The sequence below is a fragment of the Rhinolophus ferrumequinum genome, chromosome 24 (assembly GCF_004115265.2).
Source record: "Rhinolophus ferrumequinum isolate MPI-CBG mRhiFer1 chromosome 24, mRhiFer1_v1.p, whole genome shotgun sequence".
Lineage (NCBI taxonomy): Eukaryota > Metazoa > Chordata > Mammalia > Chiroptera > Rhinolophidae > Rhinolophus > Rhinolophus ferrumequinum.
The window spans coordinates 19,163,941-19,286,047 of record NC_046307.1 but is presented as its reverse complement, the minus strand read 5'-3'; the positions used below and the strand labels follow the sequence as shown (position 1 = coordinate 19,286,047).

General features: G+C 44.1%; 1 protein-coding gene, 1 long non-coding RNA gene and 1 pseudogene across 3 annotated transcripts; 1 reads left to right on the top strand and 2 right to left on the bottom strand.

The window, feature by feature from the left end:
* Window positions 1-1,545: 1,545 nt before the first annotated feature.
* Window positions 1,546-113,852, bottom strand: SH3RF2 (SH3 domain containing ring finger 2). 2 transcript variants are annotated; one of them, XM_033096706.1, is made up of 11 exons: window positions 113,738-113,852; window positions 112,194-112,677; window positions 66,967-67,236; window positions 63,884-63,979; window positions 57,154-57,477; window positions 31,798-31,889; window positions 30,295-30,465; window positions 25,027-25,259; window positions 21,405-21,754; window positions 18,193-18,501; window positions 1,546-5,073 (listed from the first exon to the last, which is right to left on the bottom strand). In XM_033096706.1, the coding sequence occupies exons 2-10, from the start codon at window positions 112,569-112,571 to the stop codon at window positions 18,226-18,228; spliced, it is 2,190 nt and encodes a 729-aa protein (XP_032952597.1). In that variant the 5' UTR covers window positions 112,572-112,677; window positions 113,738-113,852; the 3' UTR covers window positions 1,546-5,073; window positions 18,193-18,225. The 2 variants fall into 2 exon arrangements, with proteins under 2 accessions (XP_032952597.1, XP_032952598.1); XM_033096707.1 differs by lacking the exon at window positions 1,546-5,073 and having other exon boundaries at window positions 18,162-18,501.
* Window positions 94,804-94,934, bottom strand: LOC117017164 (uncharacterized; annotated as a pseudogene).
* A 981-nt stretch (window positions 113,853-114,833) lies between the features above and the next one.
* Window positions 114,834-119,411, top strand: LOC117016903 (uncharacterized). The gene is made up of 3 exons (XR_004421990.1): window positions 114,834-114,884; window positions 118,164-118,218; window positions 119,350-119,411. It is a non-coding gene; the product is annotated as an uncharacterized LOC117016903 (long non-coding RNA).
* Window positions 119,412-122,107: the final 2,696 nt, after the last annotated feature.

Below are 122,107 nucleotides of genomic sequence, written 5' to 3'. Positions count from 1 at the left end.
CTGACTCCTTCAGTCCTGACTGCATCAAGGAGAAAGTGTCAGGGCCCGGGGAATCTTGAACACCTCTCTAGCACTTGCACATCTTCAGCCCCAGAAGCCTCAGGCAAGCAACTGTTACACAGGCGAGTTGACTCGTGTCTTCTCCCAACCCTCCCCTACCCCCACCCAAAAAGATATGTTGAAACCCTAACTCCTGGTATCTGGGAATGTGACCTTATTTGGAAACGGGATATAATTAAGATGAAGTCATTAGGATGCGCCCTAATCCAATATGACTGCTGTCCTTACAAGAAGAGTGACGTAGAGGCACACAGAAGGAAGACAACCCTGTAACGATGGAAGCAGAAATTGGAGTGATGCTGCCACAAGCCAAGGGGTGCCTGGGGCTGCCAGAAGCTGGAGGAGGAGAGGGAAGACCCTCCCCGAGAGCTTTTGGAGGGAGTACTGACCTGTCAACATCTTGATTTTGGGTTTCTCTCCTCCAGAACCACGAGCGAATGTTTCTGTGGCTGTAAGCCACCCAGTTTGTGGTGCTTTCTTACAGCAGCTCTAGGAAGCTGCTACACCAAACATCTACCGTGTGAAGAGAATACTTTTGTTTCTGTATTCAGAGAACGGTGCGAGGACGCAGAGCTGTGAAGCTTGACATGCCTCCTTCAGTTACTAATTGTGTAACTCTAGGCACATTTACTAATCTCTCTGTGCCTCTGTGTCCTCATGGGCAAAATGACAGTTCTGACCTCGCAGGGCTAGGAGGATTCTAACAAGTCAGGACACTCGGTATGGCACCTGGCCAGCAGAAAGGACTCAGTACACGTGACCTATTAGTACTTGTCTGCGGCTACCTTATATTCATAGCATGTTGTACTGGTTTTCCATTTACAGTTGAGATATAAAGTTTTCAATTGAATTTTAGATTAAAATGGAGACAATTAAAATAAGAAGAGTAAGTAAATAACAATACAGATGGTTGGCGGACATGGCAAACATTGTGAAGGTGGTAAAACACTAATTTTATTGAGTACCTATATGTGCCAGGTGCTGCTCAAAGTTGTCTACCTGCTTTAAGACATTTAATCCTTAACATTTCTCAGGTAGGTGCTATTATATCTCCATTTTCCAGAAAAGGAACCTGAGCCACAGAGAGGTTAAGTAACTTGCCCAAGGCCACACAGCTGGTGAGCGACAGGCAGCAAGCAGGGAAGGCCTCTGGCCAAGAGCCTTCTTGGGCCCTCAAGGTTGTATAAACTGGCGTTTGCTCCATGGAGATGAACTCAGCCTGGTGAGCACTGAGAGAAGTGTCACTCGCCCCTGCCCCCAGCCATCCCCACTGAAACTAAGCAACTCCTGTCTGACAATCAAGTGATTCTTCTCCTCCCAGCCCTTCCTTTTGGACGTCTGGAGCAGCTGCCAGGAACCAAAGCCCTTTGGGAAAGTTAAATACTCATGTTGATGTTTAATCTATGATGAAGTCTGCGCCTCTCCAAGTCAGCTACTGAAAAAACCAGGCCTCAGGGACAACTCTATTAAGTGAAAATAAAGCTGTTTTATTGTTTCATGCTAAAACACATATCGGGCTTCACAAGCTTACAGCTGGGAACAATATGCATTTTTGGCAAAGGAGACTTGGGTAATCTCTCCACTTTCACACAACTAACCCCTCCCTGTGTGGAGAGCAGATGGTATCTCATGCACTGGTTTCTGGCCCACTTTTCTCAGCTGATGTAAAAGGTGTGAGTGGGCCTCTCCAGCAAGGGGGCCCCCCTTTTTTCCTTTTCCTTCTTCTGATCAGCCTGGGTGTTAAGGAGCAAGCTTAATATTTCATAAAAGCCACAAATCCAAACAAGTAAAACGCGGGGCTCTAAAAGCATTGAGTCTACCACCAAATCACAGAACATAAAATGTAGAATTGACATGTGGATAGTTCTTTGAAAACCAAGGTGGAGAGTGGTCCTGAAGCAAGGTGGTTTAGGGCCATAACTTCTGGTTTCTTCTAGAACATGTCAAGTCCAAGAGAAAAAGGACTTAACAAAAACATGTGACTCCTTCCTAGGAGAAAAGTTATCCAACAACTCTGATGTTAAACTCCCCCCGTTTGCTCAGATTTAAAACAAGCTGTTGGTGGCACAACTCAGAGTTAACCCAACAATTGAAGGTAAGTTCTGTGTGTTTTTCTTCTCATTAGAAAGTTCCTTTCGGTTTTCCAAGATGCAAAGTGTAGCATTGATCTCTGATGACCCCATGTGGGTAAACAACACCGACCACATGCAATAGACGTTGCAAAGTAATCCATATAAATGATAAATTACAAACCCAGAAAGCAAACCAAACTCCACCAAACCGCTGGGCTTTACAGTGGAATATACTAAGGAAAGAAGGTGCCAGCCCTGGTACTCTATTTCTTGGAACAAAGACGTGAAAAGTTTGGAGGTCCTTAAGTGTCCACTGCCCTATAAAATAATTTTTATATGTTTACATGTTTTATACATCTAAGGTTTATTTATACAATAATCCATAACAACTAACATTATACCCTTTTTATGAACATTATTCACATACATATTAGCTCATAAAGATTCTCTTTTGGTCTGTTAAAAACACTGCACTTAAAAAAAACAAGCAGAGACGCAAGAGTCTATAGCTTTCCTGCATATATTTCCATAGAAAAGGGAATTTTTCTCCCCTTCCATTTCTCTTTCCTCTTTTCCCCCCCTAAACAACACCCTCTTCCCTCGACCAACATACAATCATAAGAAGGAACAATCCCAGAAGGTGAAACTCAAACTTCATGCTTAGCAAATAATTCTAGGGAAAATTTCTGGGCTGACCTCATTCTAATCATTCTAACTCATCCACCCCCGTCCCCACCACCTTTTGACCCATGACTATTTGGAATCTAGATCCTGGAACTGAAAGTCCAGAGATGAAAACGTGAGGAAATGGGGGAGCTTTCCTTAAGCTTCTGGGTTTGGCTCAGAGCAAATCAGATCCTTCATTTTGTGTTTTAAGAAAATGTCTGGTTGACTGGTTAAGCAGGTTCAAAGGAAAAGCGAACTCTCCATAAAACCCTCTACTATAAGCCCGGGAAAGTTCCCAGAGACTTAAAAGCCAGCAAGTGAAAAATTAAAAGTGGTGGTTTCCTGTTGCTCTACATGTGAGAGGGGGAAGCCAAGGTGAGAAGAAAATCGGAGCGAGAGGGCCTTGAAGACAAGGCTGTAACTACCAATGTGGCCGAGTGGTTTCTGGGGATTAACTGTTGTGTTGTGGGTGCCCCCACCCCACTCCCCAGTTTATACAATTTGCTTTTGTGTGGGCAGCTTGCCTGCACTTAACCTTTCCCTACATCACATATAAACGTAAAATTCCTTCCAACTCAGACAGTCTATGACATTACCCTGGAAGATGGAGTCATGGAAACCTATTCATAGGTGGGCCGTAAGGCCCCATGGTAGTAACGAGTAGGTTCCAGAATCTGAAGGCGGCATCTCTATATTCATTGCTGCTGAGGCTAAAGAGGAGCCAACCCAGTCCGAATCCGTCCCAGAGGAAATGGAACGAACATTTAGTCCCAGTAGTTCAGACAAAAGGGATGACTGACAGTTGGCGGCACTGTCATTGACCACGTGTGAGAAGATGTCACCAGTGAATTATCCTTTCTGTGGTCTCATCATCCCTCCTGCTTTCTCACTCACCATTTGGCAGATAAAGCCAATACTCGGAGGTTTTTTTCGTTGCTTGTTATCACCTTCCCCTAAGGTTAACCGAGAGAAGCGTGTGGTGAAGAAGTCCAAGTTATTCAACCCATGAACATGGGCACCGCCAGTTTGAGTCCTGCGTGGGACAGCTTCACGTAGAAGAAAAGGTTTCTGTAACCACAAGATATAATCCTTACTCTGCTCATGGTTCGGCTGATGTCTGCTCCTGCTTACAAGCAGGCCTGGGTGAAGGACTGAGGATGTGTCAGTGCAAAAGTAGGATCCCAAATGTTAAAACACCCGGCACGTCCACAGGATGCTGCATTCTTGTCACTGGTAATCAGGGCAGTATGTGTTTTTAAAAATGAGATTCTTATGGACGTCTTAAGATAAGGAAGAAGGTGAAAATGTATGGCTTGAAGAGCCTCAGGGTGTTTGTGAATTGCATCTATCTGTAGAACGCCTCTCTCTGGGTAGCACAGATAATTTAAAAATCTGTATTTTAGATTAGAATTTTTTTTTAAAACCAGGAGTAGACTATCTTCTAATGACTTCGCCTTGAAGACGACTTATTTCTGAACAAAAACAGAACGCACGGTGATAACTGATTTTTCGATCTTTAGACTGGAAATAGCCTCTCTGTAAGGCATTGCACTCTGTGGCATCTCTCTTATAACATCATGGATTTCTCTTATCTGAGATTCTTTATGTACCAAACCCTTATTTCCTAGATCCGGATGTTCTAATAGAAACCCTGTGGATCAGAAGGTGTCAGGGGGGGAAAGACAGATGGAATTGGAATGGAAAAGAAGGAGGATGTGGCAGAGGGATGCAGGGTACTCCCTCGGGAGTCGAGGGCCGGGGTGAACGACGGGGACATTGTGAGGAAGCACTGGCCTCTCTGGCTTGAACACCCAGGAGAAGAATAGTATGCTCTCTCCTGCACTGCTCTAAATCTGAGCTGGAGAGACAGGCCAGTCGCAGAGCTGAAAGGCACTTGATGTCCAGTCTTTTCATTTGTCAGTTAGGTGCCAAGGTATGAGAAATTGGCATGATCAAATCTGGCTTTGACAACAGAACAGAGTAACAGGAGGGATGGGAGGCTGGTGTAACCTGTAACAGCACATGACGCATTTGCTTTCCTCCGTCCTGGCACACCACCCATTGATACTGTGGGTGAAGACAGATTTGTTCTTTCTCCTGTTACCCTTCTGACTTGGAGGCCAGCCTATTGGTATTCCTGTACCATCCCTGATGTCCAAGGAATATCACGTGGTCCACAAACTCTCCATTGAGCAGTTTCCATCCAATCAGATCCCTTGTTTTCATCAGCATCCCATGTTGCTAGCGCCTCCTGGGAAGATTACCAAGGCAGGGTCTGTGAAGGTGAAAAAGATTTCAGACTCTCTCATGTGTGAATGCACCCTGGGAAGACTATAGTTCTTTAGAATTCTTATATAGGTACATACGAGAGAGAGAGAGAATCAAAACACAGTAAAATGTTAATATCTAGGGACCCTAGCTCTGAGGTGTATAAGGAATTCTTTGGACTATTTCGGCAACATTTCTGTAAGTCTGAAATTATTTCAAAAATAAAAAGTTAAAATCCACGAGCCCCCAGGATTTCTCCAAGGCCTCAAATATTCTATTTTGATGACCAAACTCTACCTGCGTCCCTATCATCCGCACAGATGCAATCGATGCCCACCCCTCCCTGCCCAGCACTTGGCCCCTTGCCGCTTCCTGAGGCTGAGTGCTCACATGTGGCCAATGCCTCAGGCCGCACCTCGTCCAGGTGAGTGCAGGTGGTTTGATTGGGCATCACAGGAGTCGGCTGCTCTCTGTGTCTTTGCTGCCAGTGTTCAGCTCTTGGCCCTTCTGAGTGCAAATTGAGTCCCAAATGACCACGCTGAAGGGGGGGCTGGGGGTGGGGGTGGGTGGGGGTGGCACGAGAGAGCTAAAAGGATGATGAGAAATTGGTCCAATAACATTTAGAAAGACTTGCTTCTAAAAGACCCAGCCTCAGAGTTTGTCCATAAGTAAGTTCCCATGAAAACCCGGTAAAACAGAAAATGAGTAGGAAAGGGAGTTTTCCATTTTCTGCCCAGTTTCGTTCTCCTGAAGCCTGATGTCTTTTCTCACCAAGGACTCATGCTGATGTAACAGGCCATTTTTCCTATGGGGCAACTTTATTGATGATCATAGCCTGTTCCTTGACGGGGTGATGTGGGACAGATCTTGCCAGCAAAGTTTATGGGAAACACCAACTTGGGGAGCCTTCCTGGAACTCCCACGCTCCAGAGGTAGACCTGTGATCTGTGGCTCCAGAGACGGTGCGTACTGAAGGAGCCCGAGCCTTCAAGCAGGCAGCCACATCTGGGCTCAAAACTGAGCTTCTCTGAGCTCTCAGAGCTTGCAAATGCCATGCAATCCTTCCTCATTTGCTGACGCGCTCCACCCAGGCCAACAGCAAGCAAGGCGCCAGGTGGCTGCTTTCTATTCAGCGGGAGAAGCAGGCACGCACACCACGTCTGGGATTACCAGGATGCCTCCTGCGTTCCCCCACGTCAGTAAGGTGCACAGGATTTGGAGCTAGGCTGTCTGCACTGTACACCCTCAGACGTGGGCAGGAGTTTCATCCTGCTATTTGAGACTTTTAGCCCTTAAAAGGGAAGGCAGCTTGATAGACACAGCTCCTCTCCTCTGCTCTCCTATCTCCTCGCCTCTCCTCTTTTCCCCTCCCTTCCCCTCCTCTTCCCTTCCCTCTCCTTCCTTTCTTTGTGCCTAAGTTGGTGCCAGCACTAATGCTGGGTATGTGCCTGTGGAGATGGGTCAGCCTGTTGATGGCACAAGGGGCCCAGAGACGTCCGCTTCGATCTGCAGATCAGGCCTGGTGTCAGGGGCTGGGAGCATGTCCCTCCGAGATCGAAGGCAAGGTGATTTGAGATGACTGCACTGGACCCCCAGGGAGTCATGGTGGTGCGCTTGTTCTTTTAACTACATTTATTGTGATGTACCATTACTGGCAGCGGGCACAGGGGCTGGGAAGTAATAAGGAAATAACCGCTGAGGGAAAGTTGGCCGCCACATTAATCAGACCTTCCAGGTTGTGCTAAATGATGTAGAAAGAACTCCAACTCTACGATCGACTGACATTTTCATAGGCACACAGAAATCCCATCACTGGGAGGTGGTGTGAATTTACCTGTGGCTGGCATCGTGCAGGGCTGGGCAGCCGTCCTTATCAAAGCTGTTTATGGGCCAGCGGTTTTAGGATTAGGCGGGTAATAATTCTTTGTTTACTGAGCGCTCGGAAGACAAGTCTACTTGAAGCAGAAAACCCTGATGTCTGCAGGAAAGCTTTGCATCCCATCTTAAACGAGGTGGCAAGCGGTTAGCAACGCAGACACATTGCCTGGGTTTATTCCCAAGCTCCAATTCCTGGCTGTGCAACCCTGTGGAAATTATTTAATCTCTCTAGGTCTTAGTTTCCTTATCTTGAAATGGGGATAGTAACAGTATTTACTTTTTATGGTTACGGGGAGCTTTTTAAAGCAGTCAACATAAGGAAAGCACATAGAACAGTGTGTGGCACACAGCAGAGTCTCTGTTGGCTCAAAAGTATTATTAGAAACTAAGAGACCTCTTGAAGGCTATGTATTGTGATCCTGCTTCTTGATTATCTCGAAGAAGGGGAAACTCTACAGGTGGATTATTAAACTGGCTTATGGTTACACTCATTATTAGAGATTCGTTTGTCTGGAAAACCTAAGTCTCAGTTTTATGAGCTGAGTTCTTAAAATCGTACATCCTAAACTATAAAATGAGGCTAATAAGAGCTCAGTTCTTCTATGGTTGCTGTGAGATGGCCTCTATTATTATTCCTGTTATATAGATGAGAAAAGAGGTGAAGTGGCTTGCCCCAAGTCACACAGTGAGTCACACTTGAAATACAACTCAGGTGTTCCAATTCTATAGTCTGGGCTCTTAACTGCTGTGCTAGAGAAAGGTGCGGGGGGCAGAGAGGGGAGAAGGAGGAGGAGGAGGAGGACGGAGGGAGGGAGGGAGAGAGGGACGGGGAGAGAGACTCTCAACTGATAATAAATATTTTCAGAATGAGTAAGTGGGCATGGAAATTCAATAAATACATCCTAATGATAACAAAGGGTATGATATTTCACGTCTTTGTCTATACAATTCCAAACAACCCTTCTGAAGGCTTAAAAAATGACAGATTGCTTTTTGCTGACTGTGTAGGTTGTTGTTTCCAAGAGCCATGAGGGCCAGTCCCTTTGGAAGGTGAGCCCTGGACAGCTAGTGCCTGAGCCACGTCCCTTGTTTTACAGATGGGCAATGGGGCTGAGAAAAGGGAAGTAACTTGCCTCTCTGCTTGTGGCATCTCCCCTATAAGTTCATCCTTCCTATGAAGGATTCATCTATTCTCCCCTTATTCATTCAACACATACTTATTGTATGAAAAATGTTTGATGAATGAATGAATTTCCTTGACATGTTGAGCTTGTTCCGTTCATCTTGCAACACTGTATGTCTGGTTCCTTCTTGGTCTTCAAATCTCAGTGCAGAGGTTACCTCCCTGGAGAAACCTTTCCTGGCCACCCTACCTAATACAGCCCACATCCCTCGGCCACTCTCTTCCCATCACTCTGTTTCCTTCATAACATCTGTCACGTAGAAATAATGCTGCCTGTTTAACTGTTTACCATTCACTCCCTTTCACGAAGGCAGGGACCTTAGTGCATTGCTCACTGCTGAACTCCAAAACCTGGCACACAGTAGATGCTCAATCAATATGTGTGTAATGAAAATGAATGAGGTGACATTGATTTCTACCCAGGAAGCAAACATTCTGTGACTTTAAATGGAGATGGAGTGAGAGCTAGGACATTGGCCCGGAGCCCCTTGGTCATAATGACATGTCCAGCAAGGGTTTGACTCATCAGCACATGCATTTTCTGAATTACAAAGTGTGCCAGGGACATTGAATTTCTGTTAATTGGCACCAAGGAGGAGGGGTTGTTATTGAAATCACCAGCCAGCTGGAAGCCTGTCTGTGTCAGATCTATTTGCAAACCAGAATGGACATTTCATAAACCCTGTCAACCTTGGGAAGCTGCAGGTCCCCAGGGGGGCAGCACCAATGTGCTCACAGGCTGCGTGCAGGGTCACAGTCAACCCTGAACCTTAAATCTTCACCAGACGAGGAGGTGAGGTGGTAAGGTCAACCAGAAAATAAAAGACGATGAGGGTTATGGCATAAGATGCATTTAAAAATAATCGTCATACTGCCTCAATCCCAGTACCATTTGCCAGCTTATCTGAAAGGTGAAGAGAGCAAAGAAGCTGAGATTTCAGAGCTGGCCCCACTGTGACCTGAGACAAGTGATTGAGCCTCTGAGCCTCAGCTGTTTGATCTATCAATAAGGGACAATAACACTTAACTCACGGGTTGTGAGGATTAAAGGAGAAAATGCATGTAAATAATAATGATAAGTAACATTACAGAGCATTTTCTATGTGCTGGGCACTGTGCTCATAACTTTATGCACATTATCCCATTTAAGCCCCACAAAAGCATGCAAGGACAGCACAATTAGTACCTGCATTTTAGAAGCAAGGGAACTAAAGGTTGGGGAGGTTAAATGACTTGCCCATGGTGACACAGGGTAGAAAGGCGAGCCTGGATTTGAATCCAATCACCCGACTCAATATGCTCTTAACCACCCTGTAACTGCCTCTCTACACGGTTAGCTCCCTACCTGGCACTTAGTACACATCTAGTGAATGGCAGCTAATAAGACTCTGTTCTTACACTTAGCGTTTCTCTTGCTCACCTGCTTTCAAGCCTTGTCATGCCTGCACACTCCTCCAACAGCCACCACTTCTAGGGTCCCTGCTGCACACAGCATCGGGCCTGTCTGTCTCTCTTAATCTTCTCAACACCCCTAAGAAGTGCCGAATATTGTTTCCACTCTTCACTTAAGGAAAGAAATTCTCAGAGATGCTGGTTAACTGGGTCTAAGGTTGGACAGCCAAGAAGTGGGGAGGCCAGGATTTGAACTCAGGGGCATCTGAACTCAGAACTCAGGTGCTTTCCTCTCCACATAACCCCCATGATACCAGCTTCCAGAACCTGTTTCCCCTCCAGGAAGCTCTCCTGACAATGGAAACTCTCCCTCATTGCTCCCCTCTCTCATTTCCACCTGTACTACAGAGTCTAGCTCTTCATTGCACTCTCTGTTTCTGAATTGTACCTCCATATCCATATATTGGTAATAGTTACCATTTATCATGTACCCAATACCACGAGGAGAGCTGTCCATACGTGATCTCATTTAATCCTGCTGAGAACCCTATAAGGTGGACGTTCTGATCCCCAGTTTGCAGATGAGAAAACAGGTATAGGGGTGTTGTAACTTTCCCAAATTTCTTTAGTCACTTGCCAAAGGAAATATAACTAGTAAGTGACAAAACTGGGACATAAAACCCAGATGATTTGGTTCTAAAATGCACCACGCTAGCTATTATATTATATTGCTTCTCCATATCTTGTAAAGTTCTAGTAGATTGGGAATCCAACTGGGGTACTACCCCCAATCCTTGTTGACTGATACTTTACAATCTAGTCCTTTGTTGGAGGTCTCCATGATGGAAGCCTAAGCTCTCAAATTTGCCAACATCTAAAAACAACTTAAGCTTAAAAAAGAATTCAGCTCGTAAACAGAATGTGTAAATGGAATTTTTGGAAATGTGGTTTTGGTGTCTAAAATTAGCCTTCTCTTCCAAACAGTATTGCCCCTTCTCATTGCTGTGTCCCCTGTCATGGAAACTGGTGCTATCGCTCTCGAGCTGTGACTGACATGTCCTCTTCATGCAATGCAGCTCTCCAGCTCTCTCCTTGACAGAGATGTAAAACATCTCCCCAAGGAAGTAGGGGTGGGGTAGGAATCTGGGTACAGCCCTTTGAAGGGGATATTTATTTGAATTTCTCTGGTCCTCCAGGCATTTTTGCTGCCTCCTTACATTTTGATTCAAGGTTGCTTTTGCTTATTTGTGAGGGTCTCCTGAATGAAAATAGCTCTCACCATCCTCTTGGATGGTCCAGGGAGTCCTTGTTTTCATGGGAAGGACATCAGGAAGGCTCTGGCCTCCAGGACACATCAAACTCTACAGCAGTCAAACTCTGACAGTGCAAATGGCCTTCATCAAGTCAGTCGGTCATGCTAGCACTTACTCTAACGGCAGTAACTGAGGATACCCAAAATGGCCTTTGCAAATGCCTTTTGCCATTTTCCCTGGGTCTTGGCTGGCATCCTTTTAGTCCTTACCAGGCTGCAGCTCTTGTCCATCCAGCAGTGACCCTATTTGCATAATTAGCTTGCATCTGTGGGTTTGTATTTACCTCCCAAAGCAATTGCCTTTGAACTTTGGATAAATACCAGCATGGAATGCTGGAAAATGTCAGCTCTTGAGCCCTCTTGTTCCCACAGAGAAGATGAAAGTGGGGGTCATTTTGGAAATCATATCCCCCTTCTGCTCTGTATCATTTAGAGTGAGGACAGGCAAAACCAGAAATAAACTCACAAAGAGGGAGAGATCTAGGGAATGTAAAATGATCACTGTGTTTTGACGTCAATGATCCAGAACAACATTGTAAGCTTCGGCTCTTTTTCAATTGGCTTGGCTATGCCTGGCCACCCTTGCAGCAGTGGTAGATTTGCTTTTTGGATTTCTCTTTATAGAACCCTCTGTTGCCTTCATTCACCCCTGCTTCTTGGATGACAGGACACTTGTAGTTTTTCTCTGGGCGGGCTTGGCCCTCTGAGTTAAATCATCCCCCCACTCCCATCTCCATCCTCCTTCCCCTGATCTCAGCGGTACATGCCGATTTGTCCATCCTCTCCAACTTCAACCATGTTATGTGTTTCGAGTTGCAATTGAGGAAGAGGGATGTGGTGAGCTAAGATTAAGGTTTGGGCTTAGAGTTGTGGGTTCTCGTCCTTGTTGCCTTGGACAGGTCATTTCACCTGTGAGCCTTAAGTCTAATCTCTACAATGGGATAATAGCAGTACCTCCCCTCATAGGGTTGGGTAGGATGTGATGGCATAATGCATGCAAAATTCTTGGCACATAGTAGATGCTCAGTAAGTGGTAGCAATTATTGCTGGATGAAGGGTCAGAGGTTCTTTTTTCTTTTTTTCTTTTCTTTTTTTCTTTTGTAGTCTCCCTCCCATCTCAAATTAGTTAAGTGACCTTCAGCAACGCACTGAAACATTCTGAGTCTCAGTCTTTTGATCTTTAGTCTGGGGACAAAAATAGCTTTTCCTTGCATACTTCGTAAGGTTCTTATGAGAATTTGTCAGCAGCAGCAGTAGCAGCAGCAAGATGTGTTTTAGTTTCAGATTCTGAGTTGCTGCTTCTGGTTTCTGCAGTCAGCTATCCAGAGGTACCAGGCAAGACCCAGAGGACAGCTGGCTGGAAAGCCCTATACTCAAACAATTCTCACACAGCCACACCCATATTTTCCCTATTCAGGAGCAATAAGATCTCCCCAAATAGCTGTACTTGGAAAAACTCTTGTAAAAAGTCCCTCTAAATTAGAACTTCTCAAAACCAGACGTGCTGGTGCATCAAAATCTCAACTCCCAGCAATGAGTCCCAGTGACGGAAGCCGGAGGGGAGTTCCAATATTCAGGCGGGGTATCTAAGGCCTCAGGTTGCAATATTTGCTTTGACTGGTGTTTACTGTATTCTGTCCACCTCTGTGAGCTGCACTGAAGACCCCATATGGTACATGTGTGGGAAATGTACAAGGGAATGATAAGAATAGTGGCTGGGAGGGAGTGGGGGCAGGGAAAGAAAGGATGAGATGGAGAAGCACACAGCAGGCTTCAATGGTATGGATCATTATTATGTTTTGAAAAGCTAGGTGGTAGGTATATGGTTGTTTTATGAATATAAACATATTCATATTATATATATTATATATATATGACATATATAATATATATATAATATACATATATATATATACATATTATATATATGATATTTTAAAAAGAGAGAAAAACAGAAAGGGAGACCCAAATCCAGAAGTATTTAGTCAGAAGCAACACCCTGTCAGGGCCGTATGTATTTTACCTATCCTATTAACCATCGTGTCCCCATTGCCTCTCACAGAGACTGGCCCAGTGTGGGTGAAGGATAACTGTTGTGGACTGAGTGGATGGATAAATGGGGGAATCTGCAATGCTTCTCTACACCCCTCACCGCTGTCATCTTTGAGCATCTCTGCTGTCATCTTTGACACCCCATCCTATGTTAACGTGTAGGGGAGTAGGCAGAAAGGCTTCCTGGGAACATTTTGTTTCTGCTCTGCTTTCAGACACAACACTGTGGCCTGGCAAACAGATGGCTTGATGATTTAACCTTGCTCTATTTCAAGCAAAACGTCCTTGCAAGATTTATTCTCAATGACACCAACGTGTGAACCTGCCACAAGGATCTTTGGAATTAACTCCTCTGGTTTGGTCCTGCCCGGTGAACACATTCCCCACGAGGCTATCTTTCACGGTCACATGAGAGGTAGCTAGAGGTGCTAACACTCCCTTCTCCTAGCCAAAGGGAGAACTGGGGTCTTTACTCTCAAGACCCAAACAAGAGAAGCATCAGTGGCAGCAGCTGCCGGCCCCAGGATAGCCCAGCTTGCTAAGCACTTGTTCCCGGCTGACGAGACTTAGTAGGACTTTTGCTATTCTGTCACCACAGCTGCTCTCCGGGAAGGGAGGCCGGAGGCTGTGGGGCTGGCCTGTGTGGACAGAACAGGGTGAGAGGATGAGGATGGATGCCTGTTCATCGTCTTGAAACAAATGACTCCTATACCTGCCAAACTGATGCCAGAGGAGCTAGGAAGCTGAAGGACATTGCTTATGCCTGTGAAAGTATTAGCTGAAAAAGGCCGACTGATGAGCAGGGGACTGCCCACCCTCCAAGGCAGTTCCTTTCCTAAGCCAAGGGCCTGGCGAAGGTGATGGTCAAGAGCTAGAGAGTGGCCGGGGGGGGCGGGGTTAGGAAGATTGCTGGGCTGGACAGCAGTGCTCTCAGCTTCTGAGTGACCTCTCTGGGCCTTATTCTGTCCAATAGGGTAATAGTCAAGATATTTAACAACCAGCGTGGATAGGCAGTAGCCAATCAGAATGAAGAAGGGCTTCATTGCAGGAAGTCTCGGCCACACCTGGTCTTAGCCCCTTGGCTGTCGGATGGTAGAGTGATGGGGAGGGACCTGGCGGAGGGGCCAGGGTGCAGGAGTCGGGAGAGGCCTTGGGGAGCTCCGAGCATCCATTATATACCTATCAGCACGGGCCTATTTCAATATATTAACCGCCAGTATGGCATTCAGTCCTCCTGCCGAATGGCGTCAGCTCTGCTATAAAACACGAGAAAGGCAGATTCAATTCTCACTCCTTATGTGTATCAGAATCACTTGGGGAGCTTGTTGAAAACACAGATGTTCCGTTCCCATTTCAAAATTACCAAAGGGCACGCTCTAGGGCCCAGGTGAGGCCCACTACGCTTGTGAGACCTGAGTGCCCTGGAACAGCTGATCTCTAAGGGTCCAGCCCTTACTTTCAAGAGGATTATGACTCTGAGACATGAAGTTCAGCACACGGTCTCTAGGGAAACATGCCCAATTCAGGAGCAGCTCATGTGACTGAGCGAAGCAGGCTGGTGGGGCCGTGGCAAATTGAAGAGCGCACGTCCATTTAACTCAAGCCGCTTTGACCCTGACCCAGGCGCCCCTGGGTGGCTGCTGCTCAGGACTGCACCTAGCTGAGGTGCCTGGAGCTGATCACAGGCACAGGGGCACCCTTCCCAGGGACTCTGAGTCTTACTTAGCTGAGGGGATGGAGCTCTCACAGGATGAAATATTGGACAGCCCTTCTGAATGGTCAAGAGAAGATGGAAGTCAGTGAGACACATACCGTGTCCTGCATCTCACTGAGTCACAGGTAGGTCATGGTTTTTAACTCTTCCGGTTCCAAAAGCCCTGTCTGTGGGACACTGAAGGGTAGCGGAGGTGTAGCTGGTCCCACATGCGGAGGGAAGGAGACCAGCCCTAAGTGAGGGTCTTGATGCTGCTTGTGGGGACCATTTTCTCAAGCGTGGCCCTCAGAGTCTGTCCACAGCTCGCCGTGCCTCTCATCTCTCAGATGTTCCCCCTGCATGGCCCCAGCACAGCCCTTCCCTCAGCAGCTTTCCTAGCTGAGGTGCCTGGAGCTGATCGCAGGCACAGGGGCACCCTTCCCAGGGACTCTGAGTCTTACTTAGCTGAGGGGATGGAGCTCTCACAGGATGAAATATTTGGCTTTGGACACGAGGGACTAGGGTTCTACCTGAGATCCCTGGAATGTTCCACAAAGGAATGGATTTTTCCAAGTATAAGAGAACTCAGCTGGATTGCTCCATTTACACCCAGCTGCCAATGCTTCTTCCCCTGCGCGGGACACCCTTCCTCCCACCCCTTTGTCTGACTCACACTTGTCCTTCAGGACTCAGCTTAGGCTGTGCTCTGACCTCCACCACTACACTATCTTGGTCTCCTTTTAGCATCACAGTGCTGGACAGGCCCATCGTTTAGAGGCCTAATTCTTTAAAAACATTCAAGCTTGACATTTGTTAAGTGTTCACTATGTGCCAGCACGATTTAAATCCCCTTATAATATTATCTCAGTTAATCCTCACAGTAGTCTAATGAGGCTGGCACTACTATCCGTCCTGTTTAAGAAAACAAGGCGCAGAGAGGTTAAGTAACTTGCCCAATGTCACTACCGTGTTTCTCCGAAAATAAGACCTCACCGGAAAATACGCCCTAGCATGATTTTTCAGGAGGACATCCCCTGAACATAAGCCCGACTGCGTAGTTAGAGGCAAAACTTAATATAAGACCCAGTATTATTTTTGGGGAAACGGGTTAACAAGTGGTAAATGAAGACTTGCCTCCAGCCTGTGTGCCGCAGAGCCTGCATTTGTAACCATGGCACTATGCCATCTCCCCACCGGCTGCAGTCGGTGTCCAGAAGTCAAGGATAGTCTCTTGGTTCACACAGCATAACCACCCCCAAGTTGGGATCTGAAGTGCGGTAGCTTGAACTTGGGGGTGTGGGCAGCTATCACCCTCGTTCTGCTGCTATCTGTGGTTATTCTTCAAGCCTCGGTGTCCTTGACTCTATAATGAGGACAATTACACCTGCCTTGTAAGGTTCAGGTGGAAATTACAGAAGGGTATCTATCATCCCGGCACAAAGGGAATACCTGAAACATGGTGGTGGAATACATGGTTGGAGGTGCTAGTGAGTTCAACTTTTCCCCACAAGGCTCCACAGGGGTGGGATTTGGTTGGATGCTGGCAATGGGTGAAGAGGCTGGATGGAGTGGGGGCAGCCAGCCTTTGGAGTTGTTTACGGTTCTCGGAGAGGGAACCCTATAGAGATGGCGGACAATGGGGAGAACATTCTGTTTCATTTGAAAGGCACAGACTGTGTCTCTATTACACGCCAATGACCTGCTGGTCAGCCCCAACAGTTAAAAATCAACTGGATCCATTGCCACTGAGTTGTCTGGTCAGGTCATTTACCTGCTGCTCTGGGGGAAGAGCAGATTGCCAAACTCACCGCTACACTTATCAAGGGAGCTGTATGGCGTAAAGATGAGCCGTAGGTACTCATATTTTGAAGATTATACCATGACTCCCTGTCCTTGTGACTTTCCTCCATTTCTCTACGTGGATTATTCAGTTCAATGAGGCATGGAGTTGGGCGTGTTGATTTTGTGGAGTAGACACGGGTCAATATCTCACAGAAACCATAATGTGTTACCAGGTTAGCTCTGACAGCTGCAAAGGCCTGACCTACATACAGGATTCCTTGGCAGGATTATGGTTTTGTTTTGTCTTAGTAAGGTCTGGAAAAGTCTGTGGACAATCCACTTTGCCAAGTGTGTGAGTGGGTATATAAAAGATACATGTTTTTAATCCCAGGATCTTAAAGAACTGGGAATTCTTTAAGAAGGGAGAAGGTCTAATTAGATGTGCCTTTTTAAAATGGCACCCAGCCTTAGCAAATGGCATTTATGCATTAAAGTGCCCACATTGATGACATGTAATAAATGTTAAGTCACAACAATTAAGTTTAATGAGAATTAATGGATTTTCTTACAGCATTGCCTCTGCTCTCTGGGATGCCCTCTCACCCTTGTTTACAAGGCTTTTCCTGGCTGGTCCTGCTTGCGTCAGCCCCATCTTCGTGGGGTCACCTAGTTTTGCAGACTCTGTGCTTCTTTCCCCACCTGTCAGGAATGTCAAGGCCACTCTCCAAGCCTCTTTGATCTTCTTCCCTGATATTCTCCTCCCCTCATTCCTCTTTCTTTCTCGCCCTCCCTGCTCTGTCTGTCTTGCATGTTTCCTTCACCCTCCCTCTTCTCCTCCTTTCCCCGCTTTTCCTCTCCGGTCTTCTTTGTCCAGTCCCTCTGAGATCGGCTTTCCTCTAGGAAGTGCCCTCACCCCAGCTGTGGGCTGGCCTTTTCTCACTGATATTGCTGCCTTATCCTGTGCAATAGCTAGCCTGCCCCAAAGGAGAAGACATCAGAGAAAGTAAAGAATGTTGCAATGCACACAGAATATATATCTAACCCCAAATCTCTTACAACGTTATTTTTAAGCATTCTGTGTTCTCTTAGGGAAGTCAGACTACAGAACCCGGATGAATTGTCCATAATACCATACAGCATCCTATCCATAGCTACGCGCTTCCTCCTATCTATTATGTAGGATTAACATGGTAGGAAAATGGGTTGAAAAGCTTAAAGCATGATAATCTTTTGCTACTAGGTCAGCTTTCTCTCTGACCTCCTTGTTTGCAGCAAACTTGGGAAGCTGACTCCCTTTGGTTTTAGAGGATTTTGGCACATTCAAAATATCCATTTCACACCCTTCCCAGAAATTCTCCCTCTGCTGCCAGTATTATGACTCTCTGGAGGGAAAAAGATATGGCGGCTACCAGCAGCCAGTGTACAGGTCCCAGAAGATGACAGCAGCTGTTCTAATGCTTGTTGAGAACATGGCGATGAGATCAAAGAAGCAATGCCAACATTCCCACCATTGTGACACCCCTGGATGAAGCCCATTTTAGTGCGCCATAGAAATTCTGCACAGAACACAGGGGACAAGAGGCCCCACACTCCAGGCTGGGGAACAGGGTGGGCAGGATGGTTCCCCCACTCCTTGGTCCGAGTAGTGGGCCTTGCTGCATCGGATCATTATTTTGGAAGCCACCCAATCTATCCTCCCACCTAGTGCAGGAATCCCTGCTCCCACCTTTCCTTTCCTGGAGGTAAAATGGGCAGAACAAGGACCCAGGCTCGAGTACCCAAAGAATGGCAGGACACCCTCAGTGGAGGCAGACTGTATTTAAATGCAATTCACCTCTTTGGGGTCTAGGAAAAGCCACCTGTAGATTCATTTGCTGGGAAACACGGTCTGTGTGGCCGAGGCAGTGGACACTGGGGTCATGCTCTTGCCAGAAGTTGACTTCCTCCGGAGTTCTGTCTGTTGTCCGGAATGGCAGCCGCTTCGGTGGGCGAATAGGATGGTCATCTCTGGGCCCAAGGGGGTTGCTTCAGGCTGGGATCCTTTAGGGGTGGCTGGCTGTTCAGGCTTTCCGGAGGTGGGTTGGAAGGTGGTGTGTTTGGTGGGAGGAGGACTGTAATTCTGAAATCTCACGGTTTTGACTTGCTGCAGGAGAAAGAAAGCAAAGAGACACTGGTGAGGTGGGAGATATGCCATTTTCCCCTGGCACTTGGTCCATGCTGTTTCTCTATACTTGTCCTCGCTTGAAGGCCTCATTCCCACGTTCATTCAGGAAATACCTGTGTCTACTATGAGTGTCTACAATGCAGCATGCACTCTGTCAGGTGCTGTGAATCCAAGAGTGAACAAAACTGCCCTGACAAAAAGACAACTGTAGCAAGCGTCATGATGGGGGAAGATAAGATGCTAAGGGAACGCAGAGGAGTGCTGAACTGAAGCTGGAATGGGGCTAGGCTTCCTAGAAGCAGAGCTATTTAAATTGAGAACTGAAGAACGATTAGGAATTATCTAGAAGAAAAAGGGTAGGCAACCATCTACCTGAGAAAAGGGCCTGAGGCAACAGGACATGATCTATTCTAGAAAGTATAAGAAGTTTACCTTCCCTCTCGCCTCTCTACCTAACCTTAAGGCCTATCTCAGTGCGTATCACTTCCTTAAGGCCTCCCCTGCTGACTCCATCAGAGAGGTCTATAATGGCTTTATAAGTCCTCAGAGCCGAGTTTGCATACTGGACCCCTGCTGGCTGAATTTAGTCTGTAAAATGTTGGAGAGTTTAAGTTGCCAATACATAAAAATTGGGAGATTGCATGTGAAAATCAGTACTTCATATATCTCTTAAAAAAAAATCAAAGATCTGGCACCCTGGGCCTATGCCCCATATTGGCAAAAACTGACTGGAACTCATTAGCAGTTCCCCATTTATATGGAAGAAACTGTCTCCTGTTTGCACAAGCCCCCTTGTTCCTTTCACCTCTCCAGACTGTTATATATTAATATCTGCCTGGTACTGATAGGTATTTGTTTTGGTCAAGCCCTATCTTAGGGCTTAATACAGTGTTCTGTGGTACGGCTGAGGAATGATTTCTTCTTCTTCTTTTTTTTTTTTTTTTTTTTTTATGAAATTTGACCTTAGTGTCCCCCACTGAGAATCCCAGTTTCTTCCTACTTTTGACCTTCACCATATCTAGCAGAGGGCGGGGCACTTATTAAATGCTTACAGTTTGAGGGTTTGGGGTAACAGGCGACAGGGGCCTGGAAAATTTTGAATTATTTGAAAATATAATTCAGAAAAAAAATCCCAACATTTATCTCAGTCAACACTTTTTTTTCTAAATGCCATTTCGCTACAAGCTTATTGCTTAGCATTAAGAGCGTGAGTTTTTGTATTAGATCTGGTTCTACTCTAGATATTAATGTGTGTCAACTGTGTGCCTTTGGGTAATGTACTTTAACTCCTTAAGCCTCCCTTTCCTCATTTTAAAATGAGGGTAATAATAACAATAATACCTACTTCAGGGGGTTGTTGTCTGGATTAAATGAGAGATAACAAGTGACAGTGCCTGCCAGGCACTGCCAGGTCATTAGCATTCAGTGTTTAACAAAGAGAAGGAAACCATATCATCTTTCCATTGAATGGGTGATGGTGGTGGTGGTGGTGGTGGTGGTGGTGGTGGTGATGGTGGTGGTGATGGTGGTGGTGGTGGTGGTGGTGGTGGTGGTGGTGGTGGTGATGGTGGTGGTGGTGGTGGTGGTGGTGATGGTGGTGGTGGTGGTGGTGGTGATGGTGGTGGTGGTGGTGGTGGTGGTGGTGGTGGTGATGGTGGTGGTGGTGGTGGTGGTGGTGGTGGGGGTGGTGGTGGTGGTGGTGGTGGTGGTGGTGGTGGTGATGGTGGTGGTGGTGGTGGTGGTGGTGGTGGTGATGGTGGTGGTGGTGGTGGTGGTGATGGTGGTGGTGGTGGTGGTGGTGGTGGTGGTGGTGGTGATGGTGGTGGTGGTGATGGTGGTGGTGGTGGTGGTGGTGGTGGTGGTGGTGGTGGTGATGGTGGTGAGGGTGGTGGTGGTGGTGGTGGTGATGGTGGTGGTGGTGATGGTGGTGGTGGTGGTGGTGGTGGTGGTGATGGTGGTGGTGGTGGTGGTGGTGGTGGTGGTGGTGGTGGTGGTGATGGTGGTGATGGTGGTGGTGGTGGTGGTGGTGGTGATGGTGGTGGTGGTGATGGTGGTGGTGGTGGTGGTGGTGGTGGTGATGGTGGTGGTGATGGTGGTGGTGGTGATGGTGGTGGTGGTGGTGGTGGTGTGATGGTGATGTGATGTTCAGTAAACTAAAAGATGTGAGCATCACCTAATCTCTTAATGTCACCTTCTCCATCCCACCATCCCTCCTGCTTCAAGGATATTATTGAGAACATAAGTCTTTTACAAAAACTCTCATGTCTTCTAGTGGGAAAAGCCCTGGCATAGAAGTTAACAGATCTGACTTCTGCCACAGAGGTCACAATAGCAGTTAGTTGCTGGAGTCGTCATAACTCAGTGTGACCTTCATACATCACTTGAATTCTCCGTGTCTCAGGTGCCTCTTCTATACTATGAACAATTATGGATCAAGCCCTATGTACACATCTCTTATCTCATTTAGTCTCCAATCCAGGCCTATGAGGCTGTTACTATTCTCACCCCATTTTATTATTTTATTTTATTTTTATTTATTTATTTTTTTAATTTTTTTTCTCACCCCATTTTAAAGATTAGGCAAAAAAAAGTCTTCAAAGTCACGAGCTAGTAAGCAGCAGAGCTGGAATTCAAATTAAGATTTGTCTGATGCCAAAGCAATGTTTTTTCCAAGCTACCTCCGGGCCTCAAAAGAAATACGTATGAAATACTTAGAAAGCATGCAAGGAGACTCGGTAACACATCTGGTGAGGGTGTGAGGATTCTTTTGAGGCTGTGATTTTGATTCCTTGTCTACTAAAACTGAAATCTCAGGAGCTAGGACACTGGGCCATGTTAGGGGTCTAAAGAGTTATGTCTCCCTAAGGTCACCTCACTCCTACCTTTTCGCTGCCATTTCTTGAGTTTTCTGGCTTCACCAGGATCGATGGTGGGGCAGATGCAGGCGGTTTGGGTAGAGGCTCACTCTTGATGGGGATTTCCTTGCCTTCCATGATGATGGAACTGGCTGCCGAGTGGATCCTGTTGTCGCTGCCCCTGCTGAGGCACGTGAGGGCGGGCTCCCCAGTGGGAATGGGCTTGGATCCCATCTCTGCCACCGCCGTTGAGGGGATCCCCTGCGGCTGTTGGAATTGGAACTGCTGGGGCCGTACGACCATGGTGGGGCTGCGTTTGAGGGAGCCCACCACCAGGGTGGGGATCCCTGACTGGACAGGTCTCTGCAGGGATCCATCTGGGGAATTACAAGACAGAGATATCAGCAACGGGGGGGTGGGGGGGGTGGGGGGGGCAACAGCAGGTTGGGTTGGGGCTGGGTGAGCAACATGTCCTGATATCCCAGAATAGTTAAGTGCTTTCCCAATATGACTGTGCTCACATTCTCTCAGGGTCTTTCAAAGGTGACCTTATTCTTTTTTTAGTGCTGTTTGCTGATGCTGGCAGCAAATAAGTGGCTAGCTGAATGTTGCGGGGGTGGTGTCAGAAGGTATATTACTTCCATTTGCCTCTCTCTCTCTCTCTCCCTCTCTTAGACTCTCTCTCTCTCTCTCTCTCTCTCTCTCTCTCTCTCTCTCTCTCTCTGTCTCTCTCTCTCCCCCCTACTCTCTCCCTCTAGATCTTTAAGATGGAAAGTGAAGAACACATACCTAGAGATGGCTTCACAATGAGAAAGAAATAGAGGAATGCAGACCAAAGAGGAAAAAAAAAGGAGACAGAAAGAGAGAACAGAAATTGAGAGTCAACAGAGAGGGATGAGAGGGAGGGAGAGAGGAAATTTGATGAGAGGAGAGGACTCTGACCAGCTACTTGAAGAAAATGATAACAGAAGCTTTAGGTATGTAGTGGTGGGACCCTTTTAGTTGGGGGCTGCAGGGAGGAAGAGTGAGTGGGATATTAAGTGTGTGTGTGCCAGGCAAATGTGACACCAGATGGAAGGACATTTGGAAAAGTTATTCTAGAGTTAGGGCTGTGTGTGGAGGAGGCTTGCAAAGTCCCATGACACAGGCTCTGGAATCAGATCTCCTTCCAGGGAGCTGGGGACAAGTGCGTCCCATCACCTCCCTGCACCTCAGTCCCCTCATTTGCAAAATGGAGCTAAGAACAGCACCACATAGGGCTGGTGTGAGGACTACATTTTACAATGTGTGCAAAATGTTAGGACTGTGCCTGGACCCTAACAAATGGCACATGTTTGCTAGATATTATTTGAGGATAAAGGATAGCAAACTCTCCTATGGGTTTGAAAAGTACAGGAGCTTGGTTTTGCCTCTTCCCTGAACTCATTCTTTTTTTTTTTTTTTCTTAATCGGAGTGGTCCCCGCTCAGTAAAAGGAAGCCATCTTTTTCCCTCAAATTCTCTGGAGACAGGAGGTCCCCATCCTAGGTCCTGTAGGTGACCCGGGGAATAATCAGGAGTTCACCACCCTGGGGGGAGGTGGGAGAAGCACGCGGCCATTTTCCATAAAGATCTCCCAGCATTTAGAGAGCCATAGGTGACGTCTAGTCAGCAATGTTAGTCGTGGACACGTGTGTGAATCAGTCATTTGTGTCCAGCACAGAGGATCCGAGCCGAGGCCATGTTCTGCACTGTGACTCTTGTCAAGCTGGATGTGAACATGGAAAGCAGAACGCTCACTGAACACAGTCGGTGACTGCAAGCAAGCCAGTCACCATTTACACAGGTCTGACCTTTCAATGTAGACATTTATTTTGCCACTGTCAGCCCTGTGAGGTACATACAGTCAATTCTGCTGTCACTTCTTTTCGCTTTGCGGAGATTGATAGTTTCACCAGCCTCACCTTGGGAAAAGGTGAGAGAGAGACAGCCTCTGGGATCTGGGAAAGTCAAAGCAGCACTGGGCAGACATGGCCTCAGTCTCCCGGAAACACGTACAAAATTGGTTTTATGAGTTATTTATGTATTTTGTTGATTCCTAATTTCTAAGAGAGCGAATGCTTTCCTATTACATGTGCATACAATGCAAGCAGTCAAAGCTCCAAGGCAATCATGATCTACACGAAGGTAGGGAGGGACTGTATGAAAGGATGCATAAGCAATTGCCAAAAGGGGGTCTTCCCGGCATTCACAAGTGGTCTAGACTGAGCCTAAGTGAGTCCATACACTGGATGTTGCAAATATGATCTGCTTAGCTGTAGCAGCAATGATAATATTGACACAATAATACTATATAAATAGCTACTTTTCTCAACAGCTTATGATGTGCCAGGTGCTGTGTCATCAGTCCTACATGGATTATTTTATTAAATCCATACAATAACCCTGATGAAGTTGGTACTATTTTTATTTCCATTTTACAAACGAGAAAACTGAAGACTGAAGAGGTCAGTGACTTGCCCAAGGCTGTTGTGATAGGATGGATTATTTTGTGTGTGTGTGAGGGGGGGTGGGGGGGTGGGGGGAAGATGGAGGAAGGTACCGGAGGGTGAGGGAAGGACGATGATTGGGTAGAATTGAGAGGCAAGAAGAGTGAGACTGAGGTAAAGCAGGTGATCAGACGAAAGCACTGAGAGAGAGATTTAATTTTCTTGGGACATTTTCCTGGGTGGCATATTGTCTCACGTGTTATTCTTTTGCTCTGATGAGTCATATTGCATTTTCACATTTAATGATTTTTTCGAAGGTAGCAGAGCCCAGTTTAAATCAGAGGACACAGAATAACTTAAATTCACTGTGCTTGGCTCGTTGTCTTCTTCTGGAGCGGTATACAAATATAAAACCTCGATGTGTTGTGAAACAATGGGTTTCAAACACTTTTAAGATGAAAACCCCTGAAAATGAGGTCTTACGTAGAAGTTCAATGTGTTAGGAGATAAAAGCATGGCTTTTAAGGGGGAAGTCGTATATGATGGCCATGTGTGCAGGTAAAGGTTATACAGGTAAAAACAAAAGCAAGGTACAGAACAGTGCAGTGAGTACGATTGCAAGGTAAATACGCATGCGTACATGGAAGAGAACTTGGGGACTGGGGGTTAATAATATGAAGGAGACTCGCTTTCGTACGATGTAATTTTTTTTTAACTTCGTGCATGTATTAGCTAAATAACAAAGTGGAATTCAGAGGCTCACAGCAATGACTACTTAACCTTCTTTCCCTCCTCACCCCCGACCTTCCCATGTTTCCCTTTTGGCACCCTGAAGGGTTCCCTGGAGCATAGTTCGAGAAGCACTGATCCAGCGAGTGCTTTGGTTGTTCCATCTTAATACGAGCCAGCACCCGCCTTGGCTGTGTTCTAATCACAGGTTGGCGCTCAGGGCTGCCACCATCCCAATCAACATGCAGGTATGAGGTGACCAGAGGGCAGTGCCCTTGAGTTGGTCTGGCTTCCTCGAGTAAAACAACTCAGTCTTTGTGGATCGTAAAGCACTCTTCACAGAGCCTTGTTTTCAAGTCAAGATCCCTGTTTCTGCAGAAGGCACTCCATCCCTCCGGGGTCAGGTCCCCCCGTCACTTAGCTCCAGGCACGTACCTCTCTGCCACCACTTACTCTTTCTCATGCTGCTCCGCCCTTTCCGAAGGGAGCCCTGTCTGAAAGTCCCCAGGCTGGCCGTGGTCCTCACAGGGTTGACAATGGCCGTGGGCACAAAGACGGACTTGAAGGCACGGCTCTGTCGGGGGTCACCTTCTGAAATGCTGCCTTGGGAGGACACAGAGGCGGTGGATAATGTCCATGCAGCGTAGAGACCTGGGCTCCGGGAATCTGCAAAACTGGATGTCTTTCTGGTTGTGGAAATTGTTTCAGAAGAGAAGGAATAAAGAAAGTAGTTAGCTAAGGGTCCTAGTTAAAAAAAACCCATATAACTACCAGCTCCGAACTGTACACTAAATGTGACCATGCCTCCCCCTCTTCCTACCCATAAACACGCTTTTCGCTGACATCGCGGGCTTAGCTAAGCAGGCCACACCCCTGCACCCGACCTCTGTGGTGTGCTGAGCACAGGCAGAGGCTCTCACACAGGCCCTGGCGGACCAGATGACTTGACTTACGTCATCTTTCACTCCAGCTCCGACCACTGCTCACCCCACGTCCCTTCAGCCCTTGAGTTCAGAGCACAAGGTCTTTCAGGTGTTCATCTCGCTTTGCAGTGGTGGTTTGTTCATTCGGGGATTTTCCCACTAGAGTCTAAACTCTTTGAAGGCAGAGATTTGTTTGGTACGACTCGTTTTGTGTGTTTTGCTATATTGTCTGTTAATAAATGTTTGCTGAATGGCCGCCATGGTGCTTTCGGCACAGATGCCAGTCATTTTGGCCAACACCAGACTGGGCACTTGCTGTATGCCGGGCACTGGCCACATACTTTGCCCACTTTATCTCATGGATTCTCCACAATATCCTTTTGAGGTAGAGTCCTATTAGTGCCGCTATTTTGTAGATTAAATAAATGGAGATTTACAGTTACTTGCCCAAGCAACTCCTAGACTTGAGATTTGAACCCAGGTCTAGGCTGGCCCTCTGCTCTACCACGAAGCCACGGCACCTGTGCTCTTACCACTGACCCACACTGCCTTCGGGCTAGTTAGGGCATTCATCATTTGGTAGCAGGGGAAACCCGGCACCCTGCTTGGAAGACATGAACTAACACAGCGCGTCGGCCCTACAGCTGCCTCCATGAGACCCTGATTCTTCAGCCTGGGGCTGGTTTTTAAGAATAGCATTCATGTTTTGTGCAACAGCAAGCTCTTCTCCATCGTTCCCAGCCTGCAAGTCCCTGACACCCAAAGGGAATGGCCGTCATTCTACAGGCCTCTCCTGCCCTTTTACCAATCCTACCACAGCATCACAGCCCCGACTAAGCAGGGCACGAATCACCTCGTCACTCTGCTGATTAAATAACCTCAGCTAATTACCTGGGAAGAACCAACTTGGCCAGAGCCCCGGCACAGAGCTGCCCTCCAGGTTTCTCTTGAGGGAATTTCCCCTTTTTTCTCCTTTTCTCTCCTTAAAAAAGTGATACGCAGTTTACTAACGAGCCAGCCCGTGTTGTACAGAGATGGATAAGGTATCATGTAACGTGGCCAATCCTTCCCAAGACGCATGCGCAGCCCGGTGTGCCAGGAGCTGATGCCTGCAGCGAGGGGACATTGTCCACAGCCGCCAACCTGCCTCTGGCCCCCGGTGGTGCTCAGTAAAGAGGAATGGGCTGCCCACCAGCAAGAGTGCAAACTACTTTCTGGAGACGAGGGCTGGGCGGTGGAGAGAAAGCCCCAGCACTGGCTTCCATGGCAGTCTGCAACTGCCTGTCTCTTGAACAGAGGCTTTAAGGTGCTGGACATCGCAAAATGGGCTGAAAACAGGCAAGACAGGTTCCTAAACTGTTTTTCAACAGCCACAGTAAGGACAGAATACAGTTCGTTAGGCCCCAGCCAGCCTTATTCTAGCAGTCTCTTCTTTGAATGACTATTTACAGACTGAGGTGCAACCTCATTTTTTCTCAGACCAGCACGAGGCTGGATTCCAGAAACTCCTAAATCCCGAGGCCCCCATCCAACACGGAGTTTCTCTATGTCTTTTGGCCAAAAGCTTAGCACTTATCTAGCACTTTCTTCTAACATCAAAGCACATTGCTCACCTATACTAATTAGTCCCCATGACAGCCCAGACCTGCAGACATCATGGTCCTTGTTTTCCAGATGGAGAGACGGAAAGACAGTGTGAGCTTGGGTGAAAAGAATGCATGTTGCGTCTGATTTACTTATTGTGCTGTTTGAGTGTATAGTTCCACGTCCCCTTCGCTGTCTGTGACATGAGCCCTTAAGGACTTGCCCAGTGTTTGAAAGGAGCACCACAAATGGCAGCTCTATGTGCTCACCACTGGTAGTGGCCGCCTGGTGAGGTTGTGAGCTTGGACCTTGACAATTTTCAAATAGTTTTGTGTAGAAAGTTAAAGGAAAATGAGTGGTGGCCCATGTGTCACTTTTCTCCATCCCTAAGGCACCCGGAGGACACATATGTCCAGTGAAGGTTGCAGGAAAGAGAAATATCCTGGCTAACTGGGCAGAAGGGAATTTGTTGGGAGGATGAGAAGGGGTAGAAAGGGCTTGGAAACAGGATCGGAGGGAGGGAGGCTGCCGAGAGCTCGGCAGTGGGAATCTGAGGCGGGGAAGAGTCTGGTCAGATGGTGCTGCTTGTGTTCTCGCCAGGAATGGTCTTCAACTTGGCCCACATCCTTTCCTCCCTTGTTCAAATTCCCAAGGTCCAAGAGTTGGGAGTACCAGGTTGGCGAAGCCTGTCCCTTAGCTGTGGTGATGGGTTGAGAAGGAGGAGGAGGAGTTGGCGCACGTTATTAGACTCCACCAACTGGCTGCAGTCATCATTTCCCCCAGGTCTCTCATTGCTGGAAGATTTGAGCTCCTGGCTTACTGTCATTCTCTCCAAAACACCTGATCCTACCATGATGATTTCATCTATTGTTAGGGACTTAAATGCCATTTTAAGCCTGGACCTCTTTCTTAAATGCTAGATTCGTATACCTAACTGCTTACCAACATCTTTCCTAGGATTACTAATAGGCACCTGAGACTTAATCTGCTGCAAACTAAGCTTTTGCAGCCCCCCTTTGCCCTCCCCCCCCAAAGAACCCGTTCTTTTGGTTTTCACCTCCATCTCAGTAAAAGGCAACTCCATCTTCCAGTGACTCAGGGCAAAACTTGGACTCACCTTGAATCCTCTATTCTTTCACACCCAATATTTGATCTGTCATAAAATCCTGTTGTCTCTCCGTTCAAAACATAGCCAGACTCTCATTGGTCAGACTCTATGAACCAGGCTAACACCCTGGTTCAATTCACCTCCATAGACTCTCACACAGCTGAAAATCTCTCCTCTGGATTATTACAATATCCTCTTAACTCCTCTTTCTTCTACTTTTTCCTCTCTGCAGTTTATTCTAAATCAGCAACTAGAGGGATTCTGGTTCAAACATAAGTTAGATCTTCTGCTCAAAACCCTGCAATAGGGTTAAAGCCAAATTCCTCATTATGACCTAGGAAATTCTAGATGATCTGACTTCCTGTGACCATTCTGACCTCATCTGCTATGAACGTCCCCCTTTGTTGCTTTAATCAGGTCCTGTTGGCCTCAAGTCAGGGACCCTCCAACCCCAGGGCCTTTGTTCCAGAACGTGCTGTTGCTGTGACCTGGAATACACTTTCTTCAGAGGTTCATATGGCTCGCTTCTCAATTCCTTAATTCCTCCTCACTTCTCAGAAAGGCCATCCCTGACCAAACTATTACAACTTCAATCACCCCCACACAAATTTTATCCCCCTTTCCTGATTTGGTTTTCTTCTTGGCTCTTATCATTAACACATCATATATATTACTTATATATCTTGGTTTTTGTGTGTTCCACTAGAAGGTAAGCTCCTGTGGGCAGGAAATTTGTGTATTTTGTTCACTGGTATTTCTCCAGTATCGAGAAAGGTCCCTGACATGTGTCAGTGCTCAATAAGTATTTGTGAAATAAATGAATTAATGGAATAGTTATAGAGACCCTTAGTTTTCTTTTGGATATGTTGCAACTTTCTAACAAATCCCGAGAACCTTCCATTGAAGGGAATAACTATGATCTTCTACTCCAACTTTCTGCCATGTGAAGAAATCTTTTTATAGGCCTGGATCTATGGGAACCCAGACTTTGTCTGTATTCTTGCTAGAAAGGGGGTCCACCACCTCACCAGCTAGCCTGATGGGAATATCTATGGGTTAGAAAATGCAGCCTTTTATTGAACCAAACCCTTCTAAGCTGTATCCACTGGTTCACTGGCCCCTCATGGAACAAATCCACTTCCTGGTCTACATAGTCTATTATGGTCCCTTTGACCCTTCTTTCTACAGCTTGAACAACCTTAGTTTATCAGTTCCTCCTGTGAAGTGGTTTTCTGTCTCCTCACCATCCTTGCTGGTCTCCTCCAGACTCAGTGCCCACCTACATGAAGGTCCCCCAAACTGGTCATATGACTTCAGGAGTGACCCCCATAGCGTACAATGGCATTATCACTTTCCTCTAGTATGTCATAAAGACAGCTTGGGATGTGTGGTGATGGCCTCACTGCCTGTGACAGGCTTTGCCTGGGCTGGTGGGGTGAAGGTAGGAGGAATTTGTGGATAGTTTTGGGGTTTGTGTGCATTGTGATTGTGGTATGAGGTGGCTAGACACAACTGTGGCCCAGTGAAATTCATAGGTATGCCACCGAATGACAGGCTGGGAAGGAAGGGCCACGGGGTAACTAGCATTTGACCTGGGGTGTGGATGGACAGGCAGTGGTCTAAGTTCACGGAAACTTTGCTAAGGAATGGCCCAGCATCCTGGAACGTTTCCTGAGATGCTCTGCGAGGTCGTCTGACCGCACATTTCTCCTTTCTGCCACTAGATGGAGCGTCGAGGTGGAGGATGTGAAGTGGGATTTTTGGGGTTTGTGCACAAAACCTGAAATCTAGTGTTTCGGCAGGTTGCCTAACTCTGTACACCCGTTTGCTCATCTGTAAATATCAACCTTACAGGATTCTTGGACATAGCCAATACGTTAAAAAATGTGAAAGTGCTTGTAAACTGTGAAGAGCCATATAAAAGATAACTATTTTTTTGCTATATATATATAGTTTTTAAATTAAAATGTTAGGAGAGTACTAGGGCAAAAGCTGTTTTTTGACCCACACTCTGAAAGAGCATCGAATCCTTCAGCAGTTCAACCCACAGTTGGCCCCTGGCCTAGAAGCCCGGACACCCCTTGCCTGAGGTTCGAGCGGACGCACCTGAAAACAGGGATGACGTAGTTGTTGGGGAAGATGCCGACTCGGCCGGTGACCAAGGAGATGCCCCTGAGCCAGCCGTCCTGGTACTTTCCCAGGACCCTGATGCTTTCTCCCTTTTGTAGGTCCAGCTCATCGGGTCCATGCGCTGAGTAGGTGTGCAGGGCCACGAACCTGGAGAGACACAGGGACTGGTGAAGGGAGACGGTGTACACACCTAGGGGAGGGCAGGGAAGCAGCGGAGGGGGAAGGGAAGGGGAAGGGAGACGGAAGCCTCGGCCCAGTGGTTAGCAATAACAGCCTCTGAGAACCAAAACCTCAGTACGTGCGGCAGACCAAAGAGGCAGAACCTGGTTGAAATAGTAGTGGAGGGGCCCAGACCTCTGCCTGTCCATCTCCCCCTCCCATAGACTCTCACACAGCTGAAAATCACTGATTTAGGCCCCATTAGCATTTGGACAATAAAGAAACTGGCCAACAATAGAGAAAGGAGTTGGTGACCAGGAGTTAGTGGCAGAGCCACGTCTCAGCCCCCTGACGTCATGCTCTGCGGGGGTGAATTCTCCCACAGCGTAGGGCAGTACCCAAGACAACGGTTGCAGCCGGCAAGGTTCGGGGAAACAGGAGGCCAGCTGGAAGCCTCTCTGATCCACACCCTCTCCTGAGAGGAGCGACCTGTTTGACTCCCAGGAATGGCCTGAAGAGCTGGCTTAATATAGGCAGGCAGGAGGACACTGGGAGGAGGGAGGCAGGTTCAATTTTAGTTCTGTGGCACACAGCGGAATGCTGGCTGCATAGTGGGATGGAGGGAGACCGGCCTCACGAGGCAAAAATGTGTTCAGTTTGGAGCAGTGCTTTCTACTCTGAAGTCCGCAGAGGGGTCAGGAATATCAAAACCACCTGTGAGTCAGGGATGAAGACACTAGTGAAGAGTGAGGCTGTGGAAGGGAGAATGGCTGGCTGACTAAAGGCACTGAAAAAAACAGAACCCACTTTGGTGTGCCAGACGCAGAGGTTACCAGTACATGCATGACCGTCAGGTGAGACATCAGGACGTCCTTCTAGATTCTAAGGACTGGGAGACATCGAAAGGTTTCAGCAAAGGGGTTGGTCAGGAATGTTCTCCTCTGCAGGTTTTCTCCCTCCTCGAAAATGCTACATTTATTTTTCACTGATTACTAAAGCAACATCTATTTATAACCCAACAGTTTGAATGTGAAGGAAGACAATAGAAATTGCTCACTACCCAATCTCCCAGCAATGTTTTCATATTTAATCTTCCAGGCTCTTTCTACTTTTGTAAAATAATGAGCTAGGATGATGTGGTTTGCTCATTTGTGTTTTTCACCAGTATTTCTGTTGGTGGTTGTAAAGGAAGGGAAGCTGTTGTCTCTCTGGAAGGGATGGTTTGGGAGGGGTGATGCTCGATGGCAGAGGGATGGCAACAGTGACCCCTGTGTGCCAGGACCGGGGGGCCGGGGTTGTGGGGCTGAGTGTTTTACTCACATATTGGCTGAGTGATGTTGCTGAGAGCCGGCCAGACTGACGATGGCTGTGGAATGTCCTGGGGAGGCAGGTGTGGGATGATAAACGCTGACCTATACAGACACAAAAGACAGCCAAGCAGAGTCAGTGAACGCCACAAGCTAAGCCCACAGCAGAGTTGCTCCAGAAGGCCTGATGCCGCTGAAAACAGAGCCATGCCCAGTGCCACCCATCGTGTGTCGTCTCTGTGGTTAGCGGCTGTGGGCAAAGCAGGGCGGGGACAGGTTGGTTTATGTCTTGATAGGGTGGCACGCCAAGGCCACATTCCAAAAGACTGCTCTGATATGGCACAGGATGAAGACCTGTCGGGTTTACAGTCGGCAGGGCACTTCCAGACTCCTTGACCTGTGCCCCCGGACCCCCACCCATCCCCCAGTACACTCACCTCCCTCTGTGAAAACCTCCTCTTGGAATATGATGCAGTGGCTAATATTGATTGAGAACTTAACACTTGTCAGGCATTTTTAAGGGCTTTACAAGCTAATTTAATCCTTATTAAAGGTACTATTACCATCCCCATTTCTGGGTGAGAAACTGAGGGAAAGAAAGGTCACCCAACTAATATGAGACAAAATGTAAAACCAGGTGGTCTAGGTCTTGATCATTCCCACCTTCCCACACACATACCAGCTTATTCAGTGACTTATGGAAGGTGAATCTGAATCCTTTTCAGTTTTCCAGGATGAAAGCGGGAACAACAATGCTAAAACCTCCTGGAAACTGTCTACTATCTTGGCACCGGCCCTGTTGTCTAACATACTACCTTGTTTATTTCCTTATTGACACGTATCAGACTGTGATTGTTTCCCTTGTTTATTTCCTGACCATCCCCTCACTAGAGTCTTTAAGTTTCATGAGGGCAGGGGTTATGTCTTGCTCATCTTTGTCTTTTTTATATGCTCAATATGCTATTGTAGCTTAAACACGGGTGAAAAAAAGGGTTTTCCTACCCAGTACACTAAACATCTCTGTGCTAACCAGAGTAAATGCGTATTCAATCTATCTTCAGTTACCCACCCATAAGTCATGGGAACTATATATGCGTGCCTTTCTAGGACTATGCTTTTGTGGGTACAATTATTGTTTGTGTGTCTGTGTTTGGGCAGCTGTGAAGGCATTGCTGAGTGCATGTGTCTCTGGCTTTCTGTGCCAGAATGTGACAATTGTATGTAGATGTGTGATGGCACTGGTCTATTGTATATTCATGCATGTGGGTCTATGAAATGCACATCTGCTGTGTGTGACTTTATGTGCATGCGTGTTTGTATATGCGACTGTAAATGTCTATCTGGAATTCTGTGTGCATGTATGTGAACTCTAGAGGTGTGTGCAGGTATGCATGACTATAGTTTTGTGTGTGTCTATGTCGATGGTTGTGTAAATGTAGTTGTGGCTGGGTATGTATGTGTGACATTATGAGAATCTGGTTATAGGATCAGAAAACCATTCCAGTCAGATAATAACCAGTGTTGGTGAGAATGTAGAGAGATTGAAACCCTCATACAGTGCTGGAGGGAATGTAAAATGGTATGGCCCCTTCGGAAAAATCTGGCGGTTCCTCAAACGGTCAAACAGAGAATTACCAAATTACCCAGTAAGTCCACTCCTAGTACATACCCAAGCGACGTGAAAACATAGGTCCACACAAAAATCTGTACATGAGTGTTTACAGCAGCATTACTTATAATAACAAAAGGTGGCGATAACCCAAATATCCATTGACTGATGAGTGGATAAACAAAATGTGGTACATTCATATAATAGAGTATTATTCAGCCATAGAAAGGAACTTCTGATACATGCTGGAACATGGATAAACCTTGAAAACATTGTGCTAAGTGAAGGAAGCCAGATGCAAAAAGACCACATTACATAATTCCATTTATATGAAATGTCCAGAATAGGGAAATCTACAGAAATAGAAAGTTGATTTGTGGTTTCCAGGGGCTGAGGACATAGGTAAATATGGGAGTGATAGTTAAAGAGTACAGGGTTTCTCTTTGAGGTGATGAAATATAAAACTGCGGTAGTAATGGTTGCATATATCTGTGAATATATTAAAAACCACTGAATTGTTTACCTTAAATGGGTGATTTGTATGGTATGTGAATTATATCTCAATGAAGCTTTTTTTAAAAAAGAGCATTCCATGGTCACACGTCTGAGGCGCTATAACACTGCGTTAAGTTATATGCACCTAAGTTATACGCACCTCAAACAGAGATGACAAGGAGCTGGCTTTTGGGCTAGGGGTCTCCTTCCTGTGACTGGGCAAACTAGATCCCTGCCGGGCATGGGCGCTGTGCCAAGGGAGAGTCTTGTTATGCGAACAACTAATCTTATGTTTGTGGAGACTGCTGGTCCACTGATTAAGCAGGATGAAGTTCAGGTAACACCCATGACTTTCCAATGTTATGTTTGAGTAAAAAGCCCTTCTATCCATAAACACCACTAATCTGTAGGGAGGAGGAAGATAGTAGAATGCAAAGCCACCCCTCCGTTATACCAGGCTCTGCCTTTCTACTTCTCGAGAGCTTCATCTGGGGAGGGGGTTATTTCCCCCTATTTGGAACACAGAACCGGGCCAGGACTGAAACAGGTGGGCTTGTGATAGAGTTCTTTCTGATATGGAATGGGAGAGGAGGCCAGATTCTCAGGTTTTGTGGTGTCCTGGAGGGGAAGGGAGAACACAAGTAGAGAAGGAAGAAGAAGGAGGCAAAGGAGGATGAGCGGGAGAGGACAAGCTAGTGAACGAGTGAGAGTGGGGCAGAGAGTCAGAAGCTGGGACAGAGGTGCAAGGAGAGAAAGAGAGAGATCCAGAGGGATAGAGAAGTGAAGGAAGAAGAAAAGAGATTACGAAAAGATCAGAAAAACTCCTGCAACCCATTCAGAAGAAGATAAACAACCCAAAAAGAAATGAGCAAAAGATACCACAAAAGAAGATACACTGAGCGGCCAATAAGTGCGTAAAAGGATTCTCTACATCCACAGCTGTGTGGCCTCTGGACAATTATAAAAAGAAAATGCAAATTAAAACTACCATGAGATACCGGTTCCCACCGATGAGAAAGGCTAAAATTAAAAGGACTGACCATACCGAGTGTTGGTGAGAATGTGGAGAAACTAGAAGTGTTATATACTACTGGTGGGAACGTAAAATGGTGCCACCACAGTGGAAAACAAGCTGGCCATTTAAAAACTAAAGTTAAATATACACTTACCACACTACTCAGCAAGCTACTCATAAGCTCATAAGCATTTAAGAAAAATGTCCATACAAGGACTCGTACATGAATGTTCATAGCAGATTTATTCATTTTAGCCCCAAACTGGAAACTACCCAAGTGTTAATCAACTGCTGAATGAATAAACACATTGTAGTACAACAACAGTGGCATTCTTGTTAGCAATACACACAACAACATGGATGAATCTTATCACCCTAAACAAACGACACACAAGACTATATAATCTATGATGCCATTTATGTGACATTCCTAAAAACAGCCCAAACTATATCGACAGAGCACAGAGTAAGGATTGCCAAGAGCCAGGGATGGGGAAAAGGGATTTTGCAAAGGGGCACAAGAAAACTCCTTGGGCTGATGGAAATGTTCTGCATCTTGATTTTGGTAGTCATTACATGCCTTTATCCATTTGCCAGATGTCATTGCACTGTATGCTTAAAATTGTTGAACTTTATTGTATATTAGCTATGGCTCAAAAAAGCTGGTAAAGTATGAATACATTATCTAGTTGGCAGGCAACATCCACGTGGCCTTATTTTGACCTAGCCCAACCTCTGGAATGGTCAGGAAAGAGTACAGGGAGGGCTTGGCTCAATAGGGGGCAGCTAGCAAGTGACCCTCATGTCAGGGGGCTCGCCAGAATAGGACAGAAATCAAGAGTGGAAACCTGTGGGTCAGAAGGAGGCTCAATAAGTAAGGAGAAAACGGAAATGAATGAATAACTGGAGTGATAGGAAAAGAGAGAATGATAGATGAAGGCAGAGAAAGGAGAAACTTGCAGGGAAGGAGGACGACAGACCAGGACAGAAATGAAGCTCCCATCCTATAAACAAAGACAACCATCTATGGGTGGCCAACTTTTGAGGAGGCAAGTCTATTCCTGCCCCTGGGATGGAAGATGGAGCTCCACCTTCCTGAGTGAAAAAGCCTGGTGACTGGTTCCCTGGGGTCAATTGTGACCTTGGGTCCCCATGCCACAAGCGGTTGGAGGCTGGATGCGGATCCTCCAGCAACTGGTACTTCCTGGCACAGTGTTCTGAGACCTGAGCAGGATCAGAGAGTGGGTATTTTCTGCTACCATCTAAAAACATTTTCCCCCCGTTTTTGAAGGAAATGACTCATTTAAAAGAAGTCTTTATCAGTAACAGAAGAATCCACAGCTGTGTGGCCTCTGGGTGTTTTCAGGTCTTGAGGTATTAAATTAGGGAGGAAGATGGCATGGAGCCTGGCACAGAGTTACGACACTCCGCTGGCCCCTGCGCCTTCCCCAGCAGTCACACTGGCGTAGAGAAGGCGGTTCCCCCTCAGGAATCTGGAGAGGGCGTTTAGCTTTGTACTCAGGCATGTGGCGCTAGCATTTACCGGGATCTGTGATCTCGGGCAAGTGATGGAATTCTGGGGATCCTCCCTTTCCTTACCTGTACAGTGGGGCAATGATGGTATCTCTCTCATAGTGTTGCTATCGGATTGAATAACACAATCCATATGAATTGTGTAGCACTTTATAAGTACTCAATAAATATTACTTATTTCGATCTGCAAAGAGATTAGCTGCTGCATGGGGATGGGGTAGACAGAGCACCTCCTTTTATGCGACAGCCCTGCAAGGTCTTGGACTGAGAGCAGGACCCAAGGAGGTGAGAGGGGATGGGAACAAGCAGCCCTCCTCCTCTTTGGGAGGAAAATATCCCAGCTTTTCAAAACTGTGAGTTTGCTGCCTTCCTCCTGGCCCCTCTGTGGCACGCAGCTCTCTTTCAGTGCCTTGGTGGCCATGGGGTGACTGTCTTTCTCAGCAGAATGTAAACTACTCCACAGGAGCCTGTTGTGGTCCCACATGTCGGTGTATTCCCAGGAGCTAACAAGGGCCTGGAGCCAACAGGGTGTGCCCTCAGGGTTGGGAGAAGGACTGCACTTTAGAGACAGAACATCAGGTGTCCTTTGGTAGTTTCTGCTCCACCACTGTGGATAATCTGGGGCTGGCCGTCTATCTTGATAGAGTTAAAAACTCCTTCCCCTCTATGGATTGAGAGACTTAAGAGCCCCACGCAGCCATTGCATTGCGTGGACCTTATCTGGTCCTAGGCACGGGGGTGAATGCAATAAACAAAACACACAGGGCTCCTTCCCCGTGTGGGACTCACTACGTATACCAGGGAAGTCATTTAAGTCCATACTTACATAAGCATGGTGCACGTGGGGCTGGGGGAAGTTCAAGGTGTTCTGGGCGAGGGAGAGGCTTGCCTTGATGGCCAAGAGGTATTTCACTGTCACATGCTGTGATTCTAAAGATAACTTATTATACACAGGTCTCATTGTCATTATGCCCATTTTTCGCAGATGAGGAAACTAAGACAGAAAGATTACACGATTATCTAGAGGTAGCCAGCAATGGGTGGTCACATTGACACCAGACGCAAGGACCTTAGGCTGGGAGCTATTCTCTGTAGGAAACTAAGGCTAACACTTATTTCTAGATCTCAGTGTGATGAAAGACGTGACGTGTTTGACGTATGAGGCATGTTTGCGCATCCCAGAAAAAAACACCACCCAGCCAAATTCAATGTTCTGTTTTTATGCTCCTGGATATGTTATGTCTATCATGACCACTGTCCCCGTCAGGTAGCCCTTGCATAGCTCTGATGGCAAGTGGAATATTAGTTCTTCTTGTGGGTTTGTCTTCTCCCGCTCCTGGCAGAGCAGAGGTCCCAAGAGAGTCAGAGCTCCTGCTGTCAGACCTCTCTCCTTCCTCCTCCATCTACACCGGTCTCAGAGCCAGCCCGGCCTGCAAACCCTCCCTGCTCTGGGTGGGCAGGGAGCAGCCACCGAGTGCTATTCTTCTGCCCCCAGAGTAAAACACTGTCTGAGAAAGGACTCGTTTATGAGCCGGCAGCAGGTCGTTGTAGGTCCACCTCAAAAAAAAAAATCTTTTGAAGTACGTGATAGGCCAGCAGGGTAACACTGCAGAGCGTTGTGAAGACTACTAAATTGACGTCTCCCAGGTCGTCATCAAAGCTTAGAATATTCTCCGTGATCTGGCTCCTGCTTTCCTCTCCAGCCTCATCTTCCTCCACTTCCCCTTCGTTCTTTCCGTCAGCGGCCGGGTCTTTCTCAGCTCTGAGCAGGGCACATTGTTTCTGTCACTCCAGACCTCTGCACGCGCCCCATCCCCCACTCCTGCTCTGTTCCTTCCTTTGTAATTAAAAATTTGAATGATAAACACATTATGACGACAAATAAGTGTATATAATTTTATGTATCATTTAAAGAAGAATGCTAAAATTGACACTTGTATACACAGCACCCAACTGAAGAAAGAGAAATGGAATATTGTACTTTGAGGCCCTGTGCGTAGTTCTCTATAATTAGATCTCCCCTCCTCTCCGCACCTCTCCCATAGGCAGCTACAATACTGAGATCTGTGTTAATCGTTCCAGTGCCTTTCCGTGTAATTTTCAGCACCTTGGAATACATTCCGAAACAATATGCTGTTTAGGTTGGCTAGTTTTCGAGCACAGTATGAACGGATTCACGTTGCGTGTATTCTTCTGTGACTTGCATCTTTTGCTCAACACTAAGTTTTTGTGCGTATTTGTGGCTACCTTTCACTGCTGTCTCATATTGCATGGTATGCATAAACCACCATGCAACCATTCTATTATTTGTGTGTCATCTGGGCGGTTTTCAGATTGGGCTTCTGAACAAGGTTGCTATGGGCATTCTTTTTACGTCCCCTGAGCACGCGTCCAAGAGTTTTTCCAGGATGTACACTTAGAATGGAATTGATGGCCCATAGGGTCTGAGCCTACTCAGTTTTATTAGGTAACAACAAACTTTTCCCCAGCATGGCTGTAACAATTTACACGTCCACCATCTCTCCGGCACGTGGTAGCCCAGCTTTCTAATACCTGTTTAGGGTGGGTATGAAATGATAGCTCATTTTGGTTTCCAGTGAATTTCTCTGAGTACTAAAGAGCTTGAGTTTCTTTTCAAATTTTTACGGGCCATTCTTGTTTCTTATATGAAATGCCTGTTCATGTCCTTTGTCTATTTTCCCCATCTGCTGGGTTATTTATTATTTTCTTAAATTCTAATATTTTGGATATGAATTAGTTGTAGTTTGCATTTTTACTCTGTGGTGTCTTGATGAACTGAAGTTCTTATTTTTAATAGTCAAATTTACAATATAGTCTCTTATGGTTTACACTTAAAAAAAACTTGAACACAAATTTTTTTTTTTTAATCTCAAGATCATAAAGACGTACTTCTGTATTATCTTCTAAAAGGTTTATAGATTTGCCTTTCACGTTTAAGTCTTTAATCCACCTGGAATTGACTTTTGACAAGGGAGGAATCCAATTTCATCTTTTTCCACATGGATACCCAATTAACCCAGCACCTTAGTTCAACCTTTTTTTCTAATCTGCAAAGCCCAGTCGTCATAAACCAAGTCTCCATGTTGTGTCTATTTCTGGGTTCTCCAGTGTGTTCTGTTGGTCTAATGGAATCCCCATGCTAAAACCATGCCATCCTAATGTTATAGCTTTATAAATAAAATCAGGTATCTGATAGGGCAGATTCTACTCTTTACCCCAACCAAATTCTATTACCTTCTTCTTTAGAAGTATCTGGGCTGTTGGCGTTTTGTTCTTCCATTTAAATTTTTGAGTCAACTTTTGAGTTCCAAACAAACAAACAAACAAACAAACAACCCACTGGGATTTGAATTTATAGATACACTTGGGGGAGATTCAACATCTTGAAGCTATTCAAGAGCATGACATAATTCTTCATTTATTTTAGGTCTTCTTTAATGTCTTCTAATAAAATTTTGTAAATTTTCTCCATAAAGGGCATGCATGTGTTTTATAGCATTTAGTCCCAAGGGTTTAAATAATTTAGTTGCTGTTATAAATGGTCTTTTTTAAAAATGATTTTTCTAACTATCTGTTTTGTTTTTAGAGTACAGAAATACAATTAAGTTTCTTGTATTGACTTGTATCCAGCAACCATGCTAAGCTCGTTGATTCCTAACACGTTGTTCTAGATTCTTTTGAGTTCATCATATATAGACGACATCATCTGCAATTAATGACAAGTATGTTTCTTCCTTTCAAATATTTAATCTTTTATTTCTTTTGCCTGCTTTACTGTCCCGGCCAGGCACTGTGGGAGGAGAGCAGAAACGAAACAGGCATTCCGTTCTCTTCTGAATCTTATAAGGAACACTGTCAATATTTCATCATTAACTATAATGTTTGCTGTCGATTTTACATAGATTTCATTTATCACGGTAAGGAAGTTCTCTTTTATTTCTAGTTTGCTAAGGTTTTAAAAAAATATATAATGAATGGATACACAATTTTATCATTTTTTTCTATATCCATTGAAAAGATCACGTGGTTTTTCTCCTTTATTAAGGTGACAAATTACACCAATCAGTTTTGTAACGTCAAACCAGTCTTTCCAAGTAAACCTGGGTTTGCTTTGCTAATATACACTTTATACACTTGAGGGTTTTTGCATCTATGTTTGTGAGTGAAGTAGAACTCAGATTTTCCTATCTTATGTTGTTTTTTCCTGGTTTTGACATTAAGAATATCTTAACCTCATGAACGAGTTGAGAATATTTTCTTTCTTCCAGTCTTCGGAAGAGTTTGTAAAAAGTGGAAGCACCCCCTCCTTGAAAGTGTGAGAGAATTCTCCTGTAAACCTGTCTGTGTCTGTTTTTTCTTTTTCTTTTTCTTGTGGCAAAATTTTAAATTATTGATTCAATGTCTTTAATAGTTATAATAGTATTCTGAAGGGTTTCCAAGAGCTGTTTACCAGATATGAAATTTTTTTCCCCATAAACCCTGTTTGCTGAAGATAAATTGCTGATTGATTTATTTGCCTGATGGCCTTTGTTGGGAGAGAAAAGGTGGTGCTTAAAATACCTGCTTGGAGGCTTGGAAAACCCCAGCTGATGTGGGTCCCCATACTGTCACAGCACCCCAGAGTCTCACTGTTTTACTCAAGAAGAACCCCTTGGGGACAGTCACTAATTAAGTGGATTTCTGCAACTCCTTGAGACACTATGCAGCTATGGCTAAGGGAATGGACTTTTGGGGCCGGTGAACTGGGTTTGAGTTTTGGCACGGTAATCTACTGGCTGTGTGACGCTCACACTTAATTCCTCTGAGCCTTAGTTTCCTCATCTATAAAAGGCAACAATTATAATAGCTGCCTCAGAGGATTCTTGTGAAAATCCAATCAGAACATGCATGCAAAGCAGTTGGTACAATGTCTGGCTCGTATGAAGTGCCCAGTAAACAGTTCCCACTGTTATGTTGTGAGATGGGAGACACACAAGGCAGACAGATGTGTGAGGAGGTGAGGTAGGCTATCGGACTTTCTCAGGGGACTGGAGTTAAGAAGGAAAGATTCATTTTCTAGGACACAAGGGCCAGCCACAGTAGCCCGGTTCCCTTTGGGTAAGACCCAGTGATGGGTGACTGACCCCATGTGTGGGGGGGACATGTATTCAGGAGTCTCTTCCCTGACACTGGATAGGGCTATTCTCATGTATCCTGAGGCCTCCAGCAAAGGACGAGGACTGGCACTCTCCACAGCTGTGCTCTGCTTTGGCGTCTTGGGAAAAAGCAGAAGACGCAACCCTTGCAGGAAACCACTGAGACAAAAATCTTCTTCCCTAAGCTGAGTCCTTTGATTGGGCACAAGCATCCCCAGCCCTGTCATTCCCCGTCCCATTTTCTACAGCATGCTTTCCTGAGCCCAAATGGCCTGCTGCCTTCAAGGCAGGATTTTAGCACCAAAGCAGAGTCTGAGGGCATGCGTACTATTAGTGGTTTCTGAAATAACCCAAACCTTAATTATAACCCTTGCCCTCCTAGTCCTAACAGTCCACTTGAAGAAGTAACTGGCCATAATTATAATTACTTCCTCTCACTAGGCCTCAGTAGAGGCCGTAAAATTTAAACAAGCACAGTGCCTCTTAAGTCTGCTGTCCTCATGGCTTTTATTCATAGAAGATACTTGTTACACATCTACTAGGTACTGACGACCGAGCTAGGTCCTGGGAATTGGTGACCAAGGCCACTGCTCACGAGGACAGTGCAGGCTGTGTGAGAAACCTTCTGTCCTCCCTATCCGTGGTCCTTCCCTTCCATTTCTAGACAGAAGCATCCCAAAGATGAGCAGTCTCTGCACAGCTAGACATTTCCATGCTCTACCCACCGCTGATACAGATTACATGACCTTATGTCCTTAGAAAGTAGCATTTTATGGTGGAGAGAGTGGGACTGAAAGGCATTTTCTGAACTAAGGAAAGTAGACCCACAGGGAGAGTTGGACGGGGAAAACCGCAGACCAAAACCAATCAAAAGACAATATAGCATAATTGTTAGGAACCTGGGTTCTGAATTCAGATTTTCATGGGCATGGCTCTCTGCTTTGTTCTTCTACCATATAACTCTGGGCAAGGTATTTAAATCTACCTCGTCCTAAATTCTTTCATCTGGTTTAGGTAAGGTTCAATAGGTTTTTCTCTAAGGCCTCGTCAATTTTTATTGGTCTATGGGTCTCTCTTTGGGGTAGATAGCTGGAGAAGCAAATTAAAATAGGACTAAAAGGAAAGTAGGTGAAAAAAAGAACTCTTCTGAAGAATTTAGTGAGTCCAGAAATCATTTGACAATGTCAGCTACACTTGGCGTTTTCAGAAAGTTGCTATGTATTTGTTGTCTCTTGTTATTTTTGAAATGTCTCAAAGGATATCACAGCAACCACAATGTACATTTTTAAAAAGAGAAAAAAGATTAGTGCTCGCCATCCCACCACATTATCAAAGCAGCTGTATTTGCTCCCTTTGAGTTTAATTACCCCCTCGATAAATGAAGGATTTACCATCTTAGCAACCATAGGATCTGGAGCCCTCATGGTACTCTGAAACAATGCCTGGACCCTCTTTATTGGTTAAGCCTGCCTTCCTCCTCTAGATTATTATTACAGGAGACCCTTGGGAAAACACCCCACACAAGCTGAGACCCTTGACGTAGTTGGTTGTGTGACAATATTTCCTTCTCATGGGGTTGATAGGACATGGCTGCAAAGTCTACCAAGATCTGGGTGTCCCTTTTAGAGACAGGCTCAGGGACCTACAGTGAGTGAAAAGGACATGTGACTTTCCCAAAGCCAGTGCTTAAGCCCCCTGTGGATAGCACATTCTCTGGACTTGTAAAATTCTGCAGAAATAGGAGACACTTGTCCCTTACTATTTACATAATTTTGATTGGCTGCCACCAAAGGCCACCATCCCCGCCCAGACGGCCCAGCCTGTGGTGCCTGAAAAGGTTTGATTGCCCTTGGAGTAAGGCCTCTGCTGTCTTCTCCCTTCACTGAGTGAACCACACGGGCTTGGTCCCTCAGGCCATCTGCACAATCGATGCATCTCACCTTTCAGGGCACTGCATTTGATAGGAAATAAAGGGAAAGTAAAACCTTTCAGACAATCTGTATCCAGGTATCATGATATTTTCATCTCATTGTGCTAAAAAGGAATGAAAATGTGGAAAACTTGCATTAAAAAGGAGGGGATCCCTAATTTTGTCCCTTCTTAGAACAACTAAAAATGTATTACTTGTATCCCCAGCCATTAGAACAACACCTAAGCTTTTAATAAATGTTTGTTGAGTCTGCTTTCAGGTCACTCTCTAAACCACCTGGGACAGACGTGAGGATTCTGTCCTCCCAATTCTCTCTTCTGTTGGTATCAAGAATTTTATACCAAACAATCGAGGTATATTTTGGGTGGAAGTTTTACTTTTTGTTCTTTGCCTTTCCTTGATGTTCCCTAACTCAGCCTCTTTTCCCAACCAATGGTTTCCCTCAAATGTGGGTGTCATTTTTCTCAAAAGACTATGTGCCCATGGATATTTTGACTGGCAGACCTCCTCTAACATCTGGAGAGTAACTATTTGGGAAAGTCTGATGCCCTCCAACTGACACGTGTTCTGAGTGTTCCAAGCCCTAGGTGGGGCTGTATGAGGACGGGGTTGAAAAGAAGGCATAGTCCTTGCCCTTAGAGGGTTCATCATGTCACTAAGATAAGATGGGGAAAACCAAAACAAATTTTGGAAATCACAACAACCAGAAGAGTTAAACAACAAAAGAACAAGACAAACAAATGAGAAACAAGAACTCATAGACACAGACAATAGTTTAGTGGTTATCAGAGGGTAAGGGGGGTAGGGGGTGGGAGATGAGGGTAAGGGGGATCAAATATATGATGACAGAGGGAGAACTGACTCTGAGTGGTGAACACACAATGGGATTTATAGATGATGTAATGCAGAATTGTACACCTGAAATCTATGTAATTTTACTAACAATTGTCACCCCAATAAATTAAAAAAAATAAAAATATATGGAAATAAAAAAAAAAAAAGAGTTAGTACTTACGGAACACTTGCTAGGGGCCACCCGTTCCTAAGCATTTTATTACCTCATATAATCTTCACAAGAAACCGAAGGGCTAAATACTATTATCATCACTATTCCCATTTTACAGATGAGAAAGTCAAGGCAAAAACATACTATAGTAAATTGCCCAAGGCCATACAGCCAGGAAGTAAGCAGAGCTGGGAATCCAACCTAAACATCCTGACATCAGAGCCGGCCCTCTTAGAGCTCCCACGGTGTGCATTTTGGAGGTAGGATTAAGTGGTGCTGGCTGTAAGGGCTGGAGGGTCCTCAGACAAGCCCTCTTTAGCTCTCTGTACCTCATTTGCTGGGCTGAGTCAGGAAGAGGTTGCCCAGTTTCTGGGAACCCTGCAAAGGTGTCTGAGAAAAGATTTATTTCCCAGTCATTTCTGTCATGGGGGTTTTATGACACACTTTTATGGCTTTCATAAGGCATAGCAGCAGGGCGTCAGGCTGGGCTTGAGCACTGTGCAGAAGCTTGGCAGAGCCTGAGGGAGAGGAATAACAGCATTTGGATAGTCGCATATGATACTCAGATGGCCGTTAGTCAAACCTGAGATGTCACCACATTCAGTGTCACTTTACCCCAGCACCGGCCAGATAAAATGGCTGTCTCTTATGCAATAGCCAGGGGACTCAGGTTCATATTCACTATGTGCATCTGGAAAAATCCGAAGGCCCCTTTCTGTGACTTTAGAACCCTAGAATGTGAGAGCTAGAAGGGTCCTTGAAAACAGTCTAATTTAGTCCCTTGAGCTTCAGAGAGGGGAAACGATGTGCTGAAGGTCACGTGTGGAAGCTGGAGGCAGAGTCAGGTCAGGGCCATCTCTGGGAGAGGGGATCAGGTCCCGGCAGCTAGTTTAAGTGGTTGGTTTACGTGACGTGTTTTCCAGATTATGTTTCACTATTTTTTATTGGGGAATATTGGGGAACAGTGTGTTTCTCCAGGGCCCATCAGCTCCAAGTTGTTGTCCTTCAATCTAGTTGTGGAGGGCGCAGCTCAGCTCCAAGTCCAGTTGCCGTTTTCAATCTTTAGTTGCAGGGGGCGCAGCCCACCATCCCATGCAGGAGTTGAACCGGCAACCTTGTTGAGAGCTCGCATTCTAACCAACTGAGCCATCCGGCTGCCTTGTTTCACTAATTTTTTAACAAATATTTATTGAGATTTCCATGTGCCTGCCTCTGTCCTCATGGAGCTTATATTCTAGTGAGGGAGTAGTTAAAACAATTACACACAAAACAAAAAGCAAGGAAACAGGCTAATCAAACATGCACTATAAAGGAAACAATGACTGGAGGGACTTGCATTAGATAGGGTGTTTTTGATTCTGGCTAGGATGACCCTGGCCATGAACTTCATCCAAAAACCATGTTACCCATCCCTTGCACCTGGAACGTGCAAGGGCACTCAGCTTTAGAAGTGGGTCCTGTTTACCTGTAGCACATGGAGGGGATGGGGCTGAGGACACATCAGCTGAAGGCATATGTTTTTTGAATATGGCAGGCCACAGTCTCGGAGGCATGGCTACCTGGCTTCAAGCCCAGGGGTGCAGGTGTTTTTGTCCTTTGCACAGAAGCCCCAGATGCTAAAGCACTAAAGCGTGGGCACACCCTTAGCAAGGGAGGGAATTGATTAAGCTCAAAATCCCCACAGCGGGCAGGGAGGGTGTGAGCAAGCAAGGCAAAATGATGAGATGAACAGAGTTTAGTGGTGACACCCGTTATCCCTGTTATGTGACATTTGTAGAGACTCCATAGGGAGCGTTTACTCACTCATCCACCCTGTAAATCACGTGCATACTTATTTCTTTATTCAATTCCTCATTCTTATAAGAATTCTCTCATTTGTACACTCATTTATGTCTTCTTTCTTTCATCAAATTTCTCAATCACTTATTCATCAATTCATACATTATTCAGTCTCTTATGTTTATGGACACATGTAAATTGGCACAGGCATATTCACTGGGTTTCACTCGCTTCTTCACTTACACATCCAACTAACATTTATTAAACACTTCTCCATGCCAGGCTCAGCTGGGATTAACCTTGGAGGGGTCAGGGGGCAACTGCTACTCTATCCTTACAGGATCAGGTAGTAAATACTTGTAGGGACTCAGTAAATCTTTCCTGACTACATGGATGATGGGCACGGGGTAGGCATGCCATGTTTGTGAACAGGACCAGGGAGGCGGCGGGTCTTCTTTCACCACTGCTGGCTCAGGTCAAGGCCAAGGCAGCAGGGAAAGGTGCAAGAGCTCAGCTGGGCAGCTGGAACTGAACGCAGCCAGTGGGAATGGTTTGTTCACATTTTTGACTCTGCCCTCTGTGTCCTCAGAGTTGCCCCAGTCACAGCCATGAGAAAGCACGCTTTCCCTAGCCAAAGTGTCTGGAGACAGACAAACTGGTGTTTGCAATGTTCTCTGCCTATGTAAGCAGGTTTTGTTGTGCATCTAGTTGTGCAATTTTCCACCAGTGCTTGATTGTTCTGGAGTTGGGAACAGAAGGAGAAGGATGGATGTTGTAGCTCCCAAAGCTTGTGGTTTGATATAATACAATAAACATTTTTTTGTCCTATGGAAAAATAAAATGGCCCATTTCCTTAAAAATTTCCCTTTTCTTTTTGGAGAACATTGTTGCTCACCAAAAATAAAATTCCTGAAGCATTAACAAAGGGTTGTGATAGGGGCCCGTATTCTGCTTTTCCATGGGAACAATTTGTTAAGAACATGTATCTTTTGTGCTCTCTGTTTCTCTTTTGTGAGAAACCCTTATGGAGAAACTCTATGGAGATTTGCAACTCACGCCCTGAGAAAGCATACAGCGTAGTAGGTTATTTGCTAAATAAACCCAGGCATATCCCTAGCCTGGTGTAGGCCCCAGATAATGACAACTAGGATGATAGAGAGTCACTGAATCTTGGATTATGGGTCTGTATCTGGGTGGCAAACATAGGGCACGGGTACCTCCAATTCCTACTCCTGAGCCCATGACAGACATTGCTAATCAATCCCATGGCTCTTCCCACTGAGCCTGGCTGCTGCCCCAGAATTGCTCCTAAATGCTCACTGTGGACAACTAAATCAGCACGTGAGAAGCCCCACTCCTGCTGCTTGGGTAGGGAAAGAGCATGGGTTCGGAAGACAGATCTAGGTTCTGACCCAAACCCTGAAATGCACTTGCTGAGGAACTGAGCTAATTACTTAGCTTCTCTGAGCCTCAGTTCCTCTATCTGAAATGGAAATAACAACATCTGTTCACATACTCACAGAGGCTGGATGTATGTAAGACCCTGGCACTGGGTCTGGCACCTGCTATGCATGCCATAAAATTGGCTCCTTTCCTTTCAAGCTGAGAATGGAAAGTGGACCTGTGCCAACAATCTAGTCAACATACAGATCCCTTCAACGTCTCCAGCCAGGGGCACATTAGTCACTGTTTGCACATTTCCAGTGACGGTACTGGCAAGTCTACCTGTCCCACCTTTGCAAAGTTCCACGTTTCTCCAAAGCCCTTATATTCTTGGCATGTATTTGGAAAGAAGCTTCTGCTGTGGCTATTCAGAAAGGGCATTTGCCTTGTCCAGGCCTCACGTTAGCTGCCATTTATTCTGCATTTACTATATGCCAGGCCCTTGCTATAGCCTGCACATCAGTGGTTCCCAACTGGGGCCCTTTTGGACCCGGTGGGGACGTTTGACAATGTCTCGAGACAATTTTTGTTATCACAACTGAGTGGTGAGTGCTACTGGCACCTACTGGGCAGAGGCCAGGGAGGCTCCTAAACACCCCACAATGCACAGGCCAGCCCCCCACAACAAAGGATTATCCTGGCTGCAATGTCAACAGTGCTGAGATTAAGAAATCCTTCTGTGTATGAGTATCTCATTCAATTTCCTAACAGGTCTCTGTGAAAGGGGCTATTTTCCCATTTTAAGATGAGGAAGCTGAGGCCTTACAAGGCTGACCACAGGCCCAAGGAATATTAAGGAATATTCCTTAATATTCCTGTGTACAGGGCAGCATTTGGGGACAAGGAGGGCAGTATAGAGAAACGTGGGGTATGGATATTCCTTAATGGCACACTTCTTTTTCTCTTGCCCTTCTATTTTATTTTGCATCTCCTGTTTTTCCTTCTTGCTGAATTCTGAGAGAGGGAGGGAGGGAGGGAGGGAAAGAGGGAGGGAAAGGGGAGAGGGAGAGAGAGTGTTAAAGGCCCCAGTGGCCTTAGATATCAATTATCCCTGCTTCTGGCTCCCGGAGCTGAAGAGTTTGTGCTAAAATGTCTGAGGTTCAGCCTGAGCAGCTCCCTCTTTCACCCGGGCAGGGCTGGGTCTCTTGAGTGGCTCACCTGCCGCCAGGATTAATTGGGCAAAATGATGATGTAAAGCTTAACTTCTCATTGGAGAAACGCTGAATCAAGGAAGCCGGCGAGCAGCGCAGTTAATTACTGAGTCTGCTTTGGTCACCAGAAACCAGAAAGGCTTTTCCCCAGAGGACCGCAGGGAGCAGGGCTGGCATCCGGTACGGCAGGCGTCGCAGTGCACCAGTACTGCCCTTTTCTGGTGTGACTTCGGCATAAAGAGAACTGGGCTGCCAGGGCTGAGGAGCGGTGCACGCCGGGCCCATCTCTCCTCCTTTTCCCACCTGGCTGATTTCTGCTATCTTTCAAGTCTCCGCCTGATCACTTCTTCCAGGCGGGTTTCCCTAACTTCCCAGATGAAGTGGGCCCCCCCTCACAGACTCCATTCCCCACCCTTCCACCTCACAGTGCTTTGCACACTCATGATCTTGTAATCAAGTATTTATAGCATTTTGTTTAATATTCGTCTTCCCGGAAAGCCTGGAGGGTCCATGAGCATAGGGGGCATATCTGTCTTGTCCACTGTGTCACCTGAGCCTGGTACATGGGGGGCACCCAGCAGTTCTTTGTTGGCTCCTTCACTGAGGGGCTGTGAGGGGCTTGGGCAGCCAGGACTCACTATACAAGGGGAGGACAGGGCTCACAGACAAAGGTGAAAGTTCCATATAGAAAATGGAGGACAGGCAGCCCTGCCTCAGCCCCTACCCTGATCTTCTGCTTTGTTCAAAGTCTTTTTTCCTGCAGTCGCTTGGCTTTCCACCTGTGGGTTGCCCTGAGGATTACAGCTGAGGGTCTGGGCTGAGCAAGAGCCATTGCCCAAGGCCCCCCTAGATATAAGCCAAAAGTCACACTCCTTCCCTACTTTAGAGTTGTCACTGCTTATCAAGGAAGCAAAGCGGCTTCTGGAAGCCTTTGCACTCCAAGGCAGGCTCCAACAGATCATCCTTCTGAAGTGTGTGGCTGGTGAACATCGTTCTCAGCAAGGCCTGTTTGCACATGCCAGCCCTGGAGCAGTGGGGACGGGGGATAGTTATAGCTTCCCGACTTGACCCAAAATTAATAATAGAGTAAACAGTTATTGAGCCATTCACCACTGCCAAACCCTGGCCATTAGCTCATGCACATGCATTACCTTGTGTTATTCTCACAGCAATCTTATGAAGTTAAGAAAAAATTACCGTCAGTTCCATTTTACAGATGGAAAAACTGAGGCCCAGAGAGATTATGTAAGTTGCCCAATGCTATACTGCTCAGTTCAGAGACAGAGTGAGAGTTTCACCTCAGAGTTGGTTGACCCCAAAGCCTATATTGTCTCACTATACTGCCTGGGCTGAGAAACTCTTTGCTAAAAAGCTCTTTGCCTCAGAGAACTCTATCTGATACCTGTTGGGGTATCGTAGTAGCCAGAAAGGAAACAGGTCTCTTGTGTGAATGTGTGCTTGAGCTGAAGGAGGAATCACCACAATGACCAGCATTAACCCGATGGTAGGAACAGATCTTCCTGGTATTATCCAGTTTCAGAGTGTGCTGTTAACTAATGAGGCGACGTAATACTCTGCCAGGTCAATTTTATTTTTCCACCTAGAGAATGAGAAAACTGGGACGTGGTGAGGCAAAATGCCTTGCCCAGGGCCGTGCAGTTAATGGATGTGAGCACGCCGATCATATTCTCTTGGGTCTAACCGGTGACCGGTGGCTGGATGGAACACCAGCTGGTACTAATAAAGGCTACGGCAGCCTGGGGCTCTGTGTGGGTCAAGGATAGGGCATTAAACGCTAGGGACTCTTAGTTCTGTCGTCCACTGCAATTCGTTTATTTGTTTGGGTTTTTTGGGGGAAGTCTTTGAGTCTGCTATGGAAATACCTGCCAGTGTTCTTACGTATAAGATGAGACAAGATCACCCCCATATCTGCTAGTAGTTGTGAAAAACACACCTTAGGGAAATCAGATGGCAAGGTCGTCTAGATTTTGGAAGCTGCTCAGCGCATTCCCTGCCTTGAGTCAGGGATTCTCTTCCATCACACTAATAACGATATATTCTAAAGGCTCTGTTTGGACAAAAGAAGGTAAGAGCAATGGCTGCAGCTTACGGAGTCATGGCTAATCCTTGCAAATCCCTGTATGGGAGGTCCTAATTATTTTGCAGATGAGGACAGAGGCTCACTGGAGTACGGTATTTAGTTCAATGTCAGTTATTAGGTGGGAAAACCATGGTAAGACGTGTTGCCTGACCCAAAGCCTTTTTATTTATACCAAGCTGCCATTCCCTTCAGGGAAAAATAAAAAGCAAAGCAAAACCCAACGACAACAGTTTCCATAGGCTCCCTCAGCATCTTCAGCATTTAGTTTCTAACAATCTGTGTGATGGGAGAGATTTCTCCTTGTATCTCATGAAATCCTTCATGTTATGATTTGTGTCCCTTTCCTCTTCAAGACACAAAACACAAAACTGTATGTAAACCCAAGTTGGGAAAAATAAAGTCATCGTCCACCCCGGCATCAACCCTGAAGTCCTTTCTTCTCCAAGCTGAACAAACGTAGGTCTTTTCCTCCTGATCTTAGCCTAGGTGTGGGACCCAGACCTCAGCAGGGGCAGGAGAGTGAACACATGGCTGAAGGGGCCAGGACGCTGAGGCCAACCTGAGGGCAGTGATAATGATGAAAACAAGGAGACTGGCACAGGCAGGCAGGGGGAGATTAGCCCAGCTGGCAGTGGCTGGTGGAAAAAAGGGCAGCAGTTCAGTGATGGTAAACATGCCAGGCGAGAAGGTGGTGAGAAGTGAGTCCTGTCTGTGAGCTTGGGGAATGCCCAGGAGCAAACAAGAGGAAGAGAGACCGTGAAACAGAGAGAGAGAGAAGATATAGTGAACTTTGGCTTCCCCAGTATATGCTGAGGCCCTAGGAGGAACAGGTCTTGAGATCATTATGAGATAATTTAGGTAAAACTCACAGTGGAGTGTCTTGCATAATCAGCTTGCAGAAAGTAGTAGTCAATCTTACAGAAGAATTGTAGGAGGAACGATAGATTTGGAACGTCACCATTTTCAACCCCAAATGAAATTGAGTGAACGGTACTTCAAATCATTAGGTAAAATGCTGATGGGAACATAATAATGAATGGAGAAGGCTCACAACACCTGAATCTGAAACAATTTTAACACAAAATGAGAGGCATCCTTTTTTATATAAAAGAATGAATTTGGACCCCTATCTCATGACACATACAAAAATTAACTCCAAATGCATCATATACTTAAATGTAAGTGTTAGAACTATAAAGCTCTTAGAAGAAAATATAGAGGTAAATTATTGTGAACTTGGATTAGGCAGTAGTTTCTTAGATATGACACCAAAAGCACAAGCAACAAAGGAAAGAGTAGATAAATTGGACATCATCATAATTAAAAATGTCCTTTGTGCTTCAAAGGACACCACCAAGAAAATGAAAAGGCAATCCACAGAATGAGAGAAAATTTTTGCAAGGCATGTATCTGATAAGGAACTTGCATCTAGAATATGTCAAGAACACTAACAATAAGAAGATAAATAACCCAATTAAGAAATGGGCAAAGGATATAAAGAGACAGTTCTCCGAAGAAGACATGTGCAATAAACACATGAATAGCTCCTTAAAATCATTAGCCATCAAAGCAATGAAAATCAAAACCACAATGGCTACCACTTCCTACCCACTAGGGTGCCTGTAATAAACAATACAGACAATAAAACAAGTGTTGGCGATGACGTGGAGAAACTGGAACTCTCGCACACTGTTTATAGGAATGTAAAATGGTGCAATCACTTTGAAAAATAGATGGCAGTTCCTCAAACAGTGAAACATAGAGTTACTATAAGATCTAGTAATTCTAGGTATATACCCATAGGAAAATACACATGCACAAAACATCGTATGCACAAATATTTGTAGCAGCATTGTTTATAACAGCCAAAGGGTGAAAAAACCCAGACGTCCATCAACTGATGACATTCATACAATGGAAAGTTATTCAACCTTAAAAAGGAATGCACTACTGGTCCATGCTGCAACCTAAGAAGAAACTTGCAACATTATGCTAAGTGAAAGAACACCACCACAAAGGACCAAATGTTACGTGATTCCACTTCTATGAAATGCACAGAATAGGTAAATCAATAGAGACAGAAAGCACATGAGTGTCGCCTAGCGCCGGAGTGGGTGGCGGGTAAAGGGAAGTAGGGGGAAGCTTGGGGAGGTGATGGCTGAGAGGTTTCTCATGGGAACAATGAAAATGTTTAAAATTGAGTGTGGTGAATGGATGTACACAACTCTGTGAATAGACTAAGAGCCACTGAATTGTACACTTAAACAAAACAAAAACCAAAAAAAGAAGTACTTAGCACCATCTATGAGAAATTCTTGCCAAAAAACCCCCAGCCTGAGGCTGATGAAGCCTCTCGGTCTATCAGTTTCCAGAAAGCACAGGGGAGAAAGGAATGTGCTAAACAACACTGCAAAGATGAAACCGCCAATATCCAGAATGTGGAAGATTCAATGAGACAACTGACTTGGCTTCTTTAGCATGTACGAGGCAAGGGACAAGAGGTGGCGGGAACCTGAGAATAAAACAAATCTCAGAGACACAGCCCAATGCAGGGTGTTACCTCATTTGGATGCCACTTAAACAAATCAACTGTATATTAAAAACAACCAAACAAACAAAACTATTCTAAGGCAAATATGGACATTTGGACGCTGGCTGAATATTTAATGATTTTCAGAAATTATTGTCCATTTTTTAAATGTGTGATAATGGAATCCTGGTAAACTCGAGGAAGAAAATACTGAAATCTTTAAAGAGATCCTTACTGAAATGTGTATGGATGAAATGATGTGATGTGCGGGCTCTGCCTTAAAATATCCCAATGGGTGAGCAGGTTCACGAGTGGGGATATCACTGAAATGAGAGTGGCCCCTGAGTAGATAATTGAGACTGAGTGATGTGTACGTGAGAGTTCATTAATACTCTCCATTCAATTTTTGCATAGGTCGGAAATTTTTCCATTATAAAAGGTTCAAAACAATATACAGGAAAGTGATGGAAGAGAAACCTAGCAACCGACTGTTATGATTGTGACTGCTAAAATTTTCAATAATAACAACAATAATAAAAGTGGTAGTCAAGCACTTTGCCTCCACTTTACTTCTTTTGATTTTCCCAACAACCTTGTGAGGGAGGGATTGTTCCTATTGTTTTGATGGAAACTGAAGCTGAGTGCTTATGGACTCTTTCCAAGTGTCACCATTAGGATGGGGAAGAGAAGTCTGGGCCGAAGGCTGGGGTGGTTTCTCCTGTACACAACACTGCTTCTCTAGGTGGCTTAGGGCAGTTCTTTACGCAGGGGGAGCTGGCAGAGCAGGGCTGGCAGAGGCCCTCTGGTCCTACCCTGTGGCCTTTCTTGCTTTCAGATGTCCTGTCAGTGAACTCCTGCCAAGCATTGACTGATAATTCACGAGAACAGTTTAAGGGGCTGTCTCCACCCAGGGGGTACAAAATTTAACAAAAATATCTCAAGCACCTGTTAGGCTCCGTAGAAGGCACTTTGGGGCAGATAATGATGACATGGAACAGGACTTTTTGAGGGGACAGGTTCCATTTAATGGAACCTCCCCAGTTTTCTACCCACAGCTCTTTGGAATCACTTCAGTCAGCTTGGGAATACTCTGATAACATCATTTATGAGTAGGGATTTGTTGCGTGACAATTGTAAAGATAAAAGAAATTTTTATTGGGAGACATCAACATAACAATATAAGTAGAGGATAACTTTATTTCTGTAAATTATCTTAGAAGGAGGATTAGCTAAGAATCTTAACTGTAAGTTAGACTGAGTGTATTCAAAGAAAAAAAAAATTATCTTAATACTAAGTAAAAACCGTCTCTCGTGGTACTGCTGAGTACCGTAAAGTTGGGTTGGGAGACTCCTATGAAAGATGGAAACAAAGAGACATAGTGAGAGGGAATCTGGACTTGTAGTTAAAACTCCTTTAATTTGAATAAAGTGAATAAAGAAATCATTTTATTCAGAATATTTCAAATGTAGGATTGAAAGGAGAGCTGGATTTATAGATCTCAGACTTTCCCAAGGTGCACGCATGACAGCTAATTTTCCCAGGAGCCATGGAAAGATTCTGGGACTTTATTATCCTGGGATGGGCTGGAGGAGGGGAGGAAAGTAGGGAGGGCATCACTTTTCTTACACTGACTTCTGTGACCTGCCTTGTCTTCTCTGTCTCATCTCTTTTATTTTCCGGATAATCAGAAGAGGGGAAAGGGATTGGTAATTATTTAAGGAAGTCAGAAGCTGTTGTCTTTGTTTTTGATTCTTCAGGCAAAACAACATGCTATTAGATTCTTCAGGGGTTTTGGAAAGTCAACAGCAACAGAAATGAATAAGACACCATCCTTGCCCTTAAGAAGTTTTCAATCTAGTGAGCAAGGTGATAAGATACATACACGGTATTTATAGTACAAAGAACAAGAGTATAAACCATGAGCTGTGAACACAGGGGACACATTGGGACTGCAGGGAGAGAGGCAAGAGGCTCCTTAAAGAAAAGGTACGCATACAGGGCTTTGGGGGATGGATATGATCGTGACAGGTGAAGGCATCAAAAATAAATTCCCGGAGCAACAGCATGTATTTATTCCACACACATGTGTTCATTGCCCAGAGTAATGCAGGCACTCTCTGGGTACAAGGACAAAAAGCAGAGAGGTGGCCTAATATACACTCTGCTTAGGAATGTTGAGTAGATCACCGAAACGTGTGTGTGTGTGTGTGTGTGTGTGTGTGTGTCGTAGAGGGAGAACTTTGGGCACGAAGTGTGTATGTACTTGTAAAAAAGTATTTGGAATGTGTGTGTAGAAAAGGAGTTTTACTTTTTTTTTTTTTAATGCAAGGGGAGTGTATATAGAGTGGAAAGTGCATTTGTGTGTGTGTGTGTGTGTGTGTGTGTGTGTGTGTGTCTAGTACACGTGGTGGGCAGAACTACATGAGCAGCCAGCCTCTTAGAGACCGAAAGAGTGGTATAAGATATGAAGTGTTACAGGAGGTGACTGTTTTCCTTTTAGACCAGCACACAGGTCTTTGAGGAGCCCTTGACTTTCTCTTCCCCCTCGTCTTGTTAAAAAGGGATTAGAGTCCAATTAAGCCATTTAATCCCAAGGTAGAGATTCATGTTTAAAAACAAGATTTACAGCTTAAAAAAAATACATCAGGGCGAGTTGAGGTTTGTCCTTTCAAGTTGCCACCTGCGTGTTTTCTAAGAGTGTTTTCAGCAGAATACCCAACATGCAGTTCTTCTTAATTACTTTGCCTCATACCTTCAGTCCTTCATCTTTTAAAGTACCCTTCAGCCTAAATAGCCACATGCTCTTACAAGCACTTCTGCTTCTGGAGTTCCACAACCGCCCCTTGGCTTATGTCCCTTGAGTTGGCAACTCACTTGACCAGGTTTAATCATAACAGTATTAGGAACAAATGTTTCGTGGGTGCTTCGTACGTGCTGGGCATTGTGCTAGGCACTTCACATATAGAATCTTATGCTCCATATGAAAACCCCCTACGTGGATGTGTGACATGTGTAGTCACACAGGGCTTTGTGCTTAGAAGGGCTCTTTGCTTGGTTTAATGCTCTGCTGTTATCATCTTGAAATTCTTACTCATTTTTGAGCAAAGGACCTGCATTTTCATTTTTCACTGGGCCTTGCAAATTATGTTGCCCGTCCTGAACACTCCCAATAGCCCATAGGTTCTTTTTTTCTTCCTTTCCACCTGATGCCTGATACATTGCCATTAGATGGAACAGTGAATCTCCAATTGTGATTCCAGAACCCTCTCTGGAAAACCGGTGCCATTATCTCCTTGAAGGGAAGTTCTTGAGGGGACAAGAACAACATCAAGGCTCTTAGCATGGGAAAGCCAAATACCTGTGAGAATTTGGCATGTTGTTAAACTCCTCTAAGCCTCAATTTTCTCTTCTGTAAAGTGGGAACAACAATACCTAATTCACAGGCTGTTTCAAGGTTGAAATGAGATCGAGTATAAACAGCTCTGACACAATACATATGGCTTTAGTTCTTATGCATGGTGGGTGCTTGGCAGGTACTAAACATCCAATATCGCTTGGGACATGGTGTGGATCACTCATCCAACTCCAAGGTGCCCTTATCCCAGGGATTTGTTCCCTACCTGTCCCGCAGAGCTGGGAGGAACATCTGCTTTCTCCACGTGCTGGGTGATCACAGAGGAGTTGCTGGAGCTGATAAGCACGGGGGTGCCGATCTCCACCATGGGGCTGCCCAAGGGAGAATGGACCATCCTGTTGAGCGTGTTCAAGGCTGTCGTGATAGAGAACTGCCCAGGCCCCTTCCTCCTGGACCCGGGGCCCCTTCGGAGGGTGGACGTGTTGGTCGCTTTGCCTCTGGAGGATGAGGACACCAGGGACAGGGTTTTTGTGCGAGACGGCTGACGGCCTTTGTTCTTCTCAAGGAGGTGTCTTGCAGTGAGATTTGGCTGAAGAGACAAAAGGTCCGATGAGAAGTTAGTCTTCCTGATCTAATATGAGCAGCTCAGTCTTACCCAGGCTAGTCTGAAGCCAGTTAAGATGCCGCCACCTCAGTCGTCATGCCTTGGTCAGCTTCCATCTTTTATGAGTGTGTCCCAGTTACTTTGCTATAGCAATAAATCTCACAACTCTCTTGCAAAGTGGGTACTACTCTTTTACTCTGTTCCTAAGGACCAAAGGGGTCAAAAATGAGCAGTCATACTGTTCCCTGTTCAGGAGCACTCATCCTTACCCGTTTCTGCTGGCCACGTCCCAGCCCTTTCCACCTAGTGGGCTCCTCCCCGCTCCTTCAGCTACCCGGCCGCTCCCCACCAGGCTGGCTGCTTGTCCTTCTCGGTGCCCCTGCAGCATGCCGCCCCCGTGCTTTCCCATCCTAGCACTTTTCACCCCATACTGGAATCACTGACTTCCCCCCAGTGGACCATTAGCTTCTCTGCTGTGGCGTGGAGTCGACACTGAGTGAGTGTGGAGCAATGTGTGGATGAAGTTGCTGCAGTTCATTTGATACATGTTTGAGCCAGGATGTAAATCCATCCAGGACCCTGAATCTTTATGCTTTGACCATCTTTTACTACTTCCTTTAAATACCTCTATCTCATTACCATCCTCTCCTGTTCTAGACTTTAGTGGTGTGCTGGTAAACCAGAAGAACAAACAAACAAAACCCTGGTTTGTAGACTCTAGTAATTTCTGTGGTGTCAATATCCACCAATGGTTTAACAGCTGGCTAGCAAAATTCCTGAAAATACAGTGACTAGCTCTTCCAATCTAGTACCAACTAGTTCTAGCACAGCCACCGACTGCATTATGTTTTGAATGCCCTGCCCTCCAAGGGCCCCTGAGAGTCCATTTCCTTCAGAAACCTGCTTCAGAAACAGCAGCTGATTCATAACTGTTGACAAAAAAGGGGTTTGTGTGAATGAAACTTTCCAGGAATTTTACTCAAATTTCCGTCATTATGATTGTCACCAGTTACGCTCTAGAACCACATGTCTTATTCTCATGTAGAGATGCAATCATAGAGGTAAAAGAGAGTGTGCCCAGTTAGGAACTTTTCAATGACAATGTGATTAAAATAGCCAAGATAGAAAATTTTAAAGCAGATGTAGTTTCTGCCTCATGGAATTTGTAATATTATGGGGAAAAAAAATCATTAAGTAGGGGTGGGGGGGATTATTATGTCCACTTTAAAGATAAGAAAGCTGAGGCCCAGAACGGGTGACTTATAAATGGCAAAGCCAGTAGGAAACAACCAAACGAAAAAAATATCCCATAGTAGTAAGTGCTCTGCTGTGACAGGGTGACTGGGGGAGTGGCTACTTTAGATTGTGGGGGGGTCAAAGAAGACCTGCTGAGAAGGTGACATGTAAGCTGAGACACAGATGACAAGCAGGAACCAGCCAGGTGAAGATGGGAGTAGGACCGTGCCTGGCAGAGGGATTGTAAGCTAGTGGAAAGGTCCTGAAGCGGGGCAAGCTCAGCCGTGTGAGATTAAGACAAGAAAGAAACAGAGAAAAGGCTGGAATGGAGCAAGTGAGGAGCAGGCGGTAAAGAGGCGACCACAGAGACAGACAGGGGTGGATCACAAGGGGCCTGTTTGAAAAGGCTTCAAGTTTATTTTAAGTGTAATAAGAAGCCTTTGGCAGGATGTAGGTAGAGGAGTGACATGATCTGATTGATGCTTTTAAAAGCTCGTGCTACGGTTTGGCAGTTTCTCACAAAGGTAAGCACACACTTAGCATCTGACCCAGCAACTTCACTCCTAGGGTAATTACCACAAAGAAATGAAAACTTCGGCTCACTCAAAAAATGATATGCGAATGTTTACAGCAGCTGATTCATAACTGTCAGCAACGGGGAAATAATATCAATGTCTTGCAGCGAGTAGGTGGATAAACAACTTCTGGCATATCCATACAATGGAATAGGGACACGACAGCAAAAAGGGATGAACTACTGCTACCCATAACACCATAGATAAACCTCAGATGCATTGTGCTAAGTGGAAGAAGCCGCCCTCAAAAGGCTACTTTCTGTGTGCTTCCATTTCTGTGACTTTCTGGAAGAGGAAAACTATAGGAGCATGAAACAGATTAGTGGTTGCCAGGGCTTGGAAGTCGGGGAAGGAGATGACGACAGAGGGGCAGGATTCCCTTGTATTTTGGGGAGTGTGGGAACTATTCCATATCTCGATGGTGGTGTGGTTATACTGAATGCATTTATGCAAACCTGTAGAACTGGACACCAGATAGAGGAAGTTCTGCTGTATGTGACTAAAAAATACATAAGAAGCTCATTCTGGCTGTCATTCAGAAGTGCAGGACTGGAAGGAGGGGTCCCATGAGGAAGTCAGTGAAACTGTTCAGGCAACCTCTGACAGCAGTCTGGACTAGGGACAAGGTCTTATAGCCCCTAGGGCACCTATCCCTCCTTCGTTGACCCAGGCAGAGGACAATATACACTCGTTGAGTTGAATGAGTCAAGTTCCTTAGGGTCATTCACAGCTACTATGAGCTTGATTTTTTTCTGCTTTCACCTAATTATTCTGTCCCTAGGTGAGCAACGCGGACAAAGGGCCCCGTGGGACTCTTGGTCTGCCCTGTCCTCTGCCAGCGTGATTCACAGCTCAGCTGGGGAAGGACTGCCCACCTCTGAAATGTGTACCCACTCATTTGAAACCATATCCTTGAAGTTCACTGGGCCGTGCAAGAGTCATATAACCCAGGCAAGCCCCGATGGAGGAGTCCTGACAAGAATGGGTGTAAGCTCAGTGTTTGTTTTGCCACCTCTTTTTTTTTTTAATCTAAGAAAAGTCCTGTTTATGCCAAACCAACCAACCAACCAACCAACCAACCAACCAACAAGACACATCACTGGCATAAGAAAGCTTTCCTTCCTTCCAACTGCTTCGCACGGCCGTGGTAATGCAAAACTTATTTAAAGAGTTCTCAGCAAGTGCTAGTCTTAAGGAAACGACTGAAGTCAAAATTTAAGTACTGCTTTAGAAAGTTCACTTCAGATTTCGAGTCACTTTTGAAAACCGGGTTGCCAGACTAGAGCAACCACTTGGTTATCTTCCTCCCCGCCCGGCAGTTAGGAGAACAAAGGAAGCCATGGCTAGTTTAATGATAACTTGAGGATTCTTGTAATTACCAATTTTAGAGATGAAGCGGTGGGGAGAGTTTCCAAATGAAGAATCATTCAATGTAGAAGTTTTGGGGAAAAGTATCAGAAATGGGTGTTACAATGAGTGGGGCTGTTTTCCCACCCCTACAGCTTTGAAGGAGCTTCTTCAAATAACGCAGGGGACCAAGCGAGCTCTAATCTGCAATAAGTTAAGCCCCTCCTATGTGTCCAACTAGACATTCGTTGTCGCTGATCTCTGTCCTTGGACACTTAACCACTGTCTCCCAATCAACATAATCGTTCCTCTTCAGCACGTGTTGATTGACGCAGCAAATGGCTTCCCCAGTCACTGAGGCACACAAATCAGAAAATGGGGCATGACCCTTGACCCCTTCCGCTCCCCTGCTTCCCACTCTGTCAGCCTCCAAGTCCGGTCGATCTACTTCCGAAAAGGTCCTTGAATCTTCCCACTGGTTTCCCATCTCCTGGCCCAAGCCACAGTCGTCTTCTGACCGAGCCGTGCTGTAGCCCTCTCCTCACTGTTCTTTCTGCTTTTCCCTCCCTCCTCTTCAAATTATTTTTCCCACTAGAGCCAGAGCAGCCTGTAAGAAGCCCAAATCTGATGGAATCACTGCCTCACTTAAAAGCTTTCAATGGCTTCTGCTGACTTCTGGAATCGAGTCCAAGCTTCTACGACGTGGCAGAGACAGTACTCACCAAATACTCCACGTACTCCCCTAGCCTCCTCAGCTAACGTGAACACAGATGGGGTGACGTCACTGGTTCAGGCCAGTGGGCTGTGAGTGGGAGTGACACGTGTCATTCTGAGCGCAGGCACTTGCTCGTAGACAACTCACTCTTTCCCTGCTGTAGAAACTAGGAAGGCCATGTGTTTCAGATGGTGCCACTACAAGGTGGCCCCGCCGATTAGTCTGGGTTCCTATGTGATTTATGTGAACAGAGTTTCTCACCATTCTGTGTTGAACATACAGTGTGGGTGAGAAACAACTTTTTCTTTGTGAAGTCACTGAGATTTGAGGCTGTTTATTACCATAGCATAACCTAGCTCATCTTCGTGAATACAGGATAGTTTACAAAGCTCTCTGTGATCCGTCTCCCATTTATTTCCCTGGCTTCATTTTTTTAGTCAATCTCTTACTCTCTAAGCTCCAGCTCTAGTATTCTTTTGGACCATTGGATACATCAAAATTCTGCAGGACTTTTGCACATGTTATCTCCATTCCCTAAAACATTCTTCCCTCCGTGCTTAACCTACATAACTCCTAGTCAGAGATCAGATCTTGGTTTAAGAGGCATTTGCTGAGTCAGATAAGTTGTCTCCCTCCCTGCAAAGTTCCCGCTACTTTACACTTTGCATCATTCATTACACTTATAATGACTTGATTAATGTCTGACTTTATAATCTGAAAATAGGGACCCCTATCTGTCTTATCTCTTTAGAACTTAGCATAGGACCTGACATAGCAGGCGCTCAGTGAAAAATTAGTTGAAGGATTGAATATATGTTTAGAATGGGGTCACACTGAGTGGTTTGTTTTCTAAAATTTGTCCTGGTTAGTCTGACAACCTCTCAAATATTTTTTCATTCATTCACTTGTTAAGCCAATTGTTAATAGAGTACCTGTTCTGTGTTAGGCTAGCCTATGAAGTACAAGCAATATACACACAGGTGTTTAGAGAAATTAGAGACAACTCAGCGTTCAGCTGGTTGCTGAAATTATACGGAGAAAGTGGGTTTCTAGCAGAGCCTTGTAAAATGAGTGAAATTTGAACAGGTAGAGAGAATTGGCTGGGTATACCTGGAAGGGGCCTCAGCAAGAGAAAAAGCACTAGGAATGAGAATTTGTTAGAGATAGAAGACCAGCCTCTCTGGGCCCTTCTCCATCCCTCCCTTCCTTCCATTTTTCAACCCCTCAACACTGATTGAGTAGAGGATGCGCAGAGAACCTTGAAAGCTGGGCAGTGATCTGGGCACACCATTCACTTAAGAACTCGCTTTGGCTTATGAATGAAAGATTGGTTCCTTTTCTCCGCTCGTGCCTCTGTTCTGCTTTCACCCCACTCTCCTAGGGGGTGGGGAGCAGGCCTTTTACTTCTTTCATAGATTCCCACTGCTGACGTTTAATGCCTTATGCCTGGTAAGCACCCAATACATGCAGTTAATCAATGAAAACTTTCTTTTAAATTTGTAATGATCTGCTTCAAGCTACGGTGAGGTTGAAGGCTAGAGAGGTTAGGAACTCCAGGTTATATGGTTATGTTGGAGAAATAGGCTAGCATGTGCTCTTTCTTTCTTTAAAAAACAAACAAACAAACAAGTAATATGTGCTCATTTCAGAAGATTTACAAAATACAAGCCAGCAGAAAAAAAAGAAAATCATCTAGAATCTCACTATCTGATGATCACCACTGTTAATATTTAGGTGCATTTCTTTTTAGTCCTTTATCCATTTATATATACACACATATATTTATAAATCTAGTTTCATATACTTGAGTTTGTTTCTTTTTGTTGTGGTAAGAAACATACAACATAAAATTTATCATATTAACCATGTTTAAGTATACAGTTCAGTAGTATGAAGTACATTCACGTTGTTGTGAAACAGATCTCTAGGACTTTTTCATCTTCTAAATCTTAAACTCTATACCCATAAAACTTTATTTTAGTTAACAATAAATCACAAACATTTCCCCATAATACCAAATAGTCCATGACACTGAATATTCTTCTCTAACATTATTTTTAAGGGGTATATTTTCTATCACCATTATTTTTAAAAACTAAGTCCTTATTGTTGGATAGCTAGATTCTTTTTTTTAACCATTATACACAATGCAATGGTGAACATTCTTGCACATTTTATACATATATCTTTGCATACTTTTAAAAATATTTCCTTACAATAAATAAAGTCTCAGATGTGGAATTGCTGACTCAGAGGAGATGTACATTTTTAACGTTCTTGATATGAGTTTGGATATGAGAGACTGTATCAAGTTACATTTCTACCAGCAGAATGAAAAGGCCCATTTCACCACACTCTTGCCAGGACTGGGTATTATCATCTGGCATCTTTTCTTTAGAGACTTTAGTTAGTTCTGAAATAAGCCTCAGACCAAATGGGAATTCCTCTCAGAAATCACTGTAGCACGTGTGTATTTCTGAGTAAGCTTGAATCAGATATAGACTTGATACTCACGTACCTCTACAAACAAGATTGGGAAGATGCCTACTTTGTCTCCTAACTTTCCTTCCGCCCAGTTCTCATCCACTCGGCTGATCACAGTGATGATATCATCCTGAAAGAGAGAAGTCCTATGGTCAGTGTTTACTCTCAGTTTTCAGGTGGTGAAAGCTCTGTGGACATCCGCTTGGAGTCCCAGAAGGAGTAAGGTGCAAGAAACGTAGTTCTTTCATGATTTATTTACACAATTTTCCTGCTAAATGATCTTTCTCCATACAGGGCAGGATTTGGGTCATCAAGACCACACGAGAAGTAGAAATAATTTGGATGATAAATGGAATCCAATAGGAAAACTTAGAAATGTTTCTAGGTTTCAATTACCAGCAGAATCTGGGCTTTTCATTTAAGTTAATCCGAAGGAGAAATCAAGATGAAAGACATAGGGCGACAAACTTAGTAAAAGGGAGACTGAATTTCATTCTGATTTTGAAGACTTTTCAGAACCTGTTCAATATTGAATGTATCAAATGTAAAGTCGCTTTTTGTTCAAATTTTTCTTATTATAAAAGGTTGTATGTAGATTTGTAGAAACACTTGAAAATACAGATAAGCAAAACAAAGAAAAATTTCTATTACAGAATAGGTAAAACCACTATCAACACCTTGGTTAACACTTTTTTCCCCAGATTCTTTTCTATGAAGATAAAACATATTTACACGTACATATAACCACACTAATTTTTAAAGTCTCTTCCAAAAACATACACACATGTATATAATAACATAAATTTTAGATGTAAAGAACATAAATTTTAGATGACAAATTTTTATGTCAACTATATCCACGAAACTCCCATCCAGATCAAAAGTTATCGAATTCATAGACACAGACAATAGTTTAGTGGTTACCAGAGGGTAAGGGGGGAAAGGGGTGGGAGATGAGGGTAAAGAGGGTCAAATATGTGATACAAGGAGAACTGACTCTGGGTGGTGAGCACACAATGTGATATATAGATGAGGTATTACAGAATTGTACACCTGAAACCTATGTAACTTTACTAACAATTGTCACCCCAATAAATTTTAAGTAAAAAAAAAAAAAAAAGTTATCAAATATTCCCGGTGTCCAGAAGGCTCCTTTGTACCCTGTTCATTTTGTCTATTCTTGTACTTCATACAGATGTAGCCATACTGGACACATTGATTTTTCACTTACCAGGGACACCTTTCCACGTCCATGCCTGTTCGTCATCTAAACCTGAATATTTATCCACCGATCTCTCTGGCCTTCTGATCCATGCCCCTGAGTAATTTAGATGCGTCCAAATCTAAATTCATTTACTGCGTCATACCTTTTCTTAGCTTTTTCTCTCCTTATTACAATTTGCCATTACACATTTTCAGGTCATTATTTCTTTAATGCCAGTGTAACCCATCAGACCATAAACTCCATGTGTGCAGGGCCTGTGTCTGTTTTGCTCATTTCTGTGTTCCCAGCACCTAATACGGTGGCTCCGCTTTAGTAGTCACCCAATAAGTATTTCTAGAATGCATACATTCATGAATGACTATGTGAATACATTGTACAAATCACTGAGATAGAATACACTAGGAAAAAAAGCAGCTTTGAGACGAAAGATCCTTAGTTTCATTTGGACACGCTGAGGTTAGGAAGACCATGAGATTTCCTAGAGTGGTCTCTGCCTTCCCCAGCCCTCCACAGTGGATCAAATTCTCTCTTTGGGTTCCTTGTCATAATTGCCAATTTATGTGTCTGTTCCTTCCACCAGGACTGCTGGCTCTGTGAAGGTAGGGACAGTGATTCATCATTTTATCCCCAATGGACAGCTTGGTGCATAGCTGGGCTTACTGAATGAATGAACAGGTAGAGTAAGTGTCCCAATTTGCAAATTCCCAGAGAGGGACAAAAAAAAAAAAAAAAAAAAAAAGAAAGAAAGCAGACAATGCTTCCTGTCACTGTCTTCCTCCAGCTATGTCCCCAGAGCTCAGTGTCTAATGCTGGGCACAAAGTAAATACTGAATAAATACTTGTGGGATTGAACCATCCTTTCTCTAACTGTAGCTGAAGGACAGACTTTGCAGCTGGGCTACAGAACGACTTTCCTTACGGGACTCACTCTGAGGTGCCAAGACAATAATGATCAGTATTTCAAAATATGGAGGACAGTGAGGTTATCTAGTTGGAGGAAATCTGAAGTAAATTTCATTTCTGGTAGTGGTGGAATAAAAATGTTTGACTAAACAGAAGACCTTTCCTGAACTACTGTAACAGTGGCACTTCTTGTGCTTGATTTATTTATCATAAGTAGCAAAGAATGAAATTCACCCCAACTTTGGTTTCTACCAGAAAATTTGAATGTTTAAGGAATAATAAATACTGAATTAAACACAGAATTAAAGAAGTCTAGACTTAAGTAGAAGTGTTCTTACTTGCATATGGTGAAGAATCATCCAATAAAAAAAAGAGGTGAAAAATCTTAGGGTCATTAATGTCCTTGGAAACTATATCTTGTAAGAGGTTATTTATGTATAAAGGTGGAATTCTGTTATGATGTGTGTTTGGAGTGTTTTGAATGCACTGTTTACAACAGAGTAAACTGTCATAAATGCGAAGAATTAGTGATGAGAACTTGGTCAGTAAGAACACCCTTATGTGCTAGGGAGGGAAGAGCTGTAGGGTAATTTCCTGTCCACGTGTCTCTTTCTCCCACTACTCTGTCTGAGGGCGGGAACTGTGACTTGTTCATGCTGTATCCCTAATGCCTGCAAAGAACAGGTGCTCTAAAGCGATTGCAGAATGAATAAATGAGGGTTTAAATGTCTCTTTTTGTAATTGCAATAGAAAAGGTGAAGGATTTCTATCAAACTGGTATTTCTATCAACCTGTAGAGTTCTCTAGTGACTTCATGTCTATGTAGTTTGAGTTGTACATGCATATTACACACATATATATACCTATATGTATTTACATATAAAATCATATATAATTTTAAAAAATCATCTAATATTAAGCCAACGACTCCAGGTTCCGCCACAGACTGTGTGGTCACTGGTGACTCTGGAGGCTGCCCAGAATCTCACCTTGAGGAAGGTCAGACAGTCCTGGTTGTCACTCCTGTCCTTATCTCGTAGGTCGAAGTTGTAGAGGGCCCGGCAGAGTGGGGGCGGCTGGGGCAGCTGCTTGATGACTTCCACAGAGCTGGTGGGGAAGAACCCACTGATGCCATTGATCTCGCCCTGATACCAGTTCTCGTCCAGCTGTCTCCGGAGGAGGATGACATCTCCCTTATTAAACCTCAGGTCACCGGGATTGTGCCCTCGGTAGTTGCATAAGGCCTTGGCTCGAGGCACCTGCAGTAGGACAGAGCAGTGAAACAGGTGCTTAGCTTAGAGGCAGGAGGGACAGAAGGTAGCATATTAATAATTAACCACTGAGCACTTCCTGGCGCTGAGTGCTGTACGTGGGTCATCTTGTGGATCTGTAAACATCGAATGCAATGTTTACAACAAAACAGAGTGTTGTCAATGAGTAGAATGAGGTGATGAATTGTACGTAGAATTATATAGTAGAATAATGTGATCTGTGGATGATATCTTTGAGACAGACCCTCTAATTATCCCCATTTCTAAGTGGGGTGACCAGAGTGGTTTAGTAACTTGCCTCAGGTGACACAGTTGGGAAATGGCAGATATGAGATCTGCACTCAGGCCACCAGATTTTAGAGCTCCTGTTCTAAATCACTATGCAGAGAACCAGGTTTCGGACTTGACTCCATAACTAGGCGAACTTGAGTGAGTCAGTGATGCTTTCTGGGGCCTGAACACTGATTTTGAATTCTGGCTCCACCTCTTTTCTCTTTTGTGACCCCATGTCTGTTTCTCTGACAGCTGGGTCAAGTTATGTAATCTTTCTTAAACCGTATTCACTTATACAGTAGGGGTAATAACAGAATACCCACCTCATTAGGGTAGTTGTGAAGAATAAGTGCTTGTAATATTTTTAGCACATTGCTTGGTACATAGTATGTGCTCAATAAATGACATTTTCTTATTAACATCATCTACAATGGAGGGTTAATGATATCAGTTCTACCTATTGTTCAATATCGATGGGAAGAAAACTGAGGTGAAAACTCCCTGAAAATAGAAAGTGTTCTATGAGAGTGATACAATATAATTGGTCCTAAGCCTCACGAATGTTTGAATCATTAGGAAGAACAACTGAGACAAAGAAACAATGAGTCAGAAATCAATCATAAATTTAAAAAAATCAACTAAAGAATAGTCATTTGTCAAATCAGGTGTCTGTCCAAATAATTATTTCATTCAACACATTTCTTTTTCCTAATTGAAACCGGCATCTCCACACAGAAACAGCCTCACTCTGGTCCTGTTTGAAGTAAGTGCGGCCAACGGAAGCTTCTGATAATGCAGGTTTAATAGAAAACCTATCAGTGTCGTGGGGATTGTGTTTTGTTTTGTGCTTTTCTCAGCACTGGGGTGAAACAGTCCCCTCTCCTGGGGGCAGTCTTTCTACCCATAAGGGGGTCGAAAAAGGCATTAATTCAGTTCTTCAAGAAAGTTCTGTGTCTGCAATTCTTTTGAAAGGAATTTTAAGCAGCTTAGGGGTAGAGACAAGACCTAAACAGCATCATATTGCGGATGAGATGGTAGAGCAGTGCTTTTCTGCTGGTCCCTGGATACAGTAAGGAGAGCCTGGGGAGTTAGAAAACCACAGGAACACAGCTCATCCTCGGAGTGTGGTGGACAGATGAGCAAAGGTGTGCTAGGAGGTTTGGTACAGTGTAGCAGATAAACGGAATTGGTTGAATAAATTATGATACACCCATACAATAGAATACCCTGCAGTCATTAAAATTGATGATACTGATCTATATTTAATACCATTGAGAGTTATTCATAATATATTGTTAAGTATAACAGAAGATGTTAAAACAGGCTTTCACTATAGACACATATGTATATGTTTACCTGAGGAAAATGCTAGATGGCTATACACCAACATTTTAAGAGTGATTATTTCTAAGAGGTGAGATTTTTGAATATTAAAAAAAAAGTTTCCCTAAGTGCTTAGCAGTGTTTTCTATTCTACAATGAAATAATTGTATTTCCTGTTAAAATTGGATAGTAAAAATAAAGTGAATGAAACTGGGGGGATGAGAAGTGAAACGTATGGGAGTAATTTAGGAAAAAAATAAGCCAAGGTGAGTAGGATCAGCAAATGATGCAACTATGTTTTTGGAGAAGATGTTCCTAACCTGAGAAATAAGCAGGTAGATAGATGCAGGATGAGAGCAGAAGATTTTGGGGGAACGATTTGAATCTGCTAAACTTCTAGGGTTGGGTATATCAGGGAACAAAAGTTGTCCCTCTATATTTCTTCACTCCAATTTGACCTTGTAAATATAAATCCCATTTTCCAGGGTATGTGACCACTTAAAACACTAGTCACATTTTCTAGCTTCCCTGGCAACTAAGTTCTGGCCAATGGGGTATAAATAACTTTTAGAAAGTGTCTTTACTGAAAGAAACCCTTTTCCTTTCCTCCATTTTGATTTGTGGAATGCAGATGTGATTGCTGGAGCTCTAGCTGCCATCCTGAATAATGAGGATGAGGGTCACACCTAACTAGAAAAGGAAGCAGTTTGGGTTGCAGAGCTGCTAGACCAGTCTTCTACTACTTTACTTCCAGATTTTTGGCTGAAAGCTAAATAAACTTGCATTTTGCTCAATGCACTGTTATTTTGGATTTGTAAAAGGAAAAGAAAAGAAAATAAAAAAATTAAGAAAAAAGAATTAAAGCCCTTTATCATTAAATAATGACAATACCAACAGCTAATATCTATTGAGTGTTTCTTCCTATGTGCCAGGCACTGTGCTAACCATGCCACAATATACTTGTATTTACTTAATTCTCACAACAAACTGTGATTAGAAAACTGGGTATCAGAGAGCTTGAAAAGTTGCCCAAATTCATGAAGCTAGAAAGTGGTAGAGCTAGGATTTGAACTCAGGTCTGTCTATCCCCAGCCTAAGCTCTTAACCAGTCAGCCAGTGTTTCTCAAAATGAAGTCTGTGGTCCAACTGTTTCAGAATCCTGGGAGATGTTAAAAATGCAGATTCCTGGACCCCATCCCTGACCTATTTGACTAGGATCTCTTGGATTGCAATTCAAGTAGCTGCATTTTTATCTAGCGCTCCCAGTATCCAAGTTTGATGCCCCCTGATCTGAGTTATGTCTTATTCTAGCTAACATGGGAGCAACGAAATTTTGATGTAGGTTTTGGCTGAAATGCTTTTTTCCTTTCCTTTCCTTTCCTTTCCTTTCCTTTCCTTTCCTTTCCTTTCCTTTCCTTTCCTTTCCTTTCCTTTCCTTCCCTTCCCTTCCCTTCCTTTCCTTTTCTGGAAGACATCCAGTACAAGTGGCTTACGTACTTTCATGACTACTGAGCATGTATATAAAACTAAAATTGCACTACATGCTTAAATCTCTTTGAAGATGCATTAACTTTGAAATCCTGAGATAGTGCCAAAGTTTTATTGAACATAAATGACCCTAGGGCACTGGTGGACTGTCCACTGGGGGTTGGAGAGAGCCCATGGCACAACATGTGTTGTTAAACACTTAGGCTCTTCAGTATTCTGACACCAAGTGTCAACTGCAGAATTTTTCGCAATTAATTCAAAATTGTTCCTTTGCTTGATGGTTGATATTCTTTCCATTGATTTAAACTTACACATTATTTTTAAAATGTTTTTCTTCTTAAAAATTATTTACTTTTGTCACTTACAGTTGACATTAATATTATTTTACATTAGTTTCAGGTGTACAGCACAGTGGTGAGACATTCATATTATGTATGCAGTGATCCCCCCGATTAGTTTAGTACCCACCTGGCACTCTACATAGTTGTTGCAACATTATTGACTATGTTCTCCATGATGTACTTTACATGCCGTGACCATTTCGTTTTACTCCACGTGCCCAGTAGTCATATATTCCAAAGCCACTGGACCACCTGAGTACCTAAGTGCCACTGTTTAATGAAATACATATATTTAGGTCTGTAAACCTCACTGTGTGACTTGGAGTGCTTCCTGCAGGAACCTGATTACACGGATCATGGTGCTATCAAAAAGAACAATGCTTTTATCTTTATAGATTATTTCATTGAACTATATAAAATGGGTATCAATACATGTATTTACTTCCCCCACCCCCCAAAAGAGTCATCTTTTTTCCATCTTCCTTCAGTATAGGTAAGTATTGTGAAAGTGAATTGTAAATTCTATTTTTAACATGAAGACTCTTTTCACCTACTCATTTTGGATAATCCCTCCCCAGAGTCTCAGTTCTACATTCATACCTATAGGAAACATTGCCTTCTATGCTGTAAAGAGGGAGGAATGGAAAAGGGGGTGGGTTTGGGGAGGTGGGAGAGAGATGGAAAGAGAGAGGGGGGGAGAGAGAGAGAGAGAGAGAGAATCTGAAGAGAGGAAGGAAATTAACATTCACTGTGGTTCTGACAAGTCGTAGAAAATGATCTCAAAAGCCTATGAAGTAGGTGATAGTGTCCCATTTTATTGATGAAGAAACAGAAGTTCTGAGATGTTCAATGTCACCATGCAAGGTCACACAGCCAGAGTATGACAGCTCCAAGACTGACTTAGGCTCATTTGACCTCAAAGCACCCTCATTTTCTTTCATCCAGCTGAAGTCACCTAAGTACGTTTTTCCATCATAAAACTCATTTGGGGCTCTGTTTTGTAATCAAAATCTGAATAGAGTGTGAATGCAATTTGCTTGCTGCCGGCTGCATTAGCATGAATTATTGAACTCCAGAGCCCTCACATAAAAGTTAAGCACCTGGAGAGACTCAGCTGGCTGATTCTCTCAAGGGAAAATGCCTCCAAGTGCCACATCAGCTGCCACTGTTGTCTTGTTGGTCACAGCGGTCATCACGCATAACTGTTTCCCCGGGTACAGGTGGGAGGGAGAATGGGGATAAAGTGTGTGTGGAGGTCTCACAACTGGGCCATTACCAAACTTTTTTCCTGGTGTTTTCCAGACAGATATTCCACTGGAAGCTTGTGTGTGCCTATAAAGCTTTCTTTTTCTGAGATTCAAAAGGCTCAAGAATTCTACGCTCCTGTAATTCTTCTATTGATGTGTCATGTCAAGGAGGATCTGAAAGCCACGAGGGCCCTGTTTCTGATGGAGGGTAACGCATAGAACCCAGAAACAGGGAAACGGGGGCGTGTGGGGACACGAGTAGTACAGTGTTGTTGGAGTAATTATGAATGTTAGCAGTAAAATTATGGCAAACGTCTCTTCTCTGAGGAACCTACTCTCCATCTTCTGATGGGCTTGTCATTCACTCCGGACACACCACACACACAGGGTTACGTGGCCCAGGCCGGCCAGTTAGAGTACCCACACCACCCTGGCATAGCGCTTGGTCCAGGTCAGGTATGGACCCCAAACAGGGCCAATTGGAATCTTCTTTGAAGTTTGATACATAGATGCCAAGAAGAGAGTCTTTCTTACGTTTGGATCGTGCGTCTTGAGGTGGTAAGCCTTGTACGCCAGGGGTGATACTTCCCCACCAGCAGACACACTTTGCTGACTAAGCTGCAGAAGGCAGCAGAACTAGAGATACAGTGAGATAAATAGGGAATTAGGCAGACAGAGCCATGATGACAAAATTGAACACCTAAATCCAGCTGTGCCAGAAGGCTACTCAGGTAAATGAGATCATATCCCCAGCGTAGTGTTTACGCAAATAACTATTTGGAGTTATTTTCTGACACTTGAAACTGAACAAGTCCTGACGAATACATATGACAGCAGAACTGCCTGACAATGGAATATTCAAATAGTAGAATTCAGAAATAGGAGCAGGTCTATCTGCCAGTGAGCCCGGAGCTTAGTTCCAATTTGAAAATAATGAAGGAGGCACTTGGGCTGATAACAGGGTAAGACAAAAGGAGCCCACGTGGAGCAGAACCACCTCGGTGCTGCACACAAGGGGAAAAGCTGAGCTTAGGGTGTGAGCTCCACCTGCTCTTATGTGACCAGCTCTTCACCATGCTCTAGTGACACTTCCCACTCATTTAGAAAGGAGTTGGCCTGACTCTCTCTACTCCTGGCATTAGGCGGGGCCAAAATCAACATGCTGAGCTAACTGCAGGAGACTGATGACACGGCCCATGGAGCTAACTGCTTGCTTCCCTGAGCTGGTCATGAGATCGCCCATCACTGCAGAATGGGGCCAAGAAAAAATATCCTGGCCTTTGGCTCAAGTTATCATTCACCAGGCTATAAATTCTCTGCTGGAGAATTCAGGATTTGTGTCTGAAGCACCTCTGTGTCTCTGTCTCTGAGCCCTGGACACCAGCAGGTGTTTGATAAATGCTTGATGGATGAATGGATTCGTGAATTAATCAAGAAACAGCCAGGAATTACCATTCCTGGAGGAAAAGCATGCATGCAAGGTTAATAAATATGACTGATAATAATGATTGGAAAGCAGATCTATTGGCATGAGCTGGGAAATAAAAAAGAGTTGGATCGTATTTTCCAAATTGCCCTGAATTTTAATAATTTGGCGGTACACACACTCAAAAAGTGTTCAATACTCAAACAAGCTCAGGGACTACTGAGTTAAACAAAGTGACACAGGCTTCTTTGCAGACTGGCTTCTCAGAAGGTGTACTCTGCTAAGGTGATTTTGTATTTGCATCGGAGCACTTTGCAGGATTAGCAGAACAGGCCTTGGGAAAGCTGGGCAAGATAAATGTGACTTCCCCTGCGATTTCCTCTCTTGGTGAGCCTAAGGGTCAACTACCTGTCCCGGATCCTAACTTCCTAGTGTCTGCTTAGCCTGGCCTCCCTCCCTCACCGTGCAATCCTTTCGGAGCAGATTTGTTGGGGGCAATGGAGTGGACATTAGAAAGTGCTGGCTGGCCCTTGGGCACGTGTTGTCCCATCACTGGTGAGGAGGCAGAGCTCCCCAGCACTCACTCAACAGGATCAGACCTGGTCGCTCGACAAAGCCCAGACTGTGTGCTGCTTGGGGGCTGAGATCACCAGAAGGCACACAGTCCTGTGGTCTTCCTAAGTGGAAATCCCTGAAGGTGGGCATTCAGCTTGGAGGCCAGGCTTATGACATAGTCTCTGTGACTTTCTTTTCTTCGTAGAGAAATTTACTTGTTCAGGGGTGGTACGAGGGTGCAACAGGACACAGATGGTAGAGTCAAGTAGGATCTTGGTTTGCATGCTGGCTTTTGCAACTTTGGCCAAATCACTCGGCCTTCCTGACTCTTATTTTGGATCATCCATAAATTGGGGCTGATACTAATACTTCCATCTGCAGCATTCTCAGCAAGTCTGGGCTCTGCAAATCCTGCATATCCGAAAGAAACTTTTGGCCCTTGTTCTGGGAGATAACGTCTAAGCCCTTGGAGCAGCTCACCTAATCAGAGAGACGCTGTGTCTCTCTGGGACCTTGGGACATACCAGATGGCCTAAGCTAACGACGTGATTTATGGTGGTGGGCTTGGGTCAGGCACTGGAACCTGACTCCTGGAGGGGCTGCCTACCTGACTGACCCCCGATAAAAGCCCCAGCGCATCAAGTCTCTGCTGCGCTTCCTCGGCTGCCAGTGCTCCATGTGTGTTGTCACAACTGTCGCTGGGTGAAATCAGTGCTGTCTGCACAACTCCTCTGGGAGAGCACAACTGGAAGCTTGTGCCTGGCCTCTCCTGGACCCTGCCCTAGGTTACCTTTCCCATTTCTGACTTTAGTCTGTGTCTTTTCACTGTAATAAACCCTAACTGAGTAGAACAGTTTTGCTGAGTTCTGTGAGCCCTTCTAGTGAATCATGGAATCTGAGGGGGGTCTTGGGGACATCTGAACACACTTCTTCACGGGTTTGTTGAAAGGACTAAGCAGATAAATCACATAGAGTACTTAGTAGAATGCTCAGCAAATAATCAGTGTTCAGTAAATAAAGATGCTTAGAGATTTTTTCCAAAAGAGGAGAGGGGAGTAATGAATTTGTGGTTACACCTTCTGGACTGACTTTTTCAGCCCTATTTGTTATTCATGCTTTCTTTCAATAAATTTTTTTTGGGGTGGGGGAAGGGAAACAGGACTTTGTTGGGGAACGGTGTGTAATTCCAGAACTTTTTCCAAGTCAAGTTGTTGTCCTTTCAATCTCAGTTGTGGAGGGCGCAGCTCAGCTCCAGGTCCAGTTGCCGTTGTTAGTTGCAGGGAGCGCAGCCCACCATCCCTTGCGGGAGGGAAACCTTGTGGTTGAGAGGATGCGCTCCAACCAACTGAGCCATCCGGGAGCTCAGCGGCAGCTCAGCTCAAGGTGCCGTGTTCAATCTTAGTTTCAGGGGGCGCTGCCCACCATCCCTTGCGGGAGTCGAGGAATTGAACCGGCAACCTTGTGGTTGAGAGCCCACTGGCCCATGTGGGAATCGAACCGGCAGCCTTCGGAGTTAGGAGCACAGAGCTCTAACCGCCTGAGCCATCGGGTCGGCCCCAGTAAATTTTTTTTGAGTGCCAACTATGCCAGGCATTGTGTAGTTGGGGAAAGAAAGGTCAAAGTTATAAATAAATAGATAAATATATAAATACAAGTTGGAGTAAGTTTTATGGAGGAAAAGAATAGGGAAATAGATGAAAGACACTGAGACATGGGAAGAGAACTGATGTCAGGAGGGTCCCATTATTGGCCCTATGTCTACATCTAAAAGTCCATTCTGTTCTGTGACTGTTGTCACGTAGCTCTCTATTTCTCCTTCCCTCTGTCTTTTCTCTCACACCTCTCTTCTTCCAGCCCTAGGGAGAGAGCTGGGACATCACAGCTCTCCATGCTCCTTCGTTGTCTACCTCCTGCCACATTGAGTCAGTGGGCATGGCATTCCTTACTTCTTCTCTTAATCAAGTATCAGTCAAGCATCCAGGACACACCAGCTTTCTTTCCTTGGTCCCTCCTGCCTCCTTCTTGGATTATCAGGGGTCTGATAGCAGGAAAATAATGAAGGAAGCAGGAGTTTGCCAGTGGCCAGAGGAACACTCCCAATCAGCAGCCCCCTTTAGGGGCCCCATTAGTATGCTTTCATTTTTCCTTCCAAACATTTCTCTGAGATTGCTCTGGGGTGAGCTCATTACCCCACCACAGAAGGTAACCCCAGACACGTTCATGGCCATATCCCTGGCTCCTAACATAAGCTGGTTCTCCATATGTAGCTTGGGATTACTTCTGAAATGGGCTGGGTGCCAGGTCCCAGAGATGTTCATTGGGATAGCACTGAATTCTCCAGGGAACCCAAGCATTTCCATTGCCATGTCTTCCTCCAGGAGGACACAGGGCACCTGTGAGAAAGGGCCGGAGGTATGTGGGAGCCTGGAGGACCAGGGGAGGAGCTGTCTCACTCCTCCTGGGGGGCCATTCTGCCCCCTTCCATGATCAGCAGTTCCAGAGTGAGTGTTCCCTATAGGTGTGGCACCTGATTCATAAGTCTTTTCCCACACGGTCTGAGAAAGTGAGCCAAATTTCCCATGCAGAGAGAGGAGAGGTGAGCCTAATAACCCTCCCAGCCCCCTCACCTTCCTTGGCTTTGGGAAAAAAAGCTTTGGTTACATGGTCATTGGCTTTTTCTCCCAAGTTGTTTCTCCCTTTCACCTTCATCTGAAATTTCTCGAGCTGAAGGAGGAATGACTAATGACCACATGACTCACGAAAACAGGAGAATGTTTCTGATAAGGGGCCATCTGGTCTGGGGGATTGAGTTGCCCCCTAGATGTGATATACAGCTGGAAACTTGTGTCCTTGAGTGAGGCTCTGAACCTCTCTGGGCCACAGTTTACTCAACTGCAAAGAGAAGAGGTGATTTTTTTTTTTTATCATTCCTTCCAACTCTAAAGCCAACAGAATGACTTCTTAATTTGTCTCCATCCTTTAAGACCTGCGTGTGTGTGTGTGTGTGTGTGTGTTTACACCTATTTGCACTTTAATTTGGTGATAGCAAAGGGAAAAGTCTGCATGACCCTTGTTGAAAACAGCAAGCCACGGGAAGTTGGAATTCTTCCCTCTCAGTTCAGTTGCCCTTGATGTCAGCATGTTCACCCCAGGACCTTCTGCAAATCTGCAATTTGCCTCTTTCAAATCAAAATTCAGAGCATTCCTCTCATTTATACCCAAAGGAACAGATAGTGACCTTGGAGGAAAAGTACTTTGCTTGCCTAGAGAGCTGGACCACACATTAGGAGTGAGTGTCTGTGCATCAGAAAGATGCTGGACACCCACATGTCCTCTGTTCCACTAGGGTCATTTATTTCAAGTAGGAAGTCTGAGTTTAGGGAAATCCTCTGAAAGTCTTTGAGAAATGGAAAACGTCTCCTGCGATTAAGCTAAGTTATCTAGAAGTGTTTCAGCAGTTCTTTGCAATCGTTTTTTCTCTCTGAGATAGAGTCACTAGTCCTCCTAGGAATATGAGCTATTGCAGGGTATGTGCACTGTTTTTTATTTCCATATGATCGTATCCAGATAGAAGCCAATACCCTTGGCACTGCCTCTATGTCTTCTGCCTCTTTGTCTTCAGAAAACCTTTATTGTCTCCTCTGCCAAGGCTGAGTTGGGTCTCCTTTTCTGTGAGTCATTGGACCCCATACTTCCCCTACCACAGTACTTACCACCTTGTATTGTAATTCTGGTTTACTTGTTTGCCTATCCACCGGATCTGAGCTCTGTAGCAGCACGGCCTATGATTTGCTCATCTTTGTACTCCTAACACCTGGCAAAGCGATGCCATCCACTCATTCATTCAATGAAAATGTACTGAATGCCTATAATACATAAGACAGACACAGTGTCTGCCTTTATGGGACTTACATTCTAGCTCAGGGGTGTCCAAACTTTTTTCAACGTTTTCCACCAAGGGCCATGTTCGGTAAAATACACAAACAGCCGGGCCACTCACTCGAGGTGCAGTACATATTGCCTCACCTGGTTTATTTAAGTAAACTAAATATATTTTTGGAATTTGCTGCGGGCCAATTAAAAATGGATTGCGGGCCGCAGTTTGGACACCCCTGTAGCTGAATCTAGTAAGCACTCAATAAGTATTTGTTGAATGAACGAATGAATGAATATTAAACCATACCATGCCACTTAAACCCAATTTCAACTTTGATATTTTGCCATCTCTGCTCCTGACATAAATTTTAACATGTCTAGCTAGTTATTTTTCCAGGATTTGGGGAGTATCCAGGCTTGCTAGCCACAGATAAAAAGAGTATTTTTTCCAAGTCATCCTTTAAAAAACCCCCATTATTTAAAGTGTGCTTTGAGCTCTGTCCATATCCCAGTTTTTCCAAAGGCTACCCGCCTCGGAGACGCCTACTGTTGAAGACGTTTTCTTTCCCACATGTCCTCTTCATCAAGTGTATAATCTTCACTGCAGGCAGCCATGATGAGTGACAAAAAGTGCCAGCTGGTAGCTCCAGGAAGGGAGCAGAAAGGAGCAAGGAGATATCTTTTTCCGCCTATTCAGAACATTGAAATCCAATTTATCGCTGGCCACATGAGCCAAAGAAAGCAGCTCTCAGCAGCTGTTGATCTGAGAGGCTCCAATCTCATTTCTATGACCTGGGTGCCACTGACACTCCTCGGGCAAGTCTGGGAATGGCTTGGCATGAAGGAGTGGCCCTCCTGTTCTCTTCCCTAAGGGCTGGCTTTGGGTGGGCCCGTGTCACATGGTAGAAAAAGTGATAGGGTCACTCTTTCAAAAATATGTTTTGTTGTGGGTGGACATTCCTTGGTAACTGCTGCCCCAGGGTTCCGCCCCGTCTCATTACTGTTGCCCTCACCCAGGGGTGTGCTGGTGAGCCAGCTGGGGGTAGGGAGTTCGGATTGGTGTCAATTTCCGTGTCAAATACTCCTACCTTGGCTATCAAGCTGATGTCACTGAATATGGAGGTGGGAAGACGTAAGACATATGCCTGTCACGAGCCAGCAGGAGCGGGTCTAACACCACTACACAGCTCCTTGTCTAACTCACACTTGCCGCAGAGGTGAAAGACTACTCCAGACCATCACCATTGTCTTTCTACAACTGGGATTTTAGGATGTGGTTTGTAAGATCCTTTTGCGTCTGTTATGTCACTGGGCTCTGACCGCAATACTGCATGGTAAGAATTATTATGCGTATTTAGTAGAGGAAGAAACCGAGGCACAGGAAGATACGACTGGCCTCAACTCACACAGCGGGGGTTTATGGGGTCCCTGTCTCTCCACTCTTGACTGGCCGACTTCCCCCACACTGTCCACTGCAGCGAAAGGCACATCCTTTTGTAGTGCCAATGCCTCATGCACTCACTTCTTAAGTTCTTCCCAGAAGATTCTTTCTGCATTTCACCCTCCCCTCTCCTGCCCAACTGCTACTTGTCTTTTAGGTCTCAGCTTAAACATGATGTCCCTTAGTGTCCACGTCAGGGTCAGGGATCCCGCCTGTGTGCTTTTATGAAGCTCTCTGGCACCTCCATCATGGTTATTTGTCAAATGCTGTTGAAGTGGCTTTTGATTGATCTGCCTCCTCTAGCAGACTGGAAACTTGGTGAGGGCACAAACTTTTATCCAGCTCACTACTGATCCTGGTGTCAAACAGAGTGTCTGGCCCAATGAGTATTTTCAGAATGAATGAATCCATGAATGATGGTCTCCTAATCTTCAAATTCAGTAATCTTTGTTTCTCTCTACTGTCTCCTGTCAGGACCCCGAAGAGTCTACTTCCTCATAGATGGGCTGAGGTCTTCCCAGGAACCTGGTGAGGCCCTTGCTAGCATGTGCCGCCAGCAGACTTACCTCCCCGGCCTCACCATGGCCCCTCTGGGCTCTGCAAAGTGTTGCAGTAGCAAGCTGAGAAACCTGTTTGGTGTGCTATGAAATGTGCTCATTACACACATGCCAAGACAAAGACACAGTCAGGAAGAAGGCTCCAGCCAGAAGCACCTGAAGCTTCAGCAAAGGCGGGGGGGTGTTTAGGAACATTCTGGAAGCAGCGTGTCCTATAATAATTGTAAGACAAAGCCTTATGAATCAGCATTCATTCCCTCATTTTCCCTCTGAGGAGGTAGAAAAGGATCAAGGCTGCTTCCATGCTGGGATCTGCTGACCTTTTGGCACCACAGAATCTCTTACATACCTGAAGCATTTATTACAAACATCTAATCATCTTCTGTAAACACAGGCAGCTGCCACTTAAAACAGGCAGGAGAAGAGTCTGGCATATGTTAGTTACTTCCCTATTTTACCTGAGCCTGCCTAGTAGTACAAATTTCAGGATGTTCATCTTTGCTCTCAATCATACATGAGAAAACTATAATCTACCAATCATCAGAGGATCTGATTATGCCTCTAGAAGTATTCAGCCCAATAGAACTTTGTGGGATGATGGAAATATGCTATTCTGTATTGTTGAATACAGCAACCACTAGCCCCAGCAGTTACTGAGCCCTTGCCATGTGAAATAATGTGAATAAAGACTCAGATTTTAAATTTTATTAATTTTTCATTAATTTTAATTCAAAGTCAAATAGCCACATGTGGCTCGTGGCTACTACATTGGACAACACAGCTCTAGATCTAATTATCAATGCAGAGGACTGAAGAACATATTAAATGACACAACAGGGATGAAATAAGAAAAATTCAGAAAATAAGAAACTAAGACAAATGCAATAGCATGGGAAAAAAGAAGAGGAAGTGAGTGAGTGAGTGTTAGTGTGTGAGAAACCTAGAGACTTAAGAGGTATGCTAACCAAATGCAATATGTGGAACTTGGTGGTTCTTGATTCAAACAAACCAATTATTAAAAAATTATGAGACAATTGGGGAAATTTGATCACTAATTGGCTATTTGATGATATCTAGGAATTTTTAGATGTGATATTGTATTGAGGCTATGTTAAAAAAAGAGTCCTTATCTTTTAAAGGTACACATTGAGTTGTTTACAGATAAAAGAGGAAGATTTCAGCTTTTTCTAAATTTAACCTCGTAAGCGGAGAAAGTGAGTGGGATGCAGATGAAATAAGATTATGTTGATAATTTTGGCAGCCAAGTGATTCGTACACAGTGGTTCATTATTATTATATCATCTATTTATTATATTTAGAAATTTTCATAATAAAAAGTTTTAAGAAATCATCAGAGGAATGCCAATGATGGTGAGAGATGGGCAAAAAGGCATTTTCCTTCTTAAATGTCGAGGGCTTCAAATTTCACATTGGGAAGGCAGTATAGGCCTTCCCAATCAAGGAAGGCACTTTGATCAAGAGTTAAACTATGTCTTCCTTTTGATTCAGGAATCCTGGTTCTAGGAATTGCTCCTACACGTATATGCAAGAATCTATGTAAAAGATTATGAAGTGCAGGGTTGTTTACAATGGTGAAGAACTGGAAATAGCCCAAATGTTCTTTGGTCATGGATTGGTTAGATAAGTGATGGTATGCAGCCACTGTGGAATGCTAAGCAGATTTAAAAAGAATGAGGTAGATCAGTGTGGACTGCCATCAGAAAGATGTCTAGGATATATTCTTAGGTTAAAAAAAAAAGTAAATTGCAAAAAGATATGTGTGGTATGACCTGATAAGAAACTACACATAGGTACATGAGTATTTACATATATCGGTGTATAAGCACAGAGCTAATTGTTAAAGCCTGAAAAAAACATATACCAAGTTGATCCGGGGAGGGGAGGAATTTACAACTCCCCTCAAATGAGTCAGAGTCATGGCTGTTGATTAGCTATAGACTCTTATCATCTGTTCCATGAATAATCAACAGGCAACATGGCCACTAGGCTTTCTCATCAGGCAACATGGCCACTAGGGTCTGAATGTTGTGTGTCCCCCAAATTCATATGTTGAAATCCTAATCCCAAAGATGAGCGTATTAGGAGGTGAGGCCTTAGTCAGGTGCTTAGGTCATGAGGGTGGAGCCCTCCTAAATGGGATTAGTGTTTTTATGAAAAAGACCCACCCCAGAGCTCCCTAGCCCCTTCTGCCATGTGAGGACACAGTGAGAAGTCACCAGCTATGAACCAAGAAGGGGCTCTCACCAGAATGTGAGTGACCATGCTGGTGCCTTAATCTTGGACTTCCAGTCTCCAAACTGTGAGAAATAAGTTTCTGTTGTTTATAAGCCACTCAGTCTATGGTATTTTGTTACTATAATAGCCCAAATGGACGGAAACACTGGCCCTTCCTCCCAGAAGAAAATACATGTATTTGCGACGGAGGAGTTTCATCCAGCATGAACGGGTGATCCCTACTTCCAAAGTGGAGAGGCGTTTAGAAAGTCCATTTCTATCACAATATTTGCTGCCAGTTACTGAACAACACCATGTGTCAAGCATTATGCTAAGAGGTCTATGTCTTTCACTCCTGGGCTCTGGGGTCAAACTCAGATTCTCCCACTTGCTATTTGTGACCTTGGACTAGTTACTTCAGCTCAGTTTCCTCATATATAAAATGGAAGGAAGACTAGTACCTATCTCATGGGTATGAAAAGTCAATGAGATTATGCATATGAAGTGCCTGGCACATATAATTGCTCAGTAAATGTCCACTCTCATTATTTTCTCACTTCAACATTCCAACAACCCTATGAGGTAAATACTATTATGCATCCACTTGGCAGATGAGAAAACTGAGTCTTACAAACAGTGGTGTGCTGGCACCAGCTCACATGGGTTTATGAGAGCTGATTGCTAAATTTTCACAAATTTTTTTTGAGTTGGCCAGCCATCATATTGGTAGTTTGAAATTAGTTGTGATGGCAGTATTTACACCATGGGAATCAGCAAACTACATGCCCCCTGGAGAGCTGTTGGTCAAACATCAACAGCTGCTTAAAGTAGTTAAGCAGCTTATATAAGGCTGGTGAGTGGCAGAGCTCAGGTTTGAAACTTGCTCTGCTCAACTCCAAAGGTCTTAATGTTTGCATCTACCTAGGCTGAGTTACATTAAAAGTTAGAACTCTCATCTCCTAAACAAAGCCAGTAGGATAATGCTTTTCAACATCATGTCCCCAGAGAAGTGGTTCTCAAATTTTAGGGCGCATCAGATTTACCTGGATGGCTTGTTGAAACCTAGATGTCTGAGCCCCACCCCAGAATTTCTTATTCATTTTTTGGGTGGGATTCAGTAATTTGCATTTCTAAATAGTTCCCAGTGATGCTGATGCTGCTGGTCTCGGGATCATACTTTGGGAACTATTGTTCTAGTGAAAATCTGAAGCGTTTTGCTGTACATCTTGCCATAATCTTACAAAGGCCATGGCTTTGTTAATTCTTCTCTCATTTAAAGATGGCAGGATTCAGACAGTAGTTCTAGGCCCCGAGTTTTCTATAGGAGACCATTTTGGTAAGATATTTGTGCTCCCAGCAGTCTGAACACATGAAAATGGGAACTAAATCTTGGTGCCTCTCTCCAGTTGGCCCCCACTTAGCTCTGGCCAGTATCCCAGGAGACCGAGCCGCTCCCTGTACATAGAGGGAGGCAAAAAAAAAAAAAAAAAAAAAAAAAAAAATCAAATTCTATCTTTAAAATCTGGCAGAAAGCTGCCCTATAATTATACTAAGTGAACTAGTTACATCTTCTCTTGTATTGATGTAGGATTATTAAGAGATTGCTCACACAGTCCTGTGGAATTCAATTAATGAATTTAGAGATATCTTGTTTAAACCACCCCTCTCTTCTAACCACCTCCTGCCTCCTCAATAGTATAGATAACAAAACCATAAAGGAAAATGCAGTAAACCCAGAATTAATGCTCCCCATCAGAACAGGATTGTTACTTTAAAAGCACAACTTTCCCAGATACTTTTCTACCTTAAGTATCGAATTTTTTGGTAAACTCTTAGATGGGGGTGAAAGCAAGAGGGCATGGATGGACATACAAACACTCACCTGTGGACATCACTTCAAAAGAATTAGAGAAGTTAGGATGGGCATTTGGCTATCCCAAGTTGGCATAGATTTCATTTATTCTCCCTGCAACAGTGTTTTACGAATACAACTAGCCAATGGTGTATAGAAGGAAATCGACCAGGCCAATGGACCATGGCAGGCCACTTTTAGAATTCTGGGTTTGGGAGATAGAACAGGCACTCTTGGCTTAAAATGAGCTTATACCATTTAGACTTGCTTTGATTGAGGCACTCAAGGAATATGATTTTTGCAGACCATTAGAATCTCAGTTTCTTGAGAGCAGGAGCTAAATCTTATTATTCTTTGTAGCCCTATATTCCTGAGCACATAATTAGAGTTCAATAAACTCAACAAATGCTTGAGAATGACAGAATGTTACTGTGGAAAGAACAAGGGCTGTAGAATCAAGAGCGATTTGCATTTAAATCTCAAGTATATCTCCTACTACTTGTGTGACCTTAAGTAAGTCATTTAGCCTCTTTGACACTCAATTTCCTGATCTGTAAAATGGGGGCCGATCAGTCAACAAAATTTACTGAGTACCTGTGTGTGCTGACACTGCTCTAGATACTGGAGCTAAGTCACTGGACAAGGTGGTCAAAAATTCTGTCCTCAAGGTGTATATAATATTAGAGTCTATCTGAGGCTGCCTCTCAGGAAGCCATATATGGGATAAGGGTTAGAGCACTTGACCTATCCTGCCTCTACCACTAACTAACTGTGACATCTCAACAAGTGAATGACAATAGGACCAGCCATTCACTTATTGAGATGTCACAGACTTCCAGCACACATCCATGCTTGCCATCGGGTACACGTGTAAAGGGCGTTTCTTAGGGCAGATGAGTTACACGAAGAGGCACTGCTGCCACAGAGCTGATGTGGGCCCATTTCAGGGCTTGGTAAGTAGAGGCTGGATTCAGCCTCTGGTGTACCTCCGTGGCTGTGTATCTTGTAAAATTACATGTAAAGTCTCTACAACAATGCCTGGCATACAATAAGTACTCAATCAACGCTAGTTTTTATTACTGTAGGTGTGTGATGAGAATTTAATGCAAACAGAGCGCCAACAGTATACAGTTGGTGTTCAATACAGTCAGCTCCCTTCCTCTTAGTCTGTGGAAAAACAGTAAACATACACATCAGTACAAAGTATAGGTGATGGGAAACCATTAGCTACCCTGTCTTTTCTTTTGTTCTGGTACGTGCAGGAGGTGGCTTGGTGTAAGGAAAAGAGCCCTGGGCTAGCAATCAGAAGACGTGGGTCTGGCCCCAACTTACACATTGCTTGCCTCCAATTGCTCAGGGGACCTCCACCAACCCTCAGTTTTCTCATCTGTCAGTGAGATGACGGTATGGGTTGGTCTGGATCACATGCTGGTGCTATGATATGCATGCATTTTGCTGTCACGAGTTCTTCCTTTGCCTATGTGTACGTCCAGGCAAATACGGGTATGAGCCAGTCTCAGGAAAATGGTGAGGGGGTGAGTGAATCTTAGAGGGACTTTCTGTTCTGACATGCTTGATTATAAAGCACTACTGGAGATGCCGGGATTTGCCCAAGATCACACAGTGGGTCAGCTCTAGAGGGCTTCAAATGACCTTGAACTTAGAGAACCATAGGGAGAACTGGCTAGACAGCCTAGCTGTCAAGTCCGATGGCTTAGGCATGTGAGATTCTGTTTTATGTTTCAGGTTTGCTTAAGCTAACTGGTGACAGTGGCTATATTATTCTTGTCAATTTGGTCTAAGATTCTATCGACATCAGATATCCTCTTAGTCAGTGACTAACATCTTCCATGTCTCATTGATTTTTCCAGTTAGAACAAGACTATTCAAAATCCCAGTCGAGTACCTGAGTGAGGCATTCTTTCTCTCAGCTTGGGGATTGAAACTACAGCAAGGTGGTTTCTAAGTAGTTGGTGATTTTAGCCTGTAGGCAAGTGCATTTCAGAAAATCCTTTTTTGTCTTCCCTTCTTAAGTCCATTAGTCTGTAAAATAACTAATAAAACTCACCATTTATTGAGTGTTTACTGTGAGTCAGGAACTGAGCTAACCCTGAATTTAAATGCAATATCTCATTCAATCCTTACAACCAACCTATGAGGCGGGTATTACCGTTATTTTATAGGTGAAGAAATTTGAAGCTCAGAGAAGAGAAGGAACCTGCCTAAGGTCACACAGCTAAGTAAGTGGTGGAAGTCGGAGGATAAAGTGTGGCCTCTTTTGTCTGCAGTATCCTGCATTTATTACTAACCCTTTCTATGGAGCATTATGTGAGCGACTTCTCTGTGGTAGCTGTTTAATGTTCCAGGTCAATTAATGTTCCACAAATATTCACTCAAAAGCCACCACGTGCAAAGGAAGCTTCTTTATTGGTGTATATGTGACCTGTCACTGTCTTGTACGCTGTTCACTGCTGACTGAACTTTTCAGAAGTCACACCACTCGTGCCTTACTGAGTGCCTACTATAAATGACATTAATTGGTCAGTTACTACGGTGTCCTCATGCAGTACCTCGTCTCAGCCTCACAACCGTCCCGGAAGTAGGTCCTCTTATTATTACCACCTTCACATAAAACATGTGAGCTACAGGGCGGGGATTTGTCTACAGCCCCACAGCTTGCAAATGGCAGGACCAGGTATCAGAGTACCATATCTTCTGTTTTTCTATGACTCTCCACTGAGGGTCCAGTGCTTGGCATAAAGTCTGAAATCGATACAAGTTTATTGCTTGGTTAGATCCCTGCAGGGTTGACTGTGAACCATAGGATCAATGGTTTTACTCATCTCTCCCTCTGGGCAGGTGGGAACCAGCTGGCGCTTTGTCAGCTGGGACTAGCCAACCTGCCTGCCCTGAATGGGTGCAAGAGGGATCCAATTTCTAAACCCTTCCCTGCCCCCCACACTGTTATGAGTCATCTTGCGTCTGCTTGAAGAGGCTTCCCATGGCACCTACAGCTGCCCCTTTCAGGCATTAAGAGGGGAGTCAGTGGTGTGCCATGTGCAGCCATTCTTCTTAGAGCATGCATTGGAAAATGCTAATTTCTGAGGACTGAAATGGAGCGGCACTTTCAGAGTCATCTTGTTAAAGTGGTTCTTGGGAAACTGAGCTCCAGTGTCACTTGGGAAGGAACGAGTGTCCAGGAATAGAACGGGACATTGCAAATGAGCCGTGAAAAACAAGCCCAGGCCCTGGCCCAGCTGCCTGGGCCCAGATGCTCTCTTGCAGAATGGGTGTAGGACGCTGCCTGGATGAGCTGGGCATCTCCATGGTCCTGGGCACAGCTTGGCTACAGTTTAGCTCTAGGTTCTGACAAACTCAGGTGGGCCAGAGAAAGGTTCAGAAGCATGAGACTCATCTATGGTCTCCCTGGCTTCAGTTCAAGATGCTGTTTTCCTAATTGGCTGCTTCCTGCTGAGACTAATCCAATATATTGCAAACCTACAGGTTTCCTTATTGATTGCCAAGAATTTTAGGAACACATTTGCATTTGTTTGGAAACTGTTCTCTCTCATTTCTCCATTTTCTCTTTTATTCTCCTTTTCTCTCTTCTCTTCTGCTCTCTTAAAATACAGCATAGTAGTTATAAACTCGGACTACAGAATCTAATAGAAATGAGTACGAATTCTGGTTTTACTTTTATACTACGTGAACTTGAGAAATGTACCTAATTTTCTGAATCCTAGTTTTCTCTTTTGTAAAATGGGGATAACAGGAACACCTACCACACAGGGTTTGGAAAAGACTAAATGATAAAATGCATGTAAAGATAATTGACACAGTACATTGCACACAATACATGTTATATATATTATACATTGATGTATTGTCCTCCTCTTTTCTTTTCCTTCCTTTCCCTATCTACCTGTGGCAAATAGACTTTAAGGTGACTCTCATGATCCTCCACCAGGAACAAAGGTGTTCCTGCCTTCGTGTGATCCCCTTCCCTTGAGGGCAGGCAGGACCTGTGACTTGCTTCTAATCAACAAAACGTGGCAAAGGTTATGCGATGTCAGTACTGTGAGTACTTTACATTATGTAAGACTCTGTCCTGCTAGAGATTCTCTCTCTTGCTGGCTTTGCGGAAATAAGTCTCCATGTTAGGAGGTCCATGTGACAAGGAGCCTAAGGCACTCTCTAGGAGCTGAAGGTGGCCGTCAGAAAACAGCCACTGAGAAGCCTGGGCCCTCAGTCTTACAGCCACAAGGAAATAAATTCTGATAACAACCTCGGTGACCCTGGAAGTGGAGCCTTCCTCAGTTGAACCTCCAGATGAGAACCCAGCCCTGGCTGAACCCCTTGACTACAGAGGATCTAGCTGGTTGTGAGTGGATTGCTAATTCACTGAGACTCTGAGATAATAAGTGTGTGTTGTTTTATGCCTCCAAATTTGTGGGAATTTGTTACACAGCATAGCAAACAAATACACTTCTTCCCCAATTATTCTTTTCTCCTTGTCATTGCTTCACAGCTTTACTAATTGCCTCATGTATGTCTTAAGTAGAAAATGCAGTAGAACCCATCCAGTTATGGCTGGCTGAAATATTTAGAAGACAATTTTGCCTTAAAGTCAAAAATGAAAACAAACAAACAAATAAACAAAAACCCAAAGAACAAATTGAGTTGGATTGAATGGGCTCAAGTATTCTTGGAGAAAGACTTAGGAAAGCTGGGTTATTTTTATGGCATAATAAAAGCAGCATCTCTTTGCTTCTATATGGGTCAATAGAGATTTCAGCAACTTCTCATAATTCTTAAAAGAATGAATCTACTTTTTGGACATTTCAACAACTACTACATATATAGCTAATAATTTGAAAGACTCAAAAAACTTATTTTGGAGAGAAGGTCAATTGTTTTCAGATCCATTGTCTTTCTTGGATGGTGTGGAAGATAATGTTGAAAATGCCCAGTTCCTAAATGATCACATCTTTCTTAGAACTCTTCAGCAGTCTCCCCACTGTCCCCAAGATAAAGTCCGGACTCCTTAACATGGCTTAAAGGCCACCATCAACTTCTTCAGCTTCAGTGTTCCTCTTTCTTCCCCTAATGTTCCAAGTTCTCTCTTGTTTCAGAACATTTGCACATGCTGCTCCTCTCCTCTGAACCCTCTTTGTCATATTCTTTAACTGGCTAACTCTGACCCATCTTTCAAGTCCCAGTTGAGATATCATTCATTCCAGAAAGCCTTTCTTGACTCCTAATCATGTGTCTCTCCATGAGGCCTTTACTTCCGCAATCACAGCCCTTATTACACTGCATTGTCATTGCATGTTTACATGTCTGTCTCATTCCATCAGACCGTGAGGTCCTTAAGGGCAGGTTCATACTCTGGTTTCCTCTGTATTTTGCATGCCTAGCTGTGTGCCTTCCATTGTGAATAACACAGCAAACAGGACAAATTCTTGCCCCCATGGATCTCAAACAAGGATCAGCTGCCAGCCCCAGCTCCATGTTGGCCCCAATCACCCTCAAAATCCCTGTACCAAATAGGCCAAGTGACTTGCCATAATGCCAAATTATTAGGGGTAATTTATGTAGCCTGTGTATCTCCTGGAAGGGTGCAAAGGATGTAGGAGCACTGCAGAGCAGACGCCTACCTCTGTGGTGATGAGGCCCAGAAGATACTTGGGCTTCCTGTGACAGTCACCCCTCGAGGCCGTGCTCAGGCTGGGGAAGGACTTCAAATCCAGTCCGTCGCCCCTCGTATGACCCTAGGCAATCACCAGTGGTTGCCATGTGAATGGCACCCTGGAGCCTGATCTACAGGGCGCAGGTCAATATTGTGGTTGGGTGTGGTGGTGTTGGTGTTGGTGGTTGTGGTGGTGGTGGCGGCCCACATCCTTCTAATGCCTTTGCTTCTGCACTTACTCCCTTAGGAGGCAACAAACCAATTTGTCCTGCAGAGTAGAAATGGAGCCTTTGCTATTCTGACAGGATGCTGGAATATTCCCTGTCCTCTTCACCTACTATAATTAAGAGTGTGACATTTCTTTTTCCTTTCCTTCCTCTTTCTCTCTCCTTCCCTCCCTCCCTCCCTTTCACCCTCCTTCTCTCTTTCCTTTGGTATTACTAGGTTTATTTATTTATTTTCCAGATGAACTGACACAAGAGAAGTTAAATAACACGCTCAAGGTCATCAGATAATTAGTATAGTAAGGATTTGAACAAAGTCTATCTGGTTCTTGGAGAGAGAGAGAGATCTGGGTTCACTTCCCAGCTTTCCCATGTCTACTTGGGTGGTCTTGGTCCTGTCTCCTCCTCTTTAAAAGAGGGTTGATAATGACACCAACCTCATACAGTTGTTGTGGGACTAAATGAGATAGCCATATACAAGGCTCAGAACTTGGTGAATGCTCAAAATTGTTAGCCATTATCATTATTATTACTTCTTGACTATTCCAAGGCTCATGCTCATCTTATGCCGTGATATTGAGTATTCATCTTAGTTTGGCCATTCCAGAAGTGATAGCCTTGTTTATCAACACTCTGCTGGTGTCAGCGAGGACCACACAATTTTCTTCTTCAGCACCCACCATAACACCTGGCACATAGCTGGTCACAGTAGCCATCCTTCTTAGTCCTTGTGGACTGACCGACAGAATGATCGAACTTCATTCTCACCTTGGCCTGGATGCTTTATATTTCTGCTTGGACTCTCTCATTCTAGAAAACAGCACTGTGCTGAGGAATAAACATAGGCTTTGGAGAGATTTGTCAGCAAGGAGGCTTTGGAGAAATCATCTACCTTTTCTAAGTTCCAGTTTTCACATCAGTCAAAGCGGAAATAATCCCCACCTTATACAGTCACTGTGAAGGTGAAATGACACAGGTGAGGAGCCCTGCATGTGCTGGTCCCTTCTCCTCTTCCCTCAACCAGCTGCTATAACTAGAACAGTCACTTTCCAAAGCCTGGATTCAGAGGGAAGGAGAGACGCAGATTATTGTTTATTGGCTTGTTGTTTCATTTACTTACAAACCAACAAAGCCTGCTCATCAGCTTTGATGGGTAGGAAAAGTTTCCAAGCCCAAGGGCTCAATTTATAGATGCAACAAATATGGCTTGTAGAGTTCTCAAGTTCAGACACAACAAGGCAGGTAATATTCATAAGTTGTTTTGGATTGGATTTCCCAGTTCTTGCAAGAGAAAGTGGAGCCCTGGTCAAGGAGAACTAGCCCAAAGCAAAGAAAACTTTGAGGCTAGAGATTGTTTAAGTTTGGAAGTCTTCGGGACTTCCCAGGTTCCCAGTAATACTCTTTATGACTCAAAAATGAGTCCAAGTTTCATAAAGAGATTGCTTTTATCTCCCTCCTTTTCAAATGCTCTGAGAATAATGCGCAGATCAAGATGCATCTATAACTGTGTCAGTAAAATAACGTGTTCATTAATTATCAGAATGTCTTCTGACATACAGCAAGCCTATATAGTTCACTTCCCTCTTCAAAAAAATTCTCCAAACTCTGAATTCATGTAATTTCTGGGGGGCTCGGAAAACTGAAAGAATATTTTTCTTATACTGACTGTCTTTTCAGTTTATTTACTAAGATAAGATGGGGCCCGTCAATACCCAATAGGAAGGAGAGCAGATATAGCCTAGTAGTCAAGAGTACTGGCTTGGGTTCAGATGATGACAAATACCAGCTCCCGCCCTTACTGGCAGTGGGAATCTGGGCAAGCAAGCTACTCAATGTTCCTGCGTCTCAGTTTCCAGTATTTAAAATGGGATGCTGATGGTATACCTGCCCAAGGTTTTTTGTGAGGATTAAATAAGTTGATGCATGTAAAGCCAATGTGAGCCAGGGCTTGGTCACGAGTAGCCATCATTATTATTGGGCAGTCTGAGTAGGTTTCCTTGGCACCTGAATCTCTTCTTTCTTGGTAAAGCAGAGAAGTTTCAGATGAGAGCGATGGGGAGGGAATAAAGCAGAATTCTGGGAGAATGTGCTGATCATATGCAATGCTCCCACACGACCTGGATCGTACAGAATTCCGCGAGGCACACACCCATGTGAGAGTGTGTACTGCCTGCCCCTCCCAATTTACCTGGTATTCTTTGCCAAGTCGTGACTTGGATTCCCTTTTTACTCTAACCTGCTTTGCCTTCTCACCTCAGTAGCTGCTATATACACCAGGTAGAGAATCAGGAGGTGCGGAAATCTGCCCTTTATCCCTTTTCCATCTCCATTCAGTGACACAGGGGAACCTGGAGTCGACCTGCTCCAATACGCCCACAGTGGGCATTTTTTGTTTCTCCCTCTCTTCCTTACCTCCCACTTGCCACCAGCTCCCCTTTTTGAATTCCCATTGCACTGTCAGCCCTACACTGCCAGCTTGATGATGACATTGAAAGCCTTGAGGTTTTTTTTTTCTCTATTTTTTACATAAATAGGTCTTTTCTTTTAGTAAAATTCTGAATTCAAGGTGCCTCCAGCTTCTTCATAACCTTCATGGGGTCTTGCTCTCACGGTGATTTGTTTTTCCTCACTGTAAATTTTTAATAAATACTCAATGGCTTGATTTATATGCTTGGTAGCAGCATGTACATATTTATGCACCCTTGATCATGAACCCTTGATATCAAGGATATTTTAGCCTGGGTGGGTTATCTGGCTGGACCTGAGAAGCAAATTCAGCTACCTGTATGTTGCTCTTAACAGTTCTTTAAAATATATGTAATTAAAAAGTAAAACAAAGAAAAATATCTTCTCTATTAAAAAATCTAGACACTATAGAATGTAAAAAGAAAATATAACCCCCTTTTTTGCTCTCTCCTCTATCGCACTTCCTGGTCAAGACAATCTCTGTCTGTAGTTTGATGTATGTGCTTCCAGATTTGTACTATCCAATATGATGGCCACCAGCCACACATAGCTTCTGAGCACTTAAAATGTTGCAAGTCAAATTTTAATGTGCTGTACATGAAAAATACACACTGGATTTCAAAGACTTAGTATGAAAAAAGAAAGTAAATTATCCCATTAATATTTTTTATATTGATTACATGTTAAAATGATAATATTTAGATATATTGGATTAAATAAATATATTAAAAATGAATTTCATCTTTCTCTTTATGTAATGTGGCTACTAAAATTTTTCAATTACATATGTGGCTCACACTATATTTCTCTTGGAAAAAATGTGCTAAATTTTTTTCTCTGCATATACAAACTCATAGACACGCACATGCATGTATGTAAACACAATTTTTAACAAAAATATGTATATGGCACATGTAGATATGTTCTGCAACTCGTTTTTCTCATTTTGTTTTGAGGTAATTGCCTAAACAAGAACCTTAAACAGTATTCGGCCATTACTAAGACATTTGTTCCAGTATCATTGTTCCAATGGGCAGATTTTCACCTAAAGAGTAAAAGCTAAAGAGTTCTTATTCCTTTGAAGGGTCTTTGGGTCCCTATTTATAAAGTAATTACTTCTATTTGTTTCATGAGTAGCCATCTTATCATTTCTTTCTTTCTATCCACAAAATTTGGATTGTTCTGAGTACCAGAATTATGTCCCATCTTTCTCCTGTGTTCCCCCCCAGCATTTGGTACAGTGCTGGATATAGAATGTGTGTTTTAATTCTTGTGTCTAGAAACCTTCTAGAGAGTTCTCAATAGAAAAGAGAGTTTTTATTTAAATCACTCCCATTGCTCTGAAAAGAATGAAAACAAAAACAAGAGCTAACAGTTATTGAGCATTTGCAATGTGGCAAGCATTGTTAAAACTCTTTACACACACTATCTTCTTTTATTTTCACAACCCCATGATATAGGTGTTATCGATTCCACTTTACAGTGGAGGGAATTGAGTCTCCAAAATAGATCTCAAATATGTCACTTCTCTCTGTCTCCACTGCCACCATCATCTCTCTTTGCCATCCTCCCTTATTAGGTCTCCCCATTTCCAGTTTGCCCTCACCCAAACCTTCTCACCAAGGCAGCCAGATGGGTTCTTAGCAAATGCCCTGGATCAGACTGTTCCCATTTAAAACTTTTTAATGGATTCCCATTGTCCTCAAAAGCCAGTTGGGTCTGTGCCTCCTTCACCTACCCCCTGTGACTCATCTCCCATTCTTTACAAGGCCCAACGTCCTATCCTCCAACCCTTCATTCTCCCCTCTTCAGGACGTTCGCACAAACTACCCCCTTTGCCTCAGTACTCTTGCGCAACTCTTCAGTTGGCTCATCCCGACTTACGCTTCACGTCCTCAGGAAGTACCTTTTCTGAGCTCTCATTTTAATTATGTCTTCCTCCTCAAATATTGTCCAAAATACCCCTCCTCAAGAACAGGCCAGAGCTTTCAGGCCTTTTTCTTCTTATTTCCAATCACACCTTAAAATGATATATTTCTTTGTGTGTTTCACTATTTAACATTTCTCTGGTGAGACTGCATACTCCGTAAGAGTTTTCTCCACTGTAGCCCCTTCAGGCCTAATAGTCTGCCTGGCATATAGTGGCCTATAAATAAATATTTGTTGAAAGGATGAATGATGCTTAGAGAACGGAATGTAAACACTGATGATCTTAGTTCTGCTCAACTTTGAAGACCCCACAACACCGAGCCTAATGCTCTCTGTGCAAAAGGCAATGTTTGTTGAATGAATACAAATGAACTTCCACTTTGTTTTTCTTCTCTTAGTTTAACAGAAGAAGGCTATCACCCTAGTCCAAAATGGTGATGGCTCTAGACAGCAAAATGATGATTGCTCAGAACAGTTCACGATGATTTGTAACACAGAGGTCAACTGACCACTGCTTAGGGCTAATATGTAATATAGCCCCAGGTAAACGTGATCTCACATCACTCTTCACTGGATGGCTACCTACTGAATCAGACATAGCCTGAGGGTAAACACCACTGAAACAGGGCAGTGCCCTTTCTAGGAGGATTGAAAAATGGCAATTGGTTCAAATGGGGTTTTTCTAGTTTTTGCTTTTTTTCAATTAGCAATAATCGCGCCTCGGATAAACCTCATTGGCTACGATACTGCCACTGCGCAAAGCGAGTTTTTGCTTTTTGAACAGCCTTGTCAGAAATCACAAAAGTCTCAAAAATGAGTTTGCCACTTCATTTAATTATTCTCAGAACATAAAAGAAAAGATCTTGCTACTGGAGCATTTTTAGTGAGAACAAAGTAGAGCCCTGAGGTGGATCAGTGAAGGAGCCACAGTCAAAATTGACAAGGGCAAGTCTCTCTAACATGCTCACCTCTCCATTTTTGCTGTAAATAGAACTTAACTACAACCACAGTTTTGGGACTTTCTAGTGATAAGGAGATGCAACAATAAAAAACCAAAACAATTAAGGGGAACTCCAAGGAATCAAAGAGCTGGGGGTAAAGGACGGGGCTGTAGAAGGTCACAGGATGTCATTGAATCCAACCCCTTGTCTTCAGGGAAGTGAAGCAGGTACAAGCGACGATAGGAGGGGTTTTGGTGTTTAATCAGCCTGATACGAAGTCGTTTTTCATTACATCAAAACACGTGGTTTTGTGCCATTGTTTCAATTTATTGTGTTCCATTTGTTTTCGATGCCGTTATGAAACCTTCCCATATAAAGTTTTTGGTTGCTCACTTAGCTGATCTGAATCCCTTTACTCTTTGGAACTCTTTCATATTGGGACAAAGGAAAGGTTTACGTCACTTACAACTAACTCTATAAAGTCATTCATTTATCTATCCATCCATGCATCCATAATTTATTTTGTGCAAGCTATAAAAAAAGGAGCGGCAGAATATCACAGAGTCATTGTCCTCAAGGGAATGAATCCAGAAGAAGAAACAGACAAGAAATCCATGTCAACAGAGAGAGATAAGTGTTAGGATGGGGGAAGCATAGAGTCCCGAGGGGTCCTGACTTAGAAAGTCTCTTTTCTTCCTCCTCCTCTTGCCTCATTATTTTTCTTTGAAGGTATTTTCTGAGTTTCAGTCTGGTGGTAGATGGGTGGGGCAGAGGCAAAACCAGGCATGTGTAACACATATGAAGGCAGGACAAAGTAAGTGCCAGGTGAATCTTGCGACAGAAACTGAAGAGGGAGACAGAATCTCAGATGGAAACTAACAGAAGATTTTCTAAAGAGGCGGTGTTTGAACAGGACCTGAAGAAGTCTGAGCAGGATTTTTATAGACTGACTTGTGGGGTGGTAAAGTGGTTGGATAGAAAGTCGGAGGGTTCAGAGAAATAATAAGGGATTGGGAAGTTCTTTGAATTTTGGTTCCAATTTGATTTCAGTTTTAATTTTTTATGCCATGCATGAAAAGTTAAAAATCCCCCAAATGTACCCATGATTTAAATGCATTCTTACTGAGACATTTGTCTGCACAGATCTCTTCTTTTGTGAACCACCTCTCCTTTACTCCCTAGTAATTCTGTTCAGTCTTGGTGGTGCAGGTGAGCTGACCTTGCCCTGCCCTCTGGCTTCAGGGGTGGCCATGTGACCTATTTCTGAGCAATGAGACTGCTCCTTCTGTCCCATCCATAGTCACTGCACAGAGATGCACACAGCACCTCAGATAAGCTAATTGGAGTTTCCTTGGCAGAGTTATCATGGAAGACATTCTCAATTTTTCTAAGATTAAGAGCTTTACGAATGATATAGGTTTGGTTGCCAGTGTCATTCTCCAAGAAAGAACCTTCCTGAAAATGAAGAACATGGCAACAGGCTGAGATGAGAGACAGAAAGATACAGAATTCAGATGACCGTGAACTTGCAGATCTTGACATGCCTAAGATCCATCCTTCAAATTTCCATGAAACTACCAATCCTTTGGTCACCTTCTTCCCCATACCCTCTTTTTTTTTTTTTTTTTTTGGCTTAGGTTAGTTTGACAAGGTACAGAGTACCACTGCAAAAGTCCTCACACAGAGTTGATAAACTGTGTTGACAGAGGAGGGATCTCCTTGGATAAATTGGTCTAATCAGTATTAATAAAAATTGACACTTCAGGTTAACATCTAGCTTGGCCAACTTTTCTTTCTTGCTGAACTGACGGCCTCAATCAGCAACTTCAGTTAAAATGATAAAACCACTGTGGCTGAGTTGATATCCAGACTTCTATTTTTTTTAGATCAAAGTTACAAAATTCTTTTAACCACTATTTACCAGGATTGTTTCCTGTATTTTAGATATTGAGTCTTTTCATTCTTTGGAATCCTGAGATAGTTTCCTATCTGCTCCTAGAATTCTGTGAGTGTTACTTCATCCATATCTGAAATGTTATCTCTCCCCTTGGCTCTCTCCCATCCCCCAGGCCAGAAAGAGGCAGTGGTGGTCTGGAGAAGAGTCAAAGAATGTGCTTTCTTGAAAAATGAGAAAATTCTAATGAGTCAATATGTCCTTAGTTCCACTACCAAATTAGGAAGACTGTCAAAATGTGACAATTAAAGGTGACTGCTTCAGGATTTTTTCCCCACTATAAACTCTCTTGAACTGACATAAAGCAAAAAAAAGCAAAAAAAAAAAAAAAAGAAGAAAGAAAAAAGGCAGAGATGATGAATGGAGGAATGCAGTGGCTTCTGAAAAATTCTACTATCTTCAAAAATGATATCAGTTTGCCCTCTTCATTTTATCTCCATGGGCAACTTTGCACGAGCCAAGGCTGGGTGATGCTCACTGCAAGAGTATGTGTTAGCAAAGCTGATCTCTGCATCTGTATAAAAATTTCCATCAGTTGCTTGCTGCTATCAAATATCACACTACCTGTGAAAGCTCTTTCACAGATTGCATTTTAACTTACTGTCCTGTTTTCTGATGAAACAGAATTGTATTTGCCATCTGCCATGTCTACTGGGTTCTTTTCGATCCTACTTTTGACCCTACTAATGTATCTTTAAGTGCCAATAACAGTTTTATAGCCTCTTAATAGTCTTCCTAGGTAAGAATCTCATTTTCTATTTCAGTAGACTTCCATTGGTAAAAATGCCAGGTTTCCATTTATCAGAAATATTATGTCCCTTTTTCCCCCTACAAAAAGAAATTAGACAGCCATAAAAGTTAAACACAAGCGAGGTAGGTCAGCCTGCCTATCTTTAAACAAAAGTTCAGGGAACAAATATTTTAGACATCAGGAAACTAGGGGGATATAAGACTTTTATTTTATCTTAGTTTTGTTATTACTACACACAAAGGAGTCAGGATTTGAAATCAGGCCTTATAATTATTATTTTTTCCCTGGACAAGTGAATTTTATTTCAAACTTTATTAAAATACAGTTCATTTATAAATTCAACACTATAAAAGTAAAGCATGATTGTTTTAGAAAATTTATAAACTAAACATTTTTACTATAATTTTAAGAGGTATTCTTTCTTGCAATTGTTAAAATTTTAGAGTTATGAAATTGCACCTTTTGCTTTTGGCAAACAACCATAGAAAGTGAAATTTTGCGTGTTATTTGATAAATAGTACTGCATTTAGTTGGAACTAAAATTTTAGTATATGTGCTGCCGAAGCAAGCACTAGTTGGAGCTAAAATTTAAAGTGGAAATATAATTGTTTTAAACATTTGTATGTCTAGAGTGTTTCATGTTGTAGTTCAGGCCTTTTAGTTAAAGCTTCTGGATTCAGGCCAACAGGTGTTTACTAAGGGCGAGGCATTGAACTAGATGGTGTTGAAAGAGACTTTCCTTTTTCTCTGGGGTTCTGAAGCTGGAAAGATGAAAATCTAGCTGTCATTTGCCATATTTCTTATAGTACATATTTGTAATTCGAATGCACTGCATCTGAACGCCCTATGTTTCTACCCCTTTCCATCTGAACTCATCTACTTGATGAATTTTGGTTGCAGAAATTGCCTCAGTATTAAGAAATCGAAAACGCCAGCTTTATCAATCAGCATTGCTTTCAGCCAGGTATCTAGGTTACGAATATGTCAGCGATAGGGATCTGACTTAAACTTCAAACGGGGAGTTAGTGACACAAAGGGAGGACCAGGGAGGACACGTCTCCACCTCTATGGGAAGGTGATGGAGGCTGACGCAAGGTTGACCTCTAAGTGCAGCAAAGGGCGTGGGGCCAAGGGAGGCCTCAGTGTGCAGTGCCAGCAGGGTCAGTCCTGGAAGTCAGCACATGGCCATTTTGGGGCGTCTCAAATCAGGCTTTGCAATCCTCTCAGAAATTCTGGGAGCTGCCTAATATCCCTTTTTTTTAAAAAATTAATCTTTCTTCTTTTTCAATCTTTTGTTGTTTTGTTTTGCGGTGGATTCTTTTTTGGTTTTGCAGTGGATTCTATTGTATGCGACTAAGAACTCTGGGGCATGCACCTTCTTCCATCCAAATTATGGAGAATGTCATTTGCAATTGGAGAGTATGACACCAATACGTAGAAAGAAGTGGAGTTAAGATCGAGGAGAGTGATCTGACAGGGCAATCTGGGTCCTTAGAGGCCCTGAGACCAGCTCCAGCTTCAAATTTGTCATTCTGTGAGCTAACAAATTTCCACTTTCGTTTGAGCTAGCTTGAGGTGGGTTTCTGTCACTTGTAGCTAAGAGTTCTTGGCAAACACAGATGGAAGCAAATTAATATTATGTATCAGGAATGTCCATCAGATTTATCCCCTGTGACCCGGTAATCACCCTTCTATTCTTTGAAAAGAATTTAAAACGTTAAAACCAAAACCAAAACAGTGGGTGGAATTGAGCAAGTGGTTGCATAAGAAAGTGCGAATAGATAACTACAGGCGTGAAGCTGGTGCCACTTGCTGCCAATTCCATGTTCAAATTTTTCATACCTTTTGCTTTACATTTGAAAGGTTTTCTTCCATTGCCACCTTAGTTTTATTCTATGTCTCTCTGTGCAGCTTGTCCCTTATCCTCCCCCCCCTCCCCCCCCCCCCCCCCCAGTCTTTGGGAATGACCTTTTGAGGTGTGAGATTCCAGAATACAAAGGAATTAGGGAGTAATTTGGTCCCTGCATATGTGGTTGGTACGATGTAATTCTGGAGTGACAAGGTTTAAACAGGTAACACAACTTGACAGAAATGTATTTTAATAACGCCATGTTAATAAATAAAAAAAAGGTATGTGCTATGTCTCCTCTGGGCGTGAGGGAGGCAGAGCCACTGCGCGTCAAGATGAACCCGGGTAATGTGATGTGGGCTTGGGGTGAGTCTGCACGGGTGACTTTGGGCAAGCTGTTTGGTACTCCTGAGCCTCAGTTTCCTTATCTGTCAACCAGAGTTGCCCTGTGGATTAAATAAGCTTTGCGGGTAAAATATTTAGCACAGGCCCATGAAGACTGTAAGGGCTCAAACATGTTAGCTATTTTTCTGAAAACCTTTAAACTTACATTTTTTTTTCCTTCCAAACGTAAGTGTAATACTTCTGTACCATTTGCATGTTCTATATGAAGAGCACACATTTTACAATTGAGGTGCTGGAATCCTGAGACTCAGAGATGCCGGACTTTTCCCATAACCATAGTAATTGCTAACGTGTATTAAACAGTCAGATACATGTCCCGTCATATGGCTGGTTCTCAGCTTAGACAGGATTAGAAGCTGACTTTCCTGAATTTCAGGCTCTATTTTCCCGTATCTTCAATGGACCATTTTGCCTATCCAGATGACAGGATTCCAAAAGAAGCGGAGTGTACATAGTTCGTCTTGACTGTGTACATTTCAGGAAAAGCAGACAAGTTCTGGATCGAAGCTGGTCATTATGTCCTGATAATATATCTCCCCAAGTATTCCTCCCTTGCACACTTGCTTCCTCCCTCAGCTTTCCTCTCTTTCCTCCTCCTTCCTTCGTGGTTTTTGTTGCCCCGTCTAGATTTCACATGTGCCTTTTCTGCCTTTCTCCTTCCCTACCTTCCTCTTTTCTCTGACTCCATTTCCCCCTCTCTCGTCTCCCTCTCTAGTCACTTACTCACTTCTACTATTTAAACCCTTAAGTTTCTGACCAAGTGGCACCCAGTTAAGACATAGCTCATCGTGAACATGGAGTTGGATTGGCTGCGGATGACATCACACTCCGGAAGTTTACTGACAACATTAGAATGGTGGTGTTGGTGCCAGCAGGCACTGACCGGCAATGGCAGATGGTGCAGGGCTGTGTGGGGCCCCAAGGGAACACTGGATTTGTCTTGGTCACCCTGACTGATGTGGTGAAGAGCCCAGTCTTTAGATGCAGGCAGACCTGGTTCAAATCCTACCTCTGCCACCTCCTGGCAGTTTCTTCATCTATAAAAGGGGATAAGATCTTGGCCTTCCAAAGGCTGTTGGGAGAATTCAAGGACAGCACGCTTGTTTTACCCCGTGTCTGGCACACGATGTGCGCTACGTGATGGTAGTTGTTACTCATGTGTTGATTAACAAGTACGTCTACCTCCTCTCTGGCTTCTCTCTATCCTGGTCCCTCCCTTGTTGCCCAAGCAATCAGGACACACACTCCATGTGATGAAGTTCATTTGATTCTTTAGTCCTTGGGACAGTCAGGAATGGAGAAGTTAGGAAACCCAGGATTTGCCTCGACCACCAAGTTTTGTGGTTGTGAAAAAAAATCCTAGTGTTTCAAAAACTTCACAAAACAGAACACAAAACAATAAAACCCATGTTTAATTGCAAATTCTTTTCCTTTCTAATACAAAAGGAAGTAAAAGGAGGAGATGGGAAATGTTCTTTTTGTTAAAATGCAGGCTCCTGCACCCTGGATCCTTTTTATAATCTCCCAAGAGGAAGAGAACACTGCCATCCCCTTTCATTCTTCAGTCATCCTATTCTTCCTTCCTTCCAGCATGGAACCAATGTGCTCTGATTTCCCTCATCCATGGGTATTCACCTCTCCAAGGAGAAATTTGAGATCCAAAAGATTACCTCTCTGACTTTTCCAGAGAGCTAGGAAGGGAAGTTTCCTCTTCTGCTCGACTCCCCTACTTCCTCATTTCTCTGCCATTTCTGTTTATTAGGTAAAAGTCCGAAACCAGATTTATTGCAGCCTTGCCTTTCTCATACCCAGGCAGCTTGTTACTATCACAGCCGAACACCCCTCCTGCATACAGCTCTGCAGAGTTCTATTCCTGTTCCATGCCCACTGAAGCTGCTGCATTGCCTTGGCAACCAATTAAAAGACTTCTATGTGTGTGGCGATATCATCCTTAATTCTGTAAAACCAGGGCAACCTGCTTGGAGGGCTGCTGCGGCACGCCAGCCAGGCAGTGTTCTCCATTCTGGTTTGACTTCTTTTTTTCACCTTCCAATTACCTCCGAATCCCCTGCAAGCACCTACATGCCGTTCTTAACACACCTGGCCTTCAGTCAAGAAACACCCTTGTCAACAGGACAGGGGCTGGAAGGGATCCCGGGCACAAAATGGCTGGTATGTCTCCTTTCCTCTAGCCTCAGGGAAGACAGCTCCTAAATCTAACTACAGTTTCTTGCAATATAGTGAACATTATGCATTTAATAATTAAATATTTATTGAGTGCTGCTTGCATTTCAGGTGCTGTGCCAGGTACAGAGGAGACAAGACATCTCCTTAATGTCCTGGAGCTTATGCGTACTGTGGAAGCCAGAGGGTAGCCCTGGGGACTCTGGGAACCTGAGGTGGAACCATGCCTCTGGCTTGGGATTTGGGACAGAGGGCTGACTTCCTGAAAGAGTGAAGGTTCCACTGAGACCTGAAGATGGGTTGCCGTAAGCCCCGTGGGCCAGTCTCCCAATTAGATAGTTTCCTTCTTGCCTTTTCTAGCACTGGCCGTTTGGCTGACACCCTCTGCTGGGGTGGTTTGCTTCAGGCACCCTCAGGGTATTTGGTGTATGTGCCTTATTTCTCCTGTCTCCAGGCTAAAGTTTTCCTGTTAGCCTTTCAGGGAAGGGTAACAGCAAATAATCCAAGTTCTCTCAACTCTTCGTGGGGCTTTCCATGCTGTGCAAGGGAAGGGCGACTGAAATGCACATTTTCCACAACTAACAGCATCGAGACCATGATACCAGGACTCACTGCCCAATGTACATGCCTCTCAGTGTATTCTGAGCTCTGCAGTGCTCAGCGTCAATGGGGTTCTGTGAACGCCTGCAGGATCAGGACTCAGACCATCTGCATGTTTAAAAAGTGCAGCCTCAATAACTACTACTACGCAGCACAACTACAGGCATGTTCAATTTTGATATATAACCACTTTCCCTATTTTCTTTTCTTATATTAACGTCTATTGAGTACCAACCTTTTATGAGTAAAGTAGAGAAAACAGCAGCACCTATCTCAGTGGGTTACAGAAAGAGTTAAGTGAGATTCTGTAGTTAAACATGCTTTACCTAGTGCCGGACACATAGTAAGTTCTTTGTTTATGGTTTAGGAACTGCATCAAAAGTAGTAGTTTACATGGCTGTCTCCCACAGACCCTGAGCTCTTTTAGGGGAAGGATCATGTATTACTTACTTTTGTTTTTTATTGGAACCCAGCAAAGGGCCTTACACATAAAAGTTATCCTGTACATGTCTGTTGAATAAATGAGACATCAAAAATAGTAACGATGCCTCACATTTATTGTCACTGAGTTTCCTATGTGTCACATTCTGTGGTAAGAATTTTACAAGAATTATCTTGGTTTATCCTCCAAAGAGGCCACGATCACTATGACCCCCCCACGTCTCCATCACAGTAAAATAGCAGTCCTACTGCAGGACAGTGGTAGTATTTTAAAAGGTTAACCTACCTGGGTGAGTGCAAGCAGTGAATCTTTACTAGGAGCTTGCTTCGTCCAGACCCTGTGCTAAGCGTGTTACAAGCGTCACCTCATTAGATCCTCCCAATAGCCCCGTGGGGTGAGGTTACTATTTCTATTTTACAGCAATGATGCTCAGAGTCCCTACAGAACTTGCCCAGAAGCACATAGTGAGGACACGTGAATGGGGTAATGGACGGTTAGTGTTTAACGGGTACAGAGTGCCAGTTGGAGGATGACGAAAATGTTTTGCAGGTGGCCAGTGGTGATGATTCCACAGCAGTGTGAATGTACTTAATGCCACTGAACTGTCTACATAAAAATGGCTAAAATGGCCAACTTGACGTTATGCGTATTTTATAAATATGTGAGGTAGGCTTGGCAGCACGAGAGGTACAGGGGACATGTTCCTCCCTGAAATGCTGCCTCCCCTTCATAGAGGAGGCCAGGTCCACTTAGCTCATAACTCACTGGCAAATTCTTTTAGAGCCTCTGCCTACCTGTTACTGGTATCCCTGTGACCAAGTGTCAGTAACTCAAGGTAAAGTCTTTCCCCCAAGGTCAAAGGAGCGCATGAAATCTATGGTGTCTGACCCAGGAGCTCAGCCATAGATGGAGTGGCAGTCCCTATCTTCTCACGGTTAGCTAAGTGGTTTTGAACCTGGCGCCCTGTGTTTTCAGGAGAGTACTATTTGTCACTCAAAAAGGCATCTAATCAGGTAATTCACATCTAGGACATTTCAGTCACCACGTCACTTGAGGCCTAGTATAACGTGCTTCTCATTCCTTCCATAGCTCTGTAGCGGTTTGACTCATGAAGAATTCATTGCTGCATCATGAGGAGTTAGTCTGGGATTCCAGGAGGTGTACTGGAGACCTGACTCTGTTCATTTATTTATTCAGCCATTCCAAACATATTTTGAGGTCCCCAATATGGGTCAAGTTGTAGGCTGGGTGCTCCGAGCACACAGTAATGAGAGAGAAGCCAAACTGCCTGTGCTCCTTGTGCTGGGAAAACAGAGAAAGGAGAGAGCTCTGAGGCGAACTCAGCTACTATTTGAGTGCTGGAGTCTGACCCTGTGGGCATCCCTGGTGTGAGCTTTCAAGACAGAGCCTGGCACAGAGCGGGCACTTTGGAACAGTCTGTTGACTGCCGTGGCTTCTTTGCTGGAGATCGGGACTGGTGTGATCCTGGGGCCGACACAGACCCAAGATGCAGGAAGCTGCTCATGTCTGGGGGACTTGTCTTTCCTTGCCTGTGTTCTACCACTTACTTTGGAATCGCTGCCTGGTGGTCCTGTGAGCTAGGGTGATCAGGAAACCTGACCATTTCAATGGGAATGAATGACTGTCTGCCAGGAAGGCGGAGACGGCTCCACAGTTACCCAGTAAGCTCAGCCATCCGCTTGGAGCAGAGATACCTTGCTTGGCTGCACTGAATCCATCTGGTAGATACAGACCGTGGGCCACGTGATGACACGTAACCAGTTTGACCGTGGAGAGACTTTATTACAGAGAGTAATTTATTACAAAGAGTAACCACTTCCTGGTTTTGAAGCAGGTATCCAGTCACCCAGACTCCCATATGTTTCCTTTTCCCTCTCCTCCAACGTCCATTGTATTCGATATCCGATCCTGCCTTTCTAGCACCCACATGCCCAGAATAGACCCCGCCTTTTCATCTGACCATGTCCTTCCTGGCTATTAAAACACCTATGCATTCAAGGAAGTTTTTCTTTCTTTCTTTCTTTTTTAATTGGCCAGTCTTCGTTCCCTCAAACTGAGCCACCTTACTGCCTGACATTTTCATAAACTATCATTTCTTTAGTCTAAGACTTCTTTGTCTTAATCAACTTCATTGAGTTGTAATTTACATACACTCACTTTTTTTCAGTGTACAGTTTGATGAATTTAGGGGAACCTATGTACAATCACATAAAACATTTGCATTACCCCCAAATCGCTATCGTTCATAGCTTTGCCATTTCTAGATTTTATATATCACTGGAATCAGACAGTATGTACTCTTTAGTAAGACACTCCTTTTTCCATATCTTAATGTTTCTAAAATTGGATGTATCTTACAGTGAATATCTAATATTGTAGTGTCGTTTTTCTCTTAAGAGTTACAACTAAATACTACATCGTATAATGGATAATATCTTTAAGTCAGGGATATATACCCTATATATGGTATATCATTAGACAGCAAACACTGGGAAAGTGACAATCTTCACGTTGCTCTGTAGATTTCTACAGTGCCGAGAGCGAGACACTACTGAATGGAGATAAGTAAATACTGCAGAAGGTGGTGATAAGGGGTTTCAAACAGTTTTCCAAAAATATCTTCTAATGGCAAGAACTTGCCTAAAACTCTTCTTGGAATGAGTCACTAGTCTGTAACTACAATAGGGGTTCTCTTCGAGGGCTCAGTTACCTGTATATTAGTATGAGGCAGCATTTCCCAAAATTTGTTGCATGGACAATTAATATTACTCAAGGTGCTAATAAAAGGGGGAGGGGGTGCCACTGTCACAAAAATTTGGGAAACATTTCTTATTAGAATCGACCACTTAGAGATGAACAATTCATCAGCATGCTAAAAGTTCTGAAAAGTCCTGCAGAAAAATAAAAGTTTAGATATTTTAATTTCAGGGATGTTTAACCTTGCAGCTTTCTGGAACATGCATTAATAGCTTACAAAATACGCTTAGTGAAAGACTGGTCTAATATATAAGCATGAGTTTCAAAATGAGAAAGAAAGGGAGAAGATGAAGAAATCGAAGGGAGCTGTATTTGAGCTGGTCCCAGCTAAGCCCAAAGCTATGCAATGGCATCTGGAATGGGATGGATGAAGCTGCTCTTCTCCAGAGAAAGGTCGAACAAGCACTTCCCCATGTTCCATAATCTCTTTATAGTATGAAGGAACATGTGGCAGGCAACCATTCCTAGGAGGAAATGAAAACAGCACAAAAATATGCATTGCCTGCTCCGTTAGGGGACATGCCCCCCAGTGCACGTGGTGGATAACTGAGGTTGAGTAAGGAGACCCTCTTGCCCCACCCATCTGCCCAGGACATCCCATGGAGGATGAGCTGTTGCGTCTGTCCACTGTTTGGCCAGACACCTTTAACTGAGGAGAAAGCTGAAGCAGGTAATAGGATGGCTCACTAAAACAGAGAGGAGCCCATGTGCAGGAATAACCCTGATCACTTAGATGATGGCAAGGCCCTTCTCTGAAATAGCACTGACATCAACAAACACAGAGATGAAGGCAATCAGAGTGGACCAGGTGAAAATCAGGCAGAGATTGAAAGAAATGTACAAGAGCTCCCTTTCATTTAAAAAATAGTATTTTAAACATCGTCATACAAGCAAATGACTTTTTTCTCTTGGTACATATTCCTGTGAATTTTAACACATATATAGATTCATTTAACTGCCTCCATAATCGAGACACAGAACGCTTCTATCACCCCATAAATCTCCCTCAAGCTGGACAGAAACCAGAAGGATGTGACTCTCCCTTTAGAGTCACATCCTCTCCCAACGCCTAACCCTTGGCAAACCACTGGAAACCACCATTTTGCATCACTATAGTTTTGTCTTTTCAAGAACTCTCTTTCCTTTTGCTATCCCCTTCGCTTACTTTTCAGTGGAGGTCTCTGCATGTGTACGTGTGGATGCAAAGAACTCCAAATCCAATACCAGCGGACTTTCTCCTCTAATGTTGTTATTTGCTGTTGCTAACATTTATGAGTATCTATTATGTACCAGGCACAGTACTAAGCTTTCAATATACATTGTCTCATTTTAATTTTATAATAGCCTCATGATAATGTACACCATTGTTGTCTCCATTATACAAATATGGAAACTGAAGGTCAGAGAGGTTAAGTGAATTGCCAAAGGCTTCACAGCTAACGAATAATTGAATCCCAACACTAACCCAGCTCAGTTTGACTGCAATCCTTAAACAGTAGAGTAGTCAACAAAAAGGAGGGAACTGTAACGAGCAAGAAAGTATAGGTTGGGGACAGAGCCAATCTGGGGCCATGTGGTTTTTTAAAAACGTTTGCAAATGTGTGTGAAACTGGAGAACCATCTGGATCTCCTGACTTCTCAACCTCAGCTCCTGCCTTTAGTCTTCTTCCACCTGCCACGTGTGGTCCTTGCTGACCCAGGTGGCACCTGCCTGCTGTATTCAGGGGCTTGAAATGGGTTTAGTCCCCTTGCAAATTTAGCAAAAACCACAGTCTGTGTCACAGCTCTGCTGCAGGACACAGCAGCTGAGACCCAGAAATGGGACTCGGATGCCTTCTGGTTTCTGTCCAGCCTCAATTCCCCCATGTGCTTTCTGACCTCATTTTTCTCCCTCAGTTGCTTGCAACACCAGTTGAAAAAGTTTCTAGGACACAGACACCTGCTCTGTGTGCTGGAGGTGGCAGGTGTGTTCTCGCTGAGACAGGGCGAGTGAGACAGGAATGTGTGTGGTTGGCATGATACTGTACAAAGAAGGGAGAAAGTCCAGCCCTGCAAAGCCCTGCAGGGCGGCAACGTCTGTGTTGGGGAGAGTGAGAGACAGGGAAGAGGAAAGATAGAAGGGAATGAAAAACCGATGATGCTTGAAAGTGGACCAGGTTCTTGCCATGCTGATGAAGTTCCTTTAAGCTGGCTTGCTATTTGGGGAAGTGAAGTTGGCTAGCAGGCTTTCTCCTAGAATCAACTCATGTGAATTATGGCCCTGGATCACTTGGAGACAAACAAAAGAAGCCAGGAATCAGGGTACCAAGGAACATCTCTGGAGGACACATGATTAATGAGTAAGGGGGTGAGAGAGGGTGTGTAATTTAGAGTGGAAAGTGTTGAGTCACCTCAATAACAATAACAGCTAACATTTATCGAGCTCCTAAGCTGCCAGTCATTGCGCTAAGAGCTAATTGACATGAATCATCTCATTTATTTCTCAAAGCAGCCCTCTGAAATAGGTATTACTATTAACTCCAATTTACAGATGGGGAATTGGAGGCCCTGAGGTTTCTGACTCACCCCAGTTATACAACTACTGAGGGGCAGAAGCAGGATTTGAATTCTGATATTTTTCAACCCTAAGTTCGTAAATATTTAGCTTTGTTGCTTCCCTGCCTATCTGAAGTCAGCAATACTATTAAAGAGTAACAGAATAAGGAGGAAGATAGATCAGTTATTCAGGAGCCTCTGATCTTCTCAAAGGCTTGCAAAGTTCCTTTGGCTTGACTGCAGCCTGGGAAGGAGAAGAGCCAGTGGGATTCACACGGCCAGGGGCCCTCCAGGAGTCTGCTGACCTGACCTCCTGGTTTGAAATAATTGTACGCTGTAGAAACCTACAGCCATTGCTCAAGTTTTCTTTTTACACAATAGGCTTGGGAAAGTTTTAGATGGGTAGGCACAATGGGCTATTTTTTTTTTCCCTCTCTCTTGGGCTGGCACCGTACCTGTGACCATTGGTTCCACCCTAGCATACTGGCTGGCACAAGAAGCACCAGGCCTCTTTGAGCCAACACAAAGATCGTGATGAGCTTGTTTATTAGAGGAGTCTAAGTGAGCAGAACAGGCTTTGGACTTAAAAAACTTGCGGACAGGAAGTTAAACGAACTCTTTCCGACTGCCAGGTTAACACCGAGTCCTCTGGAAGAGGTGTTTTACAAAATGGTACCCTGTAACACAGGTTATGTATGCCCTCTTAGGGGAGTACTTCATACTTAGTACTATTATCCTGGCTTGGACTCATCATAGACTCAAGTTCAATAATAATACCTATTACACTCCCCTGCAAGGGCTATCAGTCCTTCTGTGTTTTGTAGAATGCCTCATGCACAGCAGGGCACAAACAACAGTCAATAATAATGTTTACTATGATTAAGATCTTCCAAATGCCTTTCATCTAAAGATCCCAAAGTGCTTTGCAAACACTAATTAGTTAAGCATCACAATGGCTCTCTGTTTTTACAATACATTTTCCCATTTTATAGAAATTTAAATTGAGACCCAGCAAACTTAAGTGGACTGCCCAAAGTCATACAGCAAGTTTAAATTAATGATAATGATGATGCTTTGCATTTCAGGTAATGCATATGTATTATGTAGCATATGTTTTCTAAGGTGATATACCGTGTGTTGCAAAGATAATTTTTACAGTATCCTGGAGGAAGATGGGTAGTGAGTATTACAAACTGTTGACTGGACTGAGAATGAGAGGGCAAGTAACTTGGTGAGGATTTGACTGAGGATGCAAGTCTGCTCCTCTGACTTGGAGCAGCGTGTGGCATCCCAGACCATCCTCAGTTCTCTGAACTGAGGCATACAGGATTGCTTTCACACTTACAGGAAGGATCGTTATATTTTGGGGAGTAGAACAGGTTGTAGAATGACAGCCATATTTACATCCAGGAATGGGCTTGTTCATGTCCCCAATGAGAGGCAAAAGGGATGAGATGAGGCCCCTCAAGAAAGGTGGGCTCAGGAAATGAAGGAAACGGCGGCTCTGCTCTCTTTCAGAGCATCTTTACCAAACCAGGTCCTGCCTGAAAGGAGGAGCCCTCAAGGGCTTGATTCTGTGTTTCAGCCTCATGGACAGGATTTGGTCCAGTGAAGCTCAAGGGATGGGCACAATGCCATCTCTGGCACCTTGGTCTGATGTTACAAGTCCCTGGGAGAGAGTTCCAGGGACATGCAGTATCTTAATGACTATCTCTGACGTATGATCAGGTCTCATCCCCACAACTCCCTCTGCTGGGGCGAGGGCGGGGGAAACGCCCCCCCCCCCCCCCCCCCCGCGCGGGAGGGGGGAGGGGTGGAAGGAGCGGGGTGCTGGGGGGAGGGGGGAAGGAGCGGGGTGCTGGGGGGGAGGGGGAAGGAGCGGGGTGCTGGGGGGGAGGGGGGGAAGGAGCGGGGTGCTGGAATCACTGTCTGGGGTTCAAAAACTTAGTAGCTGTGGATCCGTTTGTTGCTACCTCTTCTTAGCAACATAGCCACATCGAAAAAGATGAAAACATGAACAAAAAAATATCCAAAGGCTATAAGGGACTTGCCTCCTCCCGGTCTGGCAACACTTTCTTAGTGAGTAATGATACTTTATGGGGAGGCAAGTCAGACTCTGCAGGGCTGGGGAGGGGAAGGGTTGCTGGGTCTTAGGAATTCAAAGGGAGATTTGCTGGCTGGAGATAGAGCCCATTCTCTATAAATAAGGCACGTCTGAGAGACATTTGCTCCCCCACCCCCATCCTGCCTTTTCCAGGCCTGTGAGTTCTGACTGCTGGCTGGACCTAGGACTAATGGGAAATCTTAAAGAAGAGTGTCAAGCCCTTTTCTGGAATGTGTTCACACATACAAGCACAATGGCAGTAAAAAGCAATGAAGAACCCGCACCAACGCCCCGCTTCTTCCCGCTCTCATGTTTGATTGGTTCCACACTCCCGTCCCGCATGGGCGGCTTGAAGGTGCAGTGAACCAAAGGAGGAGTGAACTGTTGGAAGGAATATTTTAGAAAATCGTTCGGAACACACATCACAAGCCCATTCTCCTTCGCTGGGAAGGACTCCAGAAGATGCTCCCACCCACTGCTACTCTTCACAGCCCCAAGTCCTGGAATGCTGCTGCCTGTTTTAAAGCTCGCAATAGGTAACACTGCACAGAATGCAGCTTTGACTTTCTAAGTATGCCAACGGGTCAGGACACAGCTTGCCATGTTCAGGCTGGCACACTGACTCCTGGGGTGACAGTGCAAATAATCCTGCTGGACTCACAGGACCATGTCCTTCTCTCGAGACGTGCCCTTACACAGCTTCCTGCAACAAGGCTGATGGCGACTCACGTTGTCCAAACACCAAACACATCACTGGGTGATACCTTATATGGCCCTGCTGGGCCCGTTCGGTTTTTAATTGCAGCCGCTGATGTGCATGTGATGTGTGTTTTATTCGTTTTGTAAAGTAAGACATATCTGCGGGGCCCCTGTTCACATCTATGCTTCACAGCCCAGCCATTCCTATTCATCAGTCCACCCACACACACACCTCCCTCCTGTACCCTACTTGGGCGTCAAGTACCTTGATAGCTTTGAATAGATTATGAATGAACATTGTCATAATAGCACTTTATGACGGGGACCAGGGTGGAAACATGGATCTGGGTAAAATTCAAACAAAACCTGACATTTGGAAACTTCTCCAAGATTCCCCAAAGCCACATGCATGTGAGTTTGTTTTCTCTCTGTTTCCCCTCCGTCCTCTGCATTTTTCTGTGCACTGGATTAGCCTCAGAACAGAAGCGAAAGACCAAAAATAAAATCAAGAAGGCTTTCCTTGTCCTACTAACTTCTGGACAAGAAGCAAGAAGAACCTGGGACGCTTTCATGATTCTAAAAGAATTCCTGGAATGAGCAGGTAGCCTCAGGATTCCACCAAATTTCAGTAAAATGGTCGCCGCCCACAGAAACTGATCTCTGAGGAATCCTTGGCAGCACCTGTTTGAAACCTAACTGAAAGTGATAACCCCTCACTCCCGGCATACACAAATCCAACCTCCAAGGGGGACACAATACGAACAAATAAGATCTTTCTTACCCCATCCATGTGGATTCTGATATTCGGCACGAGCCGGAAAGGGCTGGACTGCAGGCCTCTGGGGTTAGTCCTGCTTTTCCTGCTGTCCTGTGAGGTCAGCACACCAGGCTTGCGGACGGAGACCCCTCTCCCTGAGCTCTGCCCGGAGCGCACACCATCCAGCAGGCGCACGAGCAGTAGGTTGGCCGGCAGCGCCTCGATACTGCAAAACACCGGGGTCCTGCACTCGGGGCACCTCAGCTCCTTGTGGGCCTTGAAAATCCTCTGGAGACATGGTTTGCAGAAGGTGTGCTGGCAAGGGAGGACCTTGGCTGTGACATCGAGTTTTTCAAAGCACACGGGGCACGCCAGAAGATCAAGTAACGTCAAATCATCCATCTTATTTTAAAACTCCAATCCTGAGCAGCAGGGGCAGAGTCCACATTGTAGGGTTAGCTAAGCCAGGGGGGCAGAGCCGGTCTCTTGAGAGCGTCAAAATTCCTGCCTGTTTGAAGGAGAAAGGATGAGAGGAGAAAAAAATGTGACTGCTCTGAGAGCTATACCCCACCTACATGGAGGCAGTGTCTCATAAGGCAGTTTGCAAGTACTTTGTTCCAGCACCCAAGTTTCAGATGACTCATTCTGATTCAGTGCTTGCAGGTATAAGACCCAACTCCTGCCTGCTGCAGGATCCGAGGGAGCCTTCAACGGTGACTGACTACTTACTTACTCATTGCTTTTCTGTGTGGAAGGCAAGAACAGGGAGACAGAATTAGCCTGTCTTCCAGCCAGGGCTCGAGGAGGGTCCTTTACCACCCAAGACGGTTTCAATTCTCAAATTAAAGCTCCCTCAGGATGCAGTTTCTGTGAAGCCAGCTATGATCTACCTACCCCTGTTTCCCTAGGTTTCAGTTTCTCTATCACCCGCACCACATGCAGACAAGTCAAGTGTACATGGGTAAGTTTCTCGGAATCTCATGCCGATGTAGAACTATTTCCTTGCCACTGCGTCTTTCCTCCATCATTTTGTTCTAGCAATGTACAAGAAAAACTTCTACTAGAAACTCATTTTCAGTGACAGACAATAGCCTCAGAGACAATATTCCTCCCACAAGAAAAAGTCATGCAGCCTGTTTAGCTACTTTGACAATTGTTCTCAGTTTCAACAGAAGCAGATAGGAATTCTGGATTGTGATCACAGCCTGCAGAAACCAAGATGGAGCAGCATACACAGGTGTGTGGGGGTGGGGGTGGGTGGGGGTGTGTGTGTGTGTGTGGGGAGGGGCGCTTGTTCCAGAAAGTTTCCTTTTGGATGTCTGAAAAGAAGAAGTCTCCAGTTTAGAAAAGTCTCCTGGGAATAGGTCCTGGGTCCCTCACAAGGGCCAACGCTTGAGTGAACGCAGCCACCAGCTCCCACCCCCCCCCCAAAAGTTCAGCAGGACGGCGGGTGGCCCCACTAGGAAGCAGAGCAGACTGGGCACACGAGGATGAGAGATGGTGCCTTGCCTTCCTGACACAACTCCCCAAAGATGTCAGCTCTGAGGAACTGTGCGGGGACCACTGACCTTGAGCTTGTAACCTCTGCTGAGTTCAGCTCAGCAGGATCCACGGCTCTGCCAGGCTCCCTCCAACTTGCTTCCTTTTCCCCAGGAGCCACGCTGCCTGCCTGGCTGCCTGCCGCAGCTTGGAAAACTTTAACAACTCCGAGTCTTACTCCTTTCAAGGGATCGCCTTACCCAGCCCTGTTAACTCTTTCACCGCCGGGCGGCCAGCAGCAGGTTTTCCTTGAGTTCACTCTGCTACTGAGCCCTCCTTTATGTAACAGATTATAAGGGGCAAAACACGTGAGCCCTTACGGCCAAGTATTTATAGTTTATATTTGCACCTTTTTCATTTTCTCTCTCGTCCAAGAAGTCGAAACCCGCTCAGTTATAAACATACGAAGGTGACTGTTTATTTTTAACCTATATGAGGATTTCCTGAAAAGGTAGGTACAATAACAAAGATAAGCAGGCCACCTAAAAAGTATTACTCCTTAAAAATCAGAGTCAATTTAGGGATTTGAGGGGAACTTCAGTGATCTTTTGGTTCAATCTCTTTAAATTTAAAAAATAGTGGCACGTCCAAAACAAAATGACAATAGTACATACACATCCTTGAAAAAATGAAAGCACAGAAGGGAATTTAAAAAGAGGAAAAGCAATGGTCCCAGCTCTCCCCCGGCCCCCTACCCACCGGAGAATTTTTTCACAGCCCCAAATAATGCTTATCCTTTTATTTCTTGATTTATCAATAGCATATTTCATGTAAAGTAACCAAGGTACTTAATAAAGTAAATAATAATAATATTACTTAACACCACAGTAGCCCTTATCCGTGCCGAGCACTGTTCTAAACTCTTTACCTCTATTAACTCATTTAATCCTTTTAGCAACTCAATGATACAAAGGAGGAAATGGAGACACAGAGAGGTTACATAAATCACTCATCCCAGGAGTCACAGCTAGCAATAGGCAGGTGGTCTGTACTCTTAAGTACCATGTCATGTGATGATACAGCTTTAAGGGGGAGGAGAGATGGTAGGGAGCTAAACCTCTTCTGGGATGGCAGGAAGTCAAAAGATAATGACCCAAATTGACCAATCAACTTCTTTTGCAGATGAGGCAGCTGTGCCCGGTGAGATGGAGAGACTCCTTGACGTTGCCCAGTGAGGTAAGGGCAGAACTGGGACTAGAAACCGGGCGTTCCTGCATCTTCTCTCTCCACCTAAGGATGGCACTTCTGTATAATGCAGAAAGCCCTTAGATACCACTGCTTGGGCAAATATTCAGAGGGGAAAAAACGGCCTGAGAACTGAGGATGGTGGTTTATATGTTTTTCGAAGTTCTTCCATGTCAGCTCTGAAAAAGCAAACACGCGTGAAGCTCAAAACAGTGAAGAGAATCAGGATGGAGCAAAGTCAATTGTCGTCTGAGCACAGAAGTCTAATTTGGAGAAGTGTCCACTTCAGAGACCATTTTCAACTCTTTTTTTTTTTTCAGTCTCCCCTTTATGGAGGGTAGTTTGAGCTTCAACAACATCGCATCCCATTCTATTGTCGGTCTCCAATTATTTCCACTTTTATAGATTCTGTGCCCATCAGGAAGCTCCTTGTAATTTGAGGCCCTTTGCGGTGCCTTACTCTGTTTCCCACTTGGTAAAGCTGAGCTCTCTCCTTTGTGAGCTGCCCTGCGGTCCTCTCAGCCTCTAGAAAGGTCTGCTCCAGGGCCCAACTCTTGCTGCAGGGCTGGGGAACATGCTTCCTCCTTCCCTCTTGTTCTTAAACACACTCTATCTCCCTTAGGTGCCCAAATCTGCACTTAAGGCACATGCACACACATGCTTGCATGAGGACACACAGGTGATCTTAACAGTAACATTTACAGAGCACTTGCTGTATGCCATGGACCAGGGCCAAGATTCTAAACAGATTTTCTCATTGAATCCCGCCTGCCATAAGGTAGGCGCTGTCACTTTCCTAGGCTTACAAGGCTTGTGATCTGAACCCAGGTTGGCCCAGTACCAGGGCCTGTGTTCCTTACTGTTATTGCTCCCTGTTATAAAGTTATGTGCGTGTCCTAAGTATACCCATATACTTGGCTGTGTAAATCCGCACACATTTATACATAGTATCCATATTGTACACACCAGCTGTATCCCAGGGCCTGCTCAAAACAAAATGATGAAGTCAAAGGAGCCCACTCTCTGTAACCTGCCCAGGCTCATGGTGTCCTCCATGCTCCTGTAGGGCCAGGGGTCTCAAAAACCTTCGAATCCTCCCATCCCCGAGAAAACAAAATAAAACCCAGCTCTGTCCTAGGAAGGCAGGATAGATCCAGTGGGCTGCTCCGTACTAGCTTATTTGGCAATCGAAGGTTCAGCAGAATAGAATTGTGATGGTAGCTTCTTAGGCACCAGTGGAGAACAGAGAAAGTTTACATTGAACAGGAGTGGTCTTTTCGCATTTCTCAAATCACACCCTATAGGTGGTCCCCAATACCAGCCACATCAGAGGTTAATTTTCACTGAAACTTGGGGAGAAATTTTCTTTTGAAGCTTTTGAAGAAGGGGGAGAATTTTAAGCAGGGATTTTACCTTGGCTTACCCAAGTGCTACCCTTGGCATCAAATCAGATGAACATCTAGTCCTCAAAAACAAACAGAAAAGGTGACCTATGCACACCGTCCCAGACTCCAGGCTCAGGCCACCCCCTCCACGGCTCCCACCTCATCAACACTCCTGTTTATATTTGTACTGTTATGTAGTGATTATAGATTGTACTCTTTTGTAAATACCTGTGTGACATTTATGAGCTTCTGCTGCTTGTATTTACAAGTATATCTTGATTTATGTAAAAAAAAAAAAAAAGGCAAATCTGATCGCCTCGTTCCCCTGTTCAAAACCCTTCAGTAGGTTCCCACTGACTGTAGGATTAAAATCAAAGCCTTGTTCTCCCGTCAGGCCTGACATCATCTGGCTCCTGCTCACCTTTCCTGCCTCAACTTACCCCCATGTCTCCCCCGCACTCACCCACTCCAGTCCCACTGGCTTTCTCTCTTTACTCAGGACAGTTTAAGTTTTTCTGCCAGAGGGCATTTGTTCATGCTCTTCTTTCCGTCTGCAACACACTTTCTAGTTACACTTTTCCTCTTCTTCTCTTCTGTTCTTGCCCCCTTTGCTTTCTTTACCCCCTCCACAGCAAGTTTTAGCTCGCATGCCACTTCCCCAGGGAAGCCCTCCTTGAATCTCATGACTGGAAAGTTTACCCTACCCTTCTCCTTCATAACAGTTGTGATAATTATAGTTCAACAATTACGTAATAATTTATTTAATGCCTGATCCCCCCAAAGACTGTAAGCTCTAAGAGAGCAAGGCACTTATGTGTCTGGTCACTGCTTTACCCCTCATATGTAACACAGTGACTGGCATGCAGTTGATGCTTAATGAATGGTTTTGAATGGATTTATGAATGAATGGTGTTCTTCAAAAATTGTGTCTGGGCAGTTGTACATCAAACTGTTGATAATGGTTTTATACTGGACAGTGCTTGGGTGCCACTCTGAATGTTCTCGGCCCCATCTCTTACTCAGGCTAAGAAGTTTTACCCCATTCAGGTCCCTGCCATGCACCTCTTGCCTCCTGCCCTAGAGCTGTTCTATGATGTCATCTGGGACACCAATGAGAATCTGCTCCACACCCAAGTGTGGACCACATTTAGTGGGTAATAAATGCTTCCCTTTTCAGCATTTGGAGCAGATGGTCCTGAGATTTCCTAAGGTTCTTCAGAAGGTTCTGTGGGACGAATACCACTTTTCCACTGGGTGGCTAATGCAATAATGCATCCTTGTGTTTTCTCTCCCTCATTCCCTGTAGCACTTCTCCATCCCTAACCCCTGATCCCAAATAAATTACCCTGAAGCAAGCAGGCCTTTGTCTCAGGCTAAGATAGTTTTGTGAAAATTTGAAATTAAATCACAAAACCAATGTACAGACAATTTTTGTCAATCATATGTACTTATTTATTGGAGTTATAATTTTAGAGGTATGCTATTTTTCACTCGACTGGCTCTTTGCCATAAAGTTAATAATTTGTAAAACAATCCATAAATCCACCAAAGGAGTCCAGGTAGCTGGAAAGCTGAAGCATTTTAACTGCAGGGGTCATGAAGACTCTCTTAGCCATCATTGGACTCTTGCTGCCTTTTTCCCTCAGTACCTAGTAGAAATTTGGATATATGTTTTAAATATTTAAATGGATCTATAGGATCTGTTTCATGATGCTGAATTTCCCCCCATGTTTTGGTTTTCTAGTGATACCGGGAAACGTTTGGAACCATTCAAGGAGAGGAAGGATTAGAGGAAAGTGGGCACCTTTCCAATAGTGGAAATGTGAAGGAAAGAGGAATGGCAGGGGTTGAAGGTCTATAAAACAATGTCTTTCTTTGTTTGTAGGCCTGCAATGAAATCAACTGTGAGAGTTCCTCTTCAATCAGAAGGGTGTTTGCAGGTAAGCCGTGAACTTTAGGGTATTCCTATGCAGTCATCAGACCTACAGGAAAGTGACCCAAACTGCTGGCATGGAAAAAGAGTCATCCCACATTTTCTAGAGATGACTTATGGTCCTTAAGTTTAGTGAGAAACAGTATGAACCAGCAGTCAAGAGCATGGTTTTGGAGTCTAACAGACCTGGAATCTAACAGCTCTGCCAGTTACTAAAGAGATCACTTGGGCGAATTACTCATTCTTCTGTCCCTTGGATTCTTCATGTATAAAATGAGGTTACTACTAGGACCTACCCCATTGGGTTGTGCTGAGGAGTCAATGAAATGATGCATACAGTAAGTGCTTAATAGATGTAGGGTTCTTCTCATCTTCCTTCTTTTTTGGGTAGGCAGATGCCATCAGAGGACCAAGAGCCAGATGGTTCTTACTCTAACTCAAACTCAACCCAAAGAAGAACACGCCCAGCCATGGAGTCCATTAGTTTTTTATTCATCAAAATGCTCTAACGCAATGATCCCTAACCTCAGTCATTTGCATCTTATCTTTATGCTGTTTGCCATAGTCACATACTTGTTAAAAGTCTCAAATCACTTTTTCATTGAAATGAATTCATTTTTAAAAAAACTCTAAAAAATACTTCTGTAAATAAAAAACCAGTTTCATTTGCTACCTTTTGAAGGCGAAAGTAAAAGCACATTTAATTAAAACAATAAAATGTCATTGAATTCCCGTTCAATGCTATTGCCTACCTATATCTGAACTTGAGGCCTGAGCAATTTGTTAAAAAAGGAGGATTAGCAAATGTTGGGCGGGCATTAGAAGACTGCACCTAAGTAATATTTTCTCCTTGATATAATCAGAAGAGTGAAGGAGAAATGAGTAACTTTTTTATTGTGTGATTCCATGTTATTCATTTTATGTTGGGGTACCCCAGGCTTTGGGAAACTCTTCTGGTATATCATAAAGGAACTGACATCACTGCAAAGAACCAAAAGGAGGGCAGAACGTACCCATTTTCAACTCCATAAATGGTGGTTCACCATTTATGAAGCAGATTTTTACTTGCATTTCTTCCTCTTGATTTGCAATAAGAGACAGTAGTCTACTAAATATAATTGTATTTCTTCTTCTACAGAAGATTAGAAGGGAGTTCTAAAGGCAGCTGTGTGAGAGAAAGCAGGAAAGCAAGTCGGAAAGTAAGTATGCTTCTTACCATTCTATTAAAAATAATTCAGCTGGTCAAATCCAAGTAGAGTCTGTAATCTAGTTATTATACTGTGCCAATGTCAATTTCCTAGCTTTTAGAATGCATTATAGTTATATAAGATGTTATCATTGGGGGAATATTGGTAAAATGTGCAAGGGACTTCTCTGTACCATTTTTGCAACTTCTTGTGAATCTATAATTATTTTGAAATAAAAAGTTAAAAAAACATATATATATATGTTGGTTTTATATATATATGTATATGTATACATATATACACACACACACACACACACACACACATATATATGAAAACTTATAAATATATCCCTGCCCTTTGACTCTGAATACCACTTCTAGAGATTTATACTAATTAACAGATATATAGCCATGAATGTTTCTCATGTAATTACTCATAATAGTGAAAAGTTAAAAATATCCTTAAAGCCCAATAATAAGGGAGTGGATAAATATAATTTACTATTAAAAATGATAGTGGAGATGTATATTTAATGACATGAAAGACATTCACAGAAGTGAATATAGAAACTTACAAGCTATACGAGCCCAGGTTATTTAGGAATGATACTTAGATATATAATATTGAGACTAGAAGATTGTATGCCAAATGTCAGCAACAGTTATTTCTGGCCACTGGACTTAATAGTTGATTTTAATTTGTTTCACTTTGCTCAGGTGTATTTGGAATTTTTCTACAACAAACATGTTACTGATGTAATAAATTTTCAGAGATAATAAAAATGGCTTAAATCATTATAGATTTACTAAAACATTTACAATAAAGGGAGCTAAATCCTATAACACTAATAGCCTATGCATTACAATTGATAAGACAGACTTTAAAAAGAAAACTAAACTGCAAAGCTCCGAAACTACTGCAAGTAGATGTTAATCCATAACAGATACTGTTTCTTCCAAAAGAAAAGGGCTGAGATCAGTCACTTCACTCCTAACCGGTCTTCTTCCTTTTTTTACTGTTTCCTTTCTGATGAAATCAGTAAATGTTTTGATTTAAAACTATGAGCAGGATATAACCTTAATTCTTATTAAACTCAGGGCAAGTCTGTGCAAAAGCTGACAATTTGCCTAAGCTGTTGGGTAACTACAATCTTGTACTTTTGATCACACGTGGGAAAGTTGCAAAACTCAGTAATTCCCTAAATGCCCTGATTAGTCTTAGTTGTCTCTCTTCATAGGTAGGTCTTCTAGGATAATATGAAATACGTGAGAAATAAATATCTTCCTTTTCTTCTTCTTCTTTTTTTTTTTTAAGAATTAGAATTATTTTCCTAAAACTAACTGTAAATGACGTTTGTCTAATCAATTAGACATTTGGGGGCCCTGTAATGATGGTAATTATATATTAATTGTATAATATTATATGTTACTCACTTGTCCTTATAAATTGTCTCCCTCTTCCACATAATCTCTGTTCCATGGTGCAGGAACCATGTCCGGGTTGTTCATTTGTGCCTGACACAGTAAGTGCTTAATAAATATTTGCTGAGGGATAAGGATGATTCATGTGGGTTTGGAATTCTTATAGCGTTCCTAGGGAGAAAGCTTGGGACTTGGAATCTGCAGACATCCTTTGGAAACTCATCTCTACCACTAATAATAGCTCTGTGGCCCAAGGTGCTCAACGGTCCTCAACCCCATTCATAAAAGTGCTATTTGAAATATGTACTCATACTTCTTGGCTTGCCATAAGGAATAAACTTCCTAATATGTGTTGGCAGCACTTAGAACAGTGTGGTGCATAAAAGGTGCTTGAAAGATATTAGTTGGCAATATATGAATTCCTCTTTTTGTCCTAGCTATAATTGACCTCTTTCTGCCATTGTTTCTAACTTACTATAGTGCTTAAGAGCCCAAGGTCTGGAGTCAGAAGGCCTGTGCCATCTTATTAAATAAGAGTATGGTTGAGAGCAAGTTGATTAACACTCTGTACTTGGTTTTCTCATCTGTAAAATGGGAATAATAATAGGACTTCATAGGATTATTGTGAGCCTACGCTGAGAAGATACTTATAAAATGCTTCAAACATTGTGGAACAGAGTAAGTGTTTAGTAAAGGTTAATCATTATCCCCTTAGCAGGTCTCTTATTATCTATCGTATTGCATCTAAAGTACAGTTTAAAACTGAGCCCAACTCCTGGCTTCTTTTCCTGAAGGAGTTATTCATTCCGATTTGGCCCTTATATGACTGTCAACTCACAGACTACCTGCCCACAGGCTTCTGTGGTCTTGGGCATTGCAGCACCCTGTAGAACTTTAAGGGGGCGGGGCGGTTGGCTATTAGGTTAAGTAATAACAATTAACATTATTTTATGCAAGAGTCTATGCAAAGAACGATAACCCTATTATTACCCTTATCTTAACAGGTGAACAAACAGAGGCTGAGAAAGGTTACGTTTTGCCCCAGCTAGTGCTTGGGGAAGTCAGGACTTAGGCCCAGGCAGCCTCCACTCTTAACTTTCAAGTCAATCCATTTGTTGCATTTATCATATTAAAAAGAGGGTATTTGAATCAATACCTTACTGCAGTTTTGATCCCAGATTTGCATCTTTTCTTCCATCCAGTAGAGCCCAAACCTTGGAAACATAAGCAGCCTTCATGTAGTAACATCAGGTTAATTTACAAGAAACAGAAAAGGAAATAAGCC

Bases quoted from the DNA above. Each gene is read 5' to 3' on its own strand.
- SH3RF2 (XM_033096706.1), bottom strand. From the start codon at position 112,571: ATGGATGATTTGACGTTACTTGATCTTCTGGCGTGCCCCGTGTGCTTT. The intron at 67,237-112,193 runs GTAAGAAAGATC...GTCCTACTGCAG, and splicing joins TCAGAATCCACATGGATGGG to GTGCCTCGAGCCAAGGCCTT. The intron at 18,502-21,404 runs GTAGGAGTGAGG...TTTCTCCTGCAG, and splicing joins CAAGAAATGGCAGCGAAAAG to CAAGTCAAAACCGTGAGATT.